The following is a 144,179-nucleotide window of genomic DNA, read 5'->3' on the forward strand; positions in this document are numbered from 1 at the left end:
AAGGGATAAATTCAAGATAGAATATGAACATTTTAGGTAAGAAATATCTTAAAATAAAATATTTATATAAAATGTATGCATGAAAGATGATACAAGTTTTTATTATGCAACACCACTTCTTTTGACGATATCAAAATACTTCTAAGAGCTTTTTCTACCGACGCCGTAAGTGCCTCTTGAAAGGTTCCTGACCACGTCATCTGGAGCTTAAGTTGTATGGAACAAAATAGTGTGACCATACATGATGATCATAAATATAAATGAAAAGCCCAACAAAATATATTTTCAAAATTATTTTTTTTTTCATATAACATGAAAAAACATCAAAGCAGAAGGTTTGTGGATTAGAAAATCTCACCATACAGAAGGTCTTTAGGGTCCATGCATGAGTTGCCCTAAAGACTAGGGCATCTCACAATTAAAAATAATTTTTTAATATAAAAAATAATAAATTTTACTAATAATTCAGTCAAAAAAAATTCTACCCCATTCCAAAATTTGTGATATGTAATTTTATACCTCAAAAAAAAAAAATCTAACCTCTTCCTATATAAATTTCTTGATCCGCCTCTAAACAAGATTTTCCTTGTTCAACTTAACTTTCCAATCTCTCCTTAGTCATATTGGTGGAAGCTTTTTCTTTCTTGTACTCTTTCTCCCACACTTGAATTTATTTCTTATAAGAATTTAGAAGACCAACCTGTAACCCCTATTTATTCCCAACACACTTGGCACCACTCTACCTCTTGGGGTCCAATTTTAAATTTTCCCAGAAGTCCACTTTTTCAATTTGATGAAAAACTTTAATTTTTTATTATTTAAATTAAATAGATATATATACACCTAGACTTTTTAACCTATTATTTGATCAATTAGATAACTTCCTAATTTCACACATATTTACGTATTTATTTTGATTTTACACCCACTTAAATCTTATTGATAATTTTGAATTATCTCCAAACTAAATTTAAATTTATTTCTTTAGATCTCCAAATATTTTAAAAATATTTGGGATATTACATAGTAAATATGTAATAATTATAAAAAACGTGAGAATAAAAATATATATAATCATGCCATCACCCATTTCATGGAAGGGAAATATTTGTCATCCATTTTGTGATGAAAATTTTGTCAGCACTTCAGTTTCATAATATGTATATTTTTAAATCTAAAATGGTTTTGTTATGAATTGGCCTTTTTGCCGCGCGGAGGTAGGAATAGGATGGATGGAGGAAAGTAACGGTGCGAGGAGAAGAGGACAGAGTGGCCTCCTACTGAGTCTGGAAAAGTATATATATATATATATATAAATATATTGTGTCAATGATTGGAGGCTTGGCTTCAAGAGAACGAAGGAAGGCGACCGACAGTTATCTTCGAGATTACGCTGCCACCGCGGCATCGGCATGCCCGCCCCTCGCTCTCAGTCTGCCCTGCCCTCCTCCATCTCTTCCACATACCACTATTTTCTACGCCTATTATTATTATCATTCATCAAGAAGACTAGTATATATCTTTTGAATTTAAAAATAAATTATAATAAATATACTTTATCTAAAAATTTTGATATATAGTCACCCATTAATTAACAGTGTCAAGAGGCTGACAAATTTCTTATTTGCCTTGGATTTCAAAAAAAAATATATATATATATATTATTTTCCATTTCGGTCTCTTAATATGAGACTTTATAAATTATTATTATCAAATTCAATTTAATATTATTAATTAATTGAATTGAGATCGTATAAGAATTTTTTAATAGTCTTGTCAAGTGGGCCCACAAGATATTCCGATGAGCGTCCGTTGATTCGATGAGATCGTGCGGCTAATATTGTTTCTACGCAGGCGCAGGGAAGCTGAATCTGAGGAGGGTATTCTGAAATGAAATATTCATATATGTATTGGAGTACACCACATGAATTATCAAAGTGGGGCCACGGAGATCTTGGATCACACGTGAAAAATGACTTGTCGGGATGCCAAAGAAACATCGCATATATGTCAGTCGCCTTAATCAGTGAATGGATTTTGTTTTTTTTTTTCAAAAATTAAAGAAAATGAATTGTTTAAATATATTTAAAAATTTTAAACAAACAAAAGATGCCAACTAATTAAAACCATTTTGATTTGGCCACAATTAATTGTTATTCAATTGGGTTTTCCTTTTCTTGAAATAATAAAGTTTTATTTGATTAAAATTAAAGTGTTTTAAAATTATAAGTAAACTTCTGAAGTCCCAACTAACTAAGTGATATAAACCTTTTAAAGAAACCAAGAAATTAAGTCATGAAGACATTTTATTCTACTTGGTGCTTTATATATAGAGAGAGAGAGAGAGGGAGAGAGGAGAAACTTAGGCTTACTACATTGGCCCATATAAGATATTTAGAAAAACTCATATATATTAATTAGATATCATCAATTATTTTACTCTTAAACAAACTGTATGATACACGACTGTTCAAAGCAATTAAAGAAAACAAACCCAAATTTGAAATCTCCTAGTCTTAACAATGGCTTCTACATGAAAACTAATTGGAGCATTCAAGGCAATATATATTAACTAGTTGATGTGCTAATTAGACAGAGAAGTTCTAGCTAGCTAGCTAGCAAAGTTACCCTTTTGAATGCTTCAATCCTTTTCAAGTGGTCCTACCAACTGCTGTAACCAAAACTTATTCTTAACTCCATCGAAAAGTCATAGACTACACACACACCCACACACGTAAAATATATAATGCGATTCATTAGTGAAAAACGATCTTGTTTTCACATAATTTTGGTGATTTTTTTAAATAAAGATTTCTGCAAATATATCATTTTTTAGAGTTGAAATTAAGAACTAAAAAACATAAAAGATAAGACATAATTGCTAAATTAATGACGTTTATATATAATAGAAAATTTCAATTTAATGAAAGTTTTATTTAGTTTAGACTGTTTAGTGTTAGTGTATTGTTGAAGATTGGAGAATTAAATGATGTTAGAGATATATATCAGTTCATATATAGTTGTACTTGCTTAATGGCAAACCAAAGCTTATTAATTACTTCAATTGGCAATCTTCGAGCCATCCATTTTCCCTACTTGTCTTTGTCAAATTAACATATAGAAAGTATGTTTTATCTAGAGTCTAAATGTCTAAGAAGAGTTGGATTTATTTTTTTTGAAAGATTACTACAAAAGAAGAAAAATACATTCTATATTTAACTTAGAATATATATATATATATAGATGTGTAGTGTAGTACTTAAATTAACTCTTATACAGAAGTCGAGAGATATATAAAAATGAATATTGCCTCAGTAATATACATATCTAAACGTGTCATTATGCACAAGTACATTTGCAAAAAACAGACAGAATTGAACTGTGGAAAGCATCATGAAGTGGCTTTGCTAATAATGAAAAATTACATTCACGGGCAAAGGGAAGCTATAATTATTTTATATATATATATAATGAAAAATGTATAATCTAAGCTTTTTCCTTGCTTAATCAATTGTCTTCGTCAAAGATTTTACAAAGTATATTTACGTTCTAAACAACTTAAAAAGAGTACAATGGTCTAAAAAAGTTACTACAAAAGAAATAATATCATCTTTTAGAAAGTGTCACTATTCATTATAGAATATCATATATGTGTGTGTTGCTCAAATGCATGTTTATATATAAAGTCAATAGATAGAGATGAATATTTTGTCGTAGACATGCATTTTTATGTACGTCAATATATGTTATACATGCATCATTTATAAATATATATAATATTAATTAATTAAAGGGTGAATTCCATCCTCAAGTTACTTTCTCAAGCAAGAAAACAAGATGTAAGAAAACTAGGGTTGGAACTAATTTGGAAAACTCGACACGATTACTTGAAAAGGGTAATTAGTTTCTTAACTGAAATTTAAGTTGGTTATTTAATAAAGTATAAAGATTAAACATCAATTGTAAATTATTTGAAGAAATTCTTGACTCGCGGGTCAAGTATATCAAACATATTATTTTCGGGATTACTTCTTTTCAAAAAGTTTAGATTACTAAGAATCTTATTTGAACAATCTACTATGAGCTTTTAAAAAGAAAATAAATACTTTAACGTATTTAATTAATATTATTTTTCTTTTACTATTTTTGTTATATTAGATAACAACCTAACTAATTTAACAAACTTGCCGTGAAAAAGTATTATATCGTAATACAAATCATGTATGCTAATTGACTCTCTATCTATCCTAAGAAAACATTATTAGAAAGCTAAAGCACAATCACAATCATAATTATAAGTTCCCTTTTGTTTTTTTGGGGGTGGTATTTGGTCACATGTGTAGTTGAAAGGGTAAATTATCAAAAAGTACTCAACTTTCATTTTATTTTCAAATATAGACTTAACTTTTAATTTTAATAATAAAACTTTAAACTTTTAATTTCATTTCAATTTTAAACTACTGTCTAATTACTCTTTTAATTTATGACATGACAATCTCTTGAATCTATAAGGAGACACTCACATAAACACAGTTCTCTCATTTCTCAACCTCACTCTTTTCCTGTCTCTCCTTCTCCTCCTCGATCATCTTCCCCGCCCTGTTGTTTTTTCGGAATCGATCAACGGGCCTTTTGAACCAAATTGCCTTCTGGTTCATGCACTGAAATCCTCCAGTTGTGATGGGATCGAAAAAAAAAAATAAAGTCTTGATTTTGTCTCACTACCCTTGTAGAAATGAAATCAAAATCACTCTTTAATTTGTTTTAATTTAAAGGCAATTTATTGCATGACGAATCCATATTCAGCACCACAAATGAATTCATATTTCAGTGGTGTTGGTTGAGTTGCAGGACCCAATTTGGATTGTAAAACTGAAAACTTCAACTTCTTAAAGTGGCTCTCCAACTTCAACAAATGATTAGAATTTTAAATGAACAGATGGGTGTAGGCCTGGTGGACATGATTGGATTCTGGTCTGGCGATATGCTGTGACTGTTGAGGTACATAGATGCCTTGTAGAGTTTTCGGTGCAACAGGTAGGATAAATATACGTTTTACTTAATTCAAGCATCTAATTCAACAATACTATATGACAATAAATAATAGAATTTGACCTTTCTCATGATATAGAGAGAGAGGAGAGGGAAATATGCTTACGTGAGTGTCACGTTATAGTTTTATATGGTAGTTACGTCATCACATAATAATCAAATTTAACGAAATTGGACAGTAGTTTAACATTAAAACCAAATAAAAAGTTAGATATTCCATTTGAAAAAACTAAAAATTGAATCTAGTTATAGAAATAGAAGCGTCTTTGTCATCCATGAAAGTGCTTAATTAAAAAATTAACTTTAAATGTTTGATTTTGATAAGATATTCACTTAATTCTTGTAGAAGACTATGAATTAATTAATTGTTCACAACCACTATATAGTTAATCGATTCATTTCTCTTTTTTTTTTTTCTGTCCTCTGCAAAAAACAACCCACATTCGTAATTGTTCTTACTTTTTATTATTATTTAATTTTTGATAAAAATCAAGTGCATGACGCATGTTTTTTTAATGAGTATTATTTTAATCAATTAAATACAGAATCACAATCACTCAATTAGAATACAATGAGAAGTGCCAAACTACAAATCAAATCAGACCTTATCTTTTCCAAAACCTCTATCTTTGTCACTAAATTAAGGCATTATTAACATGCATATTACATCTTTAGTATAATTTTTTTAATCCACGAATAAACCATTTTAAGCACGTAAACTTAATTATTAAACGTAAGATATAATACTTCCAAGAATACGACAATTCTTGCCATATGTATTCTGCTTAGATTTTACATCGTACTTAAGGATTGTACTTACGTATTGATATGTATAAAAGTAGACGTAAACCTATATATATATATATATATATATCTGTGCACGCGTGTTACAGCACAGTATCCAATTAACTTAGTTGGTAATGAAAAGGGAGCATCAAATCCAACTGTATGATCAATTTTCTTTAACATTAATGCATCACCGTTTAACAGTTGCGGGTGCTATGCATGCATAACATAATCCCCATTTAATTAGCAGCCCTCCTTAAATCACTCTAACTAAAGCAATAACCAAATAATTACTCCTAACGCTCTTGTTGACAGCAAAACCAGTAAGAAAAAGGTGAAAGGAGGTAAGTTCCATGTTTCCAAATTTGGAAAGACAATGTTCTGATTAATTAAGGAGAGGTCACAGAGAGTGGGTTCGGTTCGGAAGCAACGGAAAGACAAGATGGGAGGTTAATTAAGAGAAAAGTTAATTAAGGGGCACCTTTGCAATTGTTCATTATGAAGAATCTCCATGTTTTCCCACTAAGGCTTCAATTAGTTTAGAGCTCTCTCTCTCTCTCTCTCTCTTTTCTATTCAACAAATAGAAAAAGATTTCGAGAATATTATCCTTAAAACAAAAGAATTGTTATATTTGATGAACAGAAACATATAAAAAATGAAATTATATTTGACTTCTTTTATTACAGTAAAAGTAAAAAAAATAAAAAAAAGCATAAATTTTTGATAATGTTACTCAATTGAGATTTTTATATATTTGATGCCTTTGGTTGGGTCCATTTAGTTTGAAGTAAATCATTTTGACAACTTAGGGAAACATCCAATTCAATAATGGGAGACATCCAATGATGAGGCGACAACTAACAATGTTTATATTCTGTGTACTCAGTACTCAATGTTCATTCATGAGTTTTTTTTTTTTGTTGATTTATTTTTTTTAATCATGAGTTACCATTTACGTAATCATCTCATATTATATAGTGAAAGAAATTAAAATCTAATAACATATTGACATCTTCATTTAGAAAATAACACCATCCCTAAAAAAATATATAAAACACTTTTTATATTTTTAAAATTATAGAAAAACATCTTTTTTATGCTCATATTTTTTTTATTTTTTGTATTTTTATCTAAACACTCAATATTTTAGAAAAAAATAAAAATAAATAAATCGATGCTTAGTGTTACCTGACCAAAATGTTTTTTTAGTAAAATATTTAGGGTCTACTTAGTTGTAGAAAATATTTTTAATTTTTAATTCTAGTTTTATAGCTGCACAGGCTTCAAAAATCAATAGCATTAATTTTTTTAAAAAATATATAATATAAAATTAAACAAATTTTTTTTTGTTTTTAATTAAAAATTAAATAAAAATTATTTACAGCTAAATAACCCCTTCATTTCTTCTCCAACTTGGATCCATTTTCAAGTTAAGCATTTTGAGAAGAGAAAATATTATGTACAGACACTTATAACGATATTTTATATTAATATATTATAGTAATATAAATATATGAAATACGATAATTAAATTAAAATATTAAATTAATATTTCCGTTGGACAAAAGTTTGGGAAGCATCCTTGGATAGAGCGAGAGCTAACAATAATGTTGACAATTAAGGTAACTCAAAAGTTCATTAAACACTCATAAAAATAAAAGTTAAATTAGACAGCCGTTTTAAATTTCAATTTTGACTTTTAAGACCCTTCAATAAACAATGAAACGGAGGATATTCATTCCCGAATTTATTGCATTTATAAATTGATGGTTATGTGTTATATTTTAATTACTTTATTAAATATTAAATAACTAAAATTTAACTAAACCTTGATTGAGTCTGAATAACTCAATGCCTTCCTACACCTTCTTCATGATTAAATCTTTATTTTATTTAACTCCTCTTCTTAGGCACCCCACCACAGTGCTTAAATATCAAATTTTATTTGCATATATATGTATATATTCTATGTATCATTATTATCCAAACTTGACCGTCACGGATTCTGGTTTCTTGCAGCCAAGGACGTATACGTGGAGGCATCATCCCTATTTTCTTGCTGTAATTCATTATGTCTGACAATTTGTTTGTTTGTTGGGAAAGAAAAGTAATTAGAGATGGTATACAGTGGACCCAAAGAACAACTAAACAAGAACATATACTCCGCCGGGGCCGACCCAGCTGGCTGGTTGGTTTTCAAGAGATTGTGTGGGTATACCATAATACTATACTACATGTTTATCCCTCTAATATATCACTTGGCATCTCATTGCCAACAATCATATACAGAAAGGAAATATAATATAAAAAAATAGAACTTAATATATATTTATATTGGCGATCTTAATTATAGTATATAATTGGATAATTTATTAAATTTGTTGTTATATGCACAGGATCTAAAATACCCTCAATTAGTTTTTGCATGAATACAATTACGAATCCTTGATAACTTCATTTTTGGATGAACAAAACCAAAAACTCTTTGTAATTATTACAATTTTAGATAACTAGACGAGTTATATTTCGGACACATAGTCTTATAACCTAACTACATTATCTCATGCCTTGATGAAGTATTGTCTATATTAACAATCTTATTCTTATCTCCATTCTTTGTTCCGAATAGATTTGAGTTTTATCTGTTGACTATCTTTGTTAAAAACAAATTTGAAAGGTTTTTCTTTTATTTTTATTAAAAAATTTGAGGAGTTATTTAGCACAGTGCCAGATGATTTTTTCTTGGATGAATTAGGATTTTGGGCAAATTCGGCTGCATTTAGTTATAAATTAAAATTGTATGATTGCTTGAACTGTGTACAGCAGTAGGTGGTGCACAATTTGTAAACTTGGAACTCGTGCGTTTGAGTTTTATAGAAAATTTGTACTTTTTCAATACCTGATGAATTTTTCACAAAAGAATTAATGACTTATTTGTGAGAGACACCTACCCATTACAAAATAATAATAATTTTATCATCATGAATAATTTGAATATCTTTTGCTAGCTGTCACAAAACTACAATTTTCTGAAAAAATAAAATAGCAATTGTGACCCTACCATTGACAAGCCTCCACAAAAATTAGTCAAGGTAGTACCTTCTGTAATATCACTATCCTTTTGGAAATTGTATTGTTAGTTGTAGGTATGTAGTCTCACTGTCACTAAAGGTTAGCATTCAGTTTCAATAAGATACGATATCTAAGACTTTACATATCTTTGAAACCCATATTTATTTCCAAGTTCATTTCTTAATGTTTGGGCAACAAAAAGGAAGGCAGTGAAGGGACATATGTATACATATATGCATGTATATCTATAGTTAATTAGTAACAAAAATGATGGAAAAATTACCATAGAGTTATATTTAATAGTAGATGTTAGCGTTATTGAGTTTTAAATCTCAAATTTGAGTTTTGTAAATCTTAATTAAGTAGTGTAATTTTAATTCTAAAAAAATATATTTAATAAAAGCAATGTCGGTGTATTATTATGGTTGGAGAACATTGAAAAGGGTTTTTCTTAAAAAGTTAACAAAGATTAATAATTAAAACACTCATAATCGTGGCTCACTAAGTATGAAACGTGTCTTATACCATAAAACTATATATATATATATATATCTAACTCTCTCTTTCGCTGGTATGTGCCATTGGCCCTTATGATATTAATAAGATAAAGTTATATTATTATTATGGGATGTAAAGGGGTTGAAAGAAATAAAAGGAAAAAAAGTAGGGTACGTGGACCAAATTGTGTTGCTAAAAGATGTCGTTTAGGGTTTTACAATTGGAGTCAAATCACAAGGGAATTTGGATCAAATGAGGACATGAAACTTTAATTAGTGTTATCACACACCACACCCAGAGAGAGAGAGAGAGAGCTCATAGGGTTGATGATGATGAGGCATGGAAGAAGGGGATTTCTCTTGTCAAGGCACTCTAATTGCAACTTTTGACTTACAGGGCAGCGGCAATGGGATTATGAATTCATGGGGACCATGGAATCTTGAAACTTCTACTCCTTAATGGTGGGGTTGAAAACAAGTTAATAACCCCGGATTGAAGTTAAGTATTGCAATTATGTGACAAGATATTTCCCACTTTAACCAACTTATTAGCTAGCTAGGGCAATCATATCATCGTGGCAGCCGAACCTTCTTCCTCTCCTTAATTTTACTTTATCATGAAAAGTTAATGATATTTTTACAAATAATATAAATAATTTTATATTTAATGAAGCAACAATAGTTTTTTTTTCTTTTCTTCTTTTTTTTTTTTCAAAAACTTCAAAGAAAGAACTCTAAAGAGAGATTAATATAACAAATTTAGACTAATTCAGGTGTAGCACTCCAAATTAGAGCAACACAAACAACAAAAATGCTATGGTCAAACCTAAAAAAGCAACAACAAGGCAAGCAATAAAAGTTTGATGTCACAAAAGGCTCTCCATGCCCCCCCCCCCCCCCTTCTCTCTCTCTCTCTCTCTAGGGTTTCTTGGAGAGTGGAAACTCCCTTCGGTGGAGTCCTCCAATTGGTTATTTTTACAATTGTTGTTTGGCCCTCACATGAATCCTCTCCCGTCTCATCGATTCTACATTCACTTGTTTTGGCCGCTTTCTTTTCTCTATCAATTCGATTTTTCTCCATCAACCACTGCTCCTTCTCTCTATTACGTTCGCCATTATCATGGAGGTATTGCTTCTGGTAGTTCATGAAGATTCTTAAGACTCATTTAGCTTTGTTTTTTTGGTCGGGCTGTGGATTTAGGATTTGGTTTTTGTTGTATTAGTGTGGTGAAAGACCTAAATTAGATTTTTAATTGTTCGTGAGTTGTTTAGGAGTATGATTAGCTTGTCAGACAATTCGATTGTATTAGCCTTGTCTACTGACTTCATCCTGTCATAATGTACTTCCCCTCGTGGGCTAACGACAACCAGTGCTCCTACGAGCTATATATGCCAATGCCCATATAGACACAAAAAAGTCAAAAGAATAAATCATAAGCTTTCTAGCAACTAAACACAAGCTCCAAATCAGATTCATCAAGCAACTGAAAAATAGATCAAGCGCATGAATCCAATACCAAGCTTCTTAGATATCTAGATAGAGGTTGAACTCTTCTCTAACAAGTGAAAGATAATATCTTTCTTCTATCTTCATGCACTACCCCAATCTGAGCTTCTCCATCTTCATGTACATACATGTAGACAAAACCATAATTGCAATGAAGAGTTAGCCAAGACAACCCAAAATGAAACTCATCGACATGCAATATTGGATCTTTGGATGACGATCGTCCCTCCTAAATTAATGCTAGGCATAAATTGAGATTGACCAAATAAAAAACCCCTAATTAAAACAACGTAAAACAGAGGCATTTAAGAAATTTTTCTCAAACGATTAAGATTTAGAGCTTGCCCAGATCCTATGTGCGAAGCCTCAAAGGAATCTCCATGGTAGCTTAGGGACATTGGAAGTCACTATTGCCGTCTCAAAAAGGCTTTATGACCAACTTCCAATCAAGTCAATAACAAGGGAAGGGCTAAAATAATGTTGGTTAAGGTTTGGGTTTGTGGTAAGAAGTGAAGAGTCAAAGCTAGATGCGAGAACAAGAGAGGGGTTAATCAAAGTATATGGTTTTAGGGGAGGGAAACAGACCAGGTCAGTCAATTGGGAGACCTCCCTTCTCTTGTTTTTCTTACACCTCAATTTGCAAGGAACTAAGTGTTGGTAAAATATTTTGAACACGCAGGATCCGTTCTACCTTAGTTGAAATGGGGCCAAAGTTTGTTTAACTGGGATGAGGTCGGGTTTGGAGAATCCCTAATTAACTTTCAATTTGGGTTGGGGCAAGATTGATATTTACCATACCTATCCCCACTCGTTTCACCCCCCCCTAGATTTGGGATTTATGGTGCATTGCCCTATCTTACCTTGGGATAAGGATTGAGGTGAAAACCCCCTCTTTTATCAAGATGTGGGGAGGAGTATTGGAGTTCAAGGTCGAGGACAAGATAAATTGCCCCATTGCCCATCCTAATAAGGAGGGTGGAAAATATATATTAATAAAAATGGTTATTATTTTTACGATCTTAATTATCCTTATTATTTTTGTACTTATTTAATTAAATATTCATTTTTGAAAGTATAGGGGTATAGTTGTAATTTTGTTTTCTGTTTTTAACTGTTTCATTCTCTTCTAATATTCTCTACCCAAACAAAATAAAATTACATTATTTTCATTTAAATTTACATTTCATTCCTCCTTAACAATAGGAGAACAATAAATTTTTATTTTACTTTTTTTTTTTTAAATCTTTTGTTCCGTATCATTATATACCATTCTGTTGTCTCCCTGCTAAACATATCATTAGGGTTTCTAGAAAGAGAATCAATTAACCCTAATAATGGTATTTTTATACTTACAAATTACTTTGATGAATTTTTTTTTCCCTTCCGAGGCGTAAGCATTTTATAAGCCCTGCACATTAATTTATAAAACAACGTGTAAAATCTGTGTCTGCACATCTCTAAACCAATTCCAAGATTCGGGGCTTCCCTTTCCATCAGGGACTTTTTCGTTTGCTTCAATATAATGGCTGGTGTCTCCAAAGACTTTTATGTGTCCTTGTCTTTATTTAATTATTTTATTCAAACTTAGTCCGAATGATGGCTACCTATCATTTGTATTTTCAAAGATAAGTTAAGAGTGATGTCATTTAAATACTGCTGCTGATTTGCACAATTTTATATGGAACAATATGTTAGCATACTTACTGCATATTTAAATCGCAAAAGTGTGATTCCTTTACTTTTCACAGGTGAAGAAATCCACCTTGACTTTTTTGGTACTTTTGGAAGAACTCTCTATTTTCTCTACATCGATCTTTAATTTATATTGTAATATATATGAATGTTTTTGTCATTAGGATGCCTGTGTGTGTTATAATTGGCCAGCTAGCTATATTATTATATGTTAAAAACATTAAAGGGGTAGGCTTCATTTGGTGTCGATCTGAATGCAATTGCAATTAATGAATAATGTTACTGTCTCATAAAACAACTTGAAACTTATATAATAGCAGTTATCAATGATGAAAAAAGGTGACTATTTTCAGGTTGAGTTGGAATATAATATATATATATATATAATATGGTTGAAATGAAGAAAGTCAAATTAGTATTATGCATGAACTTGCATGCACTGGATGGTGATGGAATCATTAATTCTCTTTGACAGAAGACAATGAGAGAAATATTCTCTTCTTTTCTACGGAGACAAGCAAAAAAGTTTTGGGTAATAGCTAGGCAAACGACCAAATCATTTTAGGGCAAGGATGAAGGGAAAGAAAAAAAAGGGTTTTGCCAAGAAAGCAGCCTACCATTGCTTTCACCATCATTTTGTGATCATCATCACTTGAAAAAGAAGCTTTATCGTTTGTTGGTCCATCCATTTGGACTGTTTGGAATTGACACCTATAATAATAACAATCATCATCATAATAATGATGCCTTTCTAGCCAAATACCCCCTCCCTTCTTTCCAATTCGAAACGCTTTGTGGCACTTCTGCACGGTAATATATAATCCACGCAAAGGATTGTGACATTTGGTCTAGATAATAGGGGCTAAAAATGCAGTTCAAGAGGGGAAATGAATGAAAATATATATAAAATTTTATTTTTAAAGTTTTTCATATATTATATAATATGAGTTTCGTCGCTTTGCAAAGAAATCGTCTTAATTTTTTTGAGTGAAGCTGTAATTAACAAGTTAAAAGTATAATTTTTTTTGTTTTTTTTATGTTAAGGGCTTCATGCGAGATTAATATACCAAAGACCAACTGCCCAAAGGCAAGATATTTCTTGCTCAATTGGCTCTCTCTCTCTCTCTTTTTTTTTTTTAACCCCCATTATTCATTTATTTTATACTTTAAGACAATCTTTCTTCTTCTTTCAATGGTGCAGAAAAAAGTGACAACAGCGGTATCATTATTAAGAAATATATTGATTGATGATTGGACAACACATCTTCTGTCCTACATGATAGAAGAATAACAAGGATTGATGGAGATTTTATGGGTAATACACATGCAATTATACATAATTAATTATTATGATTTTGTTTGATACGCTGTTTAATTAAGATTATATTTGGAATTTGGAATCATTCTGCTTCTTTAAGTTAGAAATGAGATCTCTGTATCATGCACAAAACATTTAGTTTACTTTTTCTTTTTCTTTTTTCAATCCTTTGTGATTTCAAGTACTGGGTTTCCCCGTTGCAAAAATCTATTTAGAAAACAAAGTGGCTGTGATTCAACTTTTTAAACTTGAAATGTTAAACTAAACAAACAGTGGCTTTTGTTTAGACTTAGGATATTGATATTTTGTCTTATTTTATAGTCGAATTAATTGTCTTATATATAATATAAAATGTTTAATATGTGAGACAAAACGAACAATTTATTAGCTCGGCATGCGAATTCATCCTCTTATTTCCAAATATGTATCCCTGTCCTTCCTTCATAGGTCTATTTGAATCCACCCAGCTGCCTTTCCCATGTCACTACTAATCGTCCGAGCCAACCATCCAACTGGGGCAAGTTAGTAAAATGATAGCCCCTTGGGCCAGTCTGCTGAAGAAGGCCGGGAATTGGGCCCATAGCGTAGAGAAACATGCCCCAATTGAGTGTTGTCAGGTCTGTGACAAAGGTTCTGGATTTTGTTGCTGGGCCAGCCCACTGGACTATAATAGCTTTTTATTTTTTAAAATAAATTTATTTCACTTGTGCACTTCAAGGCAAAATCTGGATGAAACGACGTCGTCGAACTCTGTTTGAATTGATTTAACTCCGCGTTCTCTCACACTGTCAGCCTAAGCCCTCGGATAAGGGGGGAGGGACGGAGTTGCAAGGGTTTTGAATTGCCATGAAATCAATTGCCCATTACTTCAGCCCGCTCCAAACCCGACCCGCCTTCCCTCACCGTCCCTCCAAACCACTCCCAATCAAGCCTTCCTACCACCGCATCGCAGCCCCGCCGCCGCCCAACGCAGCCGAAGACGACGGCATCCCCATCGACCAAGTGAAGACCCTCGCTAAATTCAAGTCCCGGCACAACTACATCCGGGTCCTGGAAGTCTCCCGGAAAGCCGACCACCCCTTCGCCGGATCCCGCCTCCTCCTCCTCGACTCCCCCGGAAACATCCACAGCATCTCCTTCCTCTTCCACCGCCTCACCACCACCTACTTCGACGTCTTCGCCACCCTTCCCCCCATCCTCCCGCCAGGACCGCTCGGTATTCTCGGGTTCGGAGCCGGGTCGGCCGCCCGACTGATCCTGGACCTCTATCCTACCGGGGCCATCCACGGGTGGGAGCTCGACCCGGCTGTAATCTCGGTCGGGAGAGAGTATTTCGGCCTCTCGAGGCTCGAGAAGCAGCACCCAGATCGTCTCTTCGTCTACAACGGCGACGCGCTGAACGCCGAGGTCAAAGACGGGTTCTCGGGTCTGTTGGTGGATTTGTTCAGCAAAGGGTGTCTGGTTCCGGAGCTCCAGGACCCGAGGACATGGGAGAGGTTGAAGCGCAGGCTGAGGAGCGGCGGGAGGATGATGGTGAATGTCGGCGGGAGCTGCGTGGAGGCCGAGGATTCGTCGAGAGACGGGAAGGTGATAATGGAAGAGACATTGGCGGCGTTGCGTGAAGTATTTCCAGGTGAAGTCTTTGTTTTGAGTCTTGGGCATGGGAAGGAAGATAGCTCCATTGCTCTTACTGGGGAGCTGCCTGATGTTGAGTTGTGGAAGAAGGCGTTGCCCAAAGCTTTGAGGTTCTATGCTGATATGTGGACGCCATTTACGGGTTGATGAATTTGAATTCTTCTGGGTTTGTTCTTGTTTTTCTGATATGTGCCTGGATGTTGTTCGAATCGAGCTAAACTTTTGACTATGAAATGGAAAATTGCACGAAAAGGGAAGGCTTGTTGGAGGGCAGTTTGCTACTGCCTTTCTTCTGTTTGCATAAATTCCTGTATGAAATGAATTACGAGATAATCATTAATCAGGTCTCTAGAGTCGTCATCACGTAACTATAATAATTTATGCACTGAAGCTGTGTTTCTTGTCGGGATTAGAGTTTTACTGAGATAGTGAGATGAATTCTTTGTGATTTGCTTTAGGGGGAGCTATGAATATACGAATTAACTTTCATCCAGTGCTTTAATTTACAGTTGATTATATCCTTCTGAAAGCTTATTCCTTCTACATCCTATCCTTTGGTTTTCTAAATGTGTTTGGATTCGTAAAGGGATTTGTATACATTCAATACAGAACCACTGTGGCCAAATCTAAGTAGGAGAAAGTTCGGTGAGTTTGCCTAACTTATTGGTATGCGGTTCTTTTCTCAGTGACTATATTTTTTACACATGTACGATTATGTATTCTATTTTGATTTTTGACTAAATGTTGTCATCAAAGTGTTCTTGAAGGTTTTTTTTGCGTAAACTAATATGATTTAGTTCCTTGTTCTATATTATATAATTTTTTAAAGAATTATTGAAATACCACCATTTCCAAATTATTTATCAAAATACCACTTTCCCTCCAACTCCACAAGGTCTTCTCTTTTTTTTTTTTTTTATCAAAAGTAAATATGTATATTGATCAAGGGGAATAATACAAATACACTGAGCATACCCAGGCAAACACGATCAACAAGCCAAGCTATTGATCCATAATTAAATTAAAAAATTAGGATAAAACATCAAGATACAAAGAAAAAATAACTCTGTATACATGTGTTTTAATCTTTTTAATAATATTATTTTTTAAAAAAATTTGGTCATAAAAAATAAAACAGTTTCTTGCCGTCCAAATGAAGTAAACAGCACAAACAAATGCAATCTTTTTTACTTTAGACTGCACAAGGTCTTCTCTTTCATAGAAGTAGTTGCATCTAAAGAAACCGCCCCAGACAGTTTCTTGTTGTTTTTTGGGTCTTAGGGTTTGTTTTGATTTGGTATTGTGTTTCATCTAGCAAGTTGATGCTTTCCTGCCCTAGTATAAGGATTGAGTATGAGTACGAGGATGAGGTTGTCCGGGGTTTTTGTCGCCTGAACTTTGTCTCAATGCATTACCGTGATATGAGGAAAGTATTTTGTCGGTTTTTTATTTGATTTCTCTGATGAACTGATAAGCATAGAAAAAGACTTGTTTATTTTTTTCCATCTATGAGAACCTTAACCACAAATTTTGTTTTTTTCAATAGAATTCCACCATTTATAACCAGGAAAAACATTAATATATTATTCAGTTGTCCACTAAAGTACTCACCGTATGTTTTTCATTGAAACGCCGGTGACCCAATGCGTGCAATCTCCACCGTTGATCTGAATGCCCGTCGTCAAGCAGGGAGGGAGGTGCTGCCAGCCGGCACCGGAAATGTTTATTTTCTTGTTCATCAAATACTCTGCAAAGAAGAGCTATGCCATGAAGAAGGCATCAATCGTTGATAAGCAAACTACATCTCTGCACTTAACCAAAAAAAAAAAAAAACTACATTAATTTCTGCGACAAGAACAGGATTTGACAGACTTAACCTTGCAATTCAGTGCACTATTTCAGGGGGGCCGCCTATCCTACTCAAGCTATAGGGTGGTCTTTCAGTACAGTGCTCACGCGCGCGCGCACACACACACAATATATAACAGCTTGTCGCCCTCTTAAATAGAAATGATTGCCAAACAATGATTCAAAAGTTATTAATCCTGACAATAATATTTTAATTTATAAGATACTTCTTAATAGGTTTTTTTATTTCCCAATACATGAATTTAAAATACGTTACATCAATATTTTCTATAAGAATTTTGTTTATATAACATCAGTCACATACATTTATAGATATGTCATATTGATGTATATGTTTTGCTTTTGTCTTCTGTAATCCATATGTAAGTATTCCGTCGGACTGGTGAAGGTTAAAAGCTGATTCAAATTTTGCTGTGGTTTGCTTAATTTCCTTTTACTTGTTCCAGTCTGGATGTTGTAATTGTATATTTCTTTTCTTTTCTTTTTCGTTTTTTGCTAAGTAAATTGTATATTGTTTTTCTGTTATTAACTTGTAAAGTCATGTAGTTTTCCCATATTTTTTTTAACTCTAAAAAAAGCCCACAGGGGTGCCTTGATGTGACAATTCTATGTCTTGGTGACCATATCAATCTGTGTCAAGCGAAGGATCAAAATGGAGATTTGGACTTTCCAATACTCTATATAAATAATCAATAACTTGAATTTAATCTCCCCAGAATGAAGTACTGAAAATAGAACTTTTCCTTTTTCTTTTTTTTTCTTAAGAATACTGTCGATTCCTAATCCTAAAACTTATTAAGGGAAATGCCCCATTGTAGGGAACACATGCAAACTCACTTGTGTTGAGTAACTTAGACCCCAAATGGCAATGGATCACTCACAAAAATACAAATGGATTTAACCCTTGACAACCACCCATCAAGGAAGAAACCAAAACCAGCGTCAACCTTTTCCTTAAGAATCTGATTCTAATATAATCACGAAAGAATTCCACCCCCCCCCCCCCCCCCCCCCCCAAAAAAAAAAAAAAAAAAAATGGCACCCTTTTCACTCACAATCATAGTGGTAAAAAATTTGGTAGCAAGCCTGCTGACTGCATGAGAAATTAAGTATAAGAGATAGAAGGGAAAATATATGGGTGATATCCCCCACAGCAAGCCATTATATCGTATTATTAGATGCAGTGTCAAAGTCATCATCTTTGTTTTTTTTAGTGTACCTCCCATTTATTACCCCCTTGTCTTTTGGCTGCATCCCCTTCTCCATCCACTAAATGCCTCTTTGCCCTCTCTTCCCTCCTCCTCCACCACTACTTTTGGGCTGCTTAATTCTCCAGACCACCTTGCTCTTTCTTTTTTTTTTTTTTTTCTCCAACTAGGTTTTCCTCTTTGATGATCAGTTTTCATCATCTCTAGGATAAATTTCTGAGGTCCTCTCCACAATCTTTCATCCTGGAGACTGCAATATCATAACCTGATTTCCTTGAAGGAACAAAAAAACTCTTGCAAGGGCTCCAAGCTAGCTACAAGAGAAAAGGTACTTCCCTTTTCGTTCTTCTGATCAAAGAAAGAAAACCTAGATCACATGCTGCTGCATACTTATGGTGGCTTTTTCTCTTATGATGCAATTTCTTTCTTGTTTAATTTCAATTCCCATTGAAAACCCTAGAGGGTGAAGGAGACATTATGTGCGTTGAGTTCAAGGCTCTGATCTAGGGTTTTCTAAAATGAAGTTGGTGGTAAGATAACCAGATTTTTTCATTTGCCATTTTTACTTTTTCTGGGTGCCATCTTACCACGGCTATTAAGAAGGTAATAATGGAGGCTGAATTGGGCAGATCCCATGTGTTCAACCGAGTTCAGAAGTGTATTTTTACTTCATTATAGTTGATGTAGGGTGAACCTTCTCAATTTAAGAGTCTGAACATGTGGGGCGAGAGAGAGAGAGAGAGTTAGTGGCTGAAAGAAAAGACAAAATCTTACACCAAATCAGAAACTGGAAGTGTGTTTCTGTGTGTGTGTGTGCGTGAGAGAGAGAGAGAGAGAGAGAGAGAGGAGGTGGGGGGGGGGGGGGGGGGGGGAGATCGGTTAGCACTCTTCAAATTCTGGAGAAAATTTGGCTACTGAGACTTATAGGGTTTGTTTTCCCTGGAACATGAAATCATCGACGACTCACAAGACGGACTAGAACAAAAGAAAAAAGAATAGAAAATTAAAATTATCAGAAGCTATGATCTTCACATCTGCAGCTAAAACTCTGCAAGAAACCTATGTTTTTTTTTCCCTCATCTTTTCTCAAGAAATTAATCGAGTCTGAGAAGAAGGTTGTTGGCAAATATTGAAAAGACTCTGTGACTCAACCAATTAATTAATTACAATTAACGAAGTCCAGAAATAATTAAATTGCTTGATGGGTTTTAATTACTTGGTGGTGCAGTGCATATATATGGCTTCATCAAGTTCGTACAACTCTCCTTGTGCTGCCTGCAAGTTCTTGAGGCGAAAATGCATGCCGGGTTGCATCTTTGCACCCTATTTCCCACCCGACGAGCCACAGAAATTCGCCAATGTTCATAAGATCTTCGGCGCCAGCAATGTAACCAAGCTTCTAAACGAACTCCTCCCTCATCAACGAGAGGATGCAGTATATTCCCTCGCCTACGAAGCCGAAGCCCGAGTCAAGGATCCTGTCTATGGCTGCGTCGGAGCCATTTCCCACCTGCAAAGACAGGTCGAGCAGCTCCAGAAGGAGCTGGACGCCGCAAACGCCGACTTGATCCGGTACGCCTGCGGCGAGATTCAGTCGGCGGCTTTGCCGGCAGCCCCCCCACCGGCAGTGAATTCAGTTCATGCCATGAGTAGAAGAATGGGGAACAATGAAGGAGGAGCATTTTATCAAACACCTTCATTCCCATTCCCTTATCCTCATCCATGGGATGATCATAGCTCCTCCGGAAACATTTGATTATTTGGAGCTGGGAACAGTATCAAAAACCAAAACCCATCTTGGGATTGCTTCTGCCAAGGGCTGGAAGCTTAGAAGCCTGCAGAAACTGTCCTATGATGGCCGTGGTATTAGTGTGTTTTAGTTAAGGATTCTAGCTAGGTATGGTCAACATGGACTCTTCTAGCTAGGTGTCTGAGATAATTATTTGGTGGGTTTAATTAGTACTTCTTCTGCTGCTAAGGCCAATAACCGTAAGTACTTGAATTTTGTTGCTTAAGTCGGTAACTATATATGGCTAGTAAATCTTTGTTGTCATTGATGAAACTCTAGAGCATGTGCATGTGGAAGTTGTTGTTCTCCAGGGTTAAGAATAAAAGTAATAAGACTAAGTTAATTGTAAAGAGGATTCTCTTGGCCTAAGTTTCTGTAGCTGTTCAGTTCTCAATTGCACTATATATTCTCTCTTCTCTTTTCCCCAAGTTTCTATAGCTGTTCAGTCCTCAATTGCACTATATATATATATATATATTCTCTCTTCTCTTTTCCCTCTTTCTTCTAATGGACCACTTCATGCTTTACTTTGTCAGCATATATGTATATATATATATTGATCAGTTGATTAGTTTATAGTCTTGGATTCCGAAAGACCCATATAAACTATACGGAAAATCAGCCTAACGCCATTAGTATATAACAATAGTAATTCTCTCTCACCAACTTTATGCATGCACCTTCTTTTAAGAAGGCAATTTAGATGTCAAAGCAATCGGTGATAAAATCTCAAACATATACATATATATATATATATACCTATGGATAAACAAAGAGAGAAGCTACCAAGTGCTTCAAAGTCAATTTCTCATTTTTTGTTTTGTTTTTGTTTTTTATTTTTTATTTTTTTGAAATTATTTTTGATGTTTAAAATAGCTCAGGAAAGGCTAGAGTAAGGCCTTTATCATATTCTTTTGGCTAAAAGAATCTGTTGCGCCGCTTATGAACCTTAACATTGGATCCACAATCTCTACTTTGAATTATCTAAAACAGTAGGTAATAGTTCATAGCCTCATTGGATCCCCTATAGGGGAATGGTTCTCCCTTTGCAAGGGTTTTCAGCTTTTTCTTTCAAGCCGCCCGTTCACTATTTTCATCCCCCAACATGCACTTGCCAGACAAATCTCTCTCTCTCTCTCTCTCTCTCTCTCTCTCTCTCTCATGTGCATATAGTTATATATATATATATGTGTGTGTGTGTGTGTGTGTGTATTCGTATGTATCTACGGCTGTGCATGAAGGAATGAAGACACTGCATGTGAAGCTCATGTAAAAGAGACTCTGAATGGAAGGTTAATTAGCCAGAAAAAGCTTAGGGTTAGGGTTTCTGTTTAGAGCCTATTTCAGACCTGGTGAGACTACTTGTCAACATATATCAATGTCAATTAAACCTTTCTCTATAAAAGATATGGAGATAGAGAAGTCAATGAGATCACAGAATTCTTTAATATTGTTCTGTACGTTGGACAACATTTCAACTCTAATGCATATGCCGAGGAAAACTGTACATTAATTCACTGTGATCATACATTTCGGTGTAGTGATTAATTGTTTTTGTTATCATCACACAGGAAGCCCTCATAATTAAGTCTCAGCCCACAGTTCTCTTCCACTTTTTGCCTTTTCCTAGCCGGAGATTGAGAATGACAGCATTCATATATATAAGACCTTTAATTTCCGTGAATGTTATTTTGGTGACAAATTTTTTTTTTTTAATGTCAAACAAATCACTCAATTTTGACCTTCTGCTCAATTTGGTCATTCTAATTTTATAAAAACCAAATAAGTGAATGCATTTTTAGATTCGAAATCAATTTGGCCATTATATTTCAAAAGGCATTAAATTAATAAATCACTCTTGTTATAAATCTAGCCCAAATATTAACTATTATAATAGATTTTTTTAATGCCATATAACGGTACTTTAATTCTACATGAACAACGTCAATTCTATTTCTAATTAAAATAATCTCATATAATACAAATTCAGATTCCAACACATTTACAATTTTTGTCTACAGTAGTCAATTTGATCTTACCTCTTAAAATAACATTTTCAAAGTATAATGACTAATTTTACATCAAACACAAAGTACAGAAACTTTTTTAATGCTTCACTCTAAAAGTTTAATATATAGGTATATAAATTTTCATAAACTAATATTACTCCTTGATTTACATTTTTATGATAGAGAAGAATTTCTGAGTTTTCACAATGTGAAACTAGAGTTAAAGAAAAAGGAATTAAGTTGTTTTTCTGCTATAATATATATATTCTGCTAGAGTATATATTAGAATCATGCGGCAATATATATATATAGTACTTCTGAAAAATAAAACAAATTTGATTGATCATTTAATTTTGAAATAACAAATTAACTCAAGGATATTGCGCCACTCTCTCAAACTAATTAACGATTTTCTCTCTACATAATTTCATATTAATGTGTAAAGAAGAAAATAGATATAGGCAAAAAAAAAAGAGAAAAAAAGACTTCGGTCGGAATGATGATGGAGAGGAGAAGGTTAATAATGGGGCAAGGAGAAGAACGATGGTAATTGAATTGTGGGATTACTATATATAATTAAATAGGACAAAATTAATTAACATGAAGATATTATTATAATAAATTAGTGAACAGAGATTGTATAGTTTGCAGGAGCATAGATACAGTGTTGGATCAGAAGAAGCGCCATGTTGAGGGCTGCTTTTGCAGAACAAAGAAGGGGACACACTCGCATTCAGAATCCATCAACACGTCAATCCGATCGATATCTCATCTCTCTCTCTCTCTCTCTCTCTCTCTCTCTCGATCTGCAAAGACGTAGAAAAGAAGCAAGCAGAGAGAGAGAGAGAGAGAGAGAGGGAGAGAGAGCTGGTGTAAAAATCTGGCAAAAGCCAACAAGGACAAAACCATCAGAAGGAAGGAAGGAAAGGATGTGTGTGAAAGTCCTGTTCATGCCCCCACCAAAATTCTTAATGTTTCCTTTCCTCCCTCTCAGTCTCTCTCTCTCTCTCTCGGATTTAGCAACTATCACTGCCTCACTGCTGTTCTGATTTGATGAGGGGCTTGTTTCTTTTGGATTGGATGTTTCTGATCGATTCAATTGTTGCCCATCTATTCTATTCTATTGCTACTCCAATCCCCATGCAATTGTCAACTCCTTGTGTGAGTTGTAGTCCCTACTCAACTGCACCCATCTACTCAGTCTGAAGTGAGGATTAATTTAATTTGGTGTTCATTCTATCAAAATAAATAAATAAATTGTTATTCATAGACTTTTTTTTCTTCTCTCTCTATACATGTACATTTAATAGATAAATGTTGATGACTAGTGGCTATATATATATATAGCAAATATCTCGTTTGGTAAGAAGTGTTACGAAAGTGGTATTTCTTTGGCAAGACTAGGTTTTGTGTTTGGTACAATTTAGAATTAGGCTTATTTAACTTGGGGATAATTAATCCCATGCGGTAGGACAAATTAATCCCATCTCTCGTGACAAAACAATCGAGGCATGGGTTCTGAGGCAACGTGCTGAAAATGACAGTGTTACCCCTAAACAAAATTTTCTTCAATTGATGTCACTTTATCATTGAGGCTTATTATAATCTTTATAATTATTCATTGTAAATTAACCAATACTACATCTATACCTTTCTCAAACCAAACAAGAGATAATATTACTTGGGGTAATGCCTTCTACACCAAACATTATATAGCATTATTTAATCTTATCATTAATTTACCCATCCTAATTAATCCCATCAAAAAATAATTCATGTATCAAATGCCCCATTTATTTGTATGTACATTATATAAATTCATGAGTCTGCGCAATTATAATCTATGAACCACACACGTACACTACATAATTCAAAAGGGTTTTCTGCTCTCAATCTTGCTCCTCTTTCTCTAAGTTTTATTTAGGAGTAGAATAATGCTTCGCCCACTCACTACCATGGTTCATCATGATTGATTCTAAACCTTCCTCTCCTAGTCCTAGTTTGGCCCCTCCAACCGCCCCTTCCTTCCTATCTACAAATGTTTGAGAGTTTTGCTAGGGAGGGGAAGAAAGGGTATATAAAAGAAAAATAAGAAATTCGAAAAAGAATGAGTTGCCCTACTCTTGTTTGGATGTTTAATAAAGAAAAAGAAGAGAACTTTCTTTTTTTTTTTCTCCTTATTTGAGAGTTCAAGTAATAACGAAATGGAATAGAAGAGTTATAATATTAAATTCTCAATACAGAATGCACAAAACGAAAGCTAAATAAGTCAAAGAAAAAAATTTAATTAAAAAAGATTCACATTCCTTTTCATATCCTCAGATTTACGAGGACAAGATTTTGGAAAAGGGAGATGAAATGAGGGGTATTTAGTACCCTCTGATTCCTTTCTTTCTTCTTTCTAAATTAACTTCCAAACAAGAGAATTGTTTTCCCTTCTCTTCTCATACCTTCGCTTTTGTCCTCATCCCCCAATCCAGATAGCCAACCTAGGGTTTTAGCCACCGCCATTATTCTTCCCGTAGAGCTCATTCCCTTCCCCTAACCTTCTAACTCCCCTCTCCTCTCCACAACCATTTATCCCCATCCTAACCACCATGTTTCTGCCTTTTGTTAAAGATAACAGTTACGAAGCACCATCCCCATCCCCTACATCAAAAGGAAACAAATTGAACAGAAGATAAAGGTGGGTGATCCAACTAGCTAGATACATCTATCATCTCTAGATCTAACATTACCAGCACAACTATCTCTATACACTAATCTTCTATACTATATGATAGGCAACTTCTCCTACTCAAAATAGTGCTCAATACTTGTGGCTTTTGTCCAGCAAGCTAGCTTATGAGCTGCATCATTCGTCGACCTATAAATAGACAAACTTGAAACGCACCAATTGGGATTAGCACCTAGGAATCTTCTGATTACTCAACTCTTTCTTCTGCTCCCATGGAAGCTAGCTAGCTTCTCCAACTATGCTTTCCCTTTCAAAGACTTTGCTCCCTTTTCGCCTTGTTTAATAAGATGCCACCCTTGCTCCAAGTCTATCCCCTACTAGGGATAAACATTATTTGGTCAACATTACAAATTTCAATTAATTCGGTTTAATTTTTCCGTTAATTCGGTTGGGTTAGGTTTTTAAATTCTTAAAATCTCAATTTTGAGTTCAATTTGAATATTACAATTCAGTTTAATTGAATAGGCCGAATCAATTGAAATTTATATATTTTTACAAAAATATCCCTACCTTATTGGATTTTTCCAAAACTGCCACGGGTAATAAATATCCCCTATTACACCTCAGCGTTTTAACTTTGAAGAAAGTTCTCAGCAAAAAAAGAAAAAACATGGAAGAAAGCTGTTCAATTTATGTTCTAGAGTCTAGAATGATTCCTTGAATGGATAAATATGGCTAAATCTTTTAATTTAGTAACTCTAGATGGAATAATCTAGTTTAATTATTTCTTCTTGACAATAGGAAAAAAAATTGGTTTTCCAGTCATATTTTAGTTAATTTAGTTAATTCGACTATTTTGGCCCAAATGGTTAATTTAGTTTTAGAAATTTCAGTGCAGTTCGATTTATCTATACATAGAGTCAATTAATTTGATCATAGATTTCCCCTCAAACAGACTGAATTAAGTGAATGTTGACCCTCTCCTGTGCTCCTGATCTCGAAGTCCATCTTGTTGGGTATGTTGAACACTTAATTTGGCCCTTTTTTTTTATTTTAATTAGTTCAGATTTAATGCTTCGTTCATAAGATCATGGGATAGATTTATATATAGGATCTTGGTTATAAATCTTCATTGCCAATGACAATAAATTAGAACAAAAATTGATAATAGAGTTTGATATTGTTAATAAACCAAGTAGGTAAAACCTTTCTCATATATCCATCCAATTCCTATCTATTCGCACAACAAAAATTGATAATGGAGTTTGATGTTGTTGACAGAATTATAAACCAAACAGGTGAAACCCCTTCTCATATATCCATTTCCATTTTATTCCCATATATGTGGCCAAGTTATTATTTTTATAGTGATATGTCCTCTCTTATTGAGAGTAATAATTTTTATGAGCCATTTTACCTTTCACTAAAAGACTCTAAAGCTCTAATTCATTAAAGTTTTTGTTCATGAACTATTGCACATGGTTCTCGAGAACTATTAATGAAATTTTCAAATAAAACATATAAAAAAAATTTATTGGGTAATTATTGCTCCCTTTTATATACCTTGATCATTGCATATATGTGCTTGCCTACGTACAAAATGTAAGTACCATGTGATACTCTTTTGGTACTTGAAGCCGATGGCCGGGATTTCTTTGTGAATTAACTAACAGCTAGTCAATTTAATATTCTTTTATCCTCACATATATCTAATTGAGGAGATTTATTTATGGTACTGTTACTAATAATGCACTAAAATTAATTATATTCTGATCATTAAAAAGTAATATAATTAAGATTAGAAAACCTCACTGAAACAACAGATTAATTAAACACATGCCTTGCTTGTGGGTGTCATTGAGCTTTATATTGAAACACACAACACCCCCTCAACGCCCCCCCCCCCCCCCCAAAAAAAAAAAAAAAAAATAATAATAATAATAATAATAATAATAATAATAAAATTGTGGGTTAAAGGAAAGTTGAATTATTTGGGAGTTAGAAAAGCTGAAGAGTACCAAGTCCTTGCTTGCCAATATTCACGCATGGTCTTTTCCATCACAAGGCCTGCAGAGGAATGTCTGCTACACTTTGGACTTTGCTGCGTTGGCTCATATGTATCTATGAACCAACAAAACAACTAGTGGATAATTCAAACCATACAAATCATTGCAAATTTTACCAATCATTACAATCAGTTGTATTTTTAGAAACTGTGTTATTATCACATTATTATTATGCCTAATTATTAAATAGAATATGTACCAAAGGGTTTTAATTAATTGTATGTGATTCTAATATAAGATTCTAATCCGATGGATCCATCATCGTTTACTCTAATTAACGAAAAGACTACTAAAGAGGACCATTCTCTTTGTACTTAATACTTTTGTTGGGATTTTTAATTTTATTTCTTTTGGCTGAATGTTGGGGTTTTTAATTTAATATTGAAAGTAGCTGTTTATTTTGGCAGCTGATTACCAAATGATGATCAGGTCATGATGGTCTCCATTATGGTGCGATTAACAAAATACAAGATCATGGGTTCAAAGATTCGGCATGCCCTTTAATGATGCACATTATCTTTGAACAATGTTTTCGCATATATTATATGGAAATCTATATATTCTCCATAGATATATATATCTTCCGAGTAATCCACCCTGATGATATCTCCCTGCAAAGTTTGCATTTCTATACACATATATGCTTTGACTTGAATGCTAATGAAGTTTGCTTGGTGGCCCTGCCACTATATACATATATATGATATGATTAGGAACTTATTTTAGACATTTCTTTTCAAGGATGAATTCTTTAATTAAAATTCATAACTATATTTTTAAAATTTATTAAAGTATTTGTGATAAAATAAACAAAAATTAATTTACTAGTTGAAGTCCAAATTAAGTTAAGTAGTCTGTAACATGACACTTAAAAACTTTTTTTTTTTTTGGTTAAGTACGATCAAACAGGATACTTCATTAGTGTGTATATATATATATATATTTACTTCAGCTTGGGTGAATTTCAATGAATATAAGAGCGACCGCAATTGCATGGGTTGTGTCTATATATATGCTTTGGTTTTGTGGATTTCAAATGAGGTTTTGGTGAGTGGGATTAAGTGATTAAGCTCTCAAAGTTTTTATAAGACATGATTTCAATCGAATAAAATACAAAGTAGGCATCTCGCTGTACAATAAGGCAGTCGAGAGTTCAGGATTTAAAGATCACTGCAGTGTGGCCTCTCCCCTGCCTGTATCGTAAGCAGACCCAGACCGCATGATAAATGGGCCAAAAGGGAAGGGAAATTGCGCAGAAGGCCAAGGAAGCATTTTCTTTTCTTTTGTTTTATTGAGATAGATAATAATTCTGTTATCTTGTGCGCATATATATATATATATGTGTGTGTGTGTGTGTGTGTGTGTGTGTGTGTGTGTGGTTTAAGGCAAAAGGGTGAGGAGAGGAGGAGGTTGTTACTTGACAATTCTCTGTTTCAAAATCAATAAAATGAGATGTTGACACTTGATAAAAATACTTTTAAAAGAGCTTTAAGTAATTATTTATAAATTTACCCTTATTATTAAGGGGTGCCAACATTTCCTTAGTTTGGGGCATCACAAATTTTTGTTAATGTGGTGTCACATCACGAAAGCACAAAATACTTTCTTGTGTCACTGCTAGACCAATAAAACTCAAATGATAATAATGATGATGATGATAAAATAACTGGGCACTCAATTCTGATCAAAGGGAAACCCAGCCGAAAACCACCCTGTTTTATGGGGCTACGATAGCCAATTATTATACTATGCAGATGCAGCTGCTGTATCTGGTTTTCTTTACTTTGCAAAGAGAAGCACACCCTGCACTTCGCCTATCCAGACCAAGTACCAAGGATCGAAATCTTTTTGTTGAAAAAAGCCAACTTCTTAGTATAATGGCCGTCACATTTGACCCATACAAATGATAAACAGAAGGTGCCAAAACCCCCAGGGTGCCAATCATGGGGTTCTATCTACAATATGACATCAATTTATTTCATTTTTCGGCCTTAAGAGACATGAAGAAACGACGGAAAAGGACTTAAACAAGATACTACGAGAACTTGAGATTGACAAAGATGGAAAGGAACCCAACAAAGGTCCATGCAAGTCCAGACCGGGTATGTGCACTGTGCACAGAAATAAAGGGCTTTACCCCATGAGCAAAAATTGGGTATTTGTCTCTGCATGACGGTAGCATTCCAACTTTAGTGTTTTGTCCATAGGAAGCTCAATTGTTTATCACAACACCCTCGAAAGATTCTTCCCATTTCTATCAAGTTCCTGCCAAGAGAAGGGTGGGGTTTCCAAGAGCTTCTCCTAAATTAGTTGGATATATGCCGCCTGAATGAAGTCACAACAGTTCTACTCAAGTGAGAAAAGCATATTATGTTATGTTAAACAAGTTTTGAATTGACGGAAATACACATAAAGATATCTAGTATTGAAGATATTGACCTTGTCAATGGAACTTCAAATTCATAATGTCAATGAAAGAACGGCCATGCAAACTGTAAAGCCAATACAGTGAATCTAGAATCAATCATCCATCATCTCATTTCTTTAAATTGCTTGGTTTCGCTTCACAAGAACTCATTGCTACGTGTATGGCTTCCCAAAACAAAGTCCTCCATGTTTTCCTGGTCACTATCTTCACCAAAATTTTCCTCTTCAAGGTCATCATAAGCTCAACACTCATGTACCCTCTTAGTTGCTCCAACACCATCCAGACATGTAACTCCGACCTATACCACTTCTCTAAGGGTCTAGATCTGCAAGAAATTTCGTCTTTGTACTCAGTGCATACATCCCAAATCAAACCCATAATTCATGACACCAAACAAGATTACCTAGTATCTGTTCCTTGCACTTGCAAAGATGTAGATGGCACCAGTGGGTACTTTTATGATACTTTGTACCATGTACAGTCAGGAAACACTTTTGAGAATATCAGTAATGAGATTTACAGTGGCCAAGCATGGAAAGTTAGGGGAGAAGAAGAGCTATTTGTACCAGGAAAAGAGGTTACTTTGCATCTTGTGTGTGGATGTATAGAAAGAGAATATCAGGAGGTGGTGACATACACAGTTCAAATAGATGATACATTAGCAGGGATTGCAGAGCTTCTGTCTGGAAAAGTAATCTCAATAGAGAACTTGAATGAAAGACTAACCCAAGATCCAAGTTACATAGATGTTGGCTGGGTGTTGTATGTGCCAAGGGAGAAGAAAGGTAGTCAAGCCCTCAAGAAAAGTGAGTGGATTCTTCAACTTGAAGGTCTTTATACAGTCAATTAAATGGTTATCCAATCTAATAATGTCTGCCTCCACACCAATTTTTCAGTTTGCGGTCAACACCTATTTGATAAGACTTGACTAAACAGTATGACACTAATGGTACATGAAAACACACCCCAGCAAATTTTTTCTTCTAGTTATTTTATTTTCATCAAATAATTCAAGCGAAGTGCTTGAAATTCCTTGATCTTGCAGTCTAGCATACCGTATCTCTTATATTCATACTCTTTCTGTCTTCCCACTGGAGTTTCTCCCTAGTCCAGCCTTTTTAATGTTACAGATCATCAGTTTGAATAAAGTTAATGTCAATGTTCAGCAACTTAATCTTTAAAATGATTTCACATCAAGTTTCCTCAAAACATTTTCCTTCCAACATGTAAGTGAACCTGTGTTCTAATCTACATCAGGAAAAAGACACAACTGGACAACAATCATCTGCGTGTCCTTGGCTGTTACTCTAAGTTCAGTTGGCATGTTAATCTTATTCCTCCTTGGAAGAAAGCGAACCCATAGAAAAATCAAGGAAGAACCAACAGCTTTCACTCAAAGTTCAAGTCCCAAGAAAATTACCTTGCTGAACCAATTTCAGAGAAGAGATATTGAAGGTAAGACAATGAGGGCCAATTTGGGATTAGAAAATGCTCCACAGAAGTCTCAACCAGAAACCTGTACATTAGTACATGGTCAATTGAGCATCAGTAACAATGAGAAGCTAATGGCAAAATCTCATATAAATTTGTTTTACTTGTGAAGCAATACTAAATTTTTCCAAGAAAACCTTTGCATTGTTTCCTGACTTACACAAAACCAATTTTTTAACAGGCTCCAGACTGATATTTCTGGTCTTCTATTTAGTTATTGGTTCCTAAATTGTCCCCTGAAATCAACTACTTTCTGTCATATAAATCAAAGGGGCAACCAAAGAATTAAATCACCTTTCCTTTTGGAAGCAATAGCTCACTCTGTAATACTGCTTGGTACAGATATCTCAACAATAGAGTCTGAGAAGCCAGTTAAATTTAGCATGGAGGAGATTGCTGATGCTACAAGTAACTTTGACGAAACCAGGAAAATAGGATAGGGTGGATATGGAAGTGTATACTTTGGCATCTTACGTGAAAGGGTATGATAGGTCAAATTCTTTCTAAAGTCACATTAGCATTTTTTTAGACCATGTGGCTATTTGGTTTCAAGCACTCAGAAGTCTAAACCTGTTGAATGGTTACACCACTAATAGGAAGTTGCAATTAAGAAGATGAAATCTAGCAAGTCAAAGGAGTTCCTTGTGGAGCTGAAGGTTTTATGCAAGATACATCATATAAATGTTGTAAGTAATTGTGTAGAAAGTGATCACAATTTATGATAAAATGTGTTAGTGATTCCACTCTCAAGCTTATTTCTCAGGTAGAACTGCTGGGATATGCAAGTGGGGACAACCATCTCTATGTGGTGTATGAGTACGTTCAGAATGGATCTCTCCATGACCATCTTCATGATCCTTTTCTCAAAGGTAAGTAAGGAACTGATCCAGATGCCTGCCTCTGTTGCCTTTAAATTCTGGATGGTTTAGTTCACTGTGCATATAAGATGCTACTAGGATCTTTCTCTGTTTGTTCTCTCTCTCCCTCTCTCTATCTCTCCCCCCCCCCCCCCCCCCCCCCCCCAACAAAAAGGAAGTGCTTTTTCAGTTGCTCTCAGACAATTCTTGAATAGTCCAAGAAAAAGCAAAGATAAACTGACACTTCATTGAATAAAAATATATGCACACCTCAACGAGGAAAAATAGAAAAGGATAATATAAATCAATTGTTTAAAACTTAACCCATAAGTAATAAATTCATTTACCAAGCCATGCATGAAAACCAAGAATTTTTTGAGATAAGAAAAGTGAAAAGCATCAACCTTTTGTTTCTTCTTGGTAGCAAACACAGGATGTTGGCCAAGTTCTTTAAAGAGAGGAGCACTCATTGATCCTTCAATAGATTTCTCTCTGCCCTGCATGATAAGCATTTTGGTTTTAGCATTTACTAGCATAATACCATAAATCATACAATGTTTGGATCTTAGATTTGTTAAGGGAAAGGAAAATGAAAGTGAGATGAAATTATTATCAAAAGAAAATTCAAATTTTTTAAGATTATCACTTCATTTTTTTCCTCAATTTCTTTAAAGAGGAAAAATAAATTAGTCATTTGACTTCATTTCTTTTCCAATCTTCTTTATCTCCTTTGCCCCCACAATCCAAGAACCAAACTTGGCATAGAACAAAAATAAAGTAAAAACACATAATGTGTTGGATTTGTTATAAAAGTGAAAGCTAAACCAACTAGCAGCCAAGAAAAGAGAAAAATGTTTGTTCATGTGGCTATCATGTTATAAATATACCAGCAACTTCAAAGCATTTTTTCAAGGTTGGGCACTTGCCATCCAGCCCAGAAATTTGTGCTATAAGGTGGTGGTGCCTATCCTCCTTAAGTAGCCCACGACCACTTAGTGTACATCCAATGAGGATCAACACACGCCCAGTGATAGACTCCCCATCCAATTCCTAGCATCCTTGCCATACGCCACATGCATTATCTCAGCTTACATTGACAATAACTGTGAGTAGCTCTGATATCAATTGTCCACAAATAGGCACTTGTTATTCAACCCTAAAGCAATTACTATTCGGGGTGGTATGTACCCCCCCCCCCCCCCCCCAACCAAACAGGTATAGCCCAAACCACTAAACATAGGTGGCATCAACACATACTCTGTGACAATTTAGTACTAGCATAGGTGACCCTACACTGTGCGGAAGAAAACTGAATAATTGATTCCAATAATAATTCCTAGAGTACACGGGAAGGTCCTCTTATAGAGAAGAAGAGTATCCACTATAGAAACCTACCATTTACAAGAAGCTACAGCATAGGAAAGAAAAATATAAGATACATATACACACTATTAGGGAAGTTTCCTAAGTTTTGACTTAGGAAACTTCTTATCCTAGCTTTACAAAGGAATCAATCTAATGAGATCAATCTAATGATTCTCATACTATCTACTGCAATATACAAATTACCATACATACACATATCTAATGCTTCAATAACATATCTCGTGCTTCAATACTCTGTTTAGACTACAGGGAGATTACCTCTTTAAGGTAACTTCAGCAAACCATTACATGGATAAAATTTTGTGTCCTTCCTCAGAAATGGTAGTTGGAGAAATATCTTCAACCTGTACCAAAATCAGCAGTGTTCTCAACAGCTTGTTTGATCCAAAGCATGTGGCTACATGAATTTTCACAGGCAATATTTTCTTTCTAAGGATTCTTCACTTAATTTTATTTTCTAAAACATGTTGCTCAACATATCATCTTTAGAATGGTTTGCAAACATCAATTCGATCATGATTTTGTTCAAACAGAAGATGTTACAACAGTCCCAAGTTCAAAACTTTCATAATACAAATTCATTCCTATGATTTGTAGGTGTGGTGGATCATTATTATGAATGGTTCATCATCTTGTCTCAAAGGTTACAGCTAATTGATAACCTATCCTCATAAGAGAGTGCAGATCTGATATTTCCTTATTCTGCCTCTACTGTTGCTTTCTATCACACTTTCACAAATTTCACGATTTCATTCCATTTTGATACCTGATTGATCCAGGGCAGGCAAAACTAGTTCAACCATTGAGTTTTATGCCAACTTCTTAGACAAATTCAAAGAGCTTAATCTTAGAAAATGTTAAGGAAGTTACATTATTAATATCTCAGCAGTACATAATTTGATAAGAAAACCTAGGCCAAATAGGGGGTTTCCGATATAATGCAGTAAAGGTGTTAGTGAAGTGCAGGCTTACCAGCCATGTGATTACAATTGAAAGGAAGTTAAAAGTTTCTACTGTACAGATACATTTATAATTTGGTTAATAGAATAAAAGCAAGCACGAGACTTACTGCAAAGGTTTGGTATATGGGCTCTAAAAAGTTCTGACAGCATTAAGTTATCAGGTCACCAGCCTCTTTCTTGGACAGCAAGAGCACAAATAGCACTTGATGCAGCAAAGGGAATTGAATACATTCATGACCATACAAAGGCACGCTATGTTCACCGGGATATAAAAACAAGCAACATTCTACTTGATGAGAGGCTTGGAGCAAAGGTACTTGTAACGAATTCTAAAAAGTTGGCAGTTGTTGGCTGATGCATTTTTTTGGCAGAATTCTTGATTTGGCACACAATTGTATATGGTTAGATTAGCATTCATCTTCTGTATTTCCATCTTCCAACCTCAATATTTCCTCCTCAAATTACTCATAACCATTCAAAGTTGTTGATAGTTGGCTGATTTATTTATGGCATATTTCCTGGTTTGGCACATAACACTACAAAGACCATATCAACACCCAGTTTCTCTATTTGCATTGGTCCAAGCTCTATCCTTTCTGAAGTCATGAATACCATTCTTTCTATCAGCTTATGGCCCTAGTTTTTATCTTTACAGGTAGCAGATTTTGGATTAACAAAGCTTCTAGAACACACTAATGAAAATGATTTTATAGCAACACGCGTGGTTGGAACACCTGGATATCTGCCCCCTGAGTAAGTTTGATGTCTTTGTTGTATATAGTTTTTATTATTAAATAAAAAGGAATAATGGAAGGAAGATAATTAAAATATTTTATAAAAATAAAATTAGGTACCTTTTTGAAGAGACATGACCTCAGTTTGTAATTCGTTAAATTGGTCACTGTTGAAAGGGTGTAACTCTAGGATGTGGCTATTCATTAATTATAAATAGATATGGAAGAAAGCCAAGCCTAGAGAACACACCAAATAGTCTATTCTTCTTTTCTGTTTATGTTGAGATTGCTTATAGAAAACTTCAGTATTGCAGGTTGCAGATTTTGAGTTGGTTTTCCTAGAGGTGTTTGGCTATTAACCCTACAACAATTATAGTGGGGTAAATAACTACTTAAAGACAGTGATTTATCCACAATTAAAGGAACAATATACAAAATTCCCCCAAATAGTTTCCCCAATCGTTTTCATAACATAAGTAAATGTTAAGTACAGTAATGTGATGTGATCAAATTGCACATTGCTAATACTTATTTTCATAGTTAAGAATTAGTTTCAAAATTAGATGAATTTATTTGGTTTATTTTTTAATTTTTTGACATGCCATTAACAAGTTTGTGCTTTTGCCCAAGGTCCATAAGCGAGCTACAAACAACCTCTAAAACTGATGTTTTCGCATTTGGGGTGGTTCTAGCAGAGCTCATTACTGGTCAGAGAGCACTTGCTCGTGATAATCAGGAACCAACAAAGATAAGATCATTGGTTTCACTTGTAAGTTACGAAATGGAATTATTAGTCAATTGAATATATTAGAATGTTCCTAAATAACTCATCACATAAAATGCCAACTCCAGAAGCTTTGCAAATTTGTATTTGATGCACAGCATATGTTTTCCTATCTCAGTACTTAAATAACCAGACTCTCCATTTGGTTTTAACCATACATGTTAGAAATACTCATGCAAATTGCTCATCATCATTGTGCATATGATCTTGAGTACTAGTTCTGAATTCTCGCAAAAGTTCAACAGTGGCCTCATCTTTTTACCCCATGATTTCCATTTAGATCCAGGCTAACATATTAATCTTGCATCCTTAAATGACATTGATAGGAATTTATGATGAAAATAATAAAAGGTGAACTTAGTGCATCAGGTTCCCACATTATGAGCTTTAGAAAAGGTCAATTGTACACAACCTTACCCTTGATTAGCAAAGGGGCCGTTTCCTAACTTGAACCCATGACCTCCAGGTCAAGATGGAGCAACCTTATCGTTGCACCAAGACTTACTATGAAAAATGACATCACAACATAATAAAGCAGAACAAATTATTACCCTGTACATAAATCTAAGAAACACAGTGGTGCTTTAAGGAAATATGGCAGTTTGGAGGAACTGTAATTAATGGAAATTTCAACCAAAATTATGGAAATTAAACTAAAATGTTACTGTGAAAAAAGTGACTGAGATATGCAAGACATGCATGTATAAGATATAAAAATTTCCACACGGAGAAGTGAAGAAACAATTACGAGTAGGATAACAAAATGGATATGCTGGCTGGAATTTCAAAGGTAAAGCTCAAAACATAGAAAAGAAATGGTGATTATATGCTTTGCATACAATACAGCAGGGTGACTTCAAAAACTGTTATTGAGAAGATAAGTTTGAAACTGAAAAATATTTAAATATGTGGTGAATAGTCCTTGTAATCAGAAACAGAATACTTATGGCATGGTGAATCATGTAAAGAGTATATCTCACACATGCAAAAAGCACAGAAACAGAAATGTAAGTCATTTAGACATTATAAATATATCAAACAGGATGTGATATCGAACTTAATTTGTTTTCTAATCTTATCCAACAGCCTTGGTGTCATGTCTAAACATTTTGCACATGATCATCCTGATTTATTTTTCTTTTTCTTGTATAATATTTAGATGTACACAATATTCCGTGATAAAGATCCAGAAACAGCTCTGCATGCCAATATTGACAGCAACCTAAAAGGAAGCTACCCGACTGAGGAAGTATACAAGGTTAGTGAGACTACAACCATATCTTTTCATTTAGAAACTCATGGTTCCCCATATACATTCATGTCTGGAAACTTGAAAATAGTAAACTGCATTAGGGCGTATTAAGAGGCTGGCTAATCACATGAAGGATTATCTCCTTGTACCAAGCTACATTTTAACAAAGCTTGTAGGCCATAACAATGTCAGCATCCACGCTTACCATTTTAAAACTCACCATGTGTACAAACCCAAATGTAGCAGTTAGTAAGATACTCAGGAACTGTAGAAGTATGCTGAAGTTTAATGCAACTCTATGAAGATAAGAATAAGCAATCTTTCCTCACCCAGAACAAATATGAATGAGATTGGAACCCATATCAGTGTAAGGTAAGGATAATTCTATTGGCATTACAACTTGACGGCACAATATGCACTTCTAAACATGTGGAAACGTGACATTGGATTTTTCCTTAGGTATATTCTGACTGGAGAGTGAAGAAATATTACACTGCTTATGTTAGAAGATATGTCATGTTCATTAGCACCACAGGCACATAGCTACATTGTGGTTTTTACCATTTAGTCTTGGCCTGAAGCCCATATTTTCAATATTCATGTATTGTTCAAGGCACATCACCCATTGATGACCAAAAATCATAAAATTCTTATATCTATGATAAATTTTTAAATCATACTTTTGTTTAACTATCATCTTGGCAAGCACATTTATGAATCATGTCCAGACTCCAAAGGACAACCTAATTAGCATAGTACAATGTACAGGATATCATACTCTGCCATGCCTTATTTCAATATTAAAAAAAAAAAAAAATCATATTCAACCATTACCCGGACCATGTTCCCCTCTGCAGATGGCAGAACTTTCTAGACGATGTCTGAGTGAAGATCCAGACTATAGGCCAGAGATGCGAGAAGTAGTGACAACATCGTCCCAGATCCTGATGTCTTCCATAGAGTGGGAGGCATCTCTTGGAGGAAGCAGCCAGGTTTTCAGCGGAATAGTCAATGGAAGATGATAACCTTACTTACAAATAAGTCAAACCTGCTTTCCCATTTCAACGTCTAGCACAACTCCCCGTCCCAGCAAATCAATCCAAAAATTGTTTGCGGGTTGTATATTGCTTCATTATCGTCTGGATGATTGGAATTGAATGAATGGTAAAACTGAAGCGTAGACTTCAATGTGTAACAAATTTTAACACCGTAAGAGAGGGCAGCTTCGAATTATAGGAAGGAATGCACACCTTCTTTTTTTTTTTAATTCTGACCATTTATTACCAGCACAAATTTTTAGGGTTTTTTTTTTTTTTTGGGGGGGGGGGGGGGGGTGTTAGGTTGTAACTTGAAAATTTAATAATAAATATGAAAAATGTGTATATAAATACATCCAATTCTATTTTATGCGTGTCTTCACCAAAACTCCGTCAATAAACAAGAATATATATTTTTTTAACTTTTATAATCATTGATCGAAAAAAGTACAATCGTTAAAACTTGAAAATACATTTATCAGAGTTGCATTGAATATAACAAGCTTAGCACTTAATTTAGTTTGAAAAGATGATTTCATATCTGATTTTGATTTGCAAATTGAATTTATTTCTACTTTGTTATTGAGTTTCAGTGTGAATTTTAACCTCTTCTCTTGAAGTGGAGCTTTTAAATTAAATTTATTGAACGAGCTTTCCATAAATAAATCTATCCTATTTATATAGTATTATATTATATATTTTCAATCAATGGTAAATAAAATTTTCATCAAATTTTATCTTACACATTATTCTTGTGAGTTTAACAAATAACGCATAACCAACCATCTATTGGTTTAAAATAATAAATTACATGGGTGACCCCAAGGTTAGCCCAAAGTACATGTATATTTTATTTATCTATTTTACTTTATTATTTAAGTAAATAAGTATATTGGATTTACATTCAAATATAACATAAAATACAAGGATAATACTAAAATATAATAAATATATTTTAATTACATTTATTTATTATTAGACCGTTCAGGCTCAATCTCGACCCTTCCTCCAGGCCCAATCCCTCATACCCAATATCAGCCCTTTCTCTCAAGCCCGATCTCGGCTCAATCTAATTTTTCTTCTAGACCCAGCTTTGGTCCAGCGCCACCCAGGCACGACATCATTACAGACTTACTAAATATCTGCGCAGCCATCTCAGATCTTATCTTCATTAATGTATGGATTTTATCCACATTAATGAGGGTCTCATCGCCATTATGTTATTATCTAAAAATCTCTACTGACGTCGGATAGCCAATCCCATCACCTGCAAACGTACGTCTCATGTATGCAAGAGAACATCTACTCATTCTATATCAACCAGCTCTCTTTAGAATCAAAGTATGTTCGTACCTCTGACCTATTGATACATTATCTTATTTTACTCTCTTACTCACTCAATCATCAAAGTACTTACATGTGCCAGTTATCCCTCAAAATGATCTATCACCAGACCCGCACCCTACCTTACATCGTCCCCTGGGAAGGAACAATTACATATTATTTCTTAAAACGTTTGACTAGTTGTGGTGGTATATATACTTTTGTACTGTGTCGAATTAGTTTTTAAAATTATAGAAAGAGAAGATGAAGATTAAAAAGGGAATGTAAAATTAAATTGGAGACTGGGTGCACGCACGTTCCAACCACGTGCAGTAGCACCCACCCCCAACTCTTAAGACATTTCTACGGAACGAAGAACAGAAAAGATACGAAAGAAAAACAAAATCACGGTAAACAAACAAACACACACACTGCTTCAGCTTCAAATTCGGGCCAGATTTGAAATTGAGATTAAGATCTCTCTTCTGGATCGTTTTCGTTGCCTCAAATTTCAGCTTTCACTTTCGTAGTTTCATTCAATTCTGAATCCGAAGACTCACTCGCGAATCCATAGACAGATCTTCGCGGTCAAGTGGATCAATGGCAGGCGCCGCATCGGCGCTTTTCCTCCTGGACGTCAAGGGCCGGTGCTTGATTTGGCGCGATTACCGAGGGGATGTCACTGCCGCTCAGGCCGAGCGATACTTCTCCAAGCTCCTCGAGAAAGAGGTTCTTATTTTCTCTCTCTCTCTCTCTCTTTCCTTCGTTTTGGACGATTTGGTTTTCAATTATATGGATCGTGGTTTCTATGGTTACCGGTTAGGAGCCTTTGTTTTATTCTTAGATCTTTTTGGTTATTTGATGATCTGAGATGTGAATAGCGTATGAATTATCATTCACTATTGAGTATATGTGCAATTGATGCTTCATGCGGGGTTGTGAATAACTTGAGTACGATTTGCTTTTTGACGCTGAGACGAACTTTGGTTCATAGCTTAGAGGTTATGGATAATCCTCCTTGTTTTGGGCATCGGAATTCCTTGGTTTCCATTTCGAAGGAGAGTAGATGATTGCGAGAAGTTAATATTGACTGAATTAGAATGTCCAGTTGGCTATGCAGTGAGAAATTGGCTATGCTTTGGGATCTATGGTGAAGGCCAACGGATTTACTTCATTTATTCTATTTTTCTCTAAAAAATAAAAGAGACGGATAAAGTTGTAAATATAATTTTGTGTGCGCGCATTGTCTTAATAAAGCAAGAAAGGAGGAAGACTAAATAGGTTAAAAGGATGAAACTTAATTTCATGTCACTTAAGAAAAGTAACCGGAAATTAGTGTGGAATCTCTCCACAATACAGGGAATTAACAAAAGAAGTTGTTGCTAGAATCAGTCTATGGACATGTGGAGAAATTGGGTTTGGGAAAAGGAATTGGGCTAGAAAGGTTTTTCTAAAAATTGGAGCATGTTATATTGCAATGGCATGCTGACAAGGACATATCAAACACTTGATACCCTTCAGTAAGAGAACTGGAGCAGAGACACATTAGGGATGTAAAAATAGCATCAGCTGTGGGACTGACCACTGTATACTGATCTTGAGCGCCTAATGGAATCCCCACCTTTTGAGTTGCTGGTCCCTTCCTATACCAGTGACAGGGTTTCACACCGAGTATCTTCCCCTAAGGTGACCTAATTTATCCAGCCAAGTGGATGCATCACACATTAACTTATGGATTGGAGATTGACTGTAAAAACTGGTAGAATTTGCAGCTTCCTTCTTGTGTATCTGTTGATTCAAGATGGTCTCTCTCTCTCTCTCTCTCAAACCCAGCAGCAAGGTTGGGTTCTGGGCAGAATCCAATCATCTGGGCTCTGATCTGGGTTTATTGTTGAATCTATGGTGAATTTTTCCACGGTTTCAAACAATATTATCCTGCCTAATGTCAGATCACGGGATCTGACTGGGAAACTCTTCCAGAATTTAGGAAGAGAATAGGGCAGGAAGAAGAAAGATAAGAAAGGGGAGAGAGAGAGAGAGATTAAATTTGGAGGGAAAGGGCTTGTGGATTAATCTTCATATATCCCCATCCTCGCGAGTAGCTTCTTATTTATAGGGGGTGGTTACAACTAGAGGCTTCCTCTAACTACTTTTCAAAAGCCTCCAAGTGGCCATGTGCCAAATGGGATTATTACAGTTACACCAATCTCCCCTTATACCCTGCTATACTTCTCTAATTACAGACTTGCCTTTGGGTTGTGACACTCCCCACCTCTTGAATTATTTCTTGTCTCTAAGAAATTAAAGGAAGTTGGCCACCCTAGGATATCACTAAAGCAACTCCAGTAAGTATTCCCAGGTGGTGTTATCTGGATGCAGATGTGTCCATTGAACTTAAACTTGTGTCGGCAAGGAATCTTTCTAAATGACTCACCGATCTAGCACTGCCTTAGGCTTGACTTCCATTGCTGTATCATCTTGTAACTCTGGTATGTCTCTGCTAGCATCAGTAGTAGTCCCCATTGCCTTCTTAAGAAGAGACACATGGAAGACCGGATGTAGACCCACACCTTCAGGCAATTGCAACTTGTATGCCACGGTTCTGATCTTGGCCAATATCTTGAAGGGACCATAGAATTTGGGGCTAATTTTAGTGGTAGGTCCCTTGTGAAATAAGTGGTGTTGGAACCGTTTTACCTTTAGATATACCTCTTCACCTACTTCAAAGGTCCTATTTGTGCGATGTTGGTCTACCCTCTGTTTCATCCTTTGTTAGGCCATGCTGAGCTCCTTCTTCATTACTTGTAAAGCGTCCTGTCTTGCTTGTAGGTAGTGGTCAACTGATGTTTCTGCTAGAGTGTAATGCATTACTGCGGGAATTATAAGAGGAGGGTAATCAAATAAGGCTTCAAATGGGGTTCTTTTGTGGGCTATGTGGAAGTTGGTGTTGTACCACCATTGAGCCAATGATAACCAACAACTCCAGCTTATGGGTTTTGTAAAACAGAGGCATCAGAAGTATGTCTCCAAGCACTGATTGACACGTTCAGTTTGTCCATCGATCTTCGGATGTTAGGCGAATGACATTTGTAGCCCTATCCCCAACCCCTGACACAAGGTTTTCCAAAATTAGCTTGTAGATATTTTGTCACGATCTGAAATCATACCCTTCGGTACTTCATGTACTTTAAAAACTCCATCCATAAGTTTCCTTGCCACTTCAATGGCTATAAAAGAGTGGGCAAGGAGGAGGAAGTGACTGAACTTAGTCAGCCTATCTACCACTACCAATATAGTATCAAACCTTTTAGACTTAGGTAGGACCTCAATGAAGTCCATAGAGATCTGTTCCCAAGCTTGGGAAGGAATTTCCAGGGGTTGTAATAAGCCGAGGTAGGGTACTTGCTCATGTTTGCATCGTTGGCAGGTGGTGCATTGCAACACATATTTAGTTGTATCCTTCTTTAGGCCTGGCCACTAAAATAGCTGTCTTACCCGACGATGTGTTACATTCAGCCCTAAGTGCCCCCCTATGGGTGAGTCATGTAGTGCTTGCAAGATCCTGCCCCACAGTTGATCATCTTCCCCTATGACCACCTGACCTTGGTATCTTAGCAAGCCGCCTTGGAAGGAATATCCTACCTCCCTTTGAGGATGTATTGTCAACCTAGTTATTTTCTCCTTTATCCATGTTGTGTGCTTGTAGTTGTTAGTTATCTCTTGCACCCAATCCGATACCAAAGCTGAGATGGTGTGGCAACTAACGGTTTCCACCTTCCTTGATAGTGCATGTGTTACTAAGTTTTCTTTACCCCTCTTGTACTGGATGATATAGTCATACCCCATCAACTTAGTGATCCCTTTACGTTGCAATTGGTTGTGTGCCCTTTGTTGAGACAAGAACTTCAAGCTTTCATGGTTTGTGCGTATGATGAACCTCCTACCTTCTAGGTAATACCTCCACTTGTCCACAACCAATAATTCTTTATTGTATATGCTGAGGCCTAAGTGCCTAGGTGCAAGGGTTTGGCTCAAGTAGGATACTAGTTTGCCCTCTTGACTTAGCACAACCCCTATTCCCGCATCACAGACATCCGTTTCTAACATGAATTCCTTTGGGAAGTCTGGAAGGGCTAGCACTAGAGCTTGAGTCATTGCCTCTTTCGATTCTGCAAAAGCCTTATCTGCCTCGCTACCCCAATGGAAGTTATTCTTTTTTAGCAAAGTTGTTAGTGGCTTGCTCAATACATCATAGCCTTTGATGAACCGCCAGTAATAGCTGGTGAGCCCTAGGAGGCTTCTCAACTCCTTCAATGTTTTAGGTTTAGGCCAATTCTTCATAACTGTCATCTTCTAGGGGTCTGTATTTACTCCTTGACCAGTTATAATGTGGCCTAGGTATTCCACTCTTGGCTTTGCAAAGGTGCACTTAGACTTCTTCACAAAGAGTTGATGGCTTTTGAGGATTTCGAATACCTTTTTGAGGTGGGTTACATGCTAGTTTAGGTTGGGGCTGTAGATTAATATATCATCAAAAAAGATCAGCACAAATTTTCTAAGATAGGGAGCAAAAATGTGGTTCATGAGAGCTTGAAAAGTGGCATGAGCATTAGTAAGGCCGAAAGGCATGACCAAGAACTCGTAGTATCCTTGGTGCATTTTGAAGGTTGTTTTATGGCAGTCATTGGGATTCTTTTTGATCTAATGGTATCCAAAGGTCAGGTCTACCTTTGAAAAAATGGCTACTCCTGTCAGTTCATCTAGAAGGTTCTCAATTATGGGAATTGGAAATTTATTTTTGATGGTTAGGGTTGTAACGCCCCGTTTTTTCAAAGCGCGCGTTAAGTCAGAATTTCGAGGATATTTTTTTTTTCAACAATTATTCAACATATACTCAACATAATTTAAACCCCGACAATCCCGATCTACTATCTCAACATATCAACTTAAAAGAATAAGCTAAGACTAGTAATAACATCACATAAGCGGAAGCAGAATCGAAACCTCGATAATACAAAACCATAATTTCTTTATTCATAATATAGAATTCATACCATCAATGTTCAACATGACATCACCAAAATAATACGTCTACAGCTGAATACATAATAAAAACTACAAAAGATCTATTATGTCACTATCAGCTACATCTTGATAACGCCCTTTCCCTTAGCGTCGTTGCTTTTACCTGGAACGCTTGAATATTCTAGGGACATAGTCCAAATTAGATGCTAAATCATCTAAGTGAGAGTTCAAAAACATTTTCATGAATATATGCAAGACCATGAAAACAAACCGACATATCCTGACATGTCCTAGCGTAAGAGAATCTCACATAGCACTTAACCCTAACTGGAGAAAATGCAATCTCTCTAAAGGCAACACAACCTCATCGACACATTGGCATAACACAATCTTGCTTAAAAGGGGCAACCTTAACGCATGAACCCGGGTATCACCCTTATATCATGTTAGGCATTACGCTCCCAAACAAAAGTATTCCGAATCTCAACACAACCCTGACCACAAGATGATCAACACTATCCCCAGAATCAATATCCACCTAGGCAATAATGCTATTTCTCAAAGGCACCTAGGATGGTGTCCACTCTCAGCCCTTGTCACTTGAGCCAACAACCAGGGTGGTGTCTACTCTTAGCCTCACCACTTGAGTACCGTAGGGTGAAGTCCGTCTCAGTCCCGTCCCAAGTGGGTCACATAGCATTGGCATGGATCCCGAGTGCTATCACTCAAGTGCCACATATAGGTTGACAACCCATATCCCACATAGACTACACATAAACATGCCAATGCCACAACACAAAACATGCATTATATAAACTCAACATTTCAAAGCATGAATTTATAACGCACGAAATTCAATGCACATGCGTAAAACAATTTGGGACAAACCTCTCACATGAAAACAACCTCCCACAGGTTAAACTATTCACATGCAACAAAACCATTTCCTTGAAATCATAACACAATTAGGTAGAACAAATACCAAGTTTTTAGGGTAAGAACGCTCACCTCGATCTTATCTCAGACGCCTCGATCTTATCTCAGACACCTCTGTTCTCGTGTCGACCTCAATTTTCGTGTCAGTCCTCAAATAATCACACTAATGCTCGACTTCGAGGCTCAACAATCCCTAGACATCATATTCATTCAAAAGAATATCAATATCTATTTTTCCCAATTTTTCATAATTGTCTTCCTATTTTCTCCTTGAAAATTTCAAAATAAATACCTACTTAAGGTTTTTCCCAATTTTTTCTTCACAATAATTCATAAAACCATATTCCCAATTTTCTGGAATTTTTTCTAGATTTTCTCCTATTTTCCATAAACCTTATTTTCCTCACAAATTACATAATAAATAATTCCTCCAATATTTTTCAAAATTTCCCCCCACCATAAATCATAATTTATTTTTCTCAAAATAATAAAAAAAATTCAGAAATTAGCTGACCCCTCACTCGCTGGCGCGTGGGTTGTGCATGTGACGCACGCGCGTTTTCTTCTCTAGCGAGCTCCTCGCGGGCCGACGACCAGAATCCTTCCCCAATCACACCACCAGGTAGCCCTCTTCAAGTCCATTACGAAAGCACCCCCTTGGTCCGAAACAACCACCGGAAGGCCTCCAAATCGAGCAAAATCAGTCCGGTTCCGGCCACCGTGTGTGACTTTTTGGCCAAGCTCAAAACACCTTCAAACCTTGATGAAACTTCACGAAATTCTCTAGAATTGGCCCTCAACACATGGGGAACAAAAGCCCCTTATCCTTGACTCTTGATTTTCTCTCGCGAGAAATCCGAAATTTAAACTTTGATGAATTCGACCACATTCGAACCTCTATTTATACCCATTTTTGAAGCCCAATCGAGCCATACCTAGTCAAATCGACGTCTCTCAAGCTTGATACGACCATACCCTGCCCTCATTCGAGCGGATTTTGCTTCGATTTCCTTCCCCGAAAATCCGGTAACTGCGGCCATGCCTCGCTATTTTCTGTCAAATCACGGCCATGCTTGGCCACTCTCGACCCATACCTAATCTCAATCAACTCTCCACGTGGTGGGGCCATTCTCGTACCTCCAAATGACCCCAAAGACGTCGGCTGGCAATGGCAGCGGCTAGCGGCGGCCATGGCTGTGCTTCCTTTTTCTTTTATTTACACTTTGACCCCCCCTTAAAATTTCCTCTTACATTTTGGCCTCATTCTCAAGCCCCTGAATTATCCAATAATTCCATCAAGTCCCTTAAGTTCCAAAATCTTCATTTCACCCTTGAAAATCCAGAAAAACCATCGTTTCGACCTCCTTCGGCCAAAATTAATAAATTACACTTAGGCTCGAATATACATAGGATCGTATTTCGACCGAAATTACTTTTGTTTCTTTCTGAAACCACTTAAGGGTTGTTCCTTATGCTAAATATAAGCCTATTCAGGATCCCGTTGACTTCCCAGAAGTCTCTTATGATCATTCGGTTTCTTAGGCCAAATCATAGTTGTACCAAAAACTGTCTTGATTCCGATTTCTTTTATTACCATAAATCCTATCTCGTGATGCTCGTCAATACCTTATCGTTTTCCTTAGACATCAAGGTTCCAGGGCACTTCTTGTGGCTGATTCGGCAATTTATTTTACTATCAGATCAACTTTTCGGTATTTTAAACTCATCCAAATTACGTGGCGACCTCACACAAATATGGGGTATTACAAGGGTGTTTAATTGCCGGTAATCGACACAGAACCTCCATGATCCGTCATTTTTCTTGACTAGGAGGACTGGGGAGGCAAAAGGGACTTTGGCTGGGTTGAATGAGGGATTTGTCCATCATATCTTTAACGAGTTTCTCAATCTTTTTCCTTTTGGACAGGTGAGTATCAGTAGGCTCTTAGGTTAACTGGTTCAGCATTTGGTTTGAGATGAATGGAGTGATCAAGGAATCGGTGTGGGGGTAGGCTAGTAGGGGTGGCAAACAAATCCTCAAACTCCATCAACAATAAATGAATGGGGTCTAGAGAGTGTACTTGAGTGTTACTGAGCTCAGAAGAATATAGGCTGGCCATCTTTCCTCAGCTTAAGAGAAGCATTGCCCTCCCCTTGGTAACTGCCCCTCTCCAGGGCATATAAGGAATGTAGTTCTCCTATCGACGTTCCTCCTTGATCCAGTAGCTTCTACAATCTTTTGCCTGACACTGCCTTGCACTCCCTTGCCTCTTAACACCCCTCCAAAGTAATTTTCTGGCCTCCGTTATCAAAAATGACCTCTAGGGTGTTGAAGTCAAACACGAGGGGGCTTACCGTTCGCATCCAATCCACGCCTAACACAATGTGACATCCCCCAAGCCTGGGGATCCTTAGATCCACTGCAAACTCATGGCCCCCCATCTTCCACTTGAATTCTTTGCACTTGTAGTGACTTACCATCATATTTCCGTTTGCAATCATTATCGACAATGGGGTCTTCATTTCACACTGGAGGGTAGAGGTTGTTTCCTCGTCAAGGAAGCTGTGAGTACTCTTGCTGTCAATGAGCACCACAAGACTCCTCTTCCCTGTTGTCCCCCTTACTTTCAATACTTTGCCCGATGCATGACCTTGTAGTGCATGCATTGATATTTCCCCACCTTCGTCTTCTTCAGTCCTCTTCTATGTGTCCAGCCCTAAAATGGGCTGGAGTTGAATCGGAATTTATGAAAAATTCCGTTAGAATAGAGTTTGGAAAAAGAGAAGAGAGAGATAGAGAGAGACGAGAGAAGAGACTTGAGAAAGAAGAGAATTATTATTCATTCCCAAAACTGCCTTCTGTTTCATCCTCCCTTTATTTATTCATAGGTAGGTAGGTTAGTTAGTTCTAACCCCCTCTCCCGTCTTCCATTCTCCTTCTACTTATTACAAAAAAACCCCTCAAGTCCTAACAATTCCCCCCCCGATGAATTAATTCTTGTCCTCAAGAATTTAGAGCAAGCTGATAGCATGGAGAAATCTTGTCAGCACATCTGGCAAGTACTCCCAAGTTGGCTGGTTTGGCGATAAATGGGACCATCGAATCAGCACTTGAGTAATAGGGGCAGCTCCTCTATAAATCACCCTTTTATCTAGAATTGCCCTAAGTTCAATGGGCTCTTCTAATTCCTCCTCTATAAGTGGTAAGACAGCAGGTGATAGACCTTCATTTCCTTCCTCCACTGGGGGCAGTGAAGTCCCATTAGTGGCTGTCACTCCTCTAGCCTTTTTTAATAACGATATGTGGAATACCGGATGTATTCTCACATCTTCTGGTAGTTGTAATCATAGTTGTTGAATCGAGATTCGAATCGAGAATCGAAATCCTTATTTTACGAATCGTGAATCGAGAATCGAATCGAATTGTAAGATTCAGTACACATTTTTAATTTCAAATATAAATAATATATATCCATAGAAAATAAATAAAATATATTAAAATTATACCAAAAATATATTCATGTTGCCTTTAAATTCAAATTGTATCAAATCAAACCACTTTCAAAATAACAAACTAGAAAAAAACAACTATTAGCCATTAGGCTATCAATAAATGCCATTGTCCATAATTTTCACAAGTTATCAATCATCTTCATCTTCAAGTTGAAGAGCATCATCATCTTCATCATCTTCAAACGTAGCCAAATCCATTTGCTCTCCATCCTCTACATCTTCCTCATCATCAATCATTTCTAAATCCAATTCTTCTTCCACATTGTCTTCAACAACTTTTCCTTTTCTTTTTCTGTCTAGCTTCAAGTTCCTTGGCCCTATATTATACAATATAAGTTATAGCATATTAGAATTCAACCCAAACTTAAACAAACACATTAACTTAGTTTTAGAATGTAGAAAACTATAAAGTATAGATATATACCTCTTCTATTATTACTTGGTTGAATACCTCCATCATCTTCAAAACATTCATTAGCATCCATCCATGAATTATCTTGGGGTAAACAAGGATCTTCTTGTTCGGTGATCCATTCATCATCGGACTCCATATCACTCAAATAAATAGGATCATAATTTTCACCTCTTTTCTCCCTCTTAGCTTGCCTTAATTCAAGTTGAATGTTATATTTCACAAAGACAAGAGCATTTAATCTTTGTTGTTCCAAACGATTTCTCTTTTTTGAATGGACATGCTCAAATGTGCTCCAATTTCTTTCGCATCCTGTAGCACTACATGTGAGACTCAAGACTCGTATGGCTAGGTTTTGTAACTCTTTACATTCTTCCCCATAGCTTTCCCACCATAAAGCTAAGATAGAAAAATAAAAAACTAATTAGTCTAATTAGTTTAAAGGAGCTAACAATTGAAATTTGAAAATTAAAACATTAAATCAAAATAATACCTGGTTGCTTCTTGTCCCTTGTTAAAGTAGCCATACTCATGCCAAACAATCCGTCACCTTTTTTAAACTTTTCTAATTGCTCATCAATTTTTAGTCTTGTTTCAATATCCGGATAGATCTTTTCTATTGTCTTGTATAAACCAACTTTAACTTCTATATCCGCATTAAAAGACTCATCATATTGAAACCTTAAAAAAAATGCAATACAAGTAAGAAACAACAAAGCATATACAATACAAAAATTTGTTAGTTATAGGAAATATGATTTTAGAAACTCACTTGGGATTAAGAAAATATCCCGCTGCATGGAGTGGCCTATGAAGTTGCAAATCCCATCTTGTATCAATAATGTTCCAAATGCGCTCATACTTTATCTTTTGATGGTTGAAATTTTGTGCAATTTTCTCCTTTTCCCTATCCATTGCTTCATATATGTATCCCATTGCTGGTTTCACATCCCCATCAACAAGTCTTAAAACTTTAACAAGTGGACTTACACACTTTAAGCAATACTTGATCGATTTCCAAAACTTGTCATCAGATAACAAAATTGCTCCCACTTTAATTGCATCCACCTTAGAAGCATAATGACTTTTAGCCCACTCTTCTGATGCAAACATAGCCCTAAGAGGAATCTTATTTTCCTCAAAGCTCCTCAATGTAAGAAATGATGTAGCAAACCTTGTAACTCCTGGCCTCTTCAACTCTCTCTTCTTAGAGAACTTCCTAAACATGCTAAGGACCCAAGCATGTCTATAAATGTATACACAAACTTCTTTAGCCTTCTTTATTGTATCTGTGAAAATAGGCAACCCACCTATATCATGTAAGATCAAATCAATGCAATGTGCTGGACAAGGAGACCAAAATAATTTTTTTCTTTTCTCCATCAACAAGTCACCCGCAGCTACATAGGCTGAAGCACTATCAGTCACCACTTGAATAACATTTTCCTCCCCAATTTCCTCCACCAATGAATCAAGCAACTCAAATAACTTTTGTGCATCTTTTATAACATCTGAAGTGTCAATAGATTTAAGAAAAACTGTTCCACTTGGACTATTCACCAAAAAGTTTGTAAGAGATCTACTTTTCCTATCCGTCCACCCATCCGACATCAAAGTACAACCAGTCTTTTTCCACTCCTTTTTATACTTCTCCAGCATTGAGTTTACATTGTCAACTTCCTTCTTCAAAAATGTAACCCTAGCCTCATGATAACTAGGAAGTTTTAAACCCTTACCATATTCACCAACCGCTTCCATCATTGAAGCAAAAAGAGGACTTTTTACCAAAACAAAAGGCAATGCATGTCCATACAAAAATCTACAAATGCTATGAACAACGGGCTCCCTTTTCTTAACCATTGCATTTAAAGTTTGTTGTTTTTCTTTCCCTTTAGTGACAAAGACATCCATACTAGTTTTTCTTTTTCCTCCTATCATTTGAACTTCTGTCTCTTCTTCTTGGAAATATTCTTTTTCATTCATCTTTTGTCTTTCCAATTCTCCTAATATCTGAATACAAAGTTCCCTCACATTATCTGGACATTGTGTACACGGAGCCACATTATCATGATCACCCGCAAAATGGTGTTTCATTCGATTTATCCCTCCCCATCTTTCAAGTCCATAATAATTGCACTTTAAGTTCATTCTATTTCCATTAATCCGAGTGCAATATTCCCAGATAGGATCATTATTCTTTGTTGTAGATCCCTTTTTTGATCTTGACGCCATATTCAACAAGAAAGAAAGCAATATTCTTCTAGCATTGAAAAAAAATATAAAGTCAAAATTTTGAAATAAAAAACAATACAAATATCATAAAAGAAAATAAAAAAAGTAGAACAAATTTGACCAGACAATAAAACATATTAGAAAAAATCAGAAACAGAAAAAAAGACACGGCACAACAGTCGACACTGCAGTGCAATAGGCTAATAGCAGGAAAATATATATAAAAAAATAAAACAATAACAAGTTAAGTTAACAATTACAAAATAGGTTCTCTTAACCCCCAAAGTCAACAAAAATAGCTGCAAAAGACATAGTAGTCAGCACTGCAGTGTAACAGCAACAAAAAAATAAAAAAAAAACAAAACAAGAAAACCTCAAAGTCAATAAAAACAGCTGGTGCTCAGAAATAAGCATGAGTGGTTGAGGCTCATGTGCCCAGCTGCCCACATCTCTGATGTCTTTGTTGGCACGTGAGCACATGAAAAATTATAATATCATTTTCAAGGATGAAAAATGATTTGACGAGAGAAGTGGCTAGAACAGAAGCACTGGTTTCAACACTCGTCAAGACTCCCAAGCTGGATTTTCTCTAGGAATAGGCATAGAATAGAAGCACTGGTTTTAAGCAAACGCAGTCTTCTTCTTAGGATTCGTATGGTCTCGGCGTCTCACATAAAGCAAAGAAAAAGAAGAACTGAAGAAGAAGAAAGCAACGCACCTTGAACAGAACCTGAAGTCTTGCGGTCGCAGCTCTCGAGTCTCGCCTTTGCTTCTGTCGTTTCATCTCATGCTCATATGCAGCGTTTTTGCTTCTCTGTTTCAACTTTCCAGCTTCCAGCTCCTAACGTTTCAGGTACTGCGGTTTCACCTCATTTCTATTTCAGTTTTGTGATTCGTTCGATTCACTCGATTCGTCCGATTCTACCGATTCTTTGCCGATTCTTTCGATTCATGGTCGATTCTAAGCAATTTTCGATTCTACCTATAGATTCGACTTGATTTCTCTTGGAATCGAGCCGAATCGTGCGATTCGCGATGCGAATCGCACGATTCTAACAACAGTGGTTGTAATCGATAAGCCACCTCCCCTACCTTCTCTACAACTGTATAAGGCCCAAAATATTTTGGATTGAATTTGGATACTGTTCTTTTAGTAAAAGCAGGCTGCAAAAATCTTCTGACCTTCAAAAATACTACATCCCCCACATTGAATTTCCGCTCACTTCTCTTTTTATTTGCATAGTGAACCATTCTACTCTTGGCAGTTGCTAATTCTCTTTTTAGCTCTGCTAAGACTTCTCTTCTTTTCTGAAAGTATTGTTCTACATCTGCCATTGTAGCAATAGAACTGGAAATGGTAGGAAGTAAAGGTGGATTATACCCAAACACAGCTTCAAAAGGGGTCCATTTAATAGCTATATGATATGTAGAATTGTACCACCATTGAGCAAGTGATAGCCAACGGTGTCAACTCCTAGGCCTAGCAAAACACATACAACGAAGGTAGGCTTCTAAACACTAATTTACTCTCTCCGTTTGTTCGTCCGTTTGCGGATGATAGGCTGTAGATAAATGTAGACCCACTTCCAAATTCTTGAATAGTTTCGGCCAAAATCTACTGGTGAATATCTTGTCTCTATCGGACACAATGGTCTTGGGAATTACATGAATTTTAAAGACTAAATTCAACAATACTCTGGCCACTTCTAAAGCTGTAAAGGGGTGTGTAAAACTAAGGAAATGAGCGAATTTAGTTAAACGGTCCACAATCACCAAAATTGTATCTTTTCCTTCTTATTTCGGTAAGCCTTCTATGAAATCCATTGAGATATCCTCTCATGCTTGATCCGGAATTGGTAGTGGCTATAATAACCCTGGTAGAGCCACTGTTCATGCTTGCATCTTTGGCACACTTCACATTCTAGCACATATTTCACCACAGTTTTCTTTAATCCTGGCTAATAGAAAAAACGTCTTACTCAGTGATAAGTGGCTCTTACCCCCGAATGCCCGCCTATTGCTGATCCGTGCATGGCCCTCAAAATTTGTAATTTCAGCTGGTCATCCTCTCCTACCGCAATTCTGCCTTTGAACTGAATGAGTCCCCCCACAAGAGTATAACCCTGCTGTCTGGTAGTTGTTACTGCTAACTGCTATAACAATGTATGCAACCAAGGTGTCTGGTCATAACTCCTCACCACTTCTTTCACCCATTCGGGAGTTACAACTGATATGGCTTGGTAGACCCCTTTTTCCTCTCTTCTGAACAGCGCATCTGCCACCAATTTCTCCTTTCCTCTTCGGTATTGGATTGTATAATCCAATCCCAATAGTTTAGAAACTCCTTTCCTTTGTAAATAAGTGTGTAACCGCTGTTGAAGCAGAAATTGAAGGCTTTCGTGGTCTGTTTTAATCACAAACTGATTATTCTCCAAGTAATGGCGCCACTTTTCAACAGCTTCCAAGACTGCTATCAGCTCTTTATCATACACAATCAAGCCTAGATGTTTAGGAGCTAAACCTTGGCTTATGTAAGCCAAAGGTTTCCCTTCTTGCATGAGGACAACACCCATTCCACTATCACAAGCATCTGTTTCAACAACAAACTGTTTTGAGAAATTTGGAAGAGCTAAAACAGGGGCTTGAGTCATGGCCTGTTTAAGGATTCCAAAGACTGCTTCAACTTTAGGATTCCAATGGAAATTGTCCTTCTGCAATAGCTCTGTCAAAGGTCGACTAATCACTCCATAATTTTTGACAAATTTTCTATAATATCCTGTTATCCTAGGACTGTGCGGAATGACCCTTAGATAGAATATGCCTCTCTCAACACTCTCAAATCCACCCAGCAATTATAGGAATTGAAAACAGAAAATGTAAGCAATCAAACAGAATGAAAATAAGAACAAGAAACAGAAGGCAAACCACACAACGCAAAGATTTATCCTGGTTCGGTTTCCTTTGAGGAAACCTACATCCAGCCTTCAAAGAGCCCTCCTAGCAGTCTTATTAAGAAGAAGAACGATCAATACAGCAGTAGAATCCCTCCTTCTAACTATCCCGAGTACACCCCAACAACTTTCCAAGATTACAAAGCTTTAACGGAAAGAAACACCCAGCTTTTGTCCCCGAACAGTGCACTCGTTACATAGAACAGAAGAATAGAATTTGACTTAATTGGCTACCCCTTGCCCTATTTATAGAATGATAGGGCTGACATGACAATGACAAGAATTGGATAATTACAGTTTCACCCCACAACTATTACTAATTACACATGGGATACAACTATCTTTCTAAGCCTCCAATAGCCAATTATATCACTGCATGCCTTCACCGATCTTCTAGGATATACTCGAGACAATATTTCAACATATCCTGTCAAACCCAAAAAATCCCTTAACTCCTTCACATTCTTAGGCCGTGGCCACTGTACCATTGCCTTTAATTTTTTAGGATTTGTACTCACCCCCTTAGCTGAAATTACATGGCCTAGATATTCCACCTCTCCTTGAGCAAATGTACACTTAAGACATCTTGACATATAATTGATGAATTCGCAAGACCTCAAAAGTGGTTCGGAGGTGAGATAGGTGGGTTTGTAGGGTTGGGTTGTACACAAGAATATCGTCAAAGAAAACAAGTATAAATTTGCGAAGGTATGGACTGAAAATCTGGTTCATTAAAGCTTGAACGGTGGCACAAGCGTTTGTCAAACCGAAGGGCATGATAGTGAATTCATAAAGCCCTTGGTGTGTTCTGAAAGTGATTTTAGGGATATCGGCTGGTCTCATCCTAATTTGGTGATAACCAGCCCTCAAGTCTAGTTTAGAGAAGATGGCAGCTCCATTGAGTTCATCTAATAAATCTTCAATGATGGGAATAGGAAATTTATTCTTTATAATAAGGGAATTGCGCTGCCTATAGTCTATACAAAATCTCCAAGTGCTATCTTTTTTCTTAACAAGAGGACTGGAGAGGCAAAGGGACTTTGGCTAGGTTGTATGATTGAATTAGTTAGCATGTCTTTTACTTGTTTCTCGATTTCATTTTTTTGGGCAGGGTTATATCGGTATGAATGGATATTTACAGGTTCTGTATTGGGTTTAAGATGGATAGCATGGTCTAAGGGTCTTTGGGGTGGTAGGGTAGTTGGCTCTTGGAAGAGGTCTTGGAATTCATGCAATAATAGGTGCAAGGGATCATAAGTGTTTACCTCTGCTATCAATTGCATTGTAGCTGCTGTTCCCGTAGACTCCTCTTCCTCCTCCTCATACTCCATTGCATGAATAGAGTATAATTCTACAATTTGCTCACTCTTCCGGTTCATTAGCTTGTGCAATCTCCTTCCCGATATTACTTTGCATTCTCCTTGATCTAGGCTTCCCATCAGTGTCAGCTTTTGGCCTTCAACCTCCATTGTCACCTCCAGCTTCTTGAAATCAAAGGTTAGAGGGCTTACATTCTTCATCCAATCTACCCCCAGCACGATATCACACCCTCCTACCTCCAAGACCCTCAAGTTCGCCACAAACTCTACTCCTTGCATTACCCACTTGAAATTCAAACATTTATGGTTGCTATACATTCGGTCCCCAGTAGCGACGGTCACTGATAGTGGGTTGGTTCTGGTCATTTCACACTTGAGATCTTGGGCTGTTTTATGGTTGCTATACATTTCACACTTGAGATCTTAGGTGCTTCCGCTGTCAATCAACACCGTTAACCTTCGTCTTCCCACTTGTCCTTTAACTTGTATGATCTTCCCCGTAGGACCCCCTTTCAACGCATGGAAGGAGATTTGTCCTCCATCATCTTCCTGCTTTTCCCCAGCATGGGGCTCTTCCTCTGCATCTTCTTCTTCTACCCTATCTTCTTCTGTCTCGTCATCATCGGAAGCCTCCATCTTCAACATTAACCTCCTGCATTGATGGCTAGGTCCATATTTTCCCCCACATTTAAAGCATAGGCCTAATTGGCGCCTCTACTCCAATGTCGTATTCTTGCTTGTTCCTGTTCTGTTTCCATTCTTAACGCCTCCTTGGGTTGTTCCTCCCACACCCAATTTGAAATTACTTCCTCCAAAAGGAGTTCCCCCTCTGTTGACAACCAACCCTCCTTGTGGCCATGGCCTATTCTTCTTGAATACTGCCTCCCATGTTATTTCTTGGAGACGTGCTTTTTCTGTTGCTTGTCTTACCGACACTGGCCCCAACATCTTCACTACGGATCTTAAATTGTCTTGGAGTCCGCTGATGAAACTCGAGACGAAGTAAGACTCGGGCAAACTCGGATGAGCTGCTCCTATCAACGCCTTTAATTCCTCTAATCTTCTCAGATAATCTTCGACTGATCCTTGCTATTTCAATTTGTTAAATTCTTCAACCGTGTTCGCCAGATTCCGTTCACCAAAACGACCACACAGTTCGTTGGCAAAAGTGGTCCACAACACCCATCCCCCTTCTGATTGCCTCCAACTTTGGTACCACGCATCCGCGATATCATCCAAATAGGCCGCTGCCATCGTCACCCTTTGTTCTTCTCCTATCTGGTACAATTCAAAGAATCTTTCACAGCGTCGTACCCACTAGCGTGGTTTCGATCCAGCGAAGATTGGAATTTCCAATCTTAGCGTTGGTGGGTGTCCTCCTTCCAATCTTAACCCGGAATTCCTGCCATGGTTTTCACGTTCCCATGCAGTCCTTTCCTTCGTTCCCCTCGGGCCTCCCGGTCTTGGTAATATTCCATCGCCCCTTACGTCTGTCTCCATTCTTGGAATAGACTCTTCTTGTGATCGGAATTGTGGCCATGTCAACATGATCACAAACATGCGATCTATCTTCTGTCCGTAAAAGTCGGCCCGTTCTTGACCCTTTTCCAGCTCCCGTATACTGTCTTTGATGGAAGCTAAATCTTCCCTCTGGATTGCCATATCCTCCCTTTGGATTGCCATGTCTTCTTGTTGGGCCCTCACATCTTCTTGCGTCTAGCCCATTAAACCATCAAGATTCTCCAGGCGAAGCTCCAGTTGTTTTAGGTGTGTTCCTTCCGCCATGCCTTCGTGGTTGATGAATCGGACCTTCCGTCACCTTCTAATTGTGTGCCAGAAGCCGCCGAAGAAGGCTTAGCTCTGATACTGCTTGTCTAGCCTCTAAAATGGGCTGGAGTTGAATTGAAATTTATGGAAAATTCCGTTAGAACAGAGTTTGGGAAAAGAGAAGAGAGAGATAGAGAGAGACAAGAGAAGAGACTTGAGAAAGAAGAGAATTATTATTCATTCCCAAAATTGCCTTCTGTTTCTTCCTTCCTTTATTTATTCATAGGTAGGTAGGTTAGTTAGTTCTAACCCCCTCTCCCGCCTTCCATTCTCCTTCTACTTATTACAAAAATACCCCTCAAGTCCTAATACTCTGGTTCCTCCCCTCCTTCATTTTCCTTCTCTTTCGCCTGGTGGCCTTCCATTGTAAGCAACATTTGTTTGCGTTGGTGTCCAGGGCCAAATTTCTCCCCACAATGGAAGCAAAGTCTCGGCTGTCGCTTTTGATCAAGAGTAAGGTCCTTAGTCTGGTTTAGCGCAACCTAAGATCTTCCTGCAACCCCATTCCTTTGCCATGGTGGATTGCTACCCTTACTCGCAGTCCCCAACAAATTTTCCTCCCGACCCCCTTTAGGAGACAACCGATGCCTCTTGGCAAAGGCGTCCAAGGCCATCTCATGCAAGCTTGTTCAGCAGCTTGTCCCACCGATGTAGGATAGAGCATCTTGACTGTGGGGCGAATTTGTTCATCCAACCCACTAATGAAGCTAGATAGGAAATAGGCCTCAGGCCTCATCCAAGGAAGGATGAGCTACGGATAATAGCGATCTCAATTCCTCAAATTTCACTAAGTACTCTTCCACCGATCCCTTCTACTTTATCTTGTTGAATTCTGGTTGCATATGTGAAGATGATGAGAATACGAAAATTGAATCAAACTTTTATTCAATTAGTTCTTAAATCCTTTACATACGCAGTCCCTATTTAACATGTACATAGAAAATAAATATGGAAACATAAAATTAAACCCAAATAATCAGCCTAAACATTCCAAATATTGGATCTCATTATGGCCTCAATCTCAATCTCTTACCACAATCTCCTTCAAATCATTCAGGATTTCAACACTCTCCCTCAAGTTGAATCATAGATGTTGATCATGTCCAACTTGCAGATAAACACTTCAAAGCTAGACCTCTGTAACCCTTAGTGAAAATATTTGCCAATTGTTCTCTAGTAGGGATATAGGTCATGCAGATTGTCCCTTTCTCAATTTTCTCCTTTATAAAATGTCTGTCAATTTTTATATGTTTAGTCCTGTCATACTGAACAGGATTATGGGAAATACTGATAGCAGGTTTGTTGTCGCAGTAGAGTTTGATGGGGAACTCTACTGTGATATGTAGTTCCTCCAAAGCTGTTGTAACCATAGCCTTTCACACATCCCTTGTGCAACAGCTCTGAATTCAGCTTCGACACTACTTTTGGCTACCACACTCTGCTTCTTACTCCTCCATATTACTAGATTTCCCCAAACATAGGTACAGTGGCCGGTAGTAGACCTTATGTCTTCTGCTGAGCCTGCTCAATCTGCATCTGTATAGATCTCTATCTTCTTAATGTCTCATTTCTTAAAGAATAAACCTCGCCCTGGTGAGTCTTTCAGATATTTGAGAATCTTATATACGTCTTCTATGTGACTCTCCTTTGGTGAATGCATATATTGACTGACCACACTTACAACGAAAGCAATGTCAGGTTTAGTGTGAGATAGGTAGATCAGTTTACCTACTAGCCTTTGATATCTTTCTCTGTCTACAGGCTTTCCAACGTCTTCCATTCTTTTCCCTGCCTGATTGGGGTATTGCTTGGCTTGCAACCAAGCATACCAGTCTCAGTCAAAAGGTCAAGAACATACTTTCTCTGAAAGAGACTAATTCCCTTCTTTGATCTGGCGACTTCCATTCCCAAAAAATATCGCATTTGACCTAGGTTTTTTACCTCAAACTCTGTGGCTAAGACCTTCTTCAATCTCTCCGCCTCTCCTATGTTATCTCCAGTGAGTATGATGTCATCGACATACACGATTAGAATGGTCCTTCTTCCATCATTGGATTGTTTGAAGAACATAGTATAATCTAACTGTCCCTGTTAATATCCTTGATTCTTAATTACCTTCAAATCTATCAAACCACGCTCTTGGTGATTGCTTGAGTCCATATAGAGATTTCTTTAACCTACATACTCTGGTTTCTTTTCCCTCCTTGTAAAATCCTGGTGGTAGTGTCATGAATACTTATTCCTCTAGCTCACCATTTAGAAAAGCATTTTTGATGTCAAACTGATGGAGTGGCCAGTCCAGGTTTGCTGCCAATGACAAGAGAACCCGTATAGTATTCAGCTTTGCTACTGGAGCAAATGTCTCGGTGTAGTCAATACCGTATGTTTGAGTGAACCCCTTTGCAATTAGGTGGGCTTTGTACCGTTCTACTATACCATCCGTCTTGTACTTCACCGTGAACACCCACTTACAGCCCACTGGTTTCTTCCCTCTTGGCAACGTCATCACCTCCCAAATTCAATTTTTTTCTAATGCCCTTATTTCTTCCATCACTGTTTCTCTCCATTCTGAAATCTCCGAGGCTTCTTGAATATTCTTAGGAATCTAGATTCTGTCAAGATTAGACGTAAAAGCACGACACTTGGCGGAAAGAGTATTGAAAGATACAAATTTTGAGATAGGATGGAAAGTACATGAACGAGGTTGTTTTCTAAGAGCAATGGGTAAGTCATCAAGATTTTTTACCTGGTCAGGATTGGGTTTTGGCTCATGAGTAGTCAGAGCTATCATCGGTTCAAACTCTTTTGGTGCTTCGGATGCAAGAGTCTCATCGGGCTTTGATTTAGGTCTCATTGAGTAGACAAGTGTCTCCCTGTCTGTTTGTTTTCCCACACCTCCCCCTGAGTTCAAGATTCCTTCTATGTTGGACAAAGAAGGAGAGGGTGTATTGTAAGAGATAGACTCAAAGATCGCAACATTGAAGTCGATGTCTAAGGGTCGAGCTTCACTCAAGGACTCCCCCTGAAGCGAGTAATAGGGAGTATGCTAAAAAAATGTGACATCCAGACTAACATATAATTTATGTGAAAGAAGATCATAACATTTGTAACCCTTTTGAGTAGGGGAGTAAGCAAGGAAGACACATTTGAGGGCTCTAGGATCCAATTTAGTACGTTGGGAGACGTGAATGTGGATAAACACGGTGGACCCAAAAACACGAAGTGGGAGAGATGAACTATGCCGAGAATCAGGGAAAATCTCTTGGAACTTTTGGAGAGGGGTTGCAAATGAGAGAATTCAACTAGGCATTCGATTGATGAGGAATGCAGAGGTTAGAATGGCATCACCCCAAAAATTATTTTTCATGTGAGAGATGAACAGTAGGGCACGAACTACCTCAAGAATATGCCAGTTTTTTTGTTCAGCAACCCCATTTTGTTGGGGGGTGTGAATGGAAGAACTTTGGTGAATAATACCTTTGTCTTGAAGATAAGGGCCCAAAGAATGATTGAAGTACTCAGTGCCATTATCAGTACGAAGAATTTGAATTTTTGTGTGAAATTGGGTGTAAATCATAGTGTAGAAGTTCATGAAGACAGAACTAACCTTAGATTTATCGTGTAGTAAATACACCCAACAGAGATGAGAATGGTCATAAATAAAGGTAATAAACCATTTTGTGTGGGTTCTATTGGGAACTCGTGAAGGCCCCAAAGGTCATTGTGAATCAGAGTAAAAGGCAGTGATGGTTTATAAGGACATGAGGGAAAAGTAATGCGAGGATGTTTTGCAAGTTCACAGACTTCACATTGTAGATCCAAGGGAGTTTTATTCGAACAAAGTGAAGGAAACAGACGTTTTAAATATTGAAAACTTGGATGGCCCATTCGTTTGTGCCATACCAAAAGATCACTATCCCTAGGACTATATGCACAATTACAAATAGGAGGATGACACTGTTTACTCATGTGATCATCAAAGTAGTAGAGTCCCTCGCATTCCTTAGCATTGCCAATTGTCTTCCCCGATGATAGGCCTTGAAAGACACAATGGGAAGACAAAAATGTTGCTGAGCAATGAGATTGGTTGGTTAGCTGACTAACAGACAACAAATTGCAAGACAGATTAGGAACATGAAGGACAGACTCCAAAGTAATAAATTCAGAGATACGGATGCTCCCCTTGCCAGCTACTGGGGACAAAGTACCATCTGCAATTTTTACTTTCAAGTTACCAGCACAAGGTGAAATGTGGAAAATAAATGATGGGTATCAGTCATATGGTTGGATGCACCAGAATCAATAATCCAAGGAGTACGACGCGAAGTAGTACTAAGAGCAGTCAAAAAAGTACCTTTGTGGGCTAAGGAACTCGATGGCAGAGGAGTAGAAGACTGACTCGAGGCTTGAAAGGTCGAAAAAAGAGCATATAACTTCTCAAGTTGCTCAGGGTTAAAACCCCGAATAGAGGCCGACTGAGTGTGATGGGCTGTTTTTGTTTGTTGTTCAGTCAAGGCCTAGTACCCATGAGATTTGTTGGGCTGTCTAGGCTTCCAGTCAGCAGGCTTGTCATGTAAAACCCAGCAGGTATCTTTGGAATGGCCTGATTTTTTGCAATGATCACAAAATGGCCTTTTGTTTTGTCTCAGCCCAGATCCTGTGGGAGGCCCACGGGTTACAAGGGCTGAAGCTTCTGGCCCAGATGTGATTTTCTCTTTCAACATCACATTCTTTCTAGTTTCTTCACGCCGAATTTCGAAGAACACCTCCCGAATGGAAGGTAATGGCCGGCGACCCAAGACTCGGCTCCTCACATCGTCGAGCTCTCTGTTGAGCCCAGCCAGAAACTCGTACACCCTCTCATTCTCCATTCTCTTCTTGAATCGCACACTATCACTCGTGCACTCCCAAGATTCTTCACATCTGAGGTCTAGTTCTTGCCAAAAACCCAACATCTCCGTGTAGTATTCCGTCACCTCTCTTTCTCCCTGCTTCATCTGCCACAACCAAGTCTTTATCTTGAAGATTTGAGAGGCGTTCTCTACGTCGGAGTATGTTTCATGAACAGCTTCCCACACGTCTTTCGCCGTTGGCAAGAACATGTATGTTTTGCTGATTGCTGGTTGCATGGAGTTGATCAAGTAGGAGGTGTTGAGGGAATTCTCATAACACCATTTCTGGAAGGCCGTTACTTCCTTGGAAGGTGGCTGTTTGATCTTGCCAGTAAGGAAGCCCAGTTTGCCTTTGCCGTCGATGACCAGCTTGATGGATTGGGCTTATTCTCAGTAGTTCTTACCATTCAGCTTTTCTACGGTAAGATAAATTGAGGAATTTTCAAATCCACTGGTAGAACCCAAGGAGGGGATTATCTCTGATTCTCTCTCCTGAGTTACCGACTGGGTAGACTCATGGCTGGCGGCTATGGCTTGTTAGGGTTTTCAGAGTGACCTGTGCTCTGATACCATGAAAACGATGAGAATATGGAAATTGAATCAAACTTTTATTCAATTAGTTCTTAAATCCTTTACATACTCGGTCCCTATTTAACATGTACATAGAGAACAAATATGGAAACATAAAATTAAACCCAAATAATCAGCCTAAACATTCCAAATATTGGATCTCATTATGGCCTCAGTCTCAATCTCTTACCACAATCTCCTCCAAATCCTTTTTAAATCATTCAGGATTTCAACAATATGTCATTCACGGACCCTGGCCAACTCAACTCTTCTCTTCCCCTGCTCCAATTTTGGAACCAAGCATCTGCTACATCATCCAAGTAAGCCGCAATCATATTCACCTTGTCCCTCTCCGCCACTCTGTACTAGTAGAAGACCCTCTCGCAACGCCTCACCCACCACTAAGGTCGATCACATTCGAACAAGGGAATGTCCATCCGCAACCCTGGAGGATTGGAGTGGTTTAATCCTCCTCCTCGATTTGTGATATCATCCTTTGCTTCCCCCCCATCTCCTGCATCTACTGGGTCATTAGGCCTCTGCCTTGCCCTCAATGTAGTTAGAATTGACGTCGATGAGGCCCTCAGGGGAAAATCAGTCGACAGACTGGCCTAGGGTTGTCGAGCAAAGATGCTCAAAGTGGCACTCAATTGCTGGCTTAACCCTGCAAATTCTTCCTTGATTGCACTAATGGCCCGATCTATGTTGGCTGCATACCCTGCGAATTCCGATCGAATTTTGCCCGCAACCCGATCCAAATTTGCCGTGTATTCTGATCGACTCCTATTAATCTCCTCCTGGGTGTTCCAGATGCCTAACTCCAGAATTTCTAGGCGGTCCTCTACTTGTTCCTGGTTCTGGCGCAGCCCTACTTCCATGGCATCCAACCATGATTCCGTCTGCTTTGTTTGTGTACCTTCAACCATTCCACGCTCTGACAGGTCGCCAGCTCTAATACCAAATGTCAAATCACGGGATCTAACCGAGAAACTCTTCTAGAATTTAGGAAGAGAATAGGCAGGAAGAAGAAAGATAAGAAAGGAGCGAGCGAGAGAGAGAGAGAGAGAATTTGGAGGAAAAGGACTTGTGGATTAATCTTCACATATCCCCATCCTCGTGAGCAACTTCTTATTTATAGGGGGTGGTTACAACTAGAGGCTTTCTCTAACTACTTTTCAAGAGCCTCCAAGTGGCCATGTGCCAAATGGGCTTACTACAGTTACACCAATCTCCACTTATACCCTGCTATACTTCTCTAATTACAGACTTGCCCTTGGGCTGTGACACCTAACAGGCTGATGATCTTTGAGGGCTGAGAATGGGTGTTCTCAGTTGTACACACCACAAAATTCAGCCAGTGAAACGCCAAAATTAGCCAGTCCTTGCCAGCATCAAACTCAGTTACTTCCAAGAGAACATGCCATGAATTTCTTTGAGCCTTCAAGATCTAATGCATAGAGATAGAGTACCAAGTTTCATTCACAGAAGCATGGTAAGAGAAAAGGCCCTTTGGGCTGTGTTTGCATTTTTTCCTGAAATATTGGTTGAGCTGGAATCCTTTGATCCTCAAGTCCAGCCAACTTTCCAGCGCCACAACACCTTTTGAATCTTCATAACCCACAAATTCCCTTATGTAAGCATGCTCAGGGTAGTCAATAATAGTTTCCCCTTAAAAAAGGGTATGATTCTCCTATCATGCCTTCCTTCACAGTGGGATTGAAAATGATGAGGTACTCATCTTCAGTTAACCTGCAGTGCTGCAGAGCTAGGTTTCTTTGGATTTCTAGGATTGAAATGAAAGTCCCCTGAAATCAAGATTTCCTTGTGAGAATATCCAATAGCTTTGATCAGAACACCAATTTATGTACTTTTTATTTTTCTCTTCTCCTCTTTCTCACCCCTTCCCTCCCTCTCTGCTCTCTCCTCTCTCGTTGGCTGAAGAGAAAGGGGAAAGAGAAATTAGGCAAGGCAAAATGTTTTTTTTGGGTCCAATTCTTTAACTGTAGGGGAGTTTGTGTTAATTCCAAAAACACAGGGGTGGTTGATGTCTTTTTGCCAGACCTCAAGGGTGCAGTGGTCAATGCCTTTTTACCAAACCTCAAGGGTGTTGCATGGAATTTACTCCTTTCCTAAATCTATAAATGAATTTGTAAGGATTAGGAGTTCTTTAGACAACTCAATCAATGTTTACACATGCCAATCTCTCACACTCTTCACCCGAAATCAAACCAACCAACAGAAATAAGAAAACTGAAATGTAAGAACAGAATTAAAAGAATGAAAAAACAGTGAAAGAAACAACCAAACCAACACAAGGGGCGTGCGATATATCTTGGTTCAGACTGACAGAAATCGACCCTACATCCAGCTTACTCCAATCCAGAGACCAATCCACTAAAACAAAAAATCAGTACATAAGAGTCCCGCTCTTCTCACACCCACGAGTACAATCCTCTCTCACGAGATTACAAAAGCTATTCTACTCACAGCCTTTCCTCTCTTTCACTGCAGTCGTTCAACAACATGAGAATAGAATGATTGATGCCAAGCGACTGCCCTATGCCCTCGCATTTATAGACATTTTGGGCAGACTAACCTAGAAGTACATAAGACATCACAATCTCCAATATACCCCTAATACATTAGTTACCGTTAGACAAAACCCTAATTAACTAATCTGTCGCTTGTATATCATAACCGACTCCACTGATTTCTTCTAAGTCTCCGAAGCTAAAACTCAGGCATAACCGTAAGAGAATTTTTTGTTTATATCTATATCTTTCCATCAAGCACCTTAGCAAATATATAGCTTCTATTATTGACCTACTAGGTGTGAAACCAAATTGGTCTTTCTGATACTTTGGTTTCTCTTCTTAACCTATGCTCAATCACTCCCAAAGTTTCATAGTATGGCTTATTAGCTTGATTAGTCTGTCATTTCCACAACATTGAAATTTTCATTTGTTCTTATACATAGGCACTGGAGTGCTTCTTCTCCCTTAGTTAGATATCCTCATATCCCTTTGATTTAAGGATCGTATTGAATAATTTTGTTAGCCACAAATTACCTTCTCCTCCCATGCATTTCACACACACACAGATATAATTTATTGTTAATGTTCCCTTACGAAGCTGTATCTTTATTTTTTAAAATTATCATGTTGGCATGCCAATGGTGTTGGGCAAGCTTTTCGTGTCCATGTCTGTATTGTTGTCTTAGAGTTGAAGTTTATAGCACAATCTAATCTTGCGAGTTTAAATTTCATGTCTTTAGAGTATCAGTCTAAATCTAAAAAGCATTCAGGCTCATGTGTTTTTCTTTCATTGATTAATCTGTTAGGGTGACATAGAGTCTAATGGTCCAGTTGGCTATGATAGTGGCGTTACCTACATGTTCATACAGCACAACAATGTTTTCTTGATGACAGCATCAAGACAGAACTGCAATGCTGCTAGCCTCCTCCTCTTTCTGCACCGTGTGGTTGAAGTAAGCTCTTGAAATTTCTTCTCGTATTTTGCTCTCTTGATTTGATTAATAAATCTCAACTTGATTGGTGTAATAAATGCAAATTTTAATTGTAGTTCTTAACATGCAGGTCTTTAAGCATTATTTTGAAGAGTTGGAAGAGGAATCCTTAAGAGATAATTTTGTGGTGGTGGTAAGAAATGATGGATACTTGGTAATATAGAACATACACTTTTTTTAATATCCCTGAATTGATGCCTCATTAATTTTGCAGTATGAGCTACTTGATGAAATGATGGACTTTGGTTACCCTCAATATACAGAAGCCAAGATTCTTAGTGAGTTCATTAAGACTGACGCTTACAGGATGGAAGTTACGCAGCGGCCTCCAATGGCTGTAACTAATGCAGTGTCTTGGCGCAGTGAAGGGATACAGTACAAGAAAAATGAAGTAGGTGCATCTTCTTTGCATGCTTTTTTAATGGATAAGAGTCTAGTTTAACTGTTGTGATGAATGTTTTTCCATGTTTATTAGGTATTCTTGGATGTCGTGGAAAGTGTTAACATACTAGTCAACAGCAATGGGCAAATAATCCGTTCTGATGTTGTTGGAGCATTGAAGATGAGAACGTATTTGAGGTGCCTGGCTTTTAAGAATTTTTGTAGCCAACCTCACATAATGCGATTAAGGCTTCATATGTTGTGGAGCTCATAATAGTTCATTGAGATTATTTGTTAGTTCTTATTAAATTGTGATCTATCCTTTTGGTCCTCTGTGTATCCTTAGAATTCATGACTTAGAAGTGCAAAACTGAACGTGATACTTTGTGACAAATAGCATTATCTTCTACAGGGTAGTTTTAATTTTAAACTTGAGCTGGTACTGGTTTATTGTCAAGTACTCTCGTTACATCTATGTTTATACATCACATAGACATATTTTAGTTGACAATGTTTTTATGAAACTAAATCCAACTGGATTTTGAATATCAAAATCATGCTCCTACTTGTTTTGGTGGTTATTTTTGATAATTATGTAGTGGAGGATTGAGGTGCAAATAGAAAGTGCATCTTTGTTGTTTTAGGCGGAACAGTTACAAAATCGTTTCCCTGCCCAATATCACCCCGTATGTTTGAGTCTAAGTCACTAATATATATGCACCTGAGTAATTCTACACAAAATAAGAATTGAATGCGGAGTTTCTTTCCCTTAACCTTGCATTGGATTGAATTGTGGCCATTTATTCCATATTTTCAGCTGATAAATTTCATATTTGCCTGGACTTATCCATTTATTGAGGATTAAATAATAAAAAAGGCTCAGTTATGAGGCTGATGTACGTTGCAAACTCATTGATCTGACATTTTTTTCCTTTACCATTTAATATCAAATAATGATGCAAGGAACATTGGCAATTCACTCTAATCTTTCTCCAAAGGAGTTCCACATAATACATTAAGAAGCAGAGGTATCAAACAATCATTTCTCTTTTCATTGTACTAGATTCTTTGCCCCCCCTCAATTGATGCAGTTCATTGCATGCATATTCTTCTTATGTTTGTACCTACTAAGGAGGATAAAGTTGTACTAGATTCTTTGTCCCCCCCCCCCCCCCCCCCAATTGATGCAGTTCATAGCATACGTATTCTTCTGATATATTGTACCTATTGGGGAGGATAAAGTTGTGATACTTCATCTTGTAGTGGTATGCCGGAGTGCAAACTTGGCCTAAATGACAGGGTTCTATTGGAGGCTCAAGGTCGATCAAGTAAAGGAAAAGCTATTGATCTGGACGATATCAAATTTCATCAGTAAGCCTTGACTTCATTAATTTTATTTCCGTATGGGTTCATGCAGTTTGTCATTAATCTATGAGCCCGTGAGTGAGTCCATCTATTTCTTGCCACGTGTATATACCAAGTTCATTCATAACTTTTTAACCTAATTAAGTTTGTGATGTTTCTATTGCATCTTTTTGTCTTGACGTCCTGTTTTTCCCTTTGGCCTTAAACCAGGTGTGTACGTTTGGCCCGCTTTGAGAATGATCGCACAATATCTTTCATACCCCCCGATGGATCGTTTGATCTGATGACATATAGGCTTAGTACCCAGGTTCATTTTGAGCACACGTATCATTTTATAATGTGCTATTTTTTGCGACCTTCTTTTTTGTGGGCAAGGTTGGACTTGAAAGTTGGTCTATGGCATTGCTAGGCGGAACTTAATTGAGCTGCAACTGCTTGTGCTCTTCCATTTCCTTAATTTGTAGTCTCTCTTCCTCTCTCAATTTTATTTTTATAAATTCAGGTTAAACCTCTCATTTGGGTAGAAGCTCAAGTTGAGAGGCATTCTAGGAGCCGTGTTGAGATGGTGGTGAAAGCCCGCAGCCAGTTCAAGGAGCGTAGGTAAAACCATTTTTTGTTATTCTAAATTCTAACCTCAAAGATTTTCTTCTCCCTATATGATGAAGATCCTACAGTCTATCATTGCAATCTTGTTATTTCACCGTCCATATTACTTGAAAAATATGGGAGGGGAGTCTTTCTGTTTATATGAAGATGATAACATCATAATTCCTGTTATTTGTCCCATGACCCCTCTGCAACACTATCATTTTGTGAATGATCTCCATTCTGGGAAAGAAAGTTGTACCTTGAAATGCTCTAAAATCTCATACACAAAATAGCAATGGTTTTAGTTTTATGCAATTCCAGGTGTTCCCTTGATCGAATTCATTAATTTCAGTTGCTCCTTTGAGTTGATTTGGTAGGCAAACGCTATATCGTCTGATCTCCTATTGTGTTTCTTATTAACAGTACTGCAACAAATGTTGAAATTCAATTGCCCGTGCCATCTGATGCTACAAATCCTAATGTTCGAACATCAATGGGGTCTGCTACATATGCTCCCGAGAATGATGCATTGGTGTGGAAAATTAAATCTTTTCCTGGAAATAAGGTAGGAGCTCTTGTTGCAATAACCCATTTCCATCAAAGACATTGATTCAAGAGCTTTAATATGTTTATTTTATATTTTTGTGAAACAAAAAATGCACAGGAATATATGTTAAGGGCAGAGCTTAGGCTTCCTAGCATAATTTCTGAAGAAGCAGCTCCTGACAGAAAAGCTCCTATTAGAGTGAAGTTTGAGATACCATATTTTACTGTCTCAGGAATTCAGGTATGCTGGCTGATTGCTTGTTTGTGATTATTAATGCTAAAACTATAAGCACTTTTCACTCATCATGATGGAAGAGCTAATGACACCAACAATTTAGTATACTGGATCAAGTTTCTTATTTGATTAATCAGTAGCATATTCTCTATATTAATATAAGTTCCAGAGGATGATTTATCCTAAAGAAAAAGGAACTGAGGCTGTCTGGTTGAATGTAATTTTTACAACGCAAGTATGATCTTTAAAGTTGATCATGAAGAGTGAACCAACTGCTAGAGGTTTTTTGAGTTGGCATAAGTTTCCCTTTTTACTTAGTTTAATGTGGGAACAACCTTGACATGAGTCTAGTGGGAGTTTTACCATGGGCTCTAGAAACTGTCTGCACTGGTTAGCTTTAGAGAGGCAAATGTTCCTGTCTATGTTTGAACTATTACTCATGTTTTTGTGGTATTGCTACTTTTGATAAGCAAAATCAGACTTTTACTCCCTATGATCTTGTACATCATTAGTTATATGGAAACTTCTCTGTAGTCTATGGGATTATGAGTACTGTTGGTAAATTGGATTAGAATGGAGAAAAGAGAAAAAGTGTTGCGGTTTTTTGATACTCATTTCCATCTCAAATTTGATCAATAAAAAACCATTAGTTTATTAGACAGAATAATGAATCTTTTCCTACAAAGGCAGGAGTATTTGTTGATAGCTAACTGATGAATCCTTGGCACCTTCTTCATCTATAACTTGCATAATTTGGAGTGAGAAAAACATATTTTATTGAAGGGAAGGCTATAGGCCTGTAGCAGACAATGTTCAACTGTCTTACTGCTGTTCTGTTTTATAACAAGTTACAGCTACCCCACATTTGCAAGAACACTTATCTTAACACCAAAGGAAGGTCCTATAAATAGATGATGGTACAGAAGAGCATTATACTTATCCACTATATACCATCCCTTAACATTTTACACCCTTTAATAATTAATTATCTCTTTCTCATTTAGAAAGCTTAATTTGTCAACCCTGACACATAACTTAAGAAAATATCAACCTTTTGCAGGTTCGTTATCTAAAAATTATTGAGAAAAGTGGATATCAGGCACTTCCATGGGTGAGATACATTACAATGGCTGGAGAGTATGAATTAAGATTGATCTGAAAGGCAACCACTTAAGGTACCATATGCGTTGGACAGTACTTGGAATGTTGGATTGTCCATGAAGTTTCCAGGTCACGCGATATCCCCGACATGCAAGCGATCCATTTTCTCAATCGTTGCTGATTTTACCAGTCAAACAAATGCTTCCAGTGCTGCAATTATTAGCCATCAATAGAAAAGGTTGCTGAGGCTTATGATATATATTACTTGTGTCAAGATTCGTGGAATGTAAGAATCATTTTTGTGTGTGTTGAACAGCAGTGAATCTGATAGCATCCTTAGGGTCAGAAGTTAGAGAAAATGGTGTCTGGTTTTGTGGGTTTTTGAGCCCTATTGAACTCAGGAAAATAAACCTGAACGTACGAGCAAGTTTTCTTTTATCCTTGCTGGAATACACATGTAATTTTCCTAATTTCACAAATGTGTCTCTTTGATACACATTTCCTGACGGTAGCTTACCTCAGTGATATTCCAATATGACGTTTCTATCCAATTATTGATGTTGGTTGAAATTTTCTAATATTTGGCTGGCGCAGAACTTATAATTTACTTGGCATTGCTTAAATTTCTTGGCAAGATACTTGAATGCCTTAAAAGTTTCGATTCGTCCATATGCCTTTTAAGTTTAAGGTGATATTTCTTTTCACACTTGGTTGACAAATTGGTTTTTCGCGTGGTCTTCTACAGTTGTTTGTACACCTGAGTTGATGAAATGCAAGAGGCCACGTTGGCTTGTGCCGTGAGAACTTTACCCAATTTGTTCATGATGGCCCATTTATGGAATGTTTTTATATTCTTGCAACTTTGTTTGGGTGATACTGTAATTAAAAAATATTACTCAATCTAAACTCTTTTTTATTTTTATTTTTACTAACGTTAAAAACTTAGAATTATTAGAGTGCATTCGGTAAATCCACCAAGTCTCACGTGTACTTCATGCAAATTATTTATTTTATTATATTTTTAAAACGCATGAAAACCCAATAATTGTAGGAATTATTAACATAGGGAATCGCATAAAAAATATTTGGCGGGTGAAGCTGGGACCGAAAGATGAAATAAAAACTGGGTTTCGATATATACAATAGGCCTCTTGTCTTGTACATGAAAAGAAGGGCCTTACCCTTCACTCTCACTAGATGAGAGGATTAAGATGATTGGATTGCTGATAACCTACGCGTGAAAAGCTCGAAAACTTCATCCCTTTCCAGCATGCTTATCCTCACATACTTTGAGCTCACTCCAAAGTGTTTCCCCCCTCGAGTCAATATCCTGTGCCCTCCAAGAAACCCTTCACAGTCCTCTATCTCCCCTTGGCATTTCAACCATGCAAAAGCTACCAAGAAAGAAGAATAAACTCGGTTAATAACCAACGGAGTCATAGCCTGTGATATATCGCGCCAGTCAACTCCAGAGTTCGAGTTTTGAGTAATATCATTTTACTTGTCCAAAAAAATAAACCAGTAAATAAATAATGTTGAGACTTTGTGATGGTTGCCTAATTGTCAATAGTAATTACCAGGTTGTGATTCAAAGCTCCGGCCGGTGAAGGTGCAGAATCCGGTGGGAAAGTCTGGCAAACTGAATGCGGCACCCCTTTTCACGGCAGCCCTTAGTTGCTTCCACCTCTTCTCCATGAGGGCATGGCTGTAGTCGAAGAAGGGCAGGCTGGCCGGTTTAGGGTTGCCAACATGGTCATAACCCTCAGCTACGGCATGCAAAATTTTTGCTGCCCGGAGCTGCGAGTCCTTCGACACGCCTATCGTGTTGAGCTCGATGAACTTGGTCATTTTTCTCGCCACTTCTTTGTCCTTGACAAGAGCCCAACTGCAAGATGTGCAGAAAAAAATGTTTTCGTACCGTATAGCACAAAAAAAAAAAAAAAAAAAATGCATGTGTTGATTAATTGGATATGAGAAGGGAATGTTTGGTTCGATTTGGTTCAGCTCGGTTACCCAATGCGTGTGCCGGCATGGCCGGTGCTTTTGGAGACGGTGAATAGCATGAGGTCGTGGTCCGCAGGAGAAGAAATGGGAGTATATTGGGGCCAGTAGTAAGCAAGATCATGAATCAGGATTCCCGCACTTCGGTTGACCACGGCTTGCCTAGTCGATCCATCTGGGTTGTTAGGTGAGGTGACAAGCTCGATGTAGGGCCTGTTGGCTTTACTGAATTCGTGCGCGTCGCCAGCCCATTTATAGAGCCCCGATTTCAAGAAATCCGTCATCAATGGGTACGACTGCAAGCAGCAAGGAAATGACAATCACAAGCCTTAATATCGCCATTGTTATCTCTGCTCATGAAGATTTCGGGGAGAATTCATTGAATCCTAACTGAATCAATCAGCACATTGCGTAGCAGTATTTAAAGTCTTTTTGACTTTTAACACCTGCATGTCAGTAAATATTACAGGCTGTAGGTGGCGCCCGATAAGGAGGATCTTAACTGCAAATTGGTAAGCTTCCTTCCAGTTGTTGGAATGCGTGAAGGATTGAAAGGCCCAAGTCCTACTGCTGGAGACAATTGAAAATCTATTCATGTGGATGGGGGTCTAAAAATTCAGCAACAAAATAGACCAGATCTGCCTTAATTATTGACGAAAGATATTGCACATTTAACATCCGTGTAACTATTGCAACTCACGTGGCTTTGTAGATGAAAACTAAAGGAAAACTAGGCATCGCCATTCTTAAAGAGCAGAGCCATTTTTATGCATAGTCTATACTTACGAGGGGAGAGGGGTTAGAGGTTATTTTTACAATTTAAATTGTAATTTTTTAATCACAAAGTAACAAACTTGTGGTGGCTATCAAACCCCGCTCTCTCCTAACACAATAATACAACTGAAAAAATAAAAATTCAACTTCTCGTCATTTCCGAACAAACCAAATGATAGACGATTCTAGAATAGGTATAAAAATTTAGGAGATTGGGAATGTAGAAGAGATTATTGACTTAATATAGCTGTTATTGCTTTACACTTTCATATAATCTCTTATATTGTTATTGGTTGGTTGTATTTCTATGTTATGCTTGTAACTGTAAAGGATTAGATTTATCTTAAATACTGATGCGTAAATTGTGTAAGTATATTATAATCTAGTCTTGTTTCAGTTTGTAATAGAGGTTGTAGTCATTCAGTTGAATTTCTCAGAACTCTCTCTCTCTCTCTCTCTCTCTCTCTCTGTTTTCAACTTTTTACCTTCCGTTTCAAGGGATGCATATGTACCTGTCTCTATGAGACAAACGGGTGTGATATAATTAAAACAAAAGGCAAATTACAAAAAAAAAAAAAAAAACTTTGACCCGAGTATCAATTTTTTATGGAACCTTAAAAATTATTAATTCTAAACCCAAACTTACAGAAATGATGAATTCTATGCCGAACTCACCGAGTAATAGGGCGCAGCAGATACTATGCTCATGGGCTCGGGTGCATCGGCTGGACACAGAGCATACAATGCAGCCTGAAATAGTTGCGACGACCCTGTTCCAACCACAATGTGACGCTCTTTGGTGACGGCGTTTCCCACCAGTTTGTGGAGTCGAACAACGGCCTTTGCAAATTCCGGCTCCAGAAACCAGCAGAGGTTGGAGGCATCCGAGAAATAGCTTATGTACTGCCACCCGGAGATCACGACAGCGGTTTTGTCGCCAGCCTGCCGCCAAAACCTCTCGTACATTGTCGGATCGCCACTGCATTCAGCAGCTTCATGATGTTATAGATCACAAACACGATACAGATTCTAGACTTCATTGAAATAAAAATTGGTCCGTTCGCACCAAGTGATGTGCATTTGCAAGTGGAATTACTATGCCAATATGGGTGTGGACAATTGCAATTTTAGCATTGGTGCTGCTGCTCAAAGTTGGATGCTGGCTTTGTTGGATTATACGCAAAGATGATGCACTAAGAGAGTGTCCATGTAATGTAACATATGAAAATATATAAAGAAATTGTGCTCAATTTACAGGATGCAAGATGGGTATGGGGGGCAGCAATTATGGGGCCTCCTCTGTCACAGATCAATGATTGGATGGACGGCTAGTAAACATCAGATCTAAAGATGGGTTTTGCATAACTGGTAATGCTTGGAAGGACCCATAAATTATGGGACCCAAATAGAAGAAAAACCCACTTTCCTTTTTCCCGTATAGCACTAGTGATAATAAAGTCACTAAAATTTCAAGTTACTGGTTGAGTCCACTCCAAAATATTCTCAAAGAGGACAAGAAGCTGAAGGAGGTGACAGTTAACAGTAGTATCCCATGTGCCGCATATGCAGAAAGCTAAACACAAACAAGACCCACAAACATACATCCACAGAAAAGCAGAACCCTGAAAAAGCGAAGTTGGGGCTAGCATGGTGCCCTTGGAATTCAAACTTCTTTCTGAAAACTAATGCAGTGGGAATGATGGTGGCTGGTCAAGGAAGATTTGGAGAGCACCACCACCCATGGTGCATGTTAGGCCCATTGCACAAAGCACAAGTTTGGGAACAGACAAAGCATCCTCAACTCTTACATGCACCTTGGGAATTCACTCCCACCCAAGAAAGCAGCATAGTTATGCTACAGAGTTTAGTAAACCATAAACAATATATGTATATACTATTCTATGGCAAATCTCGCTTATTTAACCCCTTTTTTTCAAGTAAACAAGAAGGAAATAAGATTTCTGTAGAGAATATTGAAAGGGGTAATTTTACCTATTCGAAGTTTCACTAAAGCCAAAACTGCACTGCAAAGGGCACCAAATACAGGTTAAGGTACCTAACCAGTATCGCATTAGTTTAGTGATACATAATCTCTCGCCATTATTATTTGGGATCTAAAAATAAAGAAGCTAATAGCTTTGTCAAAAGACCTCATGAAGTCTCCTTATTTTCTCTTAGAACATCTTTCCATAATTGATAATCATTTACTCATTACAATGTTAAAAAGCGACTTATCCTGTGGCATTAGGCTTAACCCTTGACTTAGGAAAAAAAAAAGAAAGAAAGAAAGAAAAAAGACAAGATGCCCATTTGTTATGCCCGTGTTCGTATCAGAGTTGCACGAAAACGGGCACAAGGACGTTTTGAACAGAGCAAGGCAAATCATCTGAGGAGGTTTAGTGAAAGATTGCAAATTCTTGAGTGGACTAATGATATGATATTTCGTAGAACTGTGAATACTTACTGGTCGAGATTGATGACCCTGCTGCTGCTGGCTTCGCCATTTTCAACGTGATTATGAGCAGCTGCTGAAGTCCAGGAAGCCAGTTCAGGCGTCTTCCTGCTAACGTGCGCCGCCTCTCTGGCTTGCTGCTGCTCCAATTCCAAACAGAGGCCATGGACGTCCCGCTGCTCTTCTGCTCTCCAGCTCTCCCCCACATATCCCAGCCTCAGCACCAGCCCAACATTCAAAGCCAAAGACAGCATCAATAGATGTCTCAGCAACAAAACCCTCTTCTTATCCATACTCTCTCTCTTGATTCGCGCCACAAAGTTCAGTTCAATCGCCAGTTCAGTTTGAACAACGAAGGAAACGGAGAAAACCAGAGACTTGGTTGGGTAAATATTCTGTTGAGCAAAGAAAAACAGAGGAGAGAGAAATAGAACAAAGTCAGTATCAGGAACAAACGGAGAAAAGAACCAAGTTTTGGTAGATAAATTCCAAGGGAAAAACCAGCTCATGTATTCATAGCGGATTTGTTTGGTTCTGACGATCTCTGGAGCTCTGCATCGTGCACGGATCAATCCAAATGCATTGGCATTTGCTGGTGGAGAGGCCGAAGCATACAAGCAGTCCGACAAGTGGATATCTTTGAAGGGACCAAGAATGAAACCACAACCCACCCAACGATTTTCCCGGAAAATCGCAGCTCTCCGATGCGGGATCTTGAAAAGAAAACCCACTCCGTAAACAAAACCACACAAACTGGTGATCGTAAGGCACTATTGTATCAGTAGTAATATCACACGGCACCAACATACATCTCTCTCTTGGCTCTATTTCTACATCTGTTTATATATCCATGTATCTACGGACCCAGAGCTCTGAAAGCTGGCTTATTTTTATTAGAGTTGGAAAAGAAAAAAAAAAAAAAAAAAAAAGAAGCTGTTTCAGTGTCTGCAGCTCTGCGTGCAAGGGTGCAAATGAGCTGACCACAAAACTTTGCTGTTTGACTAATAAAAGGTTGTTTGTTAAAATAAATGGAATAAAGTTGACTTTAGTTTTAAAATTTGATTTATAAAATAATTAAGTTTGAATTCATTAAAATTCGAGTAGTTAGTTTACGAGTTAACTTGAATAAAAATTTATGAGTTGGCTCGATTATAGGTTTGTGAGCTGTTTTGAATAGAAGCTTGCGAGCTAACTCACTTACAAGCTTACAACTATCTTGTTAGTTGATATTGGTAAAAATTATTAATTTTTATATTTTTATATATATATATGATAACATTACTGAGATTTTTCTCACATAAAACAAAATAAGGTATGTGATTTTTGAAAACTTTTGATGTATTGGTATTTTGTAGGTTAATATATGTGATTTGATATATAATTATGATTACTGATTAATATTATAATTTTAAATTGTAGATTGATATTTGGAGCAACTAATTTGAAGTTGAATTGAAAATATATTTGTTATGCTGTAATTTTGATTATGTTTGTATTTTAAAAATAACTAGACAAGTAATTTGATTATCTTTTTGTACGGTAAATGATATTATATTTATTGTAATTTGTGAAATTATTATTACTTAATTATTATTACTTAATTATCATGTCGATGTTATATTTGTTAATTATCATGTTAGGTTCATTTAGATATATTTGTTAATTATTAGATTAATATTTTTTTTTATTATACATCAATTTATTAGGTTTTTTTAAATAAAACTTTGATAAATTCCGGCAGGAGCTTGACCTCGGGTCGAGCTTGTTGGAGTTGAGCTTGCTGAGGCCTACAGTTCTAGGGGGCATTTTTTGAGGTACTAACAAGTAGTACACGGGGTCTCGAAACTTGAGGCACTTGGTCCAGAAGATGGGACATCGTGAGCAGACAGGGAAATGTCCTGCCTTTTCAACTTAGGGTGTTAAATGCATGTCAGGCAGTGTGACAAGTGGCGCGATCTTTGCAGGTGACTATGTTTGATCTCTATCCATTGGATGCATCGTGTGGTATTGATTCATCATCAAGGATGGGCCTAGATCGTGATCATTGAGCGATATCTATATAAAGACATCCATAGGCCATTTTTTCGCTTCTTAATCCTATTTTCTGCATTAGCTTTCGATTTTTGAACTCCGATTCTCTAAGAGCTTCCACGCCTTCTTACCTTCGACTATTCATGTGTTTCCAGCTTGGGTCAAGTTCTCATTTCACTATTCTCTTACAAATTTCGCTTGCTTCACAAGTAACTCCTTGAATCCGATTTTTTTCCCCTTCGCTATTTTTGTTGTTATTGTTTGTTAGTTACCGAGTGTTTATGGCAAGTTTGGGGAGAAAATCTGAGATGGGGTGGTTTCGAGTATAGATTAGGGCATTCGAAGCGTAGTTCGAAGTATGTGTTGCATCTATGGCTAGGTCATCTTCAAGTTCGTTTTCTAGTGCGAGTGGCAACTATAGCTGGGTGAGTGAGGACGTTGCCAAGGTTGCCTCGATTTACGACTCCCTAGGCAGCATCACGATGCTGAGGTCGCAGATCTTTTTATCGGTTGTTGGGGACAAAGGTCTATTTGAGTGTTGACCTTGTAGGGAAGAGGAGCGAGTTTTTTTGGCCCTGGATTCAAGGTCGATCTTTGTGTACAAGACGTTTTTCATGCATTTTTGTCTTCGACTTCTATTTATTGAGTTCCAATGCTCAGTGTTGGCGATGTTGAACATCACCCCGACCCAACTGCACCCAAACAGTTGTACCTTCATGAGGGCCTTTGAAGTGTCGTCAAGCTTTTAGGTAGGGAAGTGAGCACGGGGGTCTTTTTTTCTTTCTTCCAATAAAATGGGGTCAACAAGGGTAGTAGTTAGGTTTCTTTGAGTGGGCTCTGGATGAGGAAATTGCTGAAGGCTTTCAATAGCTTCTACAAGAACTTTAAGGCCGGTTACTTTAAAGTGGCTTCTCAACAGGACAAGCTTGCTTTCTTCCTAGGCATGAACGATATACAAAAGTACCCATTTCACTGGATGAGCAAACAGAGCTCCATTATGAGGCTTACATACCGAAGTCTCAGCCTGGAAGACCAAGCAATGATTGATGTGCTTGAGACTTTTTTGGTGCTGGAGACATTAGCTCTTATCAAGCTCGGTGATAACCAAGAAGGCTTGGTTGAGTACATGTGTAGGCTCCTGCTTTATCTTTCTATTTTCAGTTACTGTTACTTGTTATTCATACTATCTATTTCTCGTTTCAGGCTCGATGGCTCCAAATATGACTCTAAATGAGGTGAGAAGATGCTCGGAGAAGAAAAAAGCTAAGGCGGTAAACATTGGCTCAACCCCTGTTTCCAAGGTCGCGGATGAGGCCCTCGTCTCCAAGGCCATCGAGAAGGCTCCTGCCAAGGGTCCATTTCCGATTTCTCGAGCTGCCTCCAAAGCCGCTAAAACCAAGGCCCCCATCCTCTCTCAGACCGAATAGCAAGCTGATGCCGAGGTGGGTCAGCTGGTACGAAAGAGAAAAATGGTTGGGGTAGCCAAGGTCGTCCAACGCCGTGGGATCATTTGACGGGCAACACCCAGGGAGCCTATGGAAAAAACAGTTTCGCCTCGAGATTTTTATCAAATATCACTTGTCTGACCCCACCAATCATCAGAAGATGCTGAACCTAAGGTAGATCGGGCTTTGTCGAGAAGCCGAGCTGTAAGCTCTCTGGCTTGCGAGAACTAGCCAATCCCTAGAGATAGAGTGTCAAGCCCAAAAATAAAGTGTTGAGCAAGCCCGCAAAGAGGAGGTCAATGAATAACTAGGGAGTTGGGTGTGGAGAATGAGCTGTTGTGGAAGCGGGTCAATGAAGCAAAGTCGACGACCTTGGCAATGAACTGGCTTTACGAGAAACTCAAGGGCCAGAATGAAGCCTTGTAGTGGGAGCGGGACCAGTTAAAGGTTGAATTGAAGCTAAATAATGAAAATGAGGGTAAGTTGAAGTCCAAGTTGGCGACCTCTCTCTTCAAGGCCGATCGGGAGAAGCTCGAGGCGGCCCGAATGAAGGATCAGGCTGACAAGGCTCGAGTCGAGGTTGAGGGCTTGTTGGACAAGGTCGTCGATCAAGTTATGGCGAGTTATGAGAAGGCCTTGTCCTATGCTCGGTTGTTCTTTCCTGAGGCCAACTTCTTTGCGTTCGACCCTTTTAAGGAGATCGTGGATGGCTAACTTGTAGATCTGGTTGTGGTGAACCAAGCTGGCCAAGCTGGGGTCTCAGCCAAGGTGCTAAAGGTCATGGAAGGTCGGCCTGTGGAGGATGTTATTCAGCCCGACGAGCTTGGTCCGTCAACCTTATTTTTATTGTCGATGTTGCAGCTAAGCCTTCTCTTGGACCCACCGGGCCTTGACTTATCTTTTCTTCTCATTTCTTTTCATAGTAGACTTGTATTTGTTAATGTCATAGTGTAGGTCGGCACATCCTTTGTAATTTTGACTTCAATGTAATAAATAATGTTTCCTCGATTTTCTACATTGTTCGATGTTTATTTGTTCATTGCGTGCATTTCCTCTATTATCTCCTATTTTTCTTCCAAGACTGAGTTAGGAAATGTAATAAATAATGTTTCCTCAATTTTCTGCATTGTTCAATGTTTGTTTGTTCGTTGCGTGCATTTCCTTTGTTGCCTCCTATTTTTCTTCCAAGATTGAGTCAAAAAATGTAATAAATAATGTTTCCTCAATTTTCTACATTGTTCGGTGTTTGTTTGTTCATTGCATGCATTTCCTCTATTTCCTTTTGTTTTTCTTCCAAGACTAAGTCAGGTAAGTGAGTTTGCTTCAAGGAGATTCGAGGTCCACACACCAAGGTTGTCCCGGGCTTAGGGTATGGACTGACTGAGCATGTTTAACCCAGGGCACGACTTAGGAAACCGGGATTGACTGGAGGTCCACCCATTGGGATGGACCCAGGCGCTTAAGGGTAGACTGATCGAGCCTGTTCGATCCAAAGCACGACTCAAGAGACCAGGTTTGACCAAAGGTCCACCCATCAAGATGGACTCAAGCGTTTGGGGATGGACTGACTAAGCCTGTCTAATCTAGGGCACAACTTAAGAGACCGGGATTGATCGGAGGTCCACTCATCGAGATGGACTCTGGTGCTTAGGAGTGGACTGGTCGAGCTTGTCTGATCCGATCTCTCTCGGTCATCAGCGGGCCATATGTGTTGTATTTCAAATGAGGAGGCTCAGGCATCCGCTCTCGTTCCCTTATTTTCCCAGCTTGTTCTTTCTAGTTGTCTTTTTTTCGATCACAGTCCATATTGAGTCGATGTTGATGCTCAACTGACGGCCTCGTCCATTGGCTCGGTTGGGGCTGAGCTCTTGTTTGGGAGTTACTATGTCTAGTGGCTGAGACCTTCTCGACATTTATGTAACTTGTTTCCCTTAGCCTAAGGTCGACGAGATGTTTCTTTTCCAGAGAGTAAAAAATGACATGGGCTTTAGCCCTGCCATAATGGCGTGCATGGAGACTGCAAGGCTAAGGTCCCTGGTCTGGATAGCCTCCTGATTGAATTGGTTCAAGAAAGCCCGTAACGGCTCGTTTTCCCCCTGCTTGAGGTTGATAAGGCTAGTCGAGATCTTACAATGAGCTCAGTTGGTGGAGAAATGGGTGAGGAAGTAGGTGGTGAGCTTGGTGAACTCATGAATGGAATCCGACTCGAGGGTAGAAAACCATAGTAAGGTAGATTTCTTGAGGGTGATAGGGAATGCTCGGCACATGATAAGGTCGATGCCCCCGCTCAACAACATTAAGGAATTAAACATGGTTAGGTGCTCTTGGGGGTCGGTGGTTCCATCATATAGCTCTAGAGGGTCTGGGAGACGAAAATCGTTTGGCAAGGGCACAGACATGATAAACTTCGAAAAGGGGTGTATAGAGTTGGAGAAGGTGGAGCAGTATGGGTTGTTTTGGGCTGGTGTTGGTTACTGGCTTCTTCATCATTGTTGGCCCGCCCATTGTGCTGGTTCCTCTGGTGATTGCGAGTCAGTTCGGCTACTTGATTCTCAAGCCATTGAATGGTCTGGAGAATGATCTCCATGGTTGCAGGGTTTTCTGGTTGATGGGGGTTGGTGTTTTGGTTCTCTCGATTAAGGGCCATGTTATTCTAACTTTTGGTTTTAATCATGGATAACTATCAGGTATGGCTTGGGATGCTTTGGTGAGTTTATGGGAGAGACAAATTGTTGCCTGGAAAAATACCTAAGAGTAAACATGGCCACGGTTCATGAACCGCCGGTTCCGGTTCAAGAAATCTTTGAACCTGAACCGAACCGCCCAAGGGCGGTTTGGGACGGTTCGGTTCCGGTTCCGATTCGTGCCGGTTCGGTCAACGGTTTGGACCGGTTCGTTCAACGGTTTGAGCCGGTTCGGTCAACGGTTCCGGTTCCGGTTCAAACCGAATTTTTTTAATTTTTTTTAAATATTGTTGTATTTAATTTTGGTCCTTGTTCAGTTGTTCGGTTCGGTTTGGTTTCGATTTTTAATTGTTAAATGTAATTGTAAATATAAATATTCTCAACCATATTTTTAATAAAAAAACACTACTAAAAATTGAAGAAATATAAGTAATAATTTCATTAAAAATAATTAAAACAACTAAACAAGTATGTAATACAAGTAATTAATTTTTACAAATGTGAAAAATAAAAAATAAAAAATAGAATTAGACTTAATTTCATTAAAAAATAATTACAACAAAAATGTAATACAAGTAATTAATTTTTACAAATGTGAAAAAAAATAAAATATGGACTTGGATCCTACGCATCTTCATTGGAGTCGGAAGTCGCCGTTGTTGAACCATCATTAACCCATTCGTCAGATGATGATGAATGGATAAGTTCTTCTTGACGTCGCATGTTAGTTCTTTCCCAATCATCGAGGCAAACTTGAGCTTCCAATGATTCTGGAGCCAATCTTGATCTTCTTTCGTCCAAAATGTTGCCTCCACTACTGAATGTTTGTTCAACGGCAATAGTTGAAGCTGGAACTGCAAGAAGTTGACTTGCAATAATTGCAAGAGTTGGAAATGTCTCCTTGTGCCTTTTCCACCACTCCAAAATTTCAAAATTTAAACCTGTATCATCACCAAACTCAAAAACTGTGGTTAGATAAGTTTCGAGCTCCGAATGTGAGCTCGATCTAGGTTTTTTCCTCCTTTGATCTAAAAATTTATGACCCCATTTCATTGGTTGGGAGGAAGAGGAATGCGAAGCCATGGATGGAAATGATTCTTCACTACTAGGAGCAATAACATATGCTTCATATAATTGATTGCATAAAGTTCTAACCTTAGAAATTATAATATTCACATCAATTTCTTCATTATTTTCTAATCCTAACAACGAATAATAGTTAGACAAACACTCAATTAAACCATCAAATTTACACCTAGGATCAAATACCATAGTAACAAGAAAAATTTCAGGAATAAATTGATAATAACGTAACCATTTTTCTCTCATTTCTAAAACAGCATGACAAATTTCTTCAACATTAATTCCTTCCATTAATACACCGGCCACATTCATTGCTTCTATTAAAAATTGATGTGAAGTTGGTTTATAAACACTACTAAGTGTATGAGTAGCATCATTAAAAATTCGTAAAATATTCAAAATTGAACTACAAACATTCCACATAGTTGGAAAAATAGGATATTGTGGAATATAATTTGCTGCAAAAGAACACAATAAATCTTTATATTCAAAAGATTGATTAAGTAATTTAAAAGTTGAGTTCCAACGAGTAGGGACATCTTTTGAAAAACGTTTTGGGGTTTGACCATTGGAGGTGCAAAAATGTGCCCATGCTTTTGCAGGGTGTACCCAAATATAAGAAATAACATTTCTAATTGGATCTAAATAAGAATTAAGTGACTTAATACCATCTTGAACACATAAATTTAAAACATGGCATGCACATCTAACATGAAAAAATCTTCCACCAAAATTTGGTTGGCAAATTCTTTTCAATTCATTAATAGAAGCAGTATTAGCTGATGCATTATCAAAAGAAATTGAAAAAATTCTATTAACTAATCTATATTCTTGTAAAATTTGTTGAATTAATCTACAAATATTTTCAGCATTATGACTTTCATCAAAACATCGATACGCAAGAATTCTTTTTTGTAAAACATAATTTTCATCAACCCAATGACAAGTAATACCCATATATGAATGAGTTTGCCAATGATCACTCCAAATATCACTACAAATAGAAACATTAATATTATTGTTTTGAAAATATGTTATCAATTCAATTTTTGAGTTTTTAAACAATTTTAACAAATTCCTTTTCAAAGTATTTCTAGGAATTGATTTAAAACTAGGATTAACAAAGTTTTGACAAAATCGAGTAAAACCTAATTTTTCACCAAAACTAAAAGATAAATGATCAATTGCTACCATTTCAGCTAAACCAGACCTACAATTAGCTTCATTATAATGAAATAATTGAGGAGAGTTTGAAGAGGTAGCAAACCCGGATATTTGTGTTTGATCGCGGCTCAATCCAACCTTGAGCGGGTGCTTTGTTTGCAAATGTCGGGCGAAAGTACCATATCCACCTCCTTGCTTGAATTTGTATACCTGATTACAATAATTACAAGATACATCAAATTTATCATCTCCTTTTGGTGTTTTCTTGAAATGAATATTAAAAATATCAGAAGTAGAAATTTTTCCACCTCCCTTTTGTTGAGTTTCACTCTCTTGTGTTTGAAAATTTTGAGTTTCAAACTCAACATTTTCAACATTTTCAAAATTTCTACCTTCACTTGCCATTTTTTTGAAAAAAGTATGATAATAAAAAAATATAATAATGATAAAATAATATAGTAACAAGTAATAAATAATTAACAATATAATTGAATAAATTGATAAATAACAAAATGAGAAGATTGAAGAAATTGAAATTGAAATATTAAATGAGAGACAAAATTGAGAGAATAATAGCTTGAGACTTGAGAGAGAGAGAGAGAGAGAGAAAGAAAGTGTAAAAAATGAGTGGGGGAGGGAGGAGTATATATAGATAGGAATTATAAAATTAAAAAAAAAATTAATAAAATTGGAATTGGACCGTTGGCTGCCAACGGTCCAATTTTGGACCGTTGGGGGGGGGGGAAGGGTGCTGCACGGGGGGGGAGGGGGGAGGGGGGTGGTGGGGGGGAGGAGTGCTGCACGGGGGGAGGAGGGGTTGTTCCGGTTCCGCGGAACCGGAACCGTGGAACCGGAACCGGACCGAATTTCGCCGGTTTAGTCCGGTTCCGGTTCGGTCGGTTCCGGGTCCGGTTCCGGCCGGTCCGGTTCCGGTTCGAACCGCCGGTCCGGTTCAATTTTGGCCATGACTACCTAAGAGAGGGGTGAATTAGATTTTTTTTTAAAATTAATAATTTTAACTCTTTTAAAAACTCTTAAATTTGTAATTTTAATATGTGGTGATTGCAGTAGGATTAATAACAATAAAATTACACAACCACAATGAACAAGAGAAATTTATAGAGATTCGACTCTAAAAAGCATAATTTTTGCTCTCAAGGCTTAGCTTCAGATTCCACTAGGGAGAATCAACACTAGCTTTTAATTGAAACTAGAACCAATATACAATCTCTTGCCTAAGCAAGAACCACTAGCATACTACTAGCAAATATAATTCACTCACACAATAAGTGAGTAAAATTATCCCCTCACACAATAAGTGAATAAAAATAACAAACTTACAACCAAAGACGATTACAAATAAATCACCAATGGTTGATAATTCTACCAGCCAGCATACTTCCAGCACTTTGAACCTTTTCACTCTTGTTTAAATGCTCTATCAAGTTTGTTCTACATTGAGCCTCCATACTTACCCTATATATATACATCTTCCAAACACACTAGCCATTAAAGAAAGAGTTAAAATGAAATTTGAAATTTAAAAAATGTTTAAACTTTCTCAAACAATAAGAAAATATGTCTCACCTTTAATTCAAAATAAATTTATTTTTTGCATGAGAAATCAAGATTTGAAAATTCAAATATAAGCTTTTAAGACATAAATTATTAAAACAATAAAACATGTCTAAAAGCAATTCTCTTTTAATTCAAAATAAATTTACTTTTTGCATGAATAATAGAAAACATGTCTAAAAATAATTTTCCTTTAATTCAAGATTTGAAAATTCAAATATAAACTTTTGAAATATAAATGATTAAAACAAGAAAATATATCTAAAAATAATTTTCTTTTAATTCAAAATAAATTTACTTTTTGCATGAGTAAGAGAAAACATATTTCAAAATAATTCTCTTTTAATTCAAAATAAATTTACTTTATGTATGAGTAAGAAATGCATTTATCAAGATATGAAAATTTAAACATAAATTTTTGAGATATAAATGATCAAAACAAGAAAACATGTCTAAAAGCAATCCACCTTTAATTCAAAATAAATTTAATCTTCATACCCGTTTTTAATTCAAAATAAATTTATATTTTGCATGAATAAAAAATACATTTATATCATAAAAATATTTTTGTTATCATCAAAATCAAATTTACATACCCTTGAGCTTGACACAAGTTTTACCGAGCCCACGGTGGGTGACAAATGTTCCTTTGGGCCCCAAAAGGGAATTATCGGATGGAGGGCTCGAGACAATGACGATCCGTATGACAGGGGGTGGCTGACACCTGCAAGTATTCCAAAGCTCAAGTAAGTAAGAGTTCAAGGTAATAGAATTTCTATAGATTGAGAAAAAACATATCGATTAGCTTATAGAGAAGAGGAGGGGATGGTCTTTCGCTTGTCATTGGTTGTTGCAGGCGAATTAAGAGCATAGGATATTGGGACAGTTGAGGCCTATCGTGAGTGCGAGTGATTTGGGTATGGCGTTAATGGGATGGAGAATGCTACTGAGCTAATGTTGATAGTTGATGGAATGAGAGATGTTGTTGAGCTAACATTGGGCCCAGTATCGAGCTATAAGCTTATCATTGGGTTGGGCCCAATAAGACTAGTACGGTCCAAAATTATTTTTATTTATAAAAGAAAATATTGATATTTTAAAGTGATTTATATGAACACTGATTGGTGGTTTGAATTGCTGACAAAATTAGTTATAGTAATTAATTTTGATTTCATAATTAAGTAAAAAATCGATTGCCTATACGCTCTTCTTTAATTGAAGTTTAAAAAAACTCCTACAATCGTTAATTTTTGATGGTCGTGACAATTTATATACATTAACATATGATTCGTGTTTTGGTTTTGAAATAGGCTTATGTTTCTTAAAATTTCATCTGACATTGATTTACTGGTAATTAGTGCCAACTTAGTTAGATATTTATCAGTTCATTGCTTTGACCATGCAAAAAGACTGCTTTTATTAACAAAAAAAAAATTATTAACTTCATTCTCTTGGTCAGTTGTCACAAAGACAAAGGTTGCCCTTATTTTATAAAGAGCACTAAATCACGGTAGGTTGATATAATTAATTTAGATAATTATGAGCATCTCAGTGTGATAAGACACAACGCTCTTCACCTTATCATAGTAAAAATAGGAAAATTGGGATATTATCTATAATATAACATTTATTCGATACAAATAAAATTAAAAGAAATGGATCTTATCCTCCACACACTCTTTGCATGTCCGCATTAGATTTGCAATAAAAATAATTTATTTTAATTTATATGTAATATTTTATTATCAATTTTTAATTAATTTATTTGTATGTAATTTGCAGTATAAATAAAATGTTTTTTTTTCTGATTATAAAAAAGACTAAATTTGCTATTATTTTCAATATTGGTTCCTAAAAGCAAAAAAAGAATTAGTAGTACTATATTATACTATTTTACATGCGGTGGTGTTGTAGCATATGATTAGCATCTGTGTTGAAGATTTTAACCTGAATAATAATAATAATGAGAATTAAAGACGAGGATTGCACTCTTAATTGTGTGGGGAGTTAACCTACCAGCTTAAATCATGAGTTGCCACCGACCATGCACCACCTCCCAATCCCATAGTAAATTACAATAATAATTAAGCCATTGCTGTTTGATTAACCAAACCAAAACCCAACCCTACCCTGTACTAATCATTATATTTATGGTGGGTCTGCGGCTTCACACTTGGCCACTCAACTCTAAAGGGAAAAAGGTGTTAATGTGCCTTGAAAAAGTGATTATTAATTATTGGACAGTCTTTTATTATTATTATTAATGATAAAATTTGAGTAAGTATGTGTACTAATTAATTATTTAAATATCAAGTTTAAAATTTAAACTTAAAAACTTTATGTTAAATATTAATCTGTCATTTAAATTTAAGAGAGAGAACATTACCTTTAAGCATGTGGTCTAATCCCTTTCCAAAAGTTTAATGAGGAAGCACAAACAGAATCTCAACTCTTTTAAAACTCCATGATGGCAAGAATTCATGCACTCATTTTTTATTATTTATTTATATTATTATGAGTGTTGCGCCAACTGTCCAACTAGAGAATGAGTAGAGTTTTAAGTTTAAATCTTAATGTTAATTTAATGATGTTTTTATAATTACACAGGATTGGCCTAATTATTATGCGTGAATGATATCTAGCCACACAAACACAGAGAGGTGGTTATTGGTTAAATGACCTGGCTGGTATTATAATAGGTAAGAAGGTTGATGATATGCATATATATAGTCTTATGTATTTAAGGCAGAAGAAAAACAGAAAGGAATGTCTCGATGAATGAAAGGTACGAGACGTGAGCTCGAAAAGAGTCGGTTGCCAATGGAAGGGTGATGAGTGAAGGCTCAAATGAATTTGGGTCCACAAAATCATAGGCATGCGTGCATGCTGGGTTCGCCACAAAGAAGAGAACGAACTAAAGGTCCATCTTTATTCTGTGATGTTGAGTTGAGTGCTCCACCACCCCCCCCCCCCCCCCCCCCCCCCCCCCCTCCCTCAATATATATATATATATATAGAATAATGGTAACCGAATATTGAGATTGAGGTGACAAATCATCTCCTGCGGCTCCAAGGGCTGAGATTGAAGGGTATTATTGGTCACTGTCTGGTGGTCCGATGCATGGGAATGAAGTCCTTCTCTGCTCCGTAAATGAATGGCAGCTGCAGCTGCAGGCATTAAGGGGAGATGGTCCTAATTCTCAAATTGGCCTTCTCGCCCAACGTTTCGATCATTCCCGTATTCAGTTCAGATGGGCATTTTGTCGTTTTTGCATCCAACATGCATGTGCATTCATTGTTAACATCAACAATAATACTTGAACCACTTGTTCAGCTTTCTAATTAATTCTGCTCTCCTTTTTTTTTAATTATTCACAATTAACTAATTAATTACCGATGAAATGGAAAACTACGGGTAGATTGAATTATCGCTGCCACTTAGATACAATTTCTCCTTGCTTTGACCTCAACCACCCAAAAAGTAGTAGTATTACTCAAGTCTTGTCATATGATCCATTTTCATTTGCATGTTAGTGACAATCTCTTACAACAGTCACAGGCACTAATATCTATTCTTACCAATCACGCCCGTTACATGAATTTTATTTTATCTTTATTGAGAGTTATTTATTTTATAAAACCATTATGTTTGAATCTGGCGATTGAATGAGAGAGAAAAATTATCTGTCCATATGAATGGGTTAGACCAAGCAATTTTAAATTATAATTTTTTGGGCTGGATGGCAATCACCTGTAAGGATTCAACTTACCTAGTAAAGTAGACTGAACTGATCAAAAGTGATGAAATTTAAAATTTTACATTTATCTTCATCAAGAATCTAAAAAACTAACTTAAATTAAAACACCATGAACATAGCCGAAGAGCAGGCACGGGTAAAGACGAGGGAATCATTTTCCGCTTCACAAGTTCAGTTTAACTTCACTAGGTAACAGGATATAGACATTTATGATGACAAACATACAACTATATTCTCAACTTCTCGAACCATACAGTATATTGACAACAATGTACAGAGAAAACCATAATCCGTTGTTGTTTACCGATTCTGGTATTTAGCTATATATGGTACATAACAACGAAAAGATGCACAACTGGCCGGCACAAAAGTCGGTGATTTGAGGAAATTTAACCTATTGGTGTCTATAATGGTGTGTAAAAATCAAGCAAGGGAGTTGCAATATCGACTTAGAAACCGAACTTCCCAGAGTTTTTATATTTTCCTAGTTGTTCATCAGCTTATCCAGCACCACATTCAGGTCGACTGACTGTCCATTCTCGGTCAGTTTCCTGACAGTAGTTTTGACCAGGTCCCTCCGGAATCCCATTGCAGTAACCTTGTCAACAACATCATCAATCGGAACCTTGTTTCCAGCTCCACCAGAACTTGAACCAGTATCCACAATAGAGGCAGTTGGCAGTGCATGGGGTAATATCTGGGCTTTTGGGAGCTGTGGATAACTTTCACCATCCGAGGGAGGAGAAGGCCATGTAGGTTTTGCCGTTGAGCCACTGTAGTGGGACAAGGATCCACCATAAGGATGTATATTGCTGGAGTTCGCTGGTCCAGGAGTCCAGGAATACCCAGCAGGATATTCAGAATTAAATCTTCGTGAATGTGGGGAATCCATATAAAACTGCTGAACTGGGGGACCATCACGAGGCAGAGATGAGGAACGGATGATGCTTGGCTGGTAGTTGTGGGAGGGCAGAGATGGCGTTTCTTCAGGATGATGGCTCCATGGTGGTTGGCTTTGAGGATGAATTGCACCAACAGCTAGTTGTGATCGAGGTTGTTGAGGTGACTGTGAGACATGAGGAATGTTGGGAGTTGGTTGATCATAAAGTTGAGGTGGTGCTGGAGCAGGAAGCTGTGCCTGCTGAGGGGGAGTCATGTTAAATCGCTGATAAGTACTTTCCGAAGACTTCATAGCTGGTGAATAACAAGACTGAGCCTGCAAACTGGAAGCCATTGTGTTATGCGGCACTTGGCTATGAGTATGTGTTGCAACAGGTGGTCCAGCTGGTGAGGCATTCAGATAAGGTAGGGTTGAAGGAGCATTGGGATGGAGAGCAGGTGGTTGTAGTGGACGAGAATCAGAAATAGTAGGTAGAAGTTGGGGACATTGTCTGGAGGTAGATGATGATGATGATGCTTGCAATATGGAGTCAGCTTGAACAGCAGTCTTACGGTCTTCTGGTTTTATGCTACCCTTCGGACCTTTAAGCTTGGCAAGCTGAAGCTGAGTCTCTGCTATTTCCTCTTTATCCCTTATAATTTGTATACCATCTTGAACCTGCACATACTTGAATATATTAAACAGTATCCAGAGGCCTACTGTCATGTTCAGAAACTCCACAGATCTTTTGTGTCTAATATTTATGAAATTCTGTTCTCCATGAGGTTCCGACCATTCAGGATGACGCATATTTTGAAATTTTTGCATGGGAGGTTTGGGCCCTATTGCTAACTTCTCAAACTGCCAGAAGAGACTCTTGCAAACATAAAAAATTCCTCACAGTATAGATCATCAAAATAAATAACAATAAATATCAAACAAGATACAGTTTTCGTTTAGATACATACTTGAACCATTAAAATATGTAGTTGGTATGTGAAAATGGACGTATGATAGGCATTTGAGTACCATGTATATGTGTTGTTATTTAGATATGTGCAAAAATAATCACAATCTTTAATCCCACCATGTGAGTAACATGAATTCTAGCTCTCTAACCATCACTATCCATGTCCATATCTCCTTATTATTTATATATATGTACTTGAAATTATTAAATTTAGAGAAAAAGGAAATTTCTATATCCTATCCCTGTGCAAAGGTTGGAAATTTTAGCTATTATCTTAATGAAGACTTTTGCTATTTTCTTTAAAAATCATTAAAATTAGAAGGTGCACAGGTCTAACTAGAACAGAAGAATCAAATACGTATTACACACATTTAATGTTGTTTCCACAAGTTAGACCAGGGGTTACATAATGCACCCAAAAAGACAATGAAGGAAATAAATGAGCAGAAACCTTCACTACCAACCTGTCAACCCAACTGCCATCAGGCAAGGACACTGCTTGGACAACCCCCACACCACAAATAAAAAGAAAAAGGACAAGGGTCGTGTTATCAGTGTTGAGAGACCTGAACTGGATTGTCCAGTTCAACCAAAAAAATTGGTAACCAGTTGAAGGTCAGGTCCAGTTAGAAACAAAAAACCAGCTGTAAAAAAATGTTGAGTGGTTTTATTGATACATTTATTTTTAGATGTTTGTAAAGCTGACAACAATTTGGGAAATCTACAAGGAGTTGATGTCAACTCTTTGGAAACCATCATAATTATAATACCGAGGATGACCATAACCACATAAGTTAGAAGTATGTAGAAAGAACAGAAATTACCTCTATCATAATTGCCTCTATCTGCTTCAACTTTCCTTCCGTTCTCCCATTATTATACTCAGCAGAAACCTTCAGATTGTCAACTGCATTCTCGAGCTTGCGAGTTTTGCTCTCTATTTGATAGAGCCTTGAACTCAGAGCATCCACTGAATGCAGCAGTTTGTCAAAATGATTTTTTATTGTATGATCAATTTCCGATGGCATACCTTCTTTCTCACTAGTCAAGTTCACAGAATCTTCGGGTTCTATAGAATTGCCATTCTGTATGTCACAAAAACAAACTCTTAAAGAATGTACAATTAAATGCATCACAGATAAGGCAACCATTTAAAAAGAAAAAAGAAAATAAAAATATCTGTTATCTCCAAAAAAAGAACATAAATCTCTTTTACCCTCCAATCAATCTCAGACAAAATGGTGTAGCAACTCTTTTTATAGTTAGGCCAAAACTGCTATCTGCCCAAGCTCAGAAATTAATATCATGCCAGTTTTCATGTAATTGGGTCTTACATATCAACGTGGTTGATATTTCATTCACAAGATAAAATTACAGATTATAAAACAAAGTAAATGGCAATGTGCAAATTAGTGTAGCAATTTATTGCAATTTTTTTTTGGTTTGACAAGTGACTATGTGGAGATAAACATGCAGTGAGAACAAGCAGATGCCCATCTGAAACCTGTCACATGTATTCCCCTATTTACTTAGTACGTGTTAAATACTTCTGCACTTGGAAAGGGTATTACATATGTTTTCACAATTTATAGCAAGACATTTGTAGAACATGCATGTTTGGTAATTTGACAATTCTGCATGAGAAATCCATATAATGTATGGAATGCTCTATGCTTCCTTGTAATCACCATTTAACCTTTAAAATGTAAAGAAGATTACTGCAATATCTTTCTAGGTCCCATCCTCAAACACAGGACTTAGATGAATCTGACAGTTGAAATACATATGAGATGCCTGCCAAAATGTCAAAAGCAAAATAACTGCTCTTCTTGGAACCCTTTGAGTGGTCTGGACTAAGCCTGTGTCATCTTGTTAAAAATTAGGATCTTGCAAGTTTGCATAGACAACTAATTCTTGGCTTTTGTATGAGGTCTATTCATGTAAAAGGCACAATCAAGAAACAAAGAACTGCAAAGGTAACTTGATTGGAAATAATATCAAACAGAGTTGGGTGGTTGAATATACCAACTTCAACACTAGAAAAAAAAAAATCCATAAATGGCTCATAAGAGGCAAGTAAAACCATTAATGTTGCTATGTCAAGTTTGGGCGTGGAGAAAACACTTAGACTGTATTCTTCAACTCTCGTGTAACTGAAGTTTAATGTAGTTAGGAGTTAGATTGAGTAATGCAGATTGTTTTTTAGCCTGTGTGAAACAAGAAACAGAGCACAGTATTCCATGGAATTGTACATATTACATATTAAAATCTAAGGTACCTCTAATACAAATGATATAATAAAGTCTTTCTTATTGCAGATTAACCTAGTTCACAATGGCAAATTATTTCATTCTTTCTGTGAAAACTCTACTTGTCCAAGATTTTTTCTTTGTAATTAAAAAAAAAAAAAAACTCTTGAAGTACATAAAAATATGAAAAAAGGACTTTAAGATTGCTAACTTCCCTGTTTCAGGACAAATTGCAGAGAGTACATGCCAATTCAAAAAATATGTTAGCGTATTAGGATTTTCTTGTAATGCTGGTTGTGTTACTCAAGTATTTGGCAGCTTCAGTTTAAGTTGCGGAGGCATCTGACCCAGACAGTGGACAATGCAACGTGGAGGCAAGACTGGCATGCTAGCAATTTCAGAATTCTTGAAAGAACAGAACAAAATCCAATTTGAGATGAACACTTTAGTGCTCTCCTTACAGAAGCAACCATGAGAACAGCACAACATAACTGCCATAGTGGCTATCAAAAATTTCTTGTAGGTTTTGAAATCCTATTGATGTGGAATTCTTACATTCATATACATTGAGCATGTTTTAGAAGTTGTTTGGGCTGCTGAGGAGAAACCATGAGAACATTTACTTTGTCAATTTGATGTATAGCAAATTGAAGTCTTAGTGGATTCTAAAATGGTGGTTGAGTAACATGGACAAAACAAGCTGGAGAGCTAGGTGTCACAACCCTTGGGTATAACTCATCCTCAAAAGCTAGCTGTTAAGGGGAGGGTGCCCAAGAGGTTATAAACCTCACACCAGGAGCTTGAACTTCCAATGTGGGACAAGTTTCATACCCTATAGCGGACCATAACATATCACCACGCTTCGCAGCCCGACACCCACGACGACAGGTTGTGCACTAGCCACTGCTAGTCCTGGACAAACACTGCAATGCTGGCGTCACCTCCATCGCCACTGGCTTGCATTGGTAGCCATGGGACCAGCTCTGATACCACTATTACAACCCTCGGGTAGAACTCACTCTCAAAAGCTAGTTGTTAAGGAAAGGGTGTCCAAGAGATTATAAACCCCACACCAGGAGCTTGAACTTCTAATGTGAAACAAGTCCCATATCTTGCAGTAGACCATAACACTAAGAAACTGATTTGGCAAATAAGGTGAGAGTATGTATTTGATAACTGTTGACAGGAACGATATTTCCAACTGTTCTTCAAGATCTCAAATCAGGCTCAATACACTTAACTACTCTGGATTTCCACAGTAGGGTTTTCCTCATAATGTTTCATGTGCTCTCTTTAATTTCAGCATCAGCTTATTCATGACTGATGTAGTTAATTTAGTATGGATGGTGAAAAAGGATTAGTTAATTTAACCTATATTAGACCAGTAGTAATTGAGGACAGGCCCCCTGTCATTGAAGGGGCTCTTAAAATTATTAGATGCTAAGACTTCCTGGTGCCAAAGCACTCTTCCAACAATATGCATCCTCAAAATTACTCTAGTCATATAGTTGAAAGAATGAAAACTAGCAATAGCTTTTACATGTAACACGTTTCTCACTTTCAAATTTGCAACTAAGTAGTAAACTCTCCCTGCCATCAGTTCTTCAGAAAAAAACACAAACACACTTCAAACTGATACAGTATTTAAAACAAAACAAAAAAAAGGGTACCCACTGTTAAGAGTAAAAGTAATATAAAATCTAAAGTTGCCTCTCTCTACGAGCTTGGGCTTTTAGATGATGGTGGTGGTTGAAATAAGCTTAAAATCCTTGAAAGCTTACTTAGAACTTTATTGAATCCGAGAGAAGCTATTTCTACAAGTTAAAATGCTACTTTATCTCCTAGAAAATAGGAGCAATTCAAACTTAAAAACAGTAACTAACATTCAAATTAGGTTGTCCGTTATCTTCTGGTTTTGAACTTCAAACTTTAATTCCTTCCTTGAATCTTGGAGCTTTATCCCATATACCAAACTTCCTTTTAAATCCCCATCTTATCCAACCACCTTATCCCTTTTTTAAACTTTGAATGCCTTAATCTCGTCCAACACTCCCCCTCAAGCTGGAGAATATATATTTGTCATTCCCAACTTATCAATTAATACTTTGAAACCTGGTCTTGCCATGGCTTTTGTAAATACATCAGCCACTTGACTAGTTGTGGGAATTAGGATAGGTTAATTCCTCCTTCCTCAATCTCCCTCTTTATAAAACTTCGATCTATTCTCACATACTTCATGCAATCATGCTGGACTGAATTTTTCACAATGTTGATTGCTGATTTACTATCACTATATACCTTTGTTTGTTGTGACAAAGGAATCTGTAAGTCTTCCATTAGCCTTTCTAACCAAATCACTTCACAAATTCCTTAAGCTATAGCTCAGAATTCTGTTTCAACACTGTTGTGAGCAACCATTGATTGCTTTTTACTTCTCCATGTAACCATATTTCCCCATAATTTGGTACAATAACCAGAAGTTGACCGGCTATCCTTAATGGAACCTGCCCAATCTGCATCAACAAAGCCTTCAATTCTCCTTTTCTCAGTTTTCTGAAACAATAATCATTTTCTAGGTGTCCCTTTTACATAACTTAGGACATGAAACATAACATTCATATGTTTTTGAGTAGGAGAATGCATATATTGACTGATTACACTTACTGCATAGGCTATGTTTTGCCTTGTAAGTGATAGATAGATTTACCTCTCAACCAACCATTGGTATTTTTGCTTTTCTACCGGGGTATCATCATTGATTTCTTTAGACTTCTAGCTTTTGTCTAAGGGGGTTCTAGCAGGTCCGCATGCCAGCATTCCTGTGTCTTTCAATAGGTCCATTGTATACTTTCTTTGTGAGATGAATAAACCTTCTTTGCTTCAAGCCACCTCTATTCCTAGGAAATATCTCATTGTTCCTAGGTCTTTGACTTCAAATTCAGCTCTCAATTGCTTCTTCAAGCTTTCAATTTCTTGCATATTATCTCCTGTCACAATAATATCATCAACATAGACAATTAGTATGGCTTTCTGTCAAAATATGATTTTGACAAGAGAGAGTTTACTCGCAATTCAGTGAGAATTGCGTGAGAACTGATAGATCAAAAGGAGAGAGAGAGAGAAGCTGAGAGGGAAAATGAATCAATTGAATTCTCCAAAGATGCTTCTCTCGACCACAAGGGTTGGTTTATATTTACCAAGCCTTGGCAACAATATTTGGATTACATTTGAATTGGACCCATGTGTTGTAATTGCCAATTTAGTCTATATTACACTAGTACCCCTTACCCTTCTACCTTAGTAATCTCCTTATTTACATTATAGTCCCATGACAATTCCCCCCGCTAGAAACATTACTTGTCCTCAAGTAAGTCACAAAAGTCCGACTGCCCTGGGAAATTGCTTCAGGAGGTTAAGGAGGTACTCCCAAGTGTTGTTTTCGGGGTGAAGATTGGACCAACAGACTAACACCGCGATAGGTGCCTGATGCTCGTAGATAATTCTCCTGTCCACTATAGCTATTGGCTCTGTCTCTTGTTATGCTGGTTGTATTGCTAAGGGTAGGATAGAACTGCCTGGATTGTTGCCTAGGGAGGGTTTGATGAGTGACACGTGGAACACGGGGTGTATGTGAGACCCCTCTGGAAGTTGGAGTCTGTAGGCCACCTGCCCCACCTTAGCTATCACTTCATAAGGCCCGTAGTATTTGGGACTCAACTTAGGCCCGTAGTATTAGGGGATATAGTCTTCAGTTGGGCTTGCCTCAATTTTAGATACACCTTATCTCCCACCGAGAAGACTTATTCACTCCTCTTCATGTCCACATATTGCCTCATTCAATTTTAGGCATTGGCTAGCTCCTTCTTCAGGGTTTGCAACATTTGTTGCCTCTAAACCAAATAATCATCCACTATAGCTACCTGACTATGGCTTTCTCAGTGGTAAGAGAGGAGGTTTGTATCCATATAGTGCTTCAAACAGTGTCATCTTCAGAGAGGAGTGTGGGGTGGTATTGTACCACCATTGAGCTAGGGAGAGCCATTTGTGCCACCCAGTAGAATGCACTAGGCTCACACATCTTAAGTACGTCTCAAGGCATTGATTAGTCCTTTCAGTCTGTCCATCTGTCTCCGAGTGATAGGAGGATGACGTGTAGTTGTGTCCCTAAGGATTTCATTAGCTCTTTCCAAATGAGGCCTGTGAAGACTTTGTCTCTATCTGAAACAATCACTTGAGGCAGCCCATGCAACTTACCCACTTGATCTAAGAAAACCCTTGCCACCTCCTGTGCAGTGAAGGGGTGGGATAAGCCCAAGAAGTGGGCATATTTGGTCAAACGATCCACCACCACTAGCACACAGTTCTTACCCTCTAACTTCAGCAAGCTTTCTACAAAATCCATGCTAATGTGGGTCCATGCTTGGTCAGGAATGGGTAGAGGTTGCAATAACCCTGAGGGGTGAATGTTTTCATGCTTACACCTGCTGCAAGTGTCACAGCCCTTCACATACTCTGCCACTTCTCTTCTCAACCCTGGCCAGAAGAATAGTTGTTTAATCTTACTGTAAGTATTTTGTATCCCAAAATGGCCACCCACGGGGGAATCATGTAACGCCTCTAGGACCTTTTGTTTGAGAGCCTCATCCTCACCAATTAGCATTCTTTCCTTATATCTAAGTAGCCCATTCCTCAAGGAATAGCTTGGTTTGTTGTCTGGGTCTAGGATCATTTGCTCCATCAACTCCTTGATTCACTCTCCTTTTGTGTAACTGGTTGTTACTTCCCGGAACCAATTAGGAGTAATGGCAGTGATAGTAGCAGAGGCCCAGGCCCCTTCTTCCACACAACAGGATAGAGCATCGACTACTTTGTTCTCATGGCCTCTCCAGTACTGAATAATATAGTCAAGTCCCATTAACTTTGACATGCCTTTCCTTTGGATGTGAGAATGAAGTTTATGTTATAACAAAAACTTAAGGCTCTTGTGATCTGTCTTTATAATAAACCTTCCTCCTTCAAGGTAGTGTCGCCATTTTTCTACTGCTATTAGAACAGCCAGAAGTTCCTTATCATAGACATTGAGACCCAAGTGCTTAGGGCCAATGCCTAGCTGATAAAAGCTAAAGGCCTTCCTCCTTGCATGAAGACTTCCCCCACCCCACCATCACTTGCATCGGTTTCTAGTACAAAAGGCTTGTTAAAATCGAGTAAGTTCAGTGTAGGTACCTCACTCATGGCAGCCTTCAACCTTCCAAAAGCTTCCTCGGCCCTCTCATTCCATTGAAACCCTTCCTTCTTTAGCAACTCTGTCAATGGCCTACTAAGAGTGCCATAGTCTTTGACAAATCTGCAATAGTAACCTGTGAGGCCCAAGAACCCACATAGGGCCTTCACATTGACAAGTCTTGGCCATGCCATCATTGCTGCCACCTTCTGGGGATCTATGCTAACCCCTGCTCCTGAAATGACATGGTTGATATACTCCACTTGGGATTGTGCAAATGCACATTCTGAGATGTATACCAGAATGTCATAAAAAAATACCAAAATAAATTGGCGTAGGTAGGGTTCGAATATTTGGTTCATAAGGGCTTGAAAAGTTGCTAGAGCATTAGTCAATCCAAAGGGCATTACCAAGAATTCATAATGCCCTTAGTGGGTTCTAAAGGCAGTTTTGTGGATATCATTGGGGTGCATTCTAATTTGATGATATTCAAATCTAAGATCAGGCTTAGAGAAAACTTTAGCTCCATGCAATTCATCTAACAGGTCTTCTATAATGGGTATAGGGAATTTATTCTTTATGATTAGGCATAGGGGCTGGCACCTACTTGTATAACAGAAGTATTTAGCACGTCTTTGATCATGCATTCAATTTCAACCTTTTGTTTTGGGGAATATCTATATGAGCGGATGTTAATTAGCTCAGCATTGGGTTTGAGGTTGATAGTGTGGTCTATTGGTCTTGGGGGTGGTAGAGACTTAGGTTCCTCAAACAAGTCCCCAAATTTATCTAAGAGTAAATTAAGAGAATCTAATTGAGTTATCTCCCGAGGAGCTTGCGTGGTTTCCACCGAATTCAGCATGTAATGCCCCTCATTTTTTGTGTCCTCCTTCCCTTCTACGACATGTACCGAGAAGAGTTGGGCTATTTGCGTCCACTTGCTCTTGAATAATTTGTGTAACCTTTTGCCAGAAATCACCTTACATGTTCCTATCTCCACATTGCCAATTAGGGTCATACTCCTTCCCCCCCTTCTTGAATGTCACCTCTATCTTGTTAAAATCAAAACAATGGGGCTGACTTCCCTCATTCAATCGACCCCTAGGACCATATCACATCCCCCTAACTTCAATAGGCGCAGGTCAATCTCAAAGTCTTCCCTCTACATCTGCCAACAAAACCCAACACAAACGGATTTACACAAAACCTTATGGCTATTAGCCAGGGTTACTGACAAGGGCTAAGTCCCCGTAACGCTGCACTTCAATCTTCTTGTTATCCCTTCATCTAGGAAGTTGTGAGTGCTTTCACTATCAATCAAAATCATCAAAAGGCAATCTCTTGCCTTTCCCTCCACCTTAATAATTTTATTGGTTACTGTGAAGCTTAGGAAGTAAACCTAGCTTTTAATATGTATAAAACCACTTAATTAAATTCATAGACTATACACCTATATATATATACAAATACAATGGTCCATGGGCCATGAGTTCTATCATAGGATTAACCCTAAACTATAACCACATAACTCAATACTCCCCCTCAAACTGGAGCATATATATCATATGTGCCAAGCTTGCTACAAATATACTCAATTTGAGGACTCCTGAGAGACTTAGTAAAGACATCTGCTAACTGATCATTGGAATTGACAAAATCTGTAGTAATATAGCCAGATAAAATCTTCTCTCGGATGAAGTGACAATCTATTTCGATATGTTTGGTCCTCTCATGAAAGACTGAATTGGAAGCAATATGTAATGCAGCTTGATTGTTGCAAATTAATCTCATTTGTGATATCTCCCCAAACTTGAGCTCCTGAAGCAATTGTTTTAACCAGATAAATTCACACGTTGCCAAGGCCATAGCATGATATTCTGCTTCGGCACTCGACCTAGCAACAACCTCCTGCTTCTTACTTTTCCAAGATACTAGGTTTCCTCCAACCAGAATACAATATCCTGAAGTAGACCGTCTATCAGAAGAAGAACCTGCCCAATCAGCATCAAAATATCCGACTACTTGAGTATGACCTCTGTCCTCATACAATAGTCCTCTACCTGGAGCTCCCTTAATATACCTGAGAATTCGGACTACTACATCCCAGTGGCTATCACAAGGAGATTGTAAAAACTGACTGACAACACTGACTGAGAAAGAAATATCTGGGCGAGTGATAGTGAGATAATTAAGTTTTCCGACTAGCATGCGGTATCTTCCAGGATCAGCAAGAGGCTCCCCCTGTCCTGGTAAGAGCTTTACATTAAGGTCCATAGAAGAATCTATAGGTTTACAATCAAGCATCCCAGTTTCTTCCAGAATGTTTAACACATACTTCTGTTGAGAGATAACAATACCAGAACTGGACTGAACAACTTCTATGCCAAGAAAGTATTTAAGTAACCCCAAGTCCTTAGTCTGAAAATGATGGAAAAGATGTTTCTTCAACTGAATAATACCATCCTGATCATCACCGGTAATAACAATATCATCCACATAGACAACCAAGTATATACACCTCCCCTGTGATGTGTGTTTATAAAAAACCAAATGATCAAACTCACTACGAGTCATACCAAAGTCTTGAATGACAGCACTGAAACGACCAAACTAGGCTCGAGGAGACTGCTTCAACCCATATAGTGAGCGACAGAGTATACAAACCTACCCAGACTCCCCCTGAGCAACAAACCCAGGAGGTTGCTACATATAAATCTCCTCCTGAAGCTCACCATGTAAGAAGGCATTCTTAATGTCCAGTTGATACAACTGCGAGTAGCGCCTAACTGCTATAGAGAGAAACAAACGCACAGAGGACATCTTAGCAACAGGGGAAAAAGTGTCACCATAGTCAAGGCTATAAACCTGAGTATACCCTTTGGCAACCAAACGAGCCTTGAGGCGATCAACCTACCCATCAGGACCCACCTTGACAGTATAGATCCACCGACAGCCGACAAGAGATTTCCCTGGGGGTAAAGGAACCAAATCCCAAGTACCATTGGAATGCAAAGCAATCATCTCATCCACCATTGCTTGTCGCCACCCCCGATCAGAAAGTGCCTCACTAACAGTCTTAGGTACTAAAACAGAGGATAAGGAAAACACAAAAGCACAAAAAGGAGACGAGAGACGGTGATAGCTAAGAAAATTATAAATGGGGTGAGGATTGCAAGAAGAACGGGTACCTTTCCGAATGGCAATAGGAAGCATATCCTCAGAAGGCAAGACCGTGGCAGGTGGAGAGATTGGAGCAAGATGTGAGGTAGCAGGAGTCGCTGAAGTAGTAGGAGATGCAGGAGAAAGCGTAGGAACAACATCTCCACCGGGAGGAAACCGAGGTTGATGACGCCAATGATAAACCTGCAATGGGGTAAAAGAAGGAATAGGGAGAATAGGAGCAAGAGGACTCGCGAGAAGAGGGATAGCCTCAGAAATGGGTTGACACTCGGAATGAGGCGAAGAGTAGAAAGGAGACGACTCAAAGAAGGTAACATCCACCGAAAGAAAATAGCAGCGGGTGTCAAGAGAATAACACCGATAACCCTTCTGAAGGCGAGAGTAACCAAGAAAAATGCACTTGATGGACCGAGCAGACAATTTATCTTGACTGGGAGACAGATTATGGACAAAACAGGTGCAACCAAAGACACGTGGAGGAAGAATATATAATGGTTGATCAGGAGACAAGAGAGAACGAGGAATCTGGTGCTGAAGAACCGATGAGGGCATCCTGTTAATGAGATAGCAAGCAGCAAGGACAGCTTCAGCCCAAAAACGAAAAGGGGACATGATGATGTAGAATAAGAGTACGAGCAGTTTCAATCAAATGTCTGTTTTTACGCTCAGCAACCCCATTCTACTGTGATGTATATGCACAAGACGACTGATGCAAGATCCCCTAAGAAGACATAAAAGTAGTAAAGAGAATAGAAAAATACTCAGGGGCATTGTCATTACGCAATACTTGGACAAAGGTATGAAATTGCATTTTGATTTCAGCACAAAATGATTCAAAAATTGAGAATAACTCAGAACGATTTTTCATTAAATATAACCATGTGCAACGAGAATAATCGTTGATAAACGTTACAAAATATTGAAAACCCAAAACAGACACGACACGACTAGGACCCCAGACATCGGAATGAACTAAAGCAAACGGGGACACAGCCCGATTATTGACACACTTTGGAAAAGAAGTGCGAGACTGTTTTTCAAGTTGACAAAACTCACAATGAAAAGACGACAAACTAGATAAATTGGGGATCATCTTCTGAAACTTAGCCAAACTAGGATGTCCCAAACAATTGTGGAGAAGAGCAGGAGACCCAGTCACCGAGCAAGCAATAGGCGATGCAGGAAGGTTGAGATGATAGAGACCCTGCGACTCACATCCGACACCAATCATCTGTCCTGTACTGCGATCCTGGATAGTAACAGAATGATCATCAAAGGTGATAGAACAATTTAAGGCACGCATAAGTTTACTAACAAAGACAAGATTAAAGGGACAATAAGGAAGATAAAGAACAGAATCTAAAGGCAGAGAAGGTAAGGGTTTGGCAGTGCCAATAGCTTTAGCAACCGCTTTGGACCCATTGGCTAATGTTACAGAAGGTAAAGAAATAAAATTAGTAAAATGAGAGAACAAATGGGGATTACCAGATATATGGTTAGAAGCACCTGAGTCCAAGACCCATGGTCCCAAAGAGGATGACTGAGCGAGACAGGTAGTGGAATCACCAGAGTGGGAGACAGAAGCAACTGTGGATGAGGTTTGCTGGGACGTCTTATACTTGAGATACTTATCATAGTCAACCCCAATGAGAAGGACATATTGCGGTGGATGACCATCAAAGGACTCAAATCGAGAACCATCAGCATGAGCAACATTAACACGAAGAGGGCGGCCATGCAACTTATAACATTGTTCCTTAGTATGCCCCCAGTTGTGACAATAGTAACATTTGGGGCGTTTGCCCCAATTACCACGATCTCCTCCCTGTTCGCCACTACTCTGAACCTGTGATCACCTGCAGAAAAGGGAGGCACCATAGGAACATATGAAACCCGAAGAAGACGAGAATACACTTCATCCATAGTAGGTACAATAGGACTAGCAAGAATCTGATCACGAACAGGAGCAAGCTCAGGACCAATGGCAGCAAGAGTACACACCATGAAGAACTTATCCCGCTGAGCTAGATCCTCCGCAGCAATCTTACCAGCAGGTAACAAGGAGTTAAATTCAGCATTAATAGAGGTCATCCAACCAAGAAAATCAGGAAGAGTCAAACCCTGTTGTCGTAAATTAAGCAGATTAGACACCATTGAATAAAGGCGTTGAATGTCATTAGTGTATAACGCCTTGGCCTAAGCCCACAATTCACAGCACGTGGTATAGTTAGTATAGATCGGATGAAGAGAGGGATCAATTGACTGCCACAGGAGACTACACAACAAAGCATCAGCTCTCTGCCACTCAGGTTTGTTTGTGGTCACATTCTCGGCCTTGGTAGTTAGATGATCCTGTAAGCCTTGACCCATACATCATAGTTCAACCGCCTTGGACCAAGAGATATAATTGAAACTACCCATCAACTTCTTAGTAGCAATGGCTAGAGAGGGAGACAAAATACTAGAAAAGGTGCCAGATTTACTAGTACCAGCCATGTTGGATAAAAAGGAGCCCTACAACATCAACAGATCTAAAACAAAAGGGTTAAATAAGCCAAAAAATAAAGGCTGGATGATCCAACACAGAGAACAGGTGCGCTAGAGCGACGGCAGATGGCAGATGCCGGTGATCGGCGGCCGCGGATGGCAGCGGATGGCGACGAAACCACCGGAGCTGGGATGGACTGAAGGAGGCGAGTCCAATGGTGAAGACGACATTGCGATCGGAGCACTAGTGAGAGAGATCGGAGCAAAAACGTCTCTGTGAACAGTGCGAGAGAGGCGGCGCATGGCGGCGGCAACGACGACGATCCTCCGGGGGTCAACAGATCGGAGGCCGACGAACGCAACGGCAGTGGTGGTGTGAGTGATCGGTGGCCGGACGGTGAAGACCCGTAGCTGACCAGTAGCGCGCACACGGTAGAAACGCAATGGGCGGCGACGGCGGTGGCACAGCAGGCTACGACGGTCGATGGTGATGCGACCAACGGTGTTCGTTGGTGATGTGGGCGGCAGCGGCGACAGCTAGGGTTTGTATGGTGGCTGCTAGGGTTTGTATTAAAAACTAGGGTTTGTATTTTGGCTCTGATACCATGTGAAGCTTAGGAAGTAAACCTAGCTTTTAATATGTATAAAACCACTTAATTAAATTCATAGACTATACACCTATATATATACAAATACAATGGGCCATGGGCCATGGGCTCTATCATAGGATTAACCTTAGACTATAACCATATAACTCAACAGTTACCACTCCCCTTAAAGCATGTAGGGAGATCTCCACCTTCTCCTCTTCCCCATCCTCTTCCAGAATGTACCCGTCCTCTTCTTCTCCCACTTCTTCTGCCCCCTCTAGTAGCAACAATTGCCTTTTACATTGGTGGCCTAGTGTGTATTTGTCTCCACACCTGAAACAGAGGCCTGCTAATCACCTCTGCTCCACCAAGTTTCCTGGAATTGGTTGAGAGGGTGCTGGTAGGGCTGCCAACCCTTTGTTGCCTAAACCCATGGTTCCTCCATTCCTACCCCATCCTCTACTATTTGGTTGCAAGGGCACTGTCTGCCACCCTTTATTTACACCCTTCCGCTTCTTAACTAGTGCCTCCACCGTTAACTCCCGAAGTCTGGCACACTCAATGGCTTGTTGGACAATCTTGGGTTGAAACATCTCGACTGTGGGACAGACCTTTTCATTCAAGCCGCTAATGAAGCCTGACACGAAATACCCCTCTATAAGGGTAGGATTCGAGAGTAACATAAAGGCCTTCAACTCTTCGAATCTCTGTTGATAGGCTTACACCGATCCCCCTTGTCTCAACTTGTTGAACTCTTCAACCACATCCAACATTTCCTTCTCCCCAAACCACTCACAAAATCCTCCCAGGTGCACTCTTCCTTCACTCCACTCCACCTTGAATACCACGCATCTCCCTCATCATTTAGATAAGCGGCTACGAGTGTCACCTTCTGAGTTTCATCCACATTGTGCAAGCTGAACACCCTCGCCAACCACCTCAGGTTTTGGCCATCAAAAAGAGGTATCTCCATCTTAGGCATAGGAAAGCCGATCTGATGTGATCCGGTTCCGCGGCCTTGCCTCCTAACTCCTACATTCTCCTCCATCACTTGTGGTTCAACCTCCAATTCCATCAATCCCTCTGATTGGGGGTTACCCCCTTAGCCATGTAAAATCGGCTCCGATCTATCTCTCGGGGGAAACTTAAGTGAAATCCGTACCTAAGTCTGGCGAGTGAGCATCAGAACAAACTGTTGCATCTGATCTCTGAGGGCCTAACCCTACTCCCTCATTTGCTCTTCCAACCTCGCCGTCTGCAACCTGCTTTCCTCGCGCCACACATTCACCGCTCATTCAATTCTCCGATCCACAGAATTTCTCCAACGCCTCCATCCTACTCTGTATCTCCCCTATCGTCGTCGATACCTGATGAAGTTGCAATTCCATATGTTTCATCCGGGTCCCGTCTGCCATCTCCTACTCCGATCACCTAAGATGATGCTCTAATACCAAATTGTCAGAATATGATTCTGACAAGAGAGAGTTTGCTCGCAATTCAATGAGAATTGCGCAAGAACTGATAGATCAGAACGAAAGATAGAGATAGAGAGAAATAAGTAGAGAGAAAGAGAGAGAGAGAGAGAGAATGAATCAACTGAATTCTCCAAAGATGCTTCTCCCAACCGTGAGGGTTGGTTTATATTTACCAAGCCTTGGCACCAATATTTGGATTACATTTGAATTGGACCCATGTGTTGTAACTACCAATCTAGTCTATATTACACTAGTACCCCTTACCCTTCTACCTTAGTAATCTCCTCATCTCATTGTTCCTAGGTCTTTGACTTCAAATTCAGCTCTCAATCGCTTCTTCAAGCTTTTGATTTCTTGCATTTCATCCCCTATCACAATAATATCATCAACATAGACAATTAATATGGTTTTCCTTCCATTTGCTATGTGTTTTATAAACAAGGTATGGTTTGTCTGTCCCTGTTTATACCGTAACCGATTTAGGGTCATGCTGAACTGCTTAAACCAAGCCCTCGGTGATTGCTTTAACTCATATAGGGACCTCTTAAGTTTGTAGATTTTTCCACTATCAACTTCATGTTCAAACCCTAGAGGAACCCTCATATGTATCTCCTCATCCAAATCACCATTAAGGAAGGTTTTTTTAATATCAAATTGAAATAAAGGTCATTCTAAATTAACAACAACAGAGAGTAATACTCGGATAGAATTAAGCTTAGCCACAGGAGCAAAGGTCTCTTCATAATCGATCCCATAGGTTTGTGTAAACCCTTGGGCCACCAAACGAGCTTTATATCTTTCAACACTCCCATCTGCATGATGTTTTCCTATAAATACCCACTTATAATATCCCAAGTATTATTTCCAACCAAGGCATTCATTTCTTTCATAACAGTAGCCTTCCACTTAGGATCCTTCATAGCACATTGAATATTTTTGGGGATTTCAATTTTGTTAATGCTTGCAACAAACACCTTAAACTGAGGAGACAACTTTGTATAGGTTAAATTATTAGAAATAGGGTACTTGACACATGATCTTACCCCTTTTCGTAGTGCTATAGGAACAACCCAATCCAAATCATCCACCCTTGTAGCAGTGTTGTCCTCAGATGGACCAGCTTCTAAAAGTGATGGCTGACTGTGTTGAGGTTCCTGATGACCTTTAGGTCGTGTGGAATGGACTAGCAAAGGACTACCAGCTGATGGAATTGGAGAATGAGTGGTAGGGATTAGAATTTCGAGCTTAAAGGTAATAGGAGAAGAATTAAGAGAATGAGGCTCAAGGTGGGAATCAGGGGAGGTAGGATCTACTAGTGTGTTGTTAGGAGTTGATGTTGATGATGCTCCCTCTTGAGAACAAACTGGCAGTGTAGAATCAAGTGGAGGAAGAGAGATGAGAGGATCCCACTTTGGACTATTAGTCTCCTCTACAGAAAATGTTGGAGGATAGAATGGATGATCCTCACAGAATGAGACATCAGAGGAAACAAAGAATTTTTGGGTGGAGGGACAATAACACTTGTATCTTTTTTGGGAAGGAGAGTGCCCAACAAAGATACACTTTAAATGCTTTTGGTTCTAATTTGGCCCGAGAGGGATAAGTGTTGTGAACATACACAATACACCCAAAAAGCTTAGGAGAAATGGAAGATAGAAGGTGAGCATTTGGATTTAGATCACAAAGGGTATTGAAAGGAGTTCTAAAGTGCAGGATTTTAGAGGAAAGTCGATTGATTAAATAAGCAGCTATAAGAACAGCTTCCCCCCAATAGGAATGAGGAATATAGGTAGTAAACATCATAACTCGGGCCACCCCAATGAGGTGTCTATTTTTTTTTCTTTCTACCACACCATTTTGTTGAGGTGTGTGTATAGACATGAGCTTTGATGAAATATACCATGTTCAGACAGATAGTTGGTGAAATCATGAGAGAAATACTCTCAACCATTATTAGTTCGAAGGATATGAATAGGAGTTTGAAACACATTCAAAATGAGTTTGTGAAACCTTTTGAAAATGTTGTTGGCCTTTGATTTTTCCATCATAAGATAAACCCAGCAAGCTATAGTGTGATCATCAATGAAGGTTATGAACCATCCAGAACCAGAGATATTGAGATGTTCAGAAGGACCCCAAGTATCACTATGGATCAAATGAAATGGTTTAGATGGTTTATAAAACTGAATAGGGTGATGAGAACAAGATTATTTTGCAAGAGTACACTGCTCACATGTAAAAGATTGTTCTTTATTGATGAAAATGTGAGGATACAAGGATTTAAGGTATGAAAAACTAGGGTGTCCTAAATGTTTATGCCATAATAGAACATTGGCATTAGCTGTTGCATTAAGGACAGCTTTATTTGTTGAAGGACTTGGGAACATCCTCTACTATATAGTAAAGGCCATCTCTAGCCTTAGCACTACCAATCATCATCCCCAAAGCTTGGTCCTAAAATGGACAATAGGATGGGAAAAAAGTTACACTATAATTCATATCCCTTTTGATTCTACTGAATGATAGTAAATTGCACTGTAATCCCGGTACATGTAGGACATATTTCAACTTTAATTTTGAAAAACACATTATTCTAGACCCCAAGGCATGAGAGGTTGTGCCATTAGCCATAGAAATATCAATGGATGTGTTACAAGGTGTATAATTCCATCATCGAGTTAGCAGAACTCGACATATGGTCTGATGTACCTGTATCCACTATCCGCACATTTTTAGGAAGCTTTCTCGAAATCATGGAGTAATGAGGAATACCTTGTAAGGCTATGGAAGCTATTGGCTGAGGATTAGGAGGACCTAAGGGAGTTATACCTTGATTTAGCAGCCTATACAAGGTTTGGATATGCTCTTCTGATAAGTAGATTTGAACTATTCCCAGTTTCAATGGAGACCTCAGTAGAATAGGCTAATTCGGTGGTTTCCCTCTTGTTTCGTGGCTTCAAGTTAGCTAGTCTGCCATGAATCTTCCAGCATGTCTCCCTTGTATGGTAAGGCTTTTTACAGTGCTCACACCACTACTTTTCCTTCCCTTGATTCCTTAACAAAGTTTCCCCCTGTTTGCAGTGGCAAGAGCAGAATTTTGATGGTTTAGGATAGGGTCATTCTATTGGTTTAGCATTACCTTTTGTCTGCTTTCTTCTTTCCTTACCTTAGCAAACACTTCTCTAAGTGTAGGTAAGGGTTTTGTACCCAAAATTCTTCCACGAACTTCATCCAAATCAGAGTTAAGACTATGGAGAAAATCAAAAACACGATTTTTTTTTTCTACAATTTTATTGCATCTGGTACTATCGGCCGAACACTCCCAACTAACAGTGTAGAATAAGTCTATTTGATGCCATAACTCAACCAAAATGTAGTATTCTTTAACATTCAGATTACCTTGTTTGGTTGTTCGAATGGTTGACTTGATTTCAAGCATTGGGAGGAATTCTGAGTACATTTCTTGAACCAAATCCCATATCTCCTTCATTGTCTTGTAAAAGAGATAAGTTCTCTCGATCCTTGGCTCCATATAGTTTATTAGCCAAGCCATAATAGTTGAGTTTTCTACTTCCCATGTGCCATAATTGGCTACTACGGTTGGTTGAGTGGAAATGAAACCCGTCAAGTATCCAGCTTTGCATTTCCTTTTGATTACAAGCAATACCAATTGAAACCATTCTCTAAAATTACTCCCATTCAACTTATGTTGAGTAATCTATAGAGGATAGTTATCAATGGGATTTGTAGAGAAATTTGGTGGAGAAGGAGAGCTAGGAAAACTTGTGGCTGATGCTTCGGTTATGGTTGGGTTTGGTAGAGCTCCGACCATGATTTTGTAAACAGCCTAGACTTCCAGATCTAGATGACTGGAACAACAAGGCAATGTCATGAAATAAGCTTAAAATCCTTGAAAGCTTACTTAGAACTATATTGAATCTGAGAGAAGCTATTTATACAAGTTAAAAATGCTACTTTATCTCCTAGAAAATAGGAGCAAATTCAAACTTGAAAAACAGTAACATTCAAATTAGGCTGTCCATCATCTACTGGTTTTGAACTTCAAACTTGAATTCCTTCCTTGAATCTTGGAGCTTTATCCCATATACCAAACTTCTTTTTAAATCCCCATCTTATCCAACCACCTTATCCCTTTTTTAAGCTTTGAATGCCTTAATCTCATCCAACAATGGTTACTAATTCAATATAGTATCAAAGCAAGCAACTGTCCCAAGTTCAAAACTTGTCGCTAACTGATTAATTAAATAGTTGCATGCATTTGGCTTAGTTATGTAATAAAGTCTAGTCACACGCGAGGGAAATGTTGACAGTAAAAATAATAATATAGAAGATAAAGTTGCCCCTCTATGTAAAAATTTAGGCTTTTAAATGAGATAGTGGTTAATAAGTCAATATCTACAAAACAAATAGACTTATTTTAAGAAATCACTGATCTAAAGTACATAATCAAACCAACTAACTGTACTCTTGACTCCTCAAGATGTATGCACAACTGTTCTATAAGACTCTTAACTTGGCTGTAAAGGCTTTATTCCACCTAGTCAAGGTTCGAAACATAAATCTCTTTCATGATTACTCGATCACCCTTCACTAAAATGTATACTCATTTGTGTTGATGATACTAGCCATCTGAAAGCAATCAATCCACATTCTTTGGTGCCTCTCAGTCATAATTAGATCTCATTACTGCAACAATCGTGAATACAGTGCACATGAGCATGACCTCTCTCGTAGTTTTGTTTTTTTCTCGCATGTGGTCCTTTCTACCTTAAGTAAATTCATTTCCTATGAGTTTTATTCTAATGCAAAAATAAGCCATCTCGTTATCATTATTTCCACTATATTCATGCTTTATGCAGATTATCTGAACAGCCCCACCATCAGAGGTATAAGGCATTGCAGAATAGCCATCTGAAGCAAACTACCGCTATATGTGCAAATTGAAAGAAAAAGATGCAGAAACAAAATGACTAAGTTAAACTCTTTGTTTTTTTTTTTTTTTTAATTTGTTAAAGATGAGAACAAGAAAGAGTATACATTTGCAACCCAAAAAAAAAAAGAGTTTAATTACAAGAATTTATAAATACAAATAAATATGCTTTTCCTTTGCTCGACAAATCGTACCAGTGTCACATCTTAATATTTGCGAGTTCATGCAAACAAATAGCGAAGCACCCAATTTGTTCCACTGATACACCTTCTTTGGGCGAGTTAAAAATCACTGGTTTGCTTATTCCTCTCAAGGACGAGAAAAACAAAAATTAAGATGATCCTTTCAAATTAAACCCCCCCCCCCCCCCCCCCCCCCAAAAAAAAAAAAAAGGAAATAACAAGAAGGAAAAAAAATGAACAAGTTCATGTCAAGAATTTAGGACTTCTGTTAGGATTTCTATTTTTTGTTAATAACCTACCTATTTGTTAGGGTAGTGTTGTTAGTATTTTGACTGTTTCCACTACACACTTACCACGTTTAGCTGATAACGTGGGTTGTTCTTATCTTTCTGTTAGGTTTTCATGTAATGGCTATTTAAGCCAAAGTTGTTGATTCAATATATTGTGGAAGTCATTCTCCCATATTGTTATTGAGTCTGTGTTATCAATTCAAGCTTTATAACAATCTGGTATCAGAGCCCCCTCAAGGGCCTGATCGAGTGTGGTGAGGAATAGCAATTTCCTAACAAGCGAGAGAGAGAAACAGGTGAGAAGAGTGAGCGAGAGATGGCAACTGAAGGAGGCAACTTTGTCCAGCCTGCCATACCCAAGTTCGATGGTCACTACGACCATTGGGCTATGCTGATGGAGAACTTTCTTAGATCAAAGGAGTATTGGAGTCTCGTGGAGACAGGATTTACTGAGCCAGAAGATGAAGCAAAAGTTACAGAGGCAGAACGAAAGAAATTGGAGGAGATGAAGCTGAGAGACCTAAAAGTGAAGAACTATCTCTTCCAAGCCATAGACCGGACAATTCTGGAAACAATTCTCCAGAAGGACACCTCCAAGCAAATATGGGATTCGATGAAGAAAAAGTTCGAGGGGAATGCAAGAGTCAAGAGGTCACATCTTCAAGCTCTTAGAAGGGAATTTGAAACCCTAGAGATGAAGTCCGGTGAAGGAGTGTCAGAATACTTCTCAAGGGTGATGGCAGTGGCAAACAAAATGAGAATCCATGGAGAGAAGATGCAGGACGTGAAGGTCGTGGAGAAGATTCTGCGTTCTCTAACTGAGAAGTTCGATTACATTATCTGCTCGATTGAGGAGTCAAAGGACATTGATCTTCTCTTTGTGGATGAGTTGCAAAGCTCGTTGATAGTCCACGAACAGAAGTTTCGAAGACATTCCAATGGTGAAGAACAAGCATTGAAGATTACATATGAAGGAGGAAGAGACCGTGGACGTGGTACCTACAGAGGAAAAGGTAGAGGAAGAGGTCGAGCAGCTCTTAATAAAGCTACTGTGGAGTGCTATAAATGTCACAAGCTTGGACATTTTCAATATGAATGTCCAACTTGGGATAAAGAAGCAAATTACATTGAAATTGGAGAAGAAGAAGAGATGCTCCTCATGTCCTATGTTGAAATGAACGATGCTAGTAGGGAGGATGTGTGGTTTTTAGACTCAGGCTGTAGCAACCACATGAGTGGTGACAAAACTTTGTTTTGTGAGTTGAATAAAGATTTTCAGCAGATGGTGAAGCTAGGGAATAATACAAGAATGTCTGTGATGGGTAAGGGAAATGTGAGACTGAAGGTAAATGGTTTTAGCCATGTGATCACAGGGGTGTTCTTTGTACCTAAATTGAAGAATAACCTATTGAGTATAGGGCAATTGCAGGAGAAGGGCTTGGCAACTCTCATTCAATATGGAATGAGTAGAATCTACCATCCTCAAAAAGGTTTGATTATCCAAACAGAGATGACGGCAAATAGAATGTTCGTGCTGCTAACAGTGGCTCAATCAAAGAAACCCTCATGCTTTCACACCACCACAGAGGATCTAGCTCATTTGTGGCATTGTCGTTATGGACATTTGAGTCATAAGGGTCTTTGGACTCTTCAGCACAAACAGATGGTGCATGGGTTACCAAGGCTGCAAACTACATCTACTGTGTGCAAAGATTGTGTGATTGGCAAGCAACACAGAGATCCAATTCTGAAGAAGAGCACTTGGAGGGCAACACAGAAGCTTCAGCTTATTCACGCTGATATTTGTGGGCCAATTACTCCCATCTCCAATAGTAACAAGAAGTATCTCATTTGTTTCATCGATGATTTTACTAGAAAAGCTTGGATTTACTTTCTAGTAGAGAAGTCAGAGGCCTTGTATACTTTCAAAAACTTTAAGAGCTGTGTAGAAAAGGAGACTGGTGCATACATCAAGTGCTTGCGCACTGATCGTGGAGGTGAATTTACTTCACAAGATTTCAATAATTTTTGCAAGGAACATGGGATTAAAAGGCAGTTGAAAGCTGCTTACACTCCACAACAAAACGGAGTGGCAGAGAGAAAGAATAGGACCGTTATGAACATGGTCCGAAGTATGTTGTCAGAGAAGAGAGTTCCCAAGACTTTCTGGCCTGAAGCTGTGAATTGGACGATGCACATTCTGAATCGAAGTCCTACCTTAGCAGTGCAGAATATAACTCCAGAGGAAGCTTGGAGTGGAGGTAAACCTTATGTTGAATATTTTCGAGTTTTTGGTTGCACTTCCTATGTACACGTGCCTGATGCAAAAAGAAAAAAATTGGAGGATAAAAGTGTTACTTTTGTGTTGCTTGGAGTGAGTGAAGAATCTAAAGCCTATCGGCTTTATGATCCAGTTGCTAAGAAAGTGATTATAAGCAAGGATGTGGTTTTTGATGAAAATAAAACTTGGGATTGGGATATGAGTTATGAGGAGCAGCTCTTAATTGATTTAGAATGGGGCGATGATGAAGAGAATGTGGTTGTAAATGATACAAGTGAATCAGAAAGTGATGGTGATGATAGTGCTGGAGGAAGTGGTACAGGGAATGCTAAAGGTTCATCCAGTTCAGAAGAAGACAGAGTTAGAAGAGCTCCAGGTTGGATGAGGGATTACGAGACTGGTGAAGGCTTGTCTGAAGAGGAAGTTGATGTTAATCTAGCCCTATTTGCAAGTGCTGATCCAGTTTGTTTTAAAGAAGCTGTGAAGAGTGGTAAGTGGAGAGAAGCCATGGACTCGGAGATAAGGTCCATAGAAAAGAATGAAACCTGGACACTCACTGATTTACCTGCAGGAGCCAAAAAAATTGGAGTCAAGTAGGTGTATAAAACGAAGAAGAATGAACTTGGGAAAATTGACAAGCACAAAGCGCGCTTGGTGGCAAAAGGATATGCACAAAAATATGGCGTAGACTATTCAGAGGTGTTTGTACCAGTGGCTAGAATGGACACAGTGAGATTAATTATTGCACTTGCAGCGCAAAAAGGATGGAGCATTTACCAGCTTGATGTGAAATCAGCTTTCCTTTATGGGGAGTTGAGTGATGAGGTATTTGTTTAACAGCCTGAAGGCTATGTGCACAAGGATGAGCCTCACAAAGTTTACAAATTGAAGAAGGCGTTGTATGGTTTAAAACAAACTCCTCGAGCTTGGTTTAGCCGCATTGAATCATACTTCTTGAAGGAAGGTTTCGAGAGAAGCAACAGTGAGCAAACACTCTTTATCAAGACTAAAAAGGAAAGCAAAATCTTAATTGTTAGTTTATATGTCGATGACTTAATATTTACTGGAGGTGATGAGCTTATGTTCAATGAGTTTAAAGAGTCAATGATGAGAGAATTTGACATGAGTGATTTGGGGAGAATGAGATACTTTCTCGGAATTGAAGTGTTGCAGAGGAATGATGGCATTTTCATTTGTCAAAAGAAGTATGCTTTGGATGTACTTAGGAGGTTTGGGATGGAAGATTGCAATGCTGTCCATAATCCCATCGTTCCAGGTTTCAAGATGATCAAGGATGAAAATGGAGTTAGAGTTGATCCGACTTATTACAAGCAGATTGTAGGAAGCTTGATGTACTTAACATCTACACGTCCAGATTTAATGTTCGTTGTAAGCTTGATCAGCAGGTTTATGGCTCAACCTACTGAGCTTCACTTTCAAGCTGCAAAGAGGGTGTTAAGGTATCTGAGAGGTACTGCAAGCTTTGGGATTTTCTATAGAAAGGAAAGGGTTGAAGATTTGGTGGCATACACTGACAGTGACTACGCAGGAGATCTTGAGGATAGAAAGAGCACCTCAGGTTACGTATTTATGATGAGCTCTGGTGCTGTGTCATGGTCTTCAAGAAAACAACCAATTGTCACTCTTTCTACAACTGAAGCGGAGTTCGTAGCTGCAGCAGCTTGTGCATGTCAAGCGGTTTGGATGCAAAGAATTCTGAAGAAGCTTAGCTGTTCACAAGGTGATTGCACAACTGTGTTTTTCGACAATAGCTCAGCAATCAAGCTATCGAAGAACCCTGTTTTACATGGTCGCAGTAAGCACATAGATGTGCGTTTCCATTTCTTGAGGGACCTGACAAAGGAAGGAGCTGTAGAGTTGAGGTATTGTGGTACAAAGGACCAAATTGCAGATGTCATGACCAAGCCACTCAAGCTTGATCTGTTTCAGAAGCTGCAAGGTCTATTGGGGGTTTGTGAAGAACCTGTTGTAAATTAACTGCTTGGAGCAGTTAGTTTAAGGGAGGGTGTCAAGAATTTAGGACTTCTGTTAGGATTTCTATTTTTTGTTAATAACCTACCTATTTGTTAGGGTAGTGCTGTTAGTATTTTGACTGTTTCCACTGCACACTTACCACGTTTAGCTGATAACGTGGGCTGTTCTTATCTTTCTGTTAGGTCTTCATGTAATGGCTATTTAAGCCAAAGTTGTTGATTCAATATACTGTGGAAGTCATTCTCCCATATTGTTATTGAGTCTGTGTTATCAATTCAAGCTTTATAACAGTTCAATCAATCAATATTGATTGGGACTTCATTTCTCTCCTCATTAGTTCACAATCAAGGGAAACGATTACAGGCCCAAAAATTGAGATGAGGAAAAGAACAAAGAACTACTGGTTAAACCAAATCACCACTAAATCAGATCGTCTAAATCACAAGAACCTACAATTCAGTATATGCGCCTCGCATATGCATAAAAATCAGTAGAAACAAGTAGAGACGCAGAAAGAGAGAGAAAGACAGAAGCGTACTCGGACGCCATAGCTGCGAGAGTTCTCGAATTCGTTTTCGCTTTCGTCGTCGGAATTGAAGAAAATGAAGGAATCTGTGTTCATGGTTCTAGAATGTTCGGCCATTCGCTTGTCCAGGAACTCTGATGCCTTCATGGATCGAAACCGAAGGTACCTGATACAAAATTGCCAAAATACAAGAACATGTACGTATACACAGTTGCAGAGGGGATTGCTTCGCCTGTCTATCCTAGCTGTGGAGCCGAAGTAAAGTAATCAAATCGCATTCGGCGTGACCCTGGTACCATGATTGATCCGGGACAAAACAGTTTTATTAAGGAATAGAATAGAAAAAGGGAAAATATGAGATCCATATATATATATGGTATAATCAATCCGGGTCCGGACATATTATACATGTGAATATGTTTACTTTAACAGAGAAAAAAAAATCAAAGAATATATTTGCTTAAATATCTTACTTGTTTTCTATTGTACAATGACAAATATCATAAAATAACTAAATTGAAAGCATTTTCCATCAAAACAAATATAATATAAGGCTCTGTTTTCTTAGATACCAAATCATTTATATTTGAAAATATTTTATGAGAAAAAATATCTTTCAGCTTATTTTCTATTGCTTGGTTTGCTTGTTAAACTAGTTTTTTTTAATATAAAAAAAGTATTTACCAAAAATTAATTACACATATATATATGTGTGTAAGTATATCTCTATACATATATGTTTATATGTATATATATAAATATGGATAAAAAAAAATATTTGTTCATTCCCTACCAAAAGAAGTGATCGGAGACGGGATTGCAATGACAGGTAGCGGGCTCCGGCAACGGGTCCGTCCGAGGGGTGGCTAGCACCTACAAGTATTCTGACGCTCGAGTAAGTGAGAGAGTAAAGAAACAATAGTATATCAATAGGTCAAAGGGCAGAATATACCTCAGCTCTAAAAAAAAATTGATTGATATAGGAAAAAAAGACGTCCTATTGCATACGTGTGTTGTGCATCTACTAGTGATGAGACTGAGTATCCAACGCTGATGGAAGTTCTTAGGTGGCGGCATGGTGGCGACGGGACCCTCATTAATGTGGATGAAATTCATCATTAATGAGGATAATACCCAGCAAAAGCTGCAATGATATTACAATAAGCTGATGCAGAATTAGAATGGGCCGAGATTGGGCCACGAGGGATGGGACAAAAGAGAGGGCTATAAGATGGGCTGAGATTGGGCCGAGATTGGGCCGAGAGAAAGAATGAGGGGTAGATTGGGTCCGGACGATCCAATATCAAACTTTAATCTTGTTTTTAATTTTAAAAGGAATTTCTAAATTTTATTTAATTATAATTATATATAAAAATCTAATAAAATTTTGATAAATAAAAATTATAAAAAAAATTAACGTTATGCTCTCTTTATTTTTTAATTTTCAATTTTGAATTTTAAATTCATTTTTAGTTTTTTATTTTGGTAATCTATTTTTAAAAAATTAAAAACGCGTTATTTTTGTCATTTTGAAAAATTATTTTTTAAAATAGAAAATTAGAAAATGCGTTCTCTTTAAAATTTTAAAAATAATTTTTTAATAATATTTTATTCAATAAATTTGATTATTCAGTAAATTAAAAATATTTAATGTTAATATATTATTAAAAAATATATACATTTTAAAATTAATAAATTTTGTAATATTTTTTCTCATTACAATAATAAAATATGAATAAATAAATAAATAAATGTGTTTTGATTTTAGAGTTTGTTTTGGATGAAAACACTCAAAATAACTTTTTATTGTTTTAAGTTTTCTTTGTATTTTTTTTTGTTTTAAAAAATGTATTTTTAAAAATAGCAAAAAGAACACATTTTTATTATTTTTAAAAATTGAAAACTAAAAATAACTTAAAAATAGCAAATAGAACGCAACTTAAGTTTTCCTGAACATAAAATATAATTTGGGGAGAAATTTAAATATTGTATTCAGTTAGCCTTAAAATTCTTTATTTATCAAATTTAACTTGATTTAACCTTTATTTTTGTTTATTGTTATCGGTGTAGGTGGGTTTGAATTAGCTAATTGGGCCTATTTTCAGTTGGCCCATCCATATAACTGTAGAAAATAGGCCTGTAAAACCTGTAGGCCTATTCGGCAATAATAAAGAGGTCCAAGTCCATTTGGGCTGGGTATAAAACCCGAAAGGAAAACTCTCTAAAAGTAGTAAATATAAAAAAATATTATATTCATAAATAAATTTGACAAATAATAATTATAAATTAAAATAATATATATAAATTCGTACTATATATAACATTGTAAAGGTTAAAAATACAAATTTTACCTAAACGCTTGTTTAAGATAAATATTTTTAAATATATTTTCGAGTTATTAAATATTCTCTGATACAATTATTTCTATATCTTTTTTTTCTTTCATTATTAATATTCACCATCGACTCATATTAGTTACCCAAACCCAAAGATAGAGTTATCGGGCAAGAAGAGGCTCTCGAGCAATCGAAGATTGTGGTGGCCGATGTAGTCGCTCAAGTAAAAAGGGCAGCCAAAGATAGCTCGAGAAGCGACGTGGAATTCGACGCAAGGGTGAGTGGACTGGAACATGTCCCAATCAAGTTGGATCCAGGGGCGGATCCAATGCATGAGTTGCTCTGGGCTGGGCAACTCACAATTAAAAAAATAAATTTTAATAATAATTCAATCAAAAAAAATTTCAACCCACCCTAAAATTTATGATGTGTAATTTTATAGGGTCGCGCTATTCGTATAAAAGGGGTTCACAGAACCTCTTCACAGACGCGATAAATCGCAAGATTTTGAGATCAAAAAATCACGATTTGTTCACCCCTTTCTCTTTCTCTCTTGCCACTCGCCTCACCCTTGCCTGCAACCTCGCCGTCGCCTCGCCCTCGCCTGCAACCTCACTACCTTTCGCCTCCTCTCGTCGCCTTGCCTCTACGCCTCGCCTCGTCGTCTTGCCGCCTCGCCTCCTCACCGCTGTAATCTCCAGCAACTAGTGACCACCCAAACCAACCAAGGTGCAACGGGTGGCGGCGATTAGTAAGCGACGAGGGCGATGGCAAGGCGCAGAGACGAGCACGAGAGAAAGACAAATGAGATGAGAGACAAGGCGAGGCAAGGCAAGACGAGAGAGACAGATGAGAGAGAAAGTAATGATGAGGGCGATGGCGAGGCGCAAAGACAAGCGCGCGCGAGAGAGAGAGGAGAGGAGAGACAAGGCGAGAGAGAGAGTGTGTTGGGTTGAACTTAGGAGTAATTTGGTCATTTAGTAATTCTGTAAAACTATCTATACATCCCCTTTTATACAAATAACTTTATCCAAATTTATACCTCAAAGAAAAATTTTAATTTCTCCCAACACAGATTTTTGGATCCGTCCCTGGATCACATTCCCCATCCATAAACTGTTGAAGGCGTAGTAGACGGCGTGGCAGCCTTGCCTCGCAGCCAAAACACCCCGTCTGGATCCCCCTGCGGATCCGCACTCCAAAAATCGTCCCCTAAACAACAACAATGATATTAATCAAGTCCAAATTGATAGTCTAAATTAGTAGCTAGGTGGAATTAATGTCTAGTATCTCTTTTTAAGTTCCGACGCGTCCGAGAGCAATGGCTTCTGTGCCGAGGTACATGAAGTCATTGCACTGCTGCATGCTGACGATGATGCCGTTTCCATTGAGATATTTCCCCCCAGAACCTGTCAAGGCCTTGTAATAAGCACTAGCCCCCTATATTTGATATTGAATGATGTTAGATGTATAATTTTTTTATATATTTTAGATTATAAATGGAGTATTATGATCAAAATATCTCTCGTTTCATATGTGTTTCACGTGCTTCTATGCGCTTTATAAAGAATTTTTTTATTATTAATACACTTTTATATAATCTAAAATATATACAAAATATACTAATAGTATTTTTCATTGATATTCCTGTGCCATCATCTCCATTAACTACACATCCAAAAGATAATTTTGACCCAAAAAAAAAATTGTGCTCAAATTCTTACAAAGTGAATAAAGTATTCCATGTACGTAACATATACATGTATGACGTCGACCTTGATGCCGTCGACCTTGACAGAGTGCAGGTGGGAGTGCATCCCCTCGTACATGAGATGAACCATTCCCGGCGGCACCAACCCAACGCCGGCGCTCAAAATCCTCTGCACCGTCAGGTCCTCCATGGTCGTCTCCAACCCCTCCGACGACTTGGGAGCCAGCACCCTGCTCCCCGGCAACCAGCCGCCCACCTCCGGCCTAACCCCACGCCATTACCCACAAAGCACGTGCCAAACATAAACGCTTTCAACGCTACTAAACTCTTCAGCTTCTTCACAAATCCACCCATCCCCTTCTCGTACTCCCTGAACTTGAAGTTCTCTTCGAACTTGATCAGCCCGCAAGCCATCTGCTCGCCGTCGGCCGTCTTCTTGATGCCGTGCTTGTCGTCGACGGTGTCGTCATCTCGGTACACGAACTGCCACCCTTCGTCTACTATGAAGAATCCGGGCGGGCATCCGCCGTCCACTAGGCCCTTCACGTCTTCCCACACTCCTTCGGGGTTCACCCTGATGTAAAAGGCATCCCAAGTGCACCACCCGAATTTTTCTATTATGCTCGGAGGACACTTCTCTTCCAGAAGCTTGAAGGTTCCTGGCGTCTAAGTACTTTCATGGACTCCTTGAACACTTGGTATGGGTCATGCCTCAGGTATGTACATGCAACTCTTGAAGCTTGGCCTGCACACCTGCACTACACGCACGCACGCACACACACATATATATACGTATATATATATATTTCTTTTTTTCTTGGAAAATCAGAACATCTATATATTTTCCTGGGAAATCAAGTTTTTGGATGAAAAAGTAACCTTGGTAGAGCCACTCTCGCACAGACATCGACGTCCATTCTGGTGCTTTTGTTAATGGGGAAGGTGTTGCTGTAATGTTAATTTGGCGGCACATTGGTGAGAATTGGATGACCGTTGGCCAAAAGTTTTGAGGCTTCCAGGGTGATTGATAATGGCATTTGAGCGTTCTCAAGTCCCAGAGCCTCCAAGGCATCTCTGCTCAAGCTTGGAGGAGCTATCGCTGGGACAGAGTGAGACTGAGAGCTTCCCTGTGATCGATGATGTGATGAGGGGGAGCAAGGTGAAGGTTAAGTAAATTTTAATTATAAAAATATCTCTATTACAAAATATATTTAATTATAAAATATAAACTATTTCAATATATTTTCCAAAATATATCTACGAATATGTTTCATGTATACATATATAGTATAGACTAATTTCTTCACAGTTTAAGACAAAAGCATTAATAAGAAGTTCTGAAGTTATCTAAAACGAGGGCATTTTTGTTATAAGATAAATGGCTTAATACACATGGTGGTTCATCAATAATTAAAAATATAATATTTACTTCTTAATGTGTAAAATATTAAGATTCAGTATTTTAATTATTAAAAATTATTATTTTAAATTCTTACTATAATCGAACGTTAACATGTGCATGAACACGCCTGTTTTTAGCGAGCAAACACCACATGAATATGATAAATCAAATTAGACTTAATATATAAATATGACATGTATTTGGTTCTTTAACAATTAAAACATGTGGTCTCTTAACAATTAAAAAATTTTGGTCCCTAATATATAAAAAAAAAAATGACCAAATTTGATTTTAAAAAAGGACCTACATTTTATAAGAATACCTAAAATTTTATTAAAAAAAAGATCTAGAATATTAAAAAAATACACAAATTTCATAAAAAAGACTTAAAAATAATAAAAAGACCTAAACATATTCAAAAAATTGATGGGGTTTATTTTATCACTTCTTGTTTAAAACCTCATTAGATAGTTTGTCAACAAGATTTATGAATTCAATGAAGTTTTTGTTATTTTTTATTTAAATTCTTGTTATCATAGTTTTTATTAGGTATTTTTTTTAATATTTTTAGGTCTTTTAAAAATATTTTTAGGTATTTTTATGAAAATTTAGGTCTTTTATGAAATTTAGGTCATTTTAGAATGTTTTTAGGTCTTTTTTATGAATTTTTTAGGTCTTTTATGAAATTTTTAAGTTCTTTTATGAAATTTTAAGTCTTTTATGAAATTTATTACTTTTTAAAAATGTTTTTAGGTCTTTCTTAATGAAATTTTTAAGTCTTTTTATGAAACTTATATCTTTTTTTTTAAAAAAACATATCGAATTTAGTCTTTTTTGTATTAGGAACCAAATGTCAAATATTTTAATTGTTGAAAGATCAAATGTTATATTTATATATTAAGTATAATCTTATATGTCTCACAAACGTGGCATACTACGTAACGTAGATAATGGGTCTGTTTACTCTCAGTCATAGTAAAAATTTAAAATAATAATTTTTAATTTCAAATATTGACATTTTATAAATCAGGGTCAAATGCTATATTTTTTTAATTGCTTATAGTTATACAAAAAAGTATATGAAAATAAAATTTTAATTGTACATTTAGACTATTATATAAGGTAGTGTTTGTTAAAGTAAGCAAGATGAAAGAATATTAAGATAAGATTGGAATACTTTTCGGATCAAGATATGAAATTATCAAAATAAACTTAGGAAGTATTTCAACATTTTAATCATATTGTTAAATGTTTTGGAATCTATTGAGAATTGTACTTTTTTATTTCTATATGATTGTTAAATGCATGTGATACGTACCGAGATAAATGTTTTTTTTACCAAAATATTCCTATTACTAAATTTATTCAAAATTATATGTTAACATCAATAACAAACTTATGATTAAAATAGTATTTTATAATTAATGTGAATTGCCAAAAAACTAAAAATTAAAAATACTGTTTTATTTTTTAAATTCATGTTCAAAAATATAATTTAAAAAGACTCACAAAATAGAAATAATTATTGGTGGAATTATGATAATTTTACTTAGATAATTAAAAACTATCAAAACATATTTTTATATTGGATAATAAAATATAAATTAAATAAAATAATTTAAAAAATAAGATTGAAGGGGAAATGAAGATCTAGAATATCGAAGGAAGGGAGAGATTCGAAAAATTCAAATCAAATGAAGAGGGATATTTGAAAGATTCAGTCTCCAAACAAAGTTGATCAATCAAAATAGGTTGTTTTACATATGGATATGCACAAGAATGGCAAAATATGGGTGATGGTAAAAAAAATTTCGAGAGAAAGAAAACTCATTCTATAATATATATATATATATATATATATGAATGCATCGATAAAGGAATTGAGAAGCCATCCGCATATTTATGCATAAAGCCACACTTGCCATAACCAAGGTTACTGGTTAGCCCATGGTGGAGATGGAAAAAAATGAAAGGTGAGAAAGATCAATTGCTAGATGATTCTGTGGCAAGAGAGATCGGTGGCTGACCAGACGGTAGTAAGGAAAAAGACGAATATTAATCGTGAGAACGAAGATGAGCAATAAATATGTGAGAAAATAAATGGGTGAGGCTTTTAGACATGTGGGTAATTTATGCTTATCTATAAAATTTCAGATAAATTTATCTAGAATATGGGCCAGATAAATTTATTTGTAAAAAATCAGATAAGAAGTCACAAGATTGGTTTTATGAAGATTGTCAGATAAATTTAACAAATACGTTGAAAAATTAAAAAGTCTTGAATACTTTCTATATCTTATATTTTTCACCTTATATTTTGATTAATAAATACTATCTAAATAAACAGGTGTTGTTGGTCGAATACAACAATAAATTTACGGGGTGAAAACGTCATCGTCAAGTTGCTTAAGATTGTCGTCGACCCCAAACTTGACGTTGTCCTGAGACCTTGGTCCCAAAACTTGATATTGTCAAAGACTGCAAGAAAGAAAATAATCAGAGGATATGAAAAAATTTCTACACAAACACTTTGATACTTAAATCAAATATTGAGAATGCTAAGTAGAGTTTCCACTAATATCAAAGAAGTATATTTTCTGAAATAAAATCATGTTTATTTGTGGAGAAGAATATGACAATTCTAAATCTCATTAGTTTGAGATTTTTTATAGATAATATTTATTTAAATAATTTATCAAAATTACGATTTTTAATAGATAATATTTATCCCTTTTGTACCAAAGTTTTGTTAGAATTCCTAAATGATAATTTTTATCCTTTTTATTAGACCCTCAAAGGAATTTACAAATGTCGAACTTATCCAATTTGCACGTTTTGTGGGATTTCCAATTAAGAGAAAATTTACACATTTTTAGCTCACATTTTAGGCTTTTTTGAACTTTTAATGGATTTTTACCTATAATATAACAATAAATAAAAAAGATATTTTATTATGAATCTATGACAATAAATTGAATATTAAAAATATTTTTATATTTTATATTTAAAAAATTAAAATAAACTTTAATCCCCAAAATTTGATGTCATAACCTTATTTAAGTATAAATTATTAAATTTTATCGCTTTACTAACTTCAATTTTAAATTAAAATTTATTTTTAAAATATAAAAATTAGAGTACAATTATTGTGATTACTTGATAAATTGTTATTTAAAATATTTTATTTTTTTATTTATACAAGCATAAGGCTACAACTACTACATTAGTGCAAAGAAATTTGTTATCTCAAGAAGTTTTCATGGATGGGAAGTACTTCTTCGTAAATATTCTGCGAATGCGGTCAGGACCGACAAATCAATTCTTGTTTGTATTCGCGTGTTGTCCCACGTGGCACATACCGCAGCTTCTTCGCTGCACAGAACAGAAGCTGAAGCATCGCTTGCTTGATGTCGGGAATGTTGAGAATCTGATTTTCGTTTAGTTGATAATGGGAGTGCTGTCGGCCCAACAATAGAAGTCCAGTGGATCTGTAAATGGGCCTTTTACAATGGCCCATTGGCCCTACAGCCCCCCTCTCTCAGAATGCGTTCTCGATTCAGATTCAGATGTGAAGTACAATTTACAATAGATTGATCTGTTGGTAAAATCAGAAGTTCCATCGGAGAAGTCTAAAAGTCAAAACGATAAACCATGAGAAAATTCAATATTGGACAACTAACTATGCATGGCATGGCATGGCATGGCATGTATGTATGTGTATATGCATAGGTCACCTTCAGTACTTACTTCACCTCCTTAGACGGCAGGTCCCTGAAATTCAAAGCAAAATTATTTAATCATTTCTTCTCTCCATAAAACTACTGGAAACTCCAATCTCACCTACACTACACACCAACCATTCTCATATATATACAATGAAATGATCCATACATCTTCATTAAAATAATGTAATATAAAGTAATTAAGATTCTTATCATTATAAATTATTTTAATAAATATATTTTTCTTAAATACCTAATCACTAACAAGCCACGTACTCTACATATATATATATATTGTTTAAGATAAAGATGAAACGTTGGCTTTAGACATGATTTATTATATGTATAAAAAACAATAAAATTATCTATAAAATTATCAAGTTCAAACAATTACCGAATGAAATTAATTAGTTGCCTGTGTACCCACATCTATCTTTGGTGTATCATTACTTGTACATATTCACATACATGTAAGTACACATTGTATATAAACACTCTATAGAGTGCGTTCAACTGCACCAAATAATTAAAATCCCATTTAAATAACTTCTTTTTTCTTTAATAATTAAATTGCTACTATTAATTAATGTGACAATCCAACCTACGTACCTATATAGCTAGCTACATATATAATCCAAATGGGCAATCTAATCAATATATATATATATATTCTTAATTAATATAGCATGATTCACATGTTGGCATTAGTGGTCAAATGAGTTGATTTCAATCAAATCTCATTCTAAATTGAATCCCACCAGCAGTGGATATATATATTTATACTATTTCTTCCGAGATCCGATGTATGTAAATATTGTATATGATCAGAAGATAAAAGACAGCTAATCTTTTCTCTGATCAGACGTCGTCGTCTAGCACTGTATAGATTACTCAAAGCCCTCGGCGGAAAAGAGCAATACTCGATGGTTTAAGCAGTACATTATAATAACATAATAGTTAAGATAAGACAGATAAATTAATTAATTAATTAGTAGTGATTTATTTCTGTGTTTAATTATCCTTGATTGAAGGTGAAAGAAAGATTGGCAATAGAGTAGTCGGCCCATGTGTCGTGGCATGATTGGCCTGTGACACGTGTGGATGAAACTAGCTCATGGGAATGAATAATGAATGAATTAGGGTCTTTTACAAGGAACCGTTAATTAATTTGTTGAATTTTTTTTTTTCCCATGGATATTAATTGGAAATGAAAAAGGAGGGTTAGGTGGGTTTGATTGACAATAAGAGGGAGATTTAGGGTTTGTCGGCATGGTGACTTTAAGCTTTGTTGAATGCATCAATTCAGGTAGGAAGATTCATTGAGAATGGGCGACATATGGCTGTGCCACTGGGGCCCTTGGGCTTTTAAGACAGTTTCTGGGTTCTTAATATATATATTGTCCTCCTAGTTAATTTATATATATATATATTTCTAATTTCTTGTGGTGATCCCTTAGGAGCACTAAGTTTTCTTGTGTCACTGTGCCACCATTTGCTCCATTAATGCAACATCAACAGTGGAGTGCACTATCAGGAATTTTTTCCCAAAGATAACATTATTTTTTAATTATAATCTTTAACATTATAATAAAATTATTTTTTAATTTAATATTAACTTAGTTTAATCACATAAAATTTTGTTGTAGTGGCCCCACGAGGTGTTTGGCCAACACTTAGCACAAAGTTATCAAGAGTAATACTTTATAAATTTATATATAATATTTTTTTAAAGAAAATCTACTAAAAATTGTGGGAATTTCTTTCTGTTGTTTATGCTAGGGGCAATGGGCAATTGAGATGTGACGTATGAGTGACCATTTAAACTAGGTATTTTGAACAAACAAATGTGACTGTGTGCCCATCAATTATGCTTTTTTATTTATCAAACTTGTTTACTTTAAACTCTGAAGTGATGAAGTGTAAACTGAATTTAAATTTATACAATTATTGAAAAAAAAAAGAAAATCCTTCATAAAAATTGTGCGTGTAAAAGTCAACATAATTAATATTTTACTACTGAAAGTGTTTCTTTTATTTACAATCCGTCCCAACATCAAATTAAGATTGCTCATTATGTTAAATAGTTGAAAATCAATGAAAAACAAAGCATAAATTACATTTAGAGTCTACGTGGCTTCGACAATTTTCAATGAAAATTTACAGTTATTGTGAGTTTTTTCTTTTACACACACTTTAGTTAGTTATTAAGTCAAAAGCTGTCATTAAATCACTCTGATTTTACTTTAATTTTCACCCAAATCCCTTCTGATTTTAATCATCATCACACAGACCCTTTATGATTTTTTACCCACATTATAAATTAGTGTGGGAAAATGTACTCAAGTTAAGTTAAATCAAACCAAACATTATAAATATTTAAAGTCTAGAATTTTTATATGTTGTTGGCTTCATTTATTGTAATTAAGGGTGGTGATTTTTTTTTTTTTTTTTTGGGGGGGGGGGGGGGGGGGGTTGGTTCTTAATTATATGTGTGCAGAAGTTGCACTTGCACTTTTAAAAGAATAATAATTATGATTTTTTTTTTATGTAGTTGTTAAGGGTATTAGAGTCAAATTTCATTCGTTAGGTGATGAATCGGTAATCAAGTTACAGTTGTTACTTATGTCCTTGAGATCCATCATTAAGTGGGTTTGTTGGTAATTAATCAATGGATGATAATTAGGATTAGATATCAAGGAATATCAATTGTCAAAAAGTGCAAAACTAGCTAGGCGGCATGAAGTCTAACATCTTCTGCTTGAATTCTAGAATTTCTATGCAAATGTTTTCCGCTGTCCCTTCCTTTGAGTAGTCCACTAAATCAACAAATTACTCCTTCAAATTAACAACAAATAATAAATAATAAAAGCGAAGAAGGTGAGAGCAAATTTTAGTCCATTCCCCCCCCCGCCCCCCCCCAAACCTTTTTTTGTTTTTGTTTTTTCTTGGTTAAAAATATACCTCATATATTCTTTTATTAGTGTTGTTGTTGTTAAGAGAGGGAATACGAGGACCCAAATACACTGAGATATAATTAGTTGAGACAAATGGCTCATATATAAGAGCACACATGACACAACATGGGCTAACAACAACAACAAAACAAACAGTCCCAAGACCAGAAAAACACCCTAAAAAGAAACTAAAACGACAAACATAATCAACACCTAATGCTACAAACACCCTCAAACTGGAGGACATCCTTCCTAAAATGAAGGACAGGACTACAATATGGAGACAGAAAACGGAACAACAAACAATGTTGATCATAGTCCTTCTCATAAAAGAATATAATATATATGTATATATGTATATATATATATATTGTGCTGTTAAAAGAGTATAATTTTGTCCTTCCATGTGTGTGCCTATTCCTGTCCCCTAAATTATTTTGTTGATTTGGACCTATTAGTACGTGTTTCGCTACATATAATTAGTGACGTATAAAAGCTTCTGGTTATGCCAAGTACTTCAACTTTCCTTGCATAGTACATAATTAAGAAGTTGTTTACTCAATCTACAAAGCCAGTTATTAGTAGCATGCCTCTGCTCTTAATTACCAGGAAGTAGTAAAGATTAAGTCACTTCACACAGTTTTTTATTGATTGTTCACCACCGTTAATATGTCTTCTTGATTAGCACCTTTTTCTCATGGGAGCCAACTTTCCTCTTAATTAGCACCTTCAAACATGGATAAATAATCAATTTTTACTACTGAGTGTCATGATAATTAGAGCTAGTTTTATTCAGAAAAAAAATGAAAAAAGGGAAAATAATTAAATAAATAACTAAAGAAATTGAAAACGTGGACTGTTTAATTATAATCGGTGTTGTACACCGTTTAAGTATCGCTTGTGGAAAAGGCTAACACATGAACTTAATTTAAATTAAAAATAAAAGAGTTAATTTGGTACTTGACTCTATTTAAAATAGAATGACTGATTTAACTCCATATATCAAAATATACTGAATAATTTAATACTTTGCCCTTCTCTCAACAAAAATCATCCATTCTCTTTTTCTTTTCTTGATTTCTTATTGCATACATGAAAGTAGGTAGCTATGTGTAGATATATCTAAACCATTCATTAGGCTTTAAACATGGGCGGGCAACTTTGCCTTTTGTTTCCATCAAGCTTGTAGGGCAGTAGAAGACTACAATGCCTCTCTCCAATCAATCCCTATATTTTACATCTCTCCTTTTTCTCTTTTTCGTTTTTGTTTTTCTCCCTTCTGTGGGCATGCAAAGATTAAGAGGCAAGAGCTAGCCATTCGTCGACATGTTTTGCCTCCTACTTCGCCTGTTGTCGTGTTCCTAAATTTACTTCATTAATTGAAGCAAACATTCCTCGTAAGTTACCACCTTGAACAATCAATAATAATCAATTTTTACTACTAAATATTATGACAACTGGGGGCTAGTTAATCACCATGGTATTAAAAAAAGAAAATTATCAAATAAATACCCTAAAAAGGGTACGTAAAATATGAAACGTTTAATTAGTCTATATATTCCTTTATGTTAAAAAAAAAATCATGAGCTAAATTGACTAAAATGGAGAAGTTCATAAGGAAAACCAAAGTTTTTTCTTTTTCTTTTACAAATCCCAATTTCAAATTTGACAGTTAATGATCTTAATTACATTAGAAAAAGAAAAAGGAACCATCTTGTCATCCGCATCGTCCATGAAGCTAGGTACGTAGCTAGCTAGAGCTGGAGAGGGGATCTTTGGTTAGATTTTGAGACATGGGTAATTAGTTGGCTTTTGCTCCAAACAAGCTTAGTAGGCTATATATGTGTGTATATATAGTACGTACAAAACCAGCTACAAAATGGGCCTCTCGCCTTTGAATGTCTACTATGCATCAATTAGCGTTTAATTTTGTTTTCTCCTTTTTCCCGCGGGCGTACGTGCAATGAATGAGAGAAAGAATCAAAGCAATATGGGTAGGCAAATTTAAGGGGCAAGGAGATGAAGCACATGTGAAACAACAGGAGAGGTGCTTCCAAAACCGGAGACAGGTTGATGAGAGGTGTACTGCGATTAGGGGACCAGTAGGGCCGCGTTTGGATGGCCAGTTCACAACTCCATTGCTGAGGAGTCAACCTCAAACCCCTCCTTTTAGCCATCCCTCCAAACACTGCCCATCAATTCATTCCTCAACAAACCAAAAAATATAAAAAGTGATGGATTGGGTTGGGCCACCAACAAGAGAGACAAATGCCCTTTGCACGCAACAAAAGCATTTCACATTCATATCTCCCACGGATTTCAAACTTCTCAACACCCCCCCCCCCCCCCCCCCCCTACAATTTCTTGCATTTTCTTCTTCCATATATCTACATTATATATGTGCACGTGTGAAAGCTACTCTTCTGAATTATGGCCGCACGCATGCACCTCTCTCTCTCTCTCTCTCTCTCTCTCTCTCAAGTATATACCGTGCCCAAAGTGTGTACGTATCCCGCTTGGATCTCTTTTAGTTTGGTGTAAGGTTGACAAGGGGGTTTATATGTAATTAATTAAAACCCACTTAAAAAACCTAGCTAATTATTAATATATATGAATAATAACGTGCAACATGTAAATTAAGGGGTCGGTGAAACATTAAGTAATTGCAATAATTTTTATAAAAATATTTTTTTAGTGCATAGAAAATTACAAAAAAATGGCCACATTAAAAGATATAAAAAAAATTAAATTTATAACTTTATATATATATATATCTATGATGAGGGATGATTCTTGGAGACCTAGAAGTATTGTTGGTGACATAGTAATAGTAATAGCAATGTTAGTCCATTTCTAGCTTTCGCACCGTTTAATGACTGAGTTGGGTTTGAGTAAGAGATTATCTTAATTAATTAATTAGATAAACTTCCAATTAAGGGTCCAATTGGAGGAAATTTGGATCAAGGTATGGTGGTCAGGCTGTAAACAGTACTGAAACTACGTACTACTGTTGTCTCTACATGCAAGCATGTTTCTTTTGTTAATTATCTTTTCATAAGATCAGACGAAAATTAAAATCAAATTATATATACATTAAGAAAATAAAATTTTCATTTAATTAAATCAGAAATTAGTATTGTATAATTAACAACGTCAACATCGATCTCCAAATGTTAACCTTAAAAAATAAATATAAACTTATGAATTTAAACCCATAACATTCTTTATATGATATTTTTTCTCTTATCTTTTATTTCAACTTCCCCCTAAAAATAAAAAGTTAGAAAAGACAACCCAATCGGAGGGGACAGCAATAATAGTAAGGCAACATTTATCGGTGGGTTTGGTTTCTACAATTGCATGCTGAAAAATCAGCTAGTCAATGGACCACCAAAGTTCCAGTGGTCTCAACCAATCACTTTCTCTAGGCGTGTCTGGATCCTTCTGAAAATCTCTTACACTCTGACACCCGTCAGGGATCTAATCGGCTCTGACTCGCTCTAATTCTGGTGCATGGACTAGCAGAAAATTAAACTTCATCCGTTACCATCATTAATTTCTTTTTGTTTATATATATATATTTCTGTTGTCAAAATTAAGTCAAGCATACGAAACTTTAGAAAACCTTTACATTAAACATATTTCTTTAGCATAATTAGAAAGAATAAAAAAAAAAAACATTTTTTTTAGAGCCCTAACCCAACAAGCTCTTGAAGCGCTTATATATATATGCATGAGTAGTTGTACTTGGTTGCCATTGTTGGGCGATTAAGCTAGCTCGCTACTCTGAAAGGCTGGATCCTGATGAAGGAAGCACTGAGATATTTGGCTGGAATTAGAGGCCCAAGTGGGTATGGATCAAAATCAACAGCTGAGCAAGTTACGCAAGATTGTTCTTGCTTGATCTCTTCTCACCTCACTGCAATTGTCACTGGTTAGTGCCTCTCCTTTCATCAGAAACTTCATGATGATGATGAAGCAGTTTTTTGATTCTTATCTCCATCATCTAAACCTCTTCAATCTTTGCATGAAATACGCCTAATTACTATGCTCAGAGAGCAATTAAGTTTGATTATCTGCCCGGAATATCAATTTCTTGTGATTTCCAGAAGCATGAAGCATTATTGTAGGGTTTAATTAGTTTTTCGTATACCATTCCACGTATATTACCGTTGCTCTAATCCCCTCTCTGCTTAACTTTCTGATAGATCATTAATGTCACATCGAAAAAGGAAAATTCTTCTGGTAAATCCTGGCACCATAGTGATCTTTCTCTTAATCAAATCTACTTCACTTGATCATATAAAGTTGTTTCCTTTTCATTTCTCTTTTACGTATATACCTTCGATCATCATAATTAATTTCTCTATCTCTCTCTCTCTCTCTCGCTAAACTTTCTTTTTTCCTTTCCTTTTTCTTCCTTAAACAGTTGTTAATGATAATGTGCAGATCAGCCCAAATCTTTTGTTTATGTATATTCTCCTCCAAGCAGTACATCATATCGCATATAAACATATATTATGTAATTTATTAAGTAGCGATTTGCCTTTTCTGATTTTGTGAGGATACAGTTTTGTCTCTCTTGAATGGTTCTTCCTCATTGGCTCATACAAGATCGTTGCTTCCTAAATTATTAGCAACTACTAATTAACGGCGTCAACTTCGCTATTAAAAAACGAACAAAAGTTTCATCAGGGTATTTAATTAATATCCATAATCTTCCCTCCAATGATATATACCTTTAACTGATATATACTTTTCATGCTTGAATATATATAATTAATCACCTGTTGAGTATAATATCTTGCCATACTATTAGATGAAGATTAATCAGTTTTTTTTTTTTTTTAATGAAAGGCGCGACGTCGGGGATCGGGGCAGAAACAGCCAGAGTGTTGGCAAAAAGAGGGGTAAGGGTGATTATCCCGGCAAGGGACTTGAAGAAAGCTGCTGAGACTAGGGAAAGAATTCAGAAGGAAAGCCCAGAGGCTGAGATTTTAGTGTTGGAGATTGATCTAAGCTCATTTGCTTCAGTCAAGAGATTTTGTTCCCAGTTCTTGTCTCTAGGATTACCCCTTAATATTCTCATGTGAGTTCATTTTTCTGGGTTTTTTTCTTCTATTTCTTCTTTTTCTTTTATCCTTGTGTTGAGAGAGAGAATATGGGAATAGGGAAACTGATCGGTGGGTAGGAAATCACTGTGCAGTAACAATGCTGGGAAATTTTCACAGAAGTTGGAGTTCTCTGAAGACAAGATTGAGATGACATTTGCCACAAATTACTTGGGTAATTCCCTTTTCACTTTTTTCCATTTTCTCTCCCTAAATCAATTCACTGCTCACACACAGTGGGATGCATGTAACCTTATATTATATCTATATAGAAACTTTTATTATAAGAATAATATATAACGATAAAATTCAAAATTCAAATTATGACACACAAGTAGAGATTCTATAGATCAGAGAATATGATGTCTCCTTAATGACCATACATCAAGAAGGAAATGCTCATTATAAAATTAATAATTGCAGAAAAACTATTGACACGCGGCTCCAGCAACCTAAAATTTTATGATGATATTATTTTATCAAACTATAAAAAAACTTCAATCTAGTCTTGAAGATTATTGAGATTTTTAGATAACACTTCAAATGTGAGGGACCCTTTAATTTTAAACAAGGTTACTAATTACATTTTTTCTAATCTTACAAATAAGGCCTTAATTAAGGCAAGATCAGTCTAACGCGGAATGTCTCCTCAAATTCCAAACCTCACCCTTTTACTCAGAAGGCAAGCAACTACTATAATAAGAATTGTAATAATAGCATTAATTGAGAGCAATTAATTAATTAATTAATTAATTAGGTGCCTGTGTAGTTGAGAATGGTTTTATGCGTGTGTCGTGTTTGGCAGGGCATTTCCTGTTAACAGAAATGTTGTTGGAAAGGATGATAGAGACGGCAGCAAGGACGGGTATTGAGGGAAGGATTATCAATCTCTCTTCTGTAATACACGGTTGGATTACAAGGGACTCCTTCTGCTTCACCAAAATGCTCAACCCAAACAAGTAATTTTATAACCACACCTTAGTTTCTCCTCTTATATATCATCATCATCTCCTCCTTCATAACAACTAATTAAGAAGAAAACTATTTTCTGCACTTTTTTTTCTCTTGGCAACTCAAAGTCAGTGCGATTTAGCTACTAATCTGAGGAGGGTATCTCTGAAAACTGCCCGAATTGTTTACGGGGTACTTAGTTGTGGCAGTAACCTTTATACACATAACAAAGATTTCTTACAAATATAATCCTAGCAAAACAAGAAATCTGGTGCACTAAGATGTCGTTTTATGTTTAGAATTGAATTTGGATAGATTAATCAACACAAATGAAAATGCAAATGCAAATGCAGGTATAATGGCACCCGTGCATACGCTCAATCGAAGCTGGCCATCATATTGCACGCCAAGGAAATGGCAAGACAGCTTAAGGTATGGTCCTTTCACTTTCTTTTATTTTTTTTATCTTTTTCCCTCCAAGTCTCTAACAATTAAAAAGAATTAAGCCAACCCACAACATCAACTTGGCTGTGTATAACCAAACAAAAAAGAAGACATTTTTTGTGTCATGAGAGTATCTTTTTTTCTGGTTTATATTCTATCAGTAGAGACCAACACCTTAATTTTTCAAGAAGTTCAATTTAATTATTTGCCAGTCTAGATTTATAGATATTCGGCTAGCCTGCATGCACTAGTAGTAGCACCTTTATTTTTAGTACCCGATAAGGAACATTGGAGATGAATGTCCCCTGTTTTAGCAACATTTGACACTGAAAAAGTGTTGTGTTGCAGGCGAGAAATGCAAGGGTGAGCATCAATGCAGTCCATCCTGGGATTGTGAAGACCGGCATTATCAGAGATCATAAAGGCTTCATCACAGGCATCTCCTCAGTCTTCACTTTCTCCACTCACTCGCTTTAATTCCACGCATGCATCTCGAGAAAAATTACAGGCAAATATAAATACAATAATGATAATTTCCCCAAAATAAGAAGAGACAGTAGTTGAAATTATCACTCTGTTTTGTTTAGCTGGGTTTAAAATGATAATTCCAATCTCACCTTCTCTCTCTCTCTCTCTCTCTCTCTCTCTCTCTCTCTCTCTCTCTGCTCAATCAAATTAAATTTCCTGCATGCAGATTCCCTCTTCTTCCTCGCATCCAAACTGCTCAAAACAACTTCCCAGGTTTGTTTTGTTTGTGCTTTTTCTTTTTTTTTTATTAATATTATTATATCACTTGAAATTTACTGTTGTTCATGCTCAAACTCGGCATCTTTGCTCCACCTTGAGGGACTCGCCTTACCTGAAATATGCACTTGGTGCAGGGTGCATCCACAACCTGCTATGTAGCTCTGAGCCCACAAACAGAGGGGGTGAGTGGAAAGTACTTTGCAGACTGCAACGAAAGCAACTGCTCGGGGCTTGCAAGCGATGAGTCTGAGGCTCACAAGCTTTGCAAGCAGAGCCGCGCTCTGATTCACAGAAGGCTGCGTCAATCAATACTAGCTTGATATATATATATATATATATAATCTTCTTCATGGAAAAGTGATCATATAATAAATATTCTCATATATATATATCAATATCTATATATATATCCACTTAGATAGACGTCATTGTTGATAGGATAGTCTAGTCCTACTGATGTACATGAAAATAATAATAACGAATACAATACTTATACACTGTCCTCAAGAATTGGCACAAGCAATTTTTCACCCAAAACCTTCTTCAACAGCACAACGGATTAATTGCAAGTACTTTCATCTCTCTCTCTCTCTCTCTCTCTCTCTTGTTTTTTCGAATGTCTTTAGGGTTTCGTTGGATTCTATGATACAAAGGATGCATGGATGGTGTTCTTACTATAAATGCAAGATTACGTATATATTAGCTCCAAATAAGATAACCATGATCTAATATAGCTTTTATCATGATCGTAAAAATAAATTATTCTCAAAGGGTACTATCAATTTACAGGTTTATTCAGCTTGTTCTCTTTGATTCAAAATAAGATTTAAAGTTTGGGGTCTTGGCTTTTTGCTAACCGGCATATTTCATTTACTATGATTTTCTGGGGTGGACTTAAAACATAATTTTTCCAGCACAAGCAGACCAAAACAAACTCAATTTTTAATTGTATAACACTAGCTAGCACTTTTGGATAATTAAATCCTTTAAACTATTTGATGATGTCAAATAGTGACATCACCATCGCACACCAACTTAGGCAGTGTCACACGAAGTAAGAAATTATGTAAACAGTTGACAAGGCAACCACACAAGTCACGAGCATTTCATAAGCCTTAAATCTCAGCTAAAATGGGCAAATCCCATTAAACAGTCCATCACATTCCAACTTATGCTTCAGGATTCAAGTAAACAATGGGACCCCAATTAAGATTAAATAGTATAAATAGTTATTGAATTTTACATTAAAGTATAAAAAAGTTATTAAACTTTAATTTATAAGTAAAATGTCACTAAATTTTAATTTAGTATATAATTTCATAACTATTGTTAATTGTCATTAAAAGAGACTAACAAAATGATGATATTTTTGTATGTTAGTACGAAGTTCAATGACTTTTTATACTTTTGTGTGAAGTTTAATAACTATTTGTGTTATTTAATCGTCCACGATGTTATTCACGCCAATATCTTGTTAGTCTCTTTTAATAGTAATTGACAGTAATTATAGAATTGTATATTATATTAAATTTTAATAATTTTTTTATATTTTAATTCAAAATTCAATAACCATTTAAATTATTTAACTCTTAACAAATAAATGGGAGGCAAGAAGTCCACAAAAAGGGAGTGCGATTTTGTTCACCCCCGTTAGTTTTGGGGGGGGGGGGGTCTTCACCCACCCGTTTCCCTCTCTCATTTTTCTCCCCTTCCCTTGCTCTCGTCGTCATCGACCCTCTCGCCGCCTTCCGTTGCACCGCCACTGCATTGCCCCGCCTTGCCTTTGCACCATCTCACGGTCGGCGAGACGAGGCGGTCGACGCGAGAGAAAAGGCGGCGACGGTGACTGGAGAAGAAGAGGAAAGGAGGGAGAGAGGAGAGGAGAGGGGGAGAAGTAGAGAAAAGAAGAGAGAAGCAGAGAGCAGAGAGAAGAAGAGAGGAGAAGAAGGAAGCAGAGAAGAAAGGAAAGGGGGTTAGTTTTTCACAAGGGTTATTTTAACTCCCGTTAAATGGGGGTGCACAAAATCGCACTCACAAAAAGGGCTAATCCCAACATGGATGGTGTAATCGTAATCCTAACTCTTCTATCTCTCTCTCTCTCTCTTAGTTTCCTACTCTTTTGTTCAATCATTAAACCCCTAAAACCGTTCATTTCTTTCTAAATTAAGTATCGGATTATTTTTTCTTGGAAACTCTCAAATAGTCTTAGCTATTATTTTGTAGACAAAACGAAGAACTTGAAGGAGATAGATCACCATCTTGACTCAGCCTATTACTCTCGGGCCCTTCGTGGGTCCATCTGTGTTGTTTGGACTTCTTAAACATTTATTTCAAAATGTGCTGTCATCTTAAAGTCCTAGTACCCTTCTTTAGTCATCATGTTGGGCTAAATTCATCTTTCAAAATAGCTGGACTTATTTTAAGCCCAATCCACTTCTTTAAACTTCTCTGGGCCTAATGTAAGCCCAATTTTTTTCTCTTAATAAGTTAGGCAGAATGGACTTCTTCTTGAGCTTATCTTAAGCCCAATTTAGTTTAAAAACTTTTTTTTAAAAACATATGGGCCCATCTTGCGGCCTATTAAGCATATTTTACCGAGAGCTTATGTAAGTTTAGCCCATGTTGCCTATTAATTTTACTTATTTCCTTTATTTAAATTTTGAGTTAGTTCAATTGGATTAGATTATTAAATAATTTCAGAACTAGCTAACATAACGAGCGATGAGCCCCAAATTCCAGAGATAGACAATTGAAGCTGAGCAGCTCTTATTAAGCAGGTTAAATTCAACTTCAACCTACCATCTTAGCCTCTTAATAAGTCTCAAATTTAACCTCTCAAGATAGCAGCAGGTCATGTCACTATCTGTTTATAGTTCTAATAATAATGTATAATATATAGCACCTATATTTATTATTTTCAGTTTTGGGTTTAGCAAAGTCTTTTTCAGCCAGTATGTATATGTCGGGATATATATAATTAAATTACTTGTAAGTTTGCTAATTAAAAAAAGCAAAAGTAAAAAGGATAACTTGTTTATGAGTCTCAAGTTTTAAATTTAAAACAATTAATGTTAACAGGAAATTGTCATAATATTAAAACTTTGGATTTTGTTCGAAACACAATAGTTTCAGAGAATCTTGTTGCCATTAATTAGTTGTTATTGCATGTATTGCTTGCTATTGAATCCAATAATAACTAACTTTATTTGTGTTCCATGCTGCTATATATTGCTTCTGCTATATCTCTCTTAACCCAACCCATCATCATCAACCAGGTAACAAAAACAAAAACCATTAACCCTTTTGATAAATTAAAAATACTCATATATTCCCAACAAGGCCTAATTAATATCAAGACTAACACACCTTTTTGATAAAAGGGCATTCAAAGTATGAATCAATTATCGTTATCCTATGTAATTAGGCCGCCATCTTTTGTAGCATTTGCATACATTAAGGTTGTCTTTAGTGCCGAAAGAGAAAAAGTTAATGAGACCATTAACCTTGAAAGAAGGGAAGAACATTCCATTCATGAAACAAAGAGATCATTAATTTGTATGATGATGAATTTTGGATCCACAGAAAGAAAGCAAAAGGAACAATATATATATATATATATATATATACCTGCGTGGAAAAGACCACTGAGCATTAATAATAAAAGAGACACCAAACGAATAAGAAAGGAATTGCTTTAGTTTGGGGGTTAAGCAAACACATCTGCAGCATCTTAATTACAGATCGATCGAGATGGGGGAAATATATTATCTTTTGTTAATTAAATTATAGTTAAAAGCAAATTAATGAAGATGGAGTAGCAGTAGTTGACCAGCCACTCAGCATCAGCAGTGACCCTTTCTTCTTGGGATGGTTTCCATCTCACAGCTTGTGATCAATAATTACTTCAAAGCGTCTTATAAAAATCAAGTTATATTAATCAAGTTTTATTAATGTTTGAATTGTTAATATATAAAGAATTATTTAAACTATAACATCTATTGAATGAATGAATTAATCTTTAGTAGATTAAAGGGGTCTTCCACTAATGACTCTGTACCTTGTCAACAATTAATTAACCTTCAAATGTTAAAAGAGAGATCTTTAAAATGAACATGTGACTGCCCTATCAATCACATAATTAGTTGTCTACTTTGTTTCTAGTGATATTATTCAAAATGTTCTCACTCAATGTTAAAAGATATATTAACAAAATATATTTACATTTATATTTATCATTTGAACTGTAACTAAAATATAATAATAAAATAAAGTTCTGATAGATCTACAGTCATATAAAAAAGAATAAAATTAAAAATGAATGATGAGTTCATAATAGATTGCCAAATATAAATTTATTTAATATACAAGGAGATTAAAATTTGAAACAAGTCTTAAATTATTTATTAGAGTTTATATATTAATTTCGTAATTAAATTAAGGTAGAAATTAAAATGTAATTACCCCTTAATTTAATGATGAAGCAATTTATTTGGGTTCCTTTTACTTTGTTTTTATGATTTGAAAACTTTAGGGCACAGGGTAATAGATGATATTTAATTTTATGGTTATTGGGTTAGTGGACACGAGATAATAGATGATATTTAATTTTATGGTTATTGGGTTAGTAGGCTATTGAATGGAGTTAAATCAATAAGGATACGTGATTAAAACAAATAATCACAACTCACGATCCCCTATGTTCAACGAGTCTAGTGGAATAATAAATGATCTATCATTTATCACAAGACAGTAATAAAAAATATTAAATGAAATGTTAATATCGCATTATTATTATATCATTATTTGTAAAATATATTTTTCCAGGTCTTTTTTTGGTTGTTGTTGTCGTCATGGGCTATAGTCACATTATTGTGACAGTTTTAACGATATGTAGTTTCAAGCATTTGCTCATAAGCCAACACAAAAGGTTAATTGTGGACACAAAAGGCTTTGTTATTAGTTGGAGGTTACTATTAATTTATTAGTGGTATTTTTTATATTATTATATGAATTTTGATTATAAGTTCGAGAATGACATATTAATAAAAAAGTATATATTATCAAACAGGTGGCATGCATAATGAAAAGAAGAAACAAAATACGGGTACAAGAGGACGTACAATAATTTCATTGTCATTCTTCTTTTTACGTTGATTGAAAGTAAAAAACAAATCGTATTTCTCTTGTCAGTGTAAACAGAAGCCATTATTGCAGTTGTAGAGAGAGAGAGAGAGAGAGAGAGATATGTATTTGTATAATAATTGAAGAAACAATAAGAAAGTGTTGTTTTTTGTTTCCTGAAGAGGCCCAATGCTATGACGAAATATTCGGGTTTATCTTCATAGGTTTCGGTCCGGGATTGAAGTACTGTCCAAAAAATACCACCCATTGGCAGCCCATTAAAAGTCGGGCCATAAGCCCTTAATTAGGCCTTTTGGAGGAGAAATGGGCTGAGCCCATTTGCTCAAGGCCTAAGGAAGCCCAAGCCGAGCCCAAGCCCAAGCCAAATGGCCTTTTGCAACCGTGCCCTAGTACCACCATATAAAAGGCATCTTTTCTGCCTTCTTTGTCCTTATTCGGCGGCCTCTCTCTCTCTCTCTTCTTCTCTTTGCTCTCCCGATTCTTTCCTTCGATGGCTGAGATCCGTAAGCTGGTCCTTTCTTTCTTCGGTTAGATCTCATCTTCTTGGAGTGATCTTCCTTTCCTTTGGGAAGCCAATGGTCGGTCGGTGAGTAGCCTCTATTTACTTGGCGCGACAGATCCGTTTGAGGTAAGTTCTCGGATACTATTCTTCGTCTCATATCTCTGTGATCGTTCTTGTTCCTTGGTGGATCTTGTGGTGAACGTTACCTGTGTGGTTTTGGGAGAAGATTGGTGTACTGGCCGAGAGGGTTTAGGGTTCCGATTTGGGGGTCTTGTGTGGCTTGTCCCTTGTGAGCTTCCGTGAGGCTTGGTGTCCCTATTTTGGTGTTACCTGGGTGGTATAATCTGGACTGACCCAGATCTGAGCCTTGACAAGTTATTTACAGGGAGTTTCTCTTGTTCTATCATGTTCTTGGCTGATTTGTTCGATAACTATTTGGTTTGATTATATATTGCTCTAACCTCTTTTTCTGTTTTGAACATTTATCTTCCGCAACAAATGGTATCAGAGCCTTGTGTGGCTCCTGGGTTGTGCAAAATCAAACCCTAATCGAAAAAAAGCCCTCTGGTTTCTTCGATCAATTTTTTCACGGTAAGTGGTTCTAGGGTTTACTTGAAACCCGAATCGGTTAACTCATATTGCTTTGTGCAGTGAATGATTCGGGGTAAACCAACCCCAGATCCGTGATCATCAGTCCGAGTAGCTTCGCCCTGACCGGCGCGTGCCAGTCTACACTCCGGCTGGTAACGGCGCGTGTAGTGACAGACTTTGGCGCGTGAAGGTTGGCAGGCTCGAGAGATCCGACCCTATTTCATTCTAGATCTCTCTCTTGAGATCTAGCTCGGTAAAGTTTGTATCAGCTTTAGTTATTTGTTCTGCTGTTACTGTTCTCATTTTTTTTTTTTTTTTTTTTGCCGATACGTTCCTAGTGCATTCTGAAAATTTACTGTGTGTGATATCAGTTATTCTTGGCTGTGTGCAAATCTATAATACTGATTACCTTGTAAATCAGTCTTCACTACTCTGTTTAGTCCTGATCAGTTCTGCTTTATTAACCTCTTGAGAATTTGCTGCCTGAATTAATTTTAAAACTGTGTGTTTGTATTAAATTTAATTAGGCTGCATATTCTGTGTGAAATTCATATACTTAGTGAGTATGACTACACACTTTGAACTAGGGGTTTTCAATGGGAAGGGGGACTTTTCTATTTGGCAACAAAAAATGAAGGGGATTTTAGTACAACAAAAGGTATCTAAGGCCATAGATGGTAAATACCCTGAAGGTACTAAAGAAGAACAAATACTAGAAGCTGATGAATTGGCATACACTTCAATAATCTTACACCTCTCTGATTCAGTGTTAAGAAAGGTAGGAAAACTTAACACAACTAAAGAGCTATGGGAAAAATTGGAAAAATTATATGTAAAGAAGTCTACACCAAATAAACTCTATTTGTTAGAAAATTTTTTCAGTTTTAAGATTGACCCCTCTAAGGATCTAGATGACAACTTAGATGTCTTCAACAAATTAGTTCAAGATATCACTAATTGTGGTGAAACAGTATCTGAAGAATATAAGGCTGTGATCTTATTAAATGCAATTCCAGATATCTATAAAGAGGTAAAAAATGCCATTAAGTATGGTAGGGATACCTTAACACCTGAAATTGTTATAGATTCTTTAAGAAGTAAAGAAATGGAACTTAAACATGAGAAAAGGCATGGTGAGGTCCATATGATGAGAGGTAGGTCCCAATTTAAAAACCAAGAGGGAGGTAGTAAGAAAAAAAGTAGAAGTAGGTCCAAATCCAAAAATCGAGGAAAGGGGAAAAAGTGCTATGGGTGTGGTAAGATTGGACACTTTATTAAAGATTGCTATGCAGAGAAAAATAAAAATAAAAATAAAGAAAAGGGTAAGGATCAAGAAGAAGCTAATGTAGTAACCTCATATGATCCTAGTGAAGTCTACATGCTCTTAGATTCTGATTCCACTGAAATTAATGTTGCTGCAAAATCATACATGCATGAATGGATCTTAGATTCAGGAGCATCATTTCAT

The 144,179-nt window shown here is 37.0% G+C and overlaps 6 protein-coding genes and 2 pseudogenes across 7 annotated transcripts; 5 read left to right on the forward strand and 3 right to left on the reverse strand.

Moving 5' to 3' along the window:
* The first annotated feature begins 14,718 nt into the window (after positions 1–14,718).
* On the forward strand, positions 14,719–15,865 carry LOC127793803 (uncharacterized). Its single transcript, XM_052324536.1, has one exon. The coding sequence runs from the start codon at positions 14,772–14,774 to the stop codon at positions 15,705–15,707; it is 936 nt and encodes a 311-aa protein (XP_052180496.1). The 5' UTR covers positions 14,719–14,771; the 3' UTR covers positions 15,708–15,865.
* Positions 15,866–18,644: 2,779 nt separating this feature from the next.
* Positions 18,645–20,846, forward strand: LOC127793804 (protein LATERAL ORGAN BOUNDARIES). The gene is made up of 2 exons (XM_052324538.1): positions 18,645–18,965; positions 19,866–20,846. The coding sequence occupies exon 2, from the start codon at positions 19,875–19,877 to the stop codon at positions 20,391–20,393; it is 519 nt and encodes a 172-aa protein (XP_052180498.1). The 5' UTR covers positions 18,645–18,965; positions 19,866–19,874; the 3' UTR covers positions 20,394–20,846.
* Positions 20,847–29,753: 8,907 nt separating this feature from the next.
* LOC127794607 (lysM domain receptor-like kinase 3) lies at positions 29,754–38,094 on the forward strand (annotated as a pseudogene).
* A 1,707-nt stretch (positions 38,095–39,801) lies between these two features.
* Positions 39,802–71,429, forward strand: LOC127795871 (AP-1 complex subunit mu-2-like). The gene is made up of 11 exons (XM_052327824.1): positions 39,802–40,161; positions 66,450–66,596; positions 66,706–66,768; positions 66,850–67,026; positions 67,111–67,214; positions 68,280–68,387; positions 68,592–68,688; positions 68,884–68,981; positions 69,393–69,534; positions 69,634–69,756; positions 70,811–71,429. The coding sequence occupies exons 1-11, from the start codon at positions 40,033–40,035 to the stop codon at positions 70,907–70,909; spliced, it is 1,287 nt and encodes a 428-aa protein (XP_052183784.1). The 5' UTR covers positions 39,802–40,032; the 3' UTR covers positions 70,910–71,429.
* Positions 71,430–71,963: 534 nt separating this feature from the next.
* On the reverse strand, positions 71,964–117,423 carry LOC127794608 (uncharacterized). The gene is made up of 8 exons (XM_052325858.1): positions 117,111–117,423; positions 92,493–92,753; positions 90,306–91,376; positions 76,091–76,791; positions 74,302–74,605; positions 72,865–73,148; positions 72,429–72,736; positions 71,964–72,245 (listed from the first exon to the last, which is right to left on the reverse strand). Exons 1-8 carry the CDS (start codon positions 117,243–117,245, stop codon positions 72,058–72,060), a joined length of 3,252 nt encoding a protein of 1,083 aa, XP_052181818.1. The 5' UTR covers positions 117,246–117,423; the 3' UTR covers positions 71,964–72,057.
* On the reverse strand, positions 103,162–104,612 carry LOC127795872 (uncharacterized). Its single transcript, XM_052327825.1, has one exon. The coding sequence runs from the start codon at positions 104,473–104,475 to the stop codon at positions 103,753–103,755; it is 723 nt and encodes a 240-aa protein (XP_052183785.1). The 5' UTR covers positions 104,476–104,612; the 3' UTR covers positions 103,162–103,752.
* A 2,150-nt stretch (positions 117,424–119,573) lies between the features above and the next one.
* Positions 119,574–131,400, reverse strand: LOC127794609 (galactinol--sucrose galactosyltransferase-like; annotated as a pseudogene).
* Positions 131,401–132,960: 1,560 nt separating this feature from the next.
* LOC127794079 (short-chain dehydrogenase TIC 32 B, chloroplastic) lies at positions 132,961–137,058 on the forward strand. Of its 2 annotated transcripts, none has more exons than XM_052324971.1 (8): positions 132,961–133,157; positions 134,081–134,312; positions 134,415–134,509; positions 135,140–135,293; positions 135,639–135,717; positions 136,078–136,165; positions 136,424–136,470; positions 136,611–137,058. In XM_052324971.1, exons 1-8 carry the CDS (start codon positions 133,028–133,030, stop codon positions 136,794–136,796), a joined length of 1,011 nt encoding a protein of 336 aa, XP_052180931.1. In that variant the 5' UTR covers positions 132,961–133,027; the 3' UTR covers positions 136,797–137,058. The 2 variants fall into 2 exon arrangements, with proteins under 2 accessions (XP_052180931.1, XP_052180932.1); XM_052324972.1 differs by having other exon boundaries at positions 134,430–134,509.
* The last annotated feature ends 7,121 nt before the right edge of the window (positions 137,059–144,179 follow it).

Source organism: Diospyros lotus, chromosome 2 (assembly GCF_014633365.1).
Source record: "Diospyros lotus cultivar Yz01 chromosome 2, ASM1463336v1, whole genome shotgun sequence".
In the NCBI taxonomy this organism is placed as follows: Eukaryota; Viridiplantae; Streptophyta; class Magnoliopsida; order Ericales; family Ebenaceae; genus Diospyros; species Diospyros lotus.

What these genes read in the sequence shown, in the direction of transcription:
- LOC127793803 (XM_052324536.1), top strand. Translation starts at nt 14,772, where the DNA reads ATGAAATCAATTGCCCATTACTTCAGCCCGCTCCAAACCCGACCCGCC.
- LOC127793804 (XM_052324538.1), top strand. Translation starts at nt 19,875, where the DNA reads ATGGCTTCATCAAGTTCGTACAACTCTCCTTGTGCTGCCTGCAAGTTC.
- LOC127795871 (XM_052327824.1), top strand. Translation starts at nt 40,033, where the DNA reads ATGGCAGGCGCCGCATCGGCGCTTTTCCTCCTGGACGTCAAGGGCCGG. An exon ending in AAGATGAGAACGTATTTGAG is followed by an intron (nt 67,215 to 68,279) that starts GTGCCTGGCTTT and finishes TTCATCTTGTAG; the next exon opens with TGGTATGCCGGAGTGCAAAC. An exon ending in GACGATATCAAATTTCATCA is followed by an intron (nt 68,388 to 68,591) that starts GTAAGCCTTGAC and finishes GCCTTAAACCAG; the next exon opens with GTGTGTACGTTTGGCCCGCT.
- LOC127795872 (XM_052327825.1), bottom strand. Translation starts at nt 104,475, where the DNA reads ATGGTGTCTAATCTGCTTAATTTACGACAACAGGGTTTGACTCTTCCT.
- LOC127794608 (XM_052325858.1), bottom strand. Translation starts at nt 117,245, where the DNA reads ATGAAGGCATCAGAGTTCCTGGACAAGCGAATGGCCGAACATTCTAGA. An exon ending in TGGATAAGCTGATGAACAAC is followed by an intron (nt 76,792 to 90,305) that starts TAGGAAAATATA and finishes TTTCTTTTCAAG; the next exon opens with ATCCCGCATCGGAGAGCTGC. An exon ending in CATGCCGGCACACGCATTGG is followed by an intron (nt 72,737 to 72,864) that starts GTAACCGAGCTG and finishes CACATCTTGCAG; the next exon opens with TTGGGCTCTTGTCAAGGACA.
- LOC127794079 (XM_052324971.1), top strand. Translation starts at nt 133,028, where the DNA reads ATGAAGGAAGCACTGAGATATTTGGCTGGAATTAGAGGCCCAAGTGGG. An exon ending in CCTCACTGCAATTGTCACTG is followed by an intron (nt 133,158 to 134,080) that starts GTTAGTGCCTCT and finishes TTTTAATGAAAG; the next exon opens with GCGCGACGTCGGGGATCGGG. An exon ending in TCATAAAGGCTTCATCACAG is followed by an intron (nt 136,166 to 136,423) that starts GCATCTCCTCAG and finishes TCCTGCATGCAG; the next exon opens with ATTCCCTCTTCTTCCTCGCA.